The sequence below is a fragment of the Lycorma delicatula genome, chromosome 3 (genome assembly GCF_047948215.1).
Source record: "Lycorma delicatula isolate Av1 chromosome 3, ASM4794821v1, whole genome shotgun sequence".
In the NCBI taxonomy this organism is placed as follows: Eukaryota; Metazoa; Arthropoda; class Insecta; order Hemiptera; family Fulgoridae; genus Lycorma; species Lycorma delicatula.
In genome coordinates this window covers 162,386,539-162,530,717 of record NC_134457.1, presented here as the reverse complement: position 1 = coordinate 162,530,717, position 144,179 = coordinate 162,386,539, and the positions used below count along the sequence as shown (strand labels likewise).

Below are 144,179 nucleotides of genomic sequence, written 5' to 3'. Positions count from 1 at the left end.
CCCTTATGACCTGACCTCGCTCCTTGTGACTTCTTCTTGTTCCCCAAACTCAAAAGACCTTTGAATGACAGAAGATTTGAGACGATTCCCGAGATTGAGGCAAATGCGACGAAGGAACTGAAGAACATCACAAAAGAAGCGTTCCAGGACTGTTTCCAAAAGTGGAAACACCGCTGGGATAATTGTGTGCTTTGAGGAGGAGAGTAATTTGAAGGGGACCCAGACAAGTAACTTCTAAATACAGTACATTTTGTTTTATGACGTTAGTCTACGTATTTTTTGAACAGAAGTCGTATGTGTATAGGCAACTGCAATTACTGCTACATGCTTTTCAGGCCTGACGTATCTGCAGATGTAGTGCAATGCACCGGTAAACATACAGTCTGGAACAGACTCAAATCGACCGCTCCTGAGACGTGTAATTAATTTAAACCCAACCAAAGAACACCCATATCCAGAGACTGGCATTCAAATACATATAAAATCAGTATAAGATCAACTGCTTTTACAAGGAGTCAAACCTCAGAACTCTTGGCTTCAAAAATCAGATGATTTTGCGGTGAGTTTAACCATTAAACTAACCCGGCAGGTAAGTCCATTATATTTACTGAGACAAAATACAGAAAAAACTAAAAGACATCTGTGAATAAAATTTAAGCACCGGTACGGGATAATGTTTAAAAAATGCATGTTTTGAACAAATAAATCCCCTATTTTAAAAATGGAAAATTTAGTTAAAAATGGTAAAACTAATTTTTATACACAAACGTTTTACATAATTTTTATGTATAAAATTACACTATCATTCAAATTCGAAAGTCAAGTATCTCGAATTGAATAATTTTTCATTATTTTTTATTCAAATTATAAAATGCATGAAAACAATATATTGATCCGATAAGCGATAGAATACAACAGATGTATTAGATAATGTGGTAAGTTTTTTTTCAGTAATTATAGCGAATATGACAGAAGTCATATTAATGATATTCAACATTTCGTCTCTTTCAACGAAAAAATAATTATATACACAAGTTTAGGAAAATTATGTAGGTCCTCTTACTTTATCTATTCATATTCAATCAAATAAGCATTCTGTTAAGTTGCATTCACAGTAGTTTGGCGGATCTAGTGTGATATCCATAAAACAAAAAAGATCCAAACTGAGATAATAGGGTAATATTTAGTTTCAATTTTAAAGTAATAAACAATATCTACAAAATGGTATTTTGAACTTTTAAGAGAAAACTGTAAATACAGAATAAAGCACCATAAAAATACTAAATTCTTTCAAGATAAATGCTACATCAGTAGATTACAAGCATAAAACTATAGAAATTACCTATTTATTAAGTAAATTAACATTTTAATTACAGATATAATTTAAAATTAGAAGCCTATCATAGGAATATAATTGTATGTTACCTATTATTACACTATGCAGATAACAAATGATTCATCACGCCTCTGATAATTATGAAGTAGTTGACTGAACGCTCATAGCCGTTTTAAAAAATATGAATTAAACATGGTTAGATTTAATATAGACTGAAAGAATCATCCCGACAATAACGTATAATGAATCACGACTACCAATAGCAATCAGATAAAGCTATTAACTATTGTGTAGCTTTGTAATTTTTGCGTACATCTTTTGTCCAAAGGCTTATGACCCTCGGACAGAAAGTTCAATAACCATTTCGATCTATGCGATTTTGTATGGTCTTTTAATGATCCAACGTATATAAGGAATGGTTTAAAATAGAACTTTACTGGTAAGTAAGATTAATGAATTTCAAAACCAGTAGCTAAGTTTCAAAAGAATCAATTTCTTTTTAATGTGGTTTTAATATTGATATAAAATTTTACCCTTTAAGATCCAACCTCCTTCCTCTTAAAATAAACATTCATAGGTAACGAAAATAAAGGATATATAAAATTGTAAAAAATCTATCTCCAGGGAATTTTCATTCATATCCGAACATCTTCCACATCTTATCAACATCTCAACAACTTATCATTTCACCTTCCAAACACTTTTTCCTGTAGTAAAATACAGATAATAAAATACTTTCATATTAACAGATTTACTTGTTTCACAGAACCTTCAGCATTCACTTTTCAATATTCTTAAATGTATACATATCATATTATTCAGTCTTAAAATCTCTGTTACGCATTTCAGCAGTAAAAGAAACAAATTTGCGATGGTTCAAAATCTTTAAATGTATGTATTAGAAGGAACTAAGGAGCCCTGGTACACTTAATAATAACCACAACTCCTGGTTGGGTTTTTGATGGAGAAAGCAGAATCTCCGGAAAAGTTCACAAGCAGACCTATTTCTCCCCTAAAACTACAGTAATAAAAAGGTTGCACTAACTTATGACAGGCCGCACACCTTTCAAGAGGTCAAGTGGGCACCTATTCAAATTTCTGTTGATTTGTAACGGTCTGCACCGTTACTAGGAAGGAACAGATTAAGGATAGAAGAAAGGAGTGGAAAGATTTATCGGAAGAGGAGCTAGAAAATAAGACAAAACAATCCAACATGAAAGAATTTTTGAAGGTCCCTTCCTGGTAACGCGAATTTCTCTTTAATTCCTTGAAAGAAAGGGTTATCTTTTCCAACTATGAGAACAGCACAGATCAATGCATCAGAAATTCCCAAAAATTTGTTACAAAAAACCTTTAATTCAAAATTTTTCATGAAAGATTTTAGAAGAATATTCAATATTTAATAGTTAAAATTTTTCAAAAAATTCAAATTTATACTTTATTTTGACTAGGTACAATACTGGTAAAAAATAAAACAAAAAATGATGATGATTAAATAAGTCTAACAGGCTGGATTATTTTCTGTTCTTCGAAGCACCAGCGAGAACTGGAAACGTTACTTCTGACAACTAAACTACTAGTGAAAAATAATGATAAAGAGAAAATAGTGCATAAAAGATTACACTGGTTGAAGAAGAAAAAAACATTAAATTACTATTCAAATTTAATGCAATCTGGTCGTTCACCTTGTTCAAAAAGCATCTCTTCTAAGAAACTGAAGTTTTTGCCAGTTTTTGAAGTTTTGCAACTGTTAATAGTTGCGTTATCCATTCAAAAATTATCATAAATTTTGATCAAAAGAACAAATTTTTAAGCAGTCAAAAACATGTCCCCGAAAACCACTGATCACATAACACCTGATCGTCTTTCTTGTCTTGAATTATTTTTATACTGATTAGCAAATCAGCATAGCGAATGAAAATTATAGATCTCATTCCGGTAAAAAATTATCGCCTAATTTAAAAACCAATAAATACCAGTCTTTTATTAAGACTCTAAGTGTACGGAACTGGGAATGATTATTAATGGAACTGGCAATGTGAAAGAACTCGTAAATTTATAAAATAAAAATGAAACTACAATCAGAAATTCAACTCACAAAATTTGTTCGATTTATATTTGTTTTAATGTTTTTTTCTTCTCCTCTAGAAAGGTTTTACTACAGTGAAAATAATTAACAAAAAATTAATTTCCCCAGAAAGAGTCAAAGGCCTCATTTGAAGTTTTAGAAATATTTTCCTATATAAGTTATTTTAAAATCTAATTATTTTACATAACTTTAATTACTTTTATAACTTTAAATATATTTGAAATATTTTCTGAACTTAAGTTCATTTTTAAAGTATTTAGACTATATGCGAAGTATGTGTAAATAATTTATTCTCAGTAATTACTTTGTTGACCTTAAAATGGTCGTCAGATAGTTTATTTAATGACGTAAAAATTAGACAAATTAAGCAATTGAACTTGTTTTACCGGCTTACTTACTTTGAATTTATATGCTTTGTCTTTTAGAATGATTATAAAATACCAGCAATCCCATTTAAGGAAATATAGTAATTTCTTCAACCGCAAAGCAACAAGTTGTATAGTTATTATGCTCGTAAACGTATCATAATTTTAAAGAAGTTGCTTTCCGGAAAAATACTTCAAATTTTATAATTATATATATTTGCTTTATACAATGACATATAACGTTTAAAATTTTATAAATTATTGTTTTAAATAAAAAAGTATTCGTTTTATTTTATTACCTTCTCATAATAGAGTTGGATGACAAAATACCATTCTAATTCTGGATAATATTTTAATTTACAAAATGACAAGTTAAAAAGACATAATAGATCTTGTTTGCCAAGAAACTTATATAAAATAGTACAAGCGGTAAGAATATTGCCTTCTGAGTAAAATCGATAAAAATTACTTACGTGCCTGTGAGAGAATTATGGTGTAGTGTCATTGACGGACACAAAAATAGGTAAAACGTATACTTTCTGCTGGCGCTAGACCCCTTCAATTCGTAAGGAAGAAAGAAGGAAGGATGCAGTTCTCAACTTTTTCTAGGTACTTACCTGTATGTTGTTTTTTCGTATATATATATATATATATATATATATGTGTGTGTGTGTGTGTGTGTGTGTGTGTGTGTGTGTGTGTGTCTGCAAGTACGTTGTAGATGACCTTTAATCTATCAAAACTTTATCATGCTTTTCAACAAGGTTGCATGGATTGTGCATATAAGTAGATGTTATAACTATTTTATGAGAGTAAGAGATATAATCGTGATATAGAACGTAAAGGTTCTATACTTGACAGCGACAAGTGTGAATTTCTTCCTAATAACCAATAAAGCTTCTAATACTTCGTATTTAACCGCTTCCTTTTTTCTCTCAAGTGATATTTCCACATCAAACGACGATCAAGGTGGAAGGAACCCAAGGTAACGTACGCGGTCAGAATCATCGCAAACAATGAGAAGAGTTAACCACTGGCGTATGGTTAATAAAATGGAGAATAAAGGTGAATCAGAATAAGTCGTCATAATTCGTTTGAAAATAAAACTTGTAACAATTTATTTTTAAATATTATTTAAATTTTGAAAGAGGATTCCACTTCGATTTTAAATAATAGTATCCGAGCGAATAATTAAATAAAAAGGATCTGATACTTGAAGATTACCAAAAAAATTTCATCAGTACTCAACAAGAAATTCGAGGTCATTTTCAGATTAAGATTTCAAGATATAAACTCAATTAATTGTTTTATCAGCTTAGTTTGTAGATATCGAATATGAATATTTATTTTTCACATCGAAATTTAATTTTAAAAGGATAATAATCTATCTAATTTAGATCTTTGTTTGTTATTATAAGAAAGGTGGAATATAAGATAGAGAATATAATAAAATAAAACGGCCTACTTGCCATTTTAATGAAGTTGCAACGCTCGTGTAAACTGTTTAACTAGTATCAATGACGCCGTATTAATGCACCACTTTCAAATAGCAGTGAAAATTTTTATTAAATCAAAACAGTGAAAATAAACTTTAGCACTATAATAAATAACGCCGAACAACAACCACAACAATATCAACTAATGGATTCTTATAATAAGAATAAAAAATTAATAACCGTGTTTATTATATTATATTTATATAGAAACAAGGTGGTTTTATGTAAACGTGCAAAAAATCTTCACGCGCAAAGATTAATTTCTGAATTGGTATGCTGCTTTGTAAAATACTATGAAGGAAAATCTTTTAAACTTTTTATCACAAATTTTATGAAACGTTTTGTTTTCGCTTAATTCAATCGTTTTTGTATGAAATAAACACTTTCGAACTGTTGTATAAAAAGCTATGATAAGAAAGTGCTACATATTAAATAATTTTTATCAAATCATTCCTATATGTATTTTTGTAAAAAAACATTATTTCCTGTAAATACTTTTCAAATTACCTATTTCAATAATGTTTCAGAAATTTTTACATTACAAAAATAATACACTTTGTTTACACATTTTTTACAACTAAACTATGGCACAAACATGGTTAAGGAAGGAAATCAACCAACAGTAGCGTAAAGACGGTTATTTAGAAGGCTATCACTTCTGTCAGGATTCTGAGTTGGGATTTAAAGTTCCCACTTCAGAATTTAAAAAAACAAAAGAAAAACTTTAAAACCAAGAAGAGTGGATACATTGGAAGAAAACTCTAAAATAAAAAAAACAAATTACCTATACATAAAGCAGTTGAGATACACTAGAAAGTATTTATGTAAAAAAATATATTTTCAAAACTAAGTTTCAATTATATTCAATTCATAAATACAAAATAAAAAAGATACTAAAAGAAGATAGCAATACAGATTTGTTCATCTTCATATAAAACGTAATAATTACACAAAGAAATCTTTTTAAAAAAGAAAAAAGTTAATCTAGATCCGAAGGCAAAAAGAAAAATTATTCTATCAAAAAGTTGTTGGAAGATGAGTTGTAGAAAAACACTCACTATAAACAATAGAGAATTCAATATACTTAGAAAAGCAGAGGCGTACTAAAAAAGTCTAGACCAAGAAAAAACAGTAAGTAATAAATAAGATTTATGTATAAAAAAAAGATTTTCCACAAAAGATGACAAACATAAAGCCAAAAGAAGGCGTTTTTTTTTTGTTCATTTAGTATTGAAAAACGGTTAAATTCAAAAAAAGATGTCTACTGATGAAACACGCAAAGAATTTTTAACAATTATAATATCTAATACTAAAAAATCTTCTATCTCCAAAATAGAATTTTGTAAAAAATAACATTTTATAAATAATACAAAATTTTAAGACATAATTTATTAATATAAATTTTTTTTAAACAAGTAATAAAAATGGGCTAAAACGAAAAGCATTTAAGAACAGCTTGTTTATCGACAGATGAAGGAAAAAATGTAAATTGTTAAATGAAAGATATTTAAAAAAGATGAACTAGATCCAACAAGCAAATTATTATTATTTTTTTTTTGAAAAAAACAAGTATTAGAAAAAAAAAGTAAAAAGTGATAAAAAGTAATAGATAGAATTTACGTATAAGAAAAAATTATTAATTAAAACAGTTGCAACTAGTTAAAACTAAATCTATAAAAGGAAATGGTTTATAAATAAAAAATAATAATTTAAAGAAAGTAGATTTAGCAGTTATAAAAAACTAAAGTAAAAAAAAAAAACAAATATCATCTAGAAGTCACAAAAACGAGTTTATAAATAAAAAAAATATTTGTAGAAACTTAGACAATTTAGAACAACCGAAAACTTTTCATATAATACAACGAAACTGCAGAGAAACCTTTGTAGAAAAGGAAGAAGACTAGAAAAAGAGTAGTAAAAAATAAATAAAATTTAATTGATAACAACATTCTTTGAAAAAAATTAGATGTGGGTACCACACGACTTCCTTGTACGCTTATTAAATTGCTTATAAACATTTTTAAAAGTACATAAAATTTTATTTCAATTATAATTTTTGATTTCTTCAATTTTTTTTATTTTTTATTGCTATTATAGAATTATTATTTACTGTTAATTTTTTTTTAACAGTCAGAGTTTAATAATTATTAATAAAATCAATATATTTTAATTTTAAAAAAAAGTTGGAAATGAAATCGGATTCGAACCGATGTGCCTTCCCCTTGTAAGATTCTAATATTTCATTAATTAAAATTTTATTTGGCTATAACTCTGGAACCAATGAAAATAAGTACCACTTATGGTATATCGTTAAAAATAGCTCAATGAGGGCTTACTACTGCAGTAAAGAAAAATCCTAAATCCAATTTTTTCTTGATTTAAGGCTATTTTGGACGTTACTGGTCTAGTCGATTGCAATCAAAATGGGAGGTGCACAACTAGATGTTACAACAGTCCTAAATACAAAATTTCAACATCCTACGGCTAATATTTTTTTAGTTATGCGAGATACATACAGTATCATACGGTGTGACACACAGACGTCACGCCGAAACTAGTCAAAATGGATTCAGGGATGGTCAAAATGGATATTTCCGTTGAAATCTGAAAACCGAAATTTTTTGCGATCACAATATTTCCCCTTCGATTTGTATAAGGAAGTAAAAACTGTTTAAAAAAACTTGTAAAAAATTTAAGTGTAGAAATTTTAACAAGGATTTTTTGAGTAAATCTGAAAAAAAAATTGTAATGCAAATGTCAAAAGTTCAAAGAAGGGGATAGTCAACAAATTTATCAATTATAAAAAAAGGGAACGATAAAAACTGATGGTAAAGATAAACTATTTAAGAAAAGCATAATTAGTCAAAAGCAAATGCTTAAGAAGAAATTAATTACAGTAATTAAATTATTTCGAAAGAAATAATTTAACCTTTCTTAAGTACCTTCCTTAAAGATGTATTTCCTAAGTCATAAAAATGTTTATTGTAAAAAAAAACACTTTTTTTATAGTACTTAAGTTAAAAAACATCACTAACCAAAACAGAATACAAAAGAAAATAATTTTGGTGTGAAAACTTAGATGATCAAAGTCTGAAGTAAATTTAGAAGCAAAACTGAAACAGTTCTTAAAGAATTTATAAGATGATTAAAAAACTGATATTGTACTTATAAAATAATTTTAATAAAAATAAATATGTTTACAAATGGTTCAATGAAACTTAAGTCAAAGATATATATTTCAGTTAAACATAAATGTAAAAAATCCCGAAAAACAAATGCCACATAGAAGAAAATAAAAAAAAACTTCTATCTGAAAACGCAAAACGTAACATTTCATAGAAACTTAAAATGCTTAATCTATTATCAAGAAAAAACTATGAAAACAAAAACAAAAATATATCTTTTTCTTTGTTTTTACTTTTCCAGATTCCTGATATGTACAAAACTTAAACCTGAAGTATAAATATAAATTTAAATAAAAAATTAAACATAATTATATTTAGGATTTTAATAAAATGTTCAAAATAATTGAATTTTTTCTTATTCTAATATTTATAAAAGAAATATTAAAACGTAACATGATCAGAATGAATTTCGTACCAAGTTGTATGAAGATAATACAGAGTGTTCAAAAAGTGACGAAATTTTATGGAAGAATGTTTCCTTATTTTGTTGCAGGTTTAATTGAGGAAAATGGATTACAATGCAGCAGAGTATATTCATTGTTTCCCAATGCATTAGATGTGTCAGTTATGCCCATACCCAGAATGCCTTCACAGAAACTTCTGGTGTAGATGCATCAAACAAGTCCTCCATCAAGGGTTGTTCGACAAATTCCAAGAGGTAGGGAATGTATTAGATAAAGCCAAAAGTGATCGACCGAAAGTGCTAGGACCAGACACGTTGATCGACGTGCAAGCTGCGTGTACTCAAGAAGTTTGTGCAGCGCCTACTAGCCCGTATGGTCTCTCCGTTGGTAGTACCCACACGGCATTAAGCAAGTATTTAAAGATGCATCCGTACAGAATTCGTGTTGTTCATGAGTTGTTACTCGCAGACACTGGAAAAGGTGTAGTTTTCTGTCAGTGGTTCATATCACCTACAACGCCAGATGTGGAAGAACTCGATGATTATTTTCGATCTGATGAGAAATGGTTCTACTTTGATGGATACTTAAATGCACAGAATTCACGCATCGATGTACGGAAAATCCACGTCAACTGCACGATTCTCCTCTGTATGAACAAAAAGTGGATGTTTGGTGTGCGATGTTACGTAGATGAATCTTCACGACATCTTTCGTGGGCACAGTGAACAGTGAGCGCTACATACAGATGGTAAAACAATTTTTAAACACTATACCTGCAGACCGGTTAGAGTAGTTTCAGCAGGATAATGCTACGGCTCATACAACTAACAGCACTATGACTTTCTTGCATCAGTGTTTTCATGGACTAGTGGTTTCGAAGGAGTTCTGGTCCCTTGGTCTCCTGATTTATCCCGTCCTGACTTTTTCTTGGGATATCTTAAGGATGCTACTTACAAAATTCATCCTCACACCGTTCCAGAATTGCAGAACGAAATTGAACGATGTATCGCTGCAATTCCTCAACAAACATTACATGTGTAATACAACGTCGAGCATACAACGTCATATTCAATTATGTGAATCGCATAATGAAGGCCACATTCAACAACTATTGCAACTTACTCATTTTCCCATAAGGTTGAGTCACTTTTTGAACACTGTGCACATGATAGATATATAATCTAGTATATTAATTATATAATCTTATTAATATTACCTAGTACACAGATTTATATTTCTGATTTTTTTTTTTGTTGAATTATTCAGGTTTTTTTTTGTTAGCTTATCAGAATTCTCTACTTCAGGGATTATACAAGCTTGTATAATTCCTGGGTTATATAATCTTGTACAACCATCATAGACCCTCCGGTCTGCTACATAATTAGAAATTATAACTCGTAAATAATTTTCGTCGAGAAACATATAAACTCTTATAGAAATATAAATAAATACAGATCTGCAAACAGTTCTAATACTTATTTTCACTTTAAAAAATCAAATTGAAAAAGTAAGAAAAAAGAAGTCAAAGAAAAAAAAATGTGCTAACCCCAAAACCAGAAAAAAAGGTTTCGAATCTCTCCTCTTGTTAGTTTGATCATACATAACATATTGATACCAAAGAAACAATCAGTGGTGAAGTAATCTACCTTCTTCCACGGAGAACTGTACAATTTTTATAAAATAAATTACTAGCAAGAGTATCTCTATAAAAGACACACTCGTCACTGCAGAACCAAAAAAATTAATTTCTGCTAATCCTTCATTATCACACAACGATACTTTTACCGACTGTTTCATAAAAAAAAGAAGAAAAGCAGTGTGATAATGAAGACAGTGTTAAAAACTACACCATCTTCATTAATACATATTAAAATTATTATTGAAAAATGGCGTATGGCAAGTAAATATTTCTTACTACCGATCAGTTAAGTATTTACTTTTTTAAGAAATGTATAGTTCTCTGAGGAACGGGGGATCTAAACGAGGGGAGATTCCAAATTTTTACACTTGAAGTGCATTTTAGGGTTTAGGGATATTAAAAATAGGTTTGTTAAATTATAATAAACAGCTGGTAACGACGTAGATGAAATTTCTTGGAATTTGCGTAAAGTTAATCACTAGGGCAGTTCGGTGGGCTGCTCTAGTGATTAATTCGTAGTCGTAAATCAGTTATTTAACAGCTGATTTTAGAAGTCGAATTCTGAGGTTCAAATTCTAATACAAATTGGCACTTTTACGGAATCCGACAGTCACTTTTTTCCATCTTTTCTTCTAAATCAGTGGATATTTGGAGGTATTTTCAGAGAAATTATAAGTATAATCTAATTAAATTTAAGCTATGCTTACTACTCAAGGTTAGCGAGCGAAGCGAGCGTAAGTCAAGTTTTGTTAGATTATATTTATTATTATACGTATAATGCTTATTATATTGGACCTCTCTCAGATACATCTGGAAGAACCATGTTTGAATAAAATCGACGAGAAGAATTAAAAAAATAGGTTAGAGAGCGAAGCGAGGGTAGCTTAAGTTTTGTTAGAATATATTTATAATTTCTCTGCAAATACCTCCAAATATCCACTGATTTGGAAGAAAAAATTGAAAAAAAATGGCTATCAGTTTCGAAAAATAACCTAAAATTTAGTTAATTTTTTACGTATTTAAATACTAGTCGGTGGATACCGGTGTACTTGGTGGTTGAGGTTCAATTAACCACACGTCTCAGGAATGGTCGGTCCGACTCTGTACAAGACTACCCCTCATTTACATGTCATACATATCATCTTCGTCTTATTTTGGCCGTGGGAGGATTGCTTATTGTTTACTAGTTGAACAGATTGCAACGTACACATCTGGAAAAAATATATTAATTTGAAACTTGTTTTTAATATTTTTTCCCATGAGGAAGAGTTATCAAGTTAATAAATAAGTCCTTCAATCAATATCACAGAGGTAGACAAATTTTTAACATTTAAAATTAGTTTTTGATTTAATATGGAAACATATTGCCACATAACATGTTTTTAATTAAAGTTTATCATCATTATTAATATTGAGAATATTTTAGTTCAGCTACTTTAGCATCTGTACGTACAAATTTTTGTAACATTTGACTAAACATTTAGAATGTTATTGTTCGTTTTTTTTTTTTAATAGAGGGAAAGATGTTTCCCAAATGAAGTACAGTCAAGAATTGCCTGAATTCTTTGATACTGGGTCGGGTGATCCTCAGAGGTCAATTCTGGGGCTGGTTCTATATCGGTGTTCACTGCAGACTTCCCGACTTCAGGGAACATCACAGTTGTATCGTTTGCAGATAAGACGGCGATTTTGACCCTATCATACCGTCTGCTAAACTACAAACTCTATTGGATCTAATTAACGAGTACCTAGCTAGATGGACGATGAAGGTTAATCCGGCTAAGTCTAGCCATGTTATGTTTGTGATGAAAAGGGGTTGACTGCCTCCAAGTTTAACTTAATGGAGTTTTTATCTAGCATGCTTACAGCATGCCATACCAAGGACTGCATCTGGTTCACCGTCTGACGTGGAAGATTCATGTCAGGGAGAAAAGGACGCAGTTTAACATTAATTTCAGGGAGACGTACCTGGTCATTAGGCAGGGGGATACAACTATCATTACCTAATAAGAAACCTCTGTAGTCAGCGGTCCTTAAAACAATTTGGACCTACGGAATCCAACTATTGGGTACGATAAGTGAGAGTAACATCAAAATCATACAGCGATACCAGAAAAAATTATTGAGAAAAATAACAGAAGCGTGAAAAACACTGAAATACACGATTCACTGTGATTGCCAACCATTCGGGAGGAGATACGGCGATTCTAAACAAAATACAAATGTATTATAAATGTGGACGGCTTGCGGTTAACCACCTGGATAACATCAAGGACGTAAGGTGCCTAAAGCGGCTGCAAACTGTGTGTATTAGATCTGTAAGTTATCTTAGATTTGAGATGAATCCGCTATTGTAGGGTGTTGTGCATCGTCAAAATTCTTCATTTCATTTCACCACTTACTTTTGTTGGTACTTTGATTTGTTTCACCGTTTCTTTGATTAGTAATTCTTTGTGTGATGATAAGACTATTTTTTGGTGATTTCTTTGCTTTTTATATCCTGAACTTAATCAATGTTCCTTGCACTCATCTTTGTATCTATTTATTTATCTTATTATATATTTTTGTATTCTGTATAAGAGTAAACAAATAGTTTAAACAAATAATTATTTTTTTATTATTATAGTAAATATATTTTAATAATTAAATAATTTAACTAGACATATGTAGTTCTTTGAGAAATTTCAATGGAAACCCCTCTCTGAATGTCAATTTTTGTATTCAAATTTACTTTATTTATTTATTCGATTCCGGTAAATAGGAGCCGATTGTAAATTAAACATTGCGACAAAAAGAAAAATTAAAGTAAATAAATAATTAAGATCTTAAGAGCAACAATACTTTTCATCCTCACCACTAAAGGGCAAGGTTACGTTTAAGTTGTTTAAAAATGCTGAATTAAAGAATATTACTCCTAGATTTTTTATAAATATCTCTTAACGATTTCTAAAAAGAATAAAAGAATATATAAAATATTATTGCAGCTTATATTAAACAGGCATACTTATTACGCGGTAATAGTTCATCTCTACAGAAAAAAAATTAAAAAATTAATATGAATGTAACGGAAAGGAATTTAACTTTCACAGATGTGTTTGACATATTTTGTGATTTCTGTCATAAAAATATGTTCATTGTTAATATCGTAATAATTATTATTACTCCATTGTTTTGTCTTCATTATTCCTTACCTCAATTAATCCTTATCTTCAGTTTAATTCTTCCGGGTATTTCTTACCTAGAATTAACAGCTAAATTTATAACTTAATTAATTAATACGAGTATTTACTTTTAGACTAACTAAATACAATTAACCTCTGTCATCTTATAATTAATTATTTATAAACCGAGAAAATCTCTTTTTTATTTGTAATTTCCCTATCATTTCTGTGCTTTCGTTATAAGGCAATCAGGTTCTTGTGACAGTGTATTAAGATAGCAGAGTTAAATGTCATTTATACTTCACGTACTGCGACAACAGAATACTAGGAGTATGCTAATACTGACTAAGACACATTAATTGACACTTTGGTGGCATCATAGTGTTGCCTTGATATTATTGTCATCCATCCGAATATTTGTAAATGATTATGGTTTTTCTACAGGTCTTAACTTTTATAGTTTTATATTATTCTTGATGGAAAATTTATCTTGTCTTCCAAATGCTATATGCAAACTGTTTAGAACAAGAGAAAGGAATACACAAAAACACGCACCTATATAGAATGATTTAGATAGAAACGAAAATAATTGGGGAACTAATTTTAGAGTTTTAAATAAATAAAAAACTCATACAAACATATGTCTTAAAACCCTTTGTTATCGAGTTACGGCTAGCGAAACATTTCGTCCATATTTCAATTCCACCGGTGAAATGAGGTCATACTGAAAATTTTAAGGCGTTGTATAAGGGATAAACTTCATGATTTCTTATTTTTATTGACCTTTAAAATCGAATAAGACAGGTCCAAAAACTATATCTCGCGTAGTTCTCGTGATATAAAAAAATCTGTCACAAAAATATGTTCTTTTTAAGGTTTGAAGTACAATAGCTTTGTTAAATGACTAAGAAGTGCGTAAATGTTATTATCAACCATTGTAGAAAATTTAATTCAAAAGAAAATTGGCGTAACAAAGTTTATGAAAAACAAAAAATAATCACTTTTATTATTGAAAACAGAGAAAAACAAAACTTAACAGAAAAATTTTATGACTTGTAAAATTTAAAAACAGCTTTTTTTAATGCAATAAATTTAGATCTTTGAAAGATTAGGTTGGAAACACTAACTGTATTTCGAGATTAATTTGAATACTACTAATTTTTATTATAAAATGGTAGTTTGTATGAATAATAAACGTTACGTAATTTAGTTGTTCTTTATACGACTATTCTACACGACTACAAATTACTGTACGAGTATAGAAGACATTACATGCCCACAGACTACGTCCTTAATCATGTTCAAAAGTTCAACTCTTCCAGTTTGGCGACGATGCCAGTCGACGGCAGTTTTCTTAATATGTTAACAATATTACGGAATTATGGATTAATTCCGTTGATATTATTTTCGGATGAAGCTACTTTTACCCGTAATGACATAACACATAGTATTGACATCGGTGATCTGAAAAAAAAACCCATATGCTGTAGTCGAATCAAACTCCCAGCAACGATTTTTGGTGAATGCTTGGTGTGGCATAATCGTCAACCAATTAATAGGTCCTTTCCCACTAGAATAACGAAGAAGAATATTTAAACAATGAATTTATTACGTGTTTGAAAATTTCTCACTGGCGAAACGAATTGAAATTTACTATCGACATGGATCACAATCACATTTCACGAATTAAATAAGATAACTCTTAAGATGAAAAATTTACTGTAAATGGATGGAATGTAGGCAGCCAGTAAATTGACCACCTAGATCACCGGATTTTACACGTTTAGATTACTGTTTACGTGGACGGATGAAATGCGAGGTGTACAATCAAAAAGTAGACATAGTGATGAACTGATCGCTCGCTTCACAATGCTGCTGCCCTCATAAAGGAACGCAAAGATATCATTAGGTGTAAAGATATAAAGGATAGAGATAGAAAAAGAAAGGAATGAGTTAGAAAGCATCATGGAATTTTCGAACATTTATTGTAAATTTACACTACAGCGAGTACTAGAGAATACTTTTTGTACTTACACTGGCGAGTATTTTTTTACTTTAGTGAGTCCTACAATGAGTATTTTTAAGTAAATTAAAAGTTTGTTTTTATTTTCAAAAGTTTAAAGTTTCTGTATTTAAAAACCTAAAACAAAGTTTGTCTTATCAAATATTTCTGTTTTATTGTTGGATTTCATGAAAACTACTGGAGATACAATTCTGGGACCCGTTTTATTTGATTTTATAGGTCAAAAACGTAATAGCCATCAAGTTTACACCTTATATATAACGCCTTAAAAATTCCAGTACGTCCTCATTTCACCGGTGGACTAAGGTCCAGGAGAAATTTTTCGGTAGTTGTAAATCGATAACAAAGCGTTGTCGGACATATATTTGTATGAATTTTTTTCGTTATTCAAGCACTAGAATCAGTTCCCAAACACCTTTCTTCCTGAAACACTCTGTACGCACACGCACACGCACACACGCACACACCACACAAACACACACACACGCACACACACAGAGAGCGAGAGAGAGAGAGAGAGAGAGAGAGAGAGAGAGTGAGAGAGATGAGAGAGTGAGAGAGTAATCATCTCAGAAAAATAAAAAAGTTTCAGCTAATATTATATCTGAGTCAAATATTTTTACAAATTATATGTACATTGGAAAATTGAAACTGAATAATAAAATATTGTAAAAAATACAAAAAAAAATTCGAAGTACACCGGTAGACATTAAATCAGACAGTGATGAATTTTCTGCACTCAGGCAGCAGTATAACAACCAGTCTTTCACAATTTATATTATGCTAAAGATTATCCTGCTAAAATGTCAATATTGAGGACATCCTGTTACATTAAGATGAACCTTTCAAGAATGGCTGCTAACAGTAAAGATGCAATCCGTCAATTGCAAATTATGTTCCGATATAAATAAATGGGAACTTTCGTAAAAATAGTTTTTATAGAGTTCTAGAAGGTTTTTGGTGTTGAATCAGCATTTACAAACTTAAATAATTCTAAAATAAAAATTTTACCCAGATGCAACTAACTGTATTTTTCCAGAATTCGCACAAAGCTTGAAATTTTCCTTCAGTGACAAAGTTGAAAATTATTAGCAAGTTTTAAAAAGATTACCCTGAAATTTTGTGTAAAATAGTGAAAATCCGTTCTTTCAACATATTTACTTACATAAATATACTAAAATGTTCAATTCTTTCTTATTCTGCTCAGTAAGACTGTGATGGAGAGGACTTGTAACTTACCGAAATGACTGTACCACTTCTGTTGCTGAAATGTTTCTCGCCTACAATTATTACGGGTTTTTCACCCGAACTTTGAGCAAAATGGTACAAATAGTACAACACAAAATGAAATTTTTACAGGTTAAAGGGTAAATTTCATGAAAAATTAAAAAAAAACTTTTTCAAAAATATTTCTGATTTTATAATTTTTTAATATGCTCAAAAGATATACACTACTAAAATTTTTATTGAATCGAATCCCTTCGATTTATAATACACCATTACATATTTTTTTTGGATTCACTCTTTCAATTTTATAAAAAATATATGGAAACAGTTCCTGTCTTACACAGGCTGCTACCAAAAAATAATGATTCTTTGGTAAACGTTACCTTGGCTAAATAATAACATTTTTTTTTTAAATATCAAATTCTTAACATTTTGTATAATTTTAATTCTTAGGTTCTTAACCACATTGCACAAAATACAAAAACACAAAAATCAAAGAAATTATTTTTTTAAAAATGCTGAAAACACAGCATTATCCTATAGTTACATTAACGTCCTAAGTTGTTTCTGATGCACTGATTACACGCACACGCGCGCGAAAACATACACAACCTAATTTAAAATATTTATCATTTTATTTAAATATAATATTTTTTTCATTTATTTAATTCAATGATTCTAACTAAAGTGCAAGCGCATAGTGTAGCCGCTGGTGTAGTAAGCGACTGGTATAGCCGCGAGGCTTAACCAGGTTACCGACTCAAACAGGCGATCAAGTTATAAAATATTCATTTATTTAATTCCACCACTCACCTACGATGTCACAACATAGCAGTAGTTCAGAGCATTTTTTTGGATGGAGTGCGATTTTGTAAAGGTTTTTGTAGATACTGCTATTTGTTAATTGTTAACAAATCTGCCGAAGAAAAATATGACCCTAATTAAGCGAAATCTTGAGATACTGAGGGTGACCTTGCTCTACAGCCTCACCCCCTTGATCTTTTAAGTTGAAAATTTAAAGGTATCAATGCCCCATATGTTGATGTAATCTGACCCAGTTTGGTCAAAATAGGTGTAGTATTTCTGGAGATATAAGGTGATTTAGAGGCCAACACTGAACACACCTACATAAGAGCATTAACATCTGAAGAATTTTCCATCCGGTTTTTTGGTTCCGCAGATGTTAAAACGTTAAGTATGCCCAAATTGGACCGATTACAATACTTTACCTTCTAAAGCTGTAGCTCGTAATAGCGCTAGACGGGAAAGTAATTAAACTACTTAAAAATTGATAAATTTACTCGATATTTAATCTAAAACTGTAGACTTTGTTTATTTTTTACACATCTGTGGATTTTTCGAATGTTTATATATTTTTTCTTTGCATCTTATGAGCTTGAAAACCTAAGAATTAAGAAAGAAATGTAAGAGAATGCTACTGGCTTTCATTTATTTACATACACAGCGCACGTGCGCCTATAGAATTTTTCAAGTATTTATTTTTTTTTTTTTATTAAAGAACCTCAAAACTTCAAAATATACAACAATTTTAGCATTCACTTTCAAATGAAAATAAATTCTGTAAAAATAAAGCTATTCTAAACAGCGAATTCGAACTTTTATACATTTTATCTAATCAATGATTTATCTATCCACGAGTATACAACTTGTGAACTACTTTTTTCTTAATCGTAGATTATCTTTTAAATCAACTAATATGGACATCTGAAAGAGGTATTTATTATGAATACAAAAAATCATTTATATGAATTTACATAAAAATAATTTAATCCAATTATTCGTGGAGGGAAATATTTAATAGATTAAACTTCTGATAAAGCGAAATATTTAAAAATTTATATGAGAGATTGACTGAATAAATATAATTTAAACTGATTAATAGTTATCAGAATATGTTAAATAAAATGTATATTAATAAATATAAAAATGAAAATAGAAAATTTAATGAACAAAAGTATTAATATAACTAAAAGTAATGCAATTATGTTTAATAATTAGTTTTTATTCTTTTTTTTATCAATTAAATTTTTTAATAGTGCGTATTAATTGAATAAAATAGTCACGTTACATAATAATGTAGAATTTAATATTAATTACTGCACTAACTAATTGTTATAATACACTAGGAATTATAAACAGAGAAACTATTGACTAAATAAACAGTTAAAATACCATGCACTAATTGTGAAAGGGAACATTATGCTTCACCGATAAAAAAAGTAGAAGAGGACAAATATATACAATCAAATTAATGTTGATCTCAGATACGAATGTAATTTTAACAAATATCTATAAAAAATATATTCATATATTTTAAAATTATTTTTTCTCAAGTATGTGAGAGAATCAAAATAAAAATCTTGTTTATTTTTAAAAGTTATATTTCTTCCTCAGTAGCGAATTCTTATCATTCAATAATTCTTTAATTTTATTATTAATTTCAGCCAAAGTAATTTAATCAACAAATCTTAATACGATGGTGGTTCAAAGCTTAATAAAATAACAGCAGCAGTCCGAAAAACTTTATTCTACATCACTATTTACATGTTCCTTTTTCAAAATAGTCTTCCGTAAGTGCAACACACTATTTCCAGCACTCGGTCCACTTTTCAAACACGAAATTCAGGCCAACTTTCGAAAACACGTCGCATTTCGCCTTTTCAACATTTTCAAGCTCTAGATTCGTCTCAAATTTTCGTTCTTTCAGGTCCTTCTTTACCTCCGAAAATAACCAGAAATAGGACGGAGGTAGATCTGGGCTGTATAGTGGGTGTCGTTATATTCAGCACACTGATGTACCAAAAATCATTACTGTCATCTCTGCAGGTACGTGATGTAGGTAAATAAATCTTTAAGGTCAAAAAATATGACCATCTTCATCCTTTACCAGCGCTCCGCGTGCAGCTTTCGCTTTTTTCGGATGTGGTGAATAAGTGACTTACATCGGGAGCTTTGTTGTTTCATCTCAGGATATGGAATATTTAAGACCTTTCAACGATTACCACATTATACAAAATGCTTTGTTCCAAACTCAAACTCATTGCTTATTACACTGCCCTCGTATTTTTATTATTTTTTTCCCCGCATGATTACTATTCTTTTAAATATTGATTATTTACTTCCTTTTTTTCTTTTATACATATCTAAAGAAGCATAAGAGATAGTTTAAATAAATCCTTGTATGGAATAGTCTACATCACTTTGTTTTCTATAGCAGTTTGTCTTTATTGAGTTTTCTTATTTTATTATACTGAACTACCTATATTAATTAGACTAACTGTATTAATTATCAATACTACCTTAACTTGTTAAAAAAAATGTTTTTATAATCTAATAAAATCGCATTTTCACAATTTTCTATGTATGTACGTATGTGAATTAGTATTATCGCGTCTGTTTGTAATATACAAGAAAAAGTGTGTATTTTTTAATGTACTGCTCCAAAAAGGAAAGCTAGCAATTATTGAACATAAAAAGAACGGTAAGCCTACTTACGTCCTACAACAAATAGATTACTATCTGAAGTATATGATTAAAGAAAAAAAAATTAAATAGAAAGAGAATTGAAAAATGAGAATTGATGAAAAAACTAAAGAAATGATGAACTTAATAGGAGAAAATGAATGCTACCTTCCCCTTTTTCTCTAGTTAGTTGTTGTTACTTTGTTGTTTCAATAATAACTTCAGACCGGAATTTCTCTCTCTGTCTTTCTCTATCTCTACATTGATGAACAGAGATTTCGAATATCCTCTGCCATCATAAATAGTGAGAGAATAGCCATACTTAACTAGTACAATAGAAAGCAGTCCGTCTATCTTTATGTTGACAACTGTAATTAATCACAAGACAAGAGACATACCCAGAAACTTCAGATAAGCACAAGCAAACTTTATATTTGTCGACTAAGTTACAAAAGGCATACGTGAAGTTCATATGTATAAGCCCTACGCACCCTAATTCTAAATTTATAATATTACATAAAGATAATTTTATTCTACCCGAGTGATCTAAACTATATAATAATTACATCACCACGTCTATCCCTATAATTTCCATCTTTTTTGACAAACCTCCTGATAATAAAAATGGTAATATATAAATAATTAATAAAATTAGGTCGCGAGAAAATCATTTAACATAAGAAGTTGTAAACTCTCGTTACCCACTTCAAATTAACATTGAAAAAAGTTTTTTAAAAGAACTTGGAAATTTTTATGTAGTTGAACCGTTCTTTTCAAAACATGTTCTACCATCTGGAATAAATAAAAATAATAAATTTTAGATTTTTACTCGTTGTAAACTTCTCAAATAATAAAAACTGAAACATTGCGATACTCAAACACTGAAATATTTTTATATTTTAACCTTTTTATAAAGTCTTGCGCTTTCGAGGCAGGTAAAAACACACTCTGACCAATCTGAAAGTTTTTTTTTGGGGGGAGGGGAGAAAAAAAAAATTTCAGATTGGTTAGAGTGTGTTTTTACCTGCCTGAAAGTGGTTTGTACTCTCCTTACATCTCTAAGTGTTCTTATGACAATCGTAAATTAACAAGAAATTAAATATGGGAAACTAATATTTGAATAAACTATTGAAATCTATTCATGCAAAATTAATCTGATAATTATCAAGAAGAGTTAATCTTAACCATTACTTAAATATAATCTATATTTTAATTAAAATATTTACAGGAGAATATGCTCCTGTTAACGTTTTTCTTAATTACTCAGTATACCTTTAAACGAAACAATTAAACGGCAGAATCAGCAATAACATTTCCAGTAACACTAGCTGGAATATGTTTTTTTTTTAAATTGAAACACTTTTCCTAGTTTATTGAAACAATTTTGTCATGATTAAATAATTCAAATTAAATTTAGCCAGAATTATTAAGTAAAAGAAGAAAAAAATTAATATTTAAAAGAAATTTTTATAGTAAGGTTTATTTTATTTATTTTTTATAAAGTATTTTTTTGAAAAAAATTATTTAAATTTCGAATAAATTTTTTGTGATAATAATTTACAACTTTTCTTAGTTGGTGTTTGTAATAGTCACCATCAATAGTGGAAGTACTGAAGGCAGTAGCTCTCATACCGTCGGATAACATATAGTCAGTCACAAATACTTGGTGTACTAAGTATAAAATAAAAACATTTTTAACATTAAATATACTAAAGACAAAGACTTTGCCAATAAGAAAATCAATGCCGCAATACTACATACTAAAAAATAAAATTGGCAAATAGTTTCAAAACACCACGCTTAATGTGATCAGAATAGTAACATTGTAATAAACTTTATAAAATAAAAAAAAAAAATTTGATTCTACTGAAAAGATAGTATATTATAAATATTTATATTTTAATACAGTGAACTGGCCAAAGTATCATTGAAAACAAATAAAAACGGAAGAAAGAAAATTAAAAAAAAAATAATTTACTGTTTTTAAAAGTCTAATTTTTTTAATTTCGGACTCAAAAACAACTAACGAACTTCTAATTTGACATCGATGAAAAAAAGTTAAAATTTAAGTTTTGAAAAAGAATTGAAAATTTGATATTTTTTAATCATAGTTTATTAATTATATAAATAATTAATAAATTATAATTTTGTTTTTAAGTAATTTTTACTTATTATATTTTATGTTTGTTTATTCTATACTAGACGGTCGGGGCTCGCTTAGAGTGTAGAGAATATTTTTCTGAACATTTTACTGTTTTTGTATATAAAATAGTCTTACGGAGTGACTAGATGTATAATTTAATAGTTTTAATAGAAATATAACGTTTAACTCTTGCCATATTGATAACAAGGAGTTGGCTTGGGGACGCCGTTTTCGATTAGTCTTGTGTGAGGTTGTGTTTGTTGCCAGACCAGCTGTTGCTATTGGGGCAGAGCTGACCACATGATGCGCCGGCCGGATGCGCGCCATCGATTCTCTCCCACTAAATAAAGTATCCTTTTTACTTCCTTGTACAAAATAAAGGAAGTATTCCGTTGAAATTTCGTTTTTCAGATTTCAACGGAAATATCCACTTTGACCATCACTGAATCCATTTTGACTAGTTTCTGCGTGACGTCTGTACGTATGTATCTCGCATAACTCAAAAACGATTACCCGTAGGATGTTGAAATTTTTCTTTAGGACTGTTTAACATCTAGTTGTACACCTCCCCTTTTGATTGCAATCGACTGGACCAAAAGTGTTCAAAAAAGCCCAACATCCAAAAAATTTGGATTTTGGACTTTTTGTTATTACCATAAATGGTAATGGAAAATATATAACGATATACCATAAATGCTAATCGTTATATATTTTCATTGGTTCCAGAGTTATAGCTAAATAAAATTTTAATTAATGAAATATTTGGATCTTACAAGGGTAGGCACATCGGTTCAAATCTGACTGCATTTCCTTTTTTTTATTTTAAATATATTGATTTATTATTAATAATTATTAACTTCTAATTGTAAAAAAAATTACAATAAATAAAAATTCAATAACATTACAAAAAAAAAAGAAGAAAAATATCAGAAGTTATTAACGATATAAAATTTTATGTACTTTTCATTAAAAAAAAATGTGTACATGTAATTTAATAGACGTACAAGGTAGTTATGTGATATCCACAACAGATCTTTTTTTTTTAAATCATCAAAGCATAAAATAGTGGGGAATAAATGATATATATTATTATATATAATTACATTAAAAAATAATCATTATATTTTATGTATACAGATTGTTAACAAAGTATCGAAACACTTAAATAACTAATATTAATAGAGAAAAGTATGTAAAGTAAAGTAGGTATTAATAGAGAAAAGAAGAATTTAGCAATTGCTCTACTTCAAAATAATTTGTTTGGTAATAGACTTTTATTGGTAATCCTAAGTCCTCGAGAGCCCCATTAGAAATAACTGAAAATTTGTAAGTGGAATAACTAGGATTATGAAGATAGGGCATTATTTTAGAGCACTAAATAAAAATTATTGTCGTTAAAACGTTTGGTTACGACAATCCTAAGAGAAATGCCTGCCATTTGAGGAACCATATTTTAAAAAATAGGTTGTACTCTCAAGTAACTGATCAACAATAAATTACATGAAAATGAAATTTAGCAATTCCCCCGACCTAAAAATGATAAATTTATCGGTATGAGATCACTACACTCCGCAAGCCACCATACTAAGCTACTTAAGAAGTAGCTTAAAAATGTTAAATGGAAAGAATAGTATACTGATTTATTATTTTAAAAGGCATTGGAAAACAACTTGACGTAAATACCTTTGGAATACCATAACGCAAACCAAAATGGTTGCTAATTTAATGTTGTTCACAGATAGTTTCAAAAGTGGTCTCCAGTACATCCCAAGTAGTGATCTCTAACCGAAAAATAGAATAATTTGAGGTAATGAGGATTTGTGAAATTTTATTTTAGTGTTTCATTTTGAGCAGTTGTTTAAGAGATAATACGTACGATAGATTATTTTGAAAATAGCTGAGGGAGATTATTAAATGGCTCCAAATTTTATGATTGTCATAGTCCAAATTTTTTAAGTAAATTTGTTTAATTGTCCTTTATTAATCACATCCATGTAAAAATAAAAATAAGTGGTCTTTGAACACATCTTCCCTCTCCTTTTAAAGATTTTAATTTCAACATCCTACGGCTAATCGTTTTTGAGTTATTTGAGATACGTACATACGTACGAACGTACTGACATCACGCCGAAATGAATCAAAATGGTGGATTCAGGGATAGTCAAAATGGATACTTCCGTAGAAATCTGAAAAACGAAATTTTTCGCGATCACAATACTTCCTTTAATTTTTACTAGGAAGTAAAAAGATTAGAATAGATAGACTGTTACAGATTTTTTTCAGGAAGGAGCATGAGCTAAATTTCATTTTCTGTGTTTAATTATTGAAATGTAATTTAAGAATTACCTTTCTTTGTTAAAAACCATTTTATGTTATATTTTATACATAACGTAAAATCTATGTTATTGTATATTTTTATCTACTTTATTGTATAGTATATAACAAGCTGATTGTATTATAAAATAGTCGATTCCCTAATTTGATAATATTAATGATAATGAAGTGGTATACACCACTTTAACAAAAAAAAGTAGAAAAAACTTTTTTTTTTACAATCTAATTAAGAAATTTTAAATCAATATGTATCTGTCTATGCGCGATTAAATTTTCTTCATACCTGATTTTCTTTACAGAAATTCAAATTTCCGCTTAGTTAAGGGATATACAAGAAGAAAAGTACTTTTAAACTGAGAGAAAGTTGTTCGTCAGTAATTTGAAATAAAAAGATTTTGTTTTTGTTTTTTATTTTTTTAAATAAAATGTGACAAAGTAAAAACAAGAAATCATTGAAACATATTGACGGTAAAAACAATTCAATAACTGTAGTAGTACTATTGTTACACATTTATACCTTAATGAAACGGTTCCATTCAAGCGTTATAATTATTAACAGAAATGTATTTCTTATATTAAATTTTTAAATAAATGAAAAGGAGTAAATTACAATGGTTGTACATTAATTTTTTACAACTTAATTTTGTTAAAAGATAACATTTTAAAGCGAACCTTATTAGAAAAGCAAAAAAATCATACGTACTGAATGTAATTAGTTCTAAATATTCTGATTTAACAACAAAAAATATTTGTAATTACTTTATCGGTTAGTATATAACCTGCAAGTCTCAAATATCTATTTTTTATTCCTCAAATGAGCAATTACAAAGTTCTAGTTCATACTAACTGAATGATTAATTTGAAGAATTTTAAGACACTATTTTTTCCTAACCGAGTTTAAGATATTTTTAAATGTTTATATTGTAGCTGTACATTATAAGGGTGAAATTGATTAAGTTAGATGCTATTATTCTTACAATGCAACCCGATCTAAACAAAAATAATGTCTTATATTTAATGTAATTATTCGTAAGTGAATATTACAATTATTAGTGTAAAATAATAGTGAGATCAGATTTTTTTATAACAAACTAGCTGATCTAGCGTGCTTCGCTATTGCTAGATTTGAGTATATATTAAATGAACACAGCTGAAAGTTTGACAGCAAAATCATCACAATTAATATTGAACATTAAGAAACTTACAAAACATTAAAAAACTGAACATTACGTAACTTCACAAAATTTAACCTTTCACTTTAAAAGTCAGAATTTAAATCCAGTTCTCCAAAAAATAGCACTACCTATCGGATTTAATTCAAATTACTCTCTAAATACAGTAGTCTGTTCAAAATACTTTAACTTTTTTTCTACTGGTCAGATCGAAGATTTAAATTGCTTTAAACCTTCTCCGGATAACACGGACTATGTTGCAAAAAACCGTGCATAAATCGGTCCAGCAAATTTTTTAGTTTATAGCGGACACACATACGAACATTGCCTTTTATATATATAGATTTTGAAAGTGTCCACATCATCAATTCAAGTCTTTCCCTTCTTTTTAATAATTTGTATAACCTTTCGGTGTACCACTTTCAGTTTTTCGTAATTCTTCAATTATTTTGACTTTCAGTTCTTCAATGGTGTGTGGATTATTTTTGAATACGCATCTTTTTATATACCCAGTGAAAAAAATCTGGAGGAGAAAAATCAGGTGACCTAGCTAACCATAATTCAGTCGATATTACTCTTTTACCAAAGAAATTTCTCAAAAGCTCTATTGTTGCTCTTGCAGTGTGACACGTGGCCCCATTTTGTTGAAACCACGAATCTCTCTCATTTAAATCTAAATTTACAATAAATTGCGTTACAATTTCTTGGTAAAGGTCTGCATTAAGAGTGTTTTTAACGAATATGGGGCCAATTAATTATTTTTCATCTGAAAATTACACACCAATTTTCTGTCGGTGTAGAGATCGTAAATGGATGATATGAGGATTGTTAAAGCTCCAATAGCGATTATTCAGACTGTTATGTAGCCACTCAACTATTATATAGCAGCCTAATCAACTGGATGTAATTCATGTGATACAAGAATTCGGTATGGCTTATTCCACTTTGTTGCGCAAGTTTTCGTATTGATTGGTTAGATGAGTTTAAAAAGTTTACTCTAAAACATCTTCCAATGTTTCATCATTAAGTAATAAACGTTTCCGGCTATGTTTCTGATTGCAAACAGAATCTCTAAATTTCTTTATCAAACGATGAACTGAAGATTATTTGGTATATTCTTACTTGGGAACTGCAATTGAAAAGATTCTTGACACAAAAGATTTAGCTGTTAAATAATTTTAAATTCAAAATAAAAATCCTTTCTTCCGTGTTCAAAATCTTTCGTCTTAATAAAAGACACAGATAACCATAAATAACTAATTGTTCACAAAAAATAAAGAGAAAATTAAATCAGCTATTATAAAACAACAGTAGGTAGTGCTGTCAACCTCTTCATCCGAAATTGTTTTACTAAATTTTCTAAAAAGTCTTTTTCTCGGGTTCGTTTTAAAACAAACATTAAGTGTACTTCATGATTTTTTTAAATTTTTATCTACAAAGGAGACAACATAAGTCATTTGACTAAAGTTGTTTTATTACAGCTGATTTTTTGCAATTTATATTATTTTATTCTATAGGATCGATATTTGTTCAATAATATTTTGCTGTATCTAAATCGTTTGATAATTTTTGCCCTTATTTTTTTATAAATTGTTTTCTTAAATTCTTTTTATTTATAAATCAAATTCCTTTAAATAAATGAAACTCTCTATAATAACGAGTAATAAAACAAGGATTAATTAATATGTAAAAAAAATTCAATTTTTTTCTAGTTGTTCGTAGTAAGGTATATTCACTTCAAAACAACTTGTCTTTTTTTTTATCTTCAAATATAAAGTTTATTGTGAGTCCATTATAAATCACATAAATAGTTACTATCAGCTGATTCAATCCTTTAAATAATTTACTTACACGTATCCTTCTCGGGTCCCTAGTTTTGACAATTTGGAGTGAGACAGCATCTACCATTCCTTTGATATAGACTGATAATGGATATTTCTTTTTATTTAATCACCTTAGCGGCAAAATAAAATTCTTACTAAAATGTAGTTTCCACCCCAATAAATTTTAAAAACAATGGAATAATTAGTAAATACCATTTGTAACTACTATAGTATTATAAATACTATAACTAGCAAATAATACACCATAATTAACATTAGCTTTTTTTTTTAGAAATTCCTTAAAAATGAAGAAGGAATATAAAGTACATGTCAACAAAAGAAAACGACAATAAAAACTTCAATACAACAAATAAACAATACCTTTGGAGTAAATTATACTAAAAAAAAATAAAATAAAGATAGCTCCTTATTTCATTCATAAACATACAAAAAATAAATATATGTATTCATAAACACGTTTATAAGCATATATGTATGCAAATACGCTCAGTAAATAGGTTGTTAACTGACCCGGACGGAGATCGGTTGAGTAGAAACAGCAAAAGCGAAACAATAAGCGGTCGAGAAAGTGAACAGCAACATAGCTAAGCTGTAGTAGGATCATTTATCTCATTCTTTACCGAAATACTCACACATGTATAATAGGTGTATGTGTAGCCGAGTATTGTATATTAGTTTGTATTAATAATCAAAACACTTTCATCTTTCCCCAAGCAATAACAGTACAGCAGAGATTAAACGTAAAAGACAAACGAATTCCATTTAACTTTCAATAATACTTCATCAAAATTCAATATCTATTGTGTTCTTTAACAGAATATACTAATTTAAAATAAAATAATAACAATAAACGTCCATAGTAAATAAATAATATATGGGAGATATATCTTGTGTTATTTTTATTATTTAAATTGAATAAAAAAAAGTTTTTAAAACATTTAATCCAAATTAATGCATAAATAGCGTTAAAAATAAAACGAAACATTTTACTACAGCCTCCATTATATTTTTGGGTTATTTTATAGAAATAAGTTTTAAAAAAACTGAAATTATGGATTTTAATGATCAAAATAAACAATATGGAATGACTATTGAAAAATAAATGCGAATGCTCAAGAAGTAAGGAATGATAGAAAAATTCTTGGGTGGTCTTATATGCATCGTCTTGTGCATAATGTGAAACTTAATCCATAATAACATCGGATACTGTTCAGCGAACAGGTGGATGCAGAACCACCCCTTTCGACGCGTAAATGACAAATAAGTTGAGAATTTAATTCTTTCGGAACTACTTCAAGTGTGAAAGCACTCACGTCTACCCTTTTAAACGATCATTGATTATAATCATTACTTTAATGCACAATAGAATAGTAAACTATCGTTCAGTAAAAAAGTAACAGTGCAGCCTAGCAGCTTTATAAAACACTCAATAAATTTTGTTTGAAAGATAGGAAAAGTCAGATGGTTTTAGATATATCGTCGTATGCAGGTGTTAAGACAATTTACTCATTACTACTACTAGTAGTAACAGCTGAGAGGTTACCTTTAACATGAGATTCCACCAGACATCACACTTTCCGCGTATATCAAAACAGTAAGCGAATTACCTTAGATTTTCTAAAGACTACCTAAAAATAACGTACATTAAAAAGAAAAAAAATTGAAAGACATAACAAATTAACTGATCTGTTATTTGCAACAAAACTAAATTTATTCGTACTTAACGGAATCACATTGCAAAGGTGATAGGAACTAATATAATATTACTAATATTATATTATAAACTAATATTATATAGGAACTAATATTTTATATAAAGTGATGGAAAAAAGTGAATCTAAGAACAATCACCTGAATGAAATATGAAGAAAAAATTTAAAAAAAATTTGTTTTAAGTGGATAGTTGGTCTACTATCCACACATTTACTTTACTAAGCGCATTTGCTAAACAAGAATGTCATTCTTGGCATTCTTGATTATGAATGCCATTTGTAATCAAGGATTAATGATTCCAAGCTCTAAGAATCATATATTCTTAAAAAATTAAAAATAAAGTCTACGAAGAAATTTAAAAGCACTAAATGAAAATGGGAAGCCATATTTCGATACATCGGAATGTACGAAATATATTTCACAGAATGCTGTTCAACATTAATTTTTATGATGATGAAAATAATTTGAAAATAAGAACCGTTCTACATCTAGACTGACTGGTTTATCTGGCTGGGGCTGATAAAAAATTAATTTCTCAAGTAGTGCTAAAATTGAATAAAAAGGGTTTTTGGAAATTACACTTTTTTTTTGTTAAAAATAAAAGTGGCTTCAAGAAAACTCACCAAAATTAAAAATTAAAAAATAATACTTTTTCATTATTTACAAATTTTTATAATGGGCGCTAAATCAAAAACAATAATTAATTCCTAATCTGTCTCAAAAAATCGAAACACAAACGTTATTTGAAAAATATATTTATTTACTGTTAATGTGACAAAGTTTGAAAATGGGTAAATTTTCTATGTTGATTTTATTTAAAAAAAGGTTCAGTTTTTCTGAAATTTATTAAAATAATGGTAGATATACAAAAATCAAAGATTACCTATACTGATAAAAGTCATGGCAAGAAAAATAAAGGAGAAAATATGTTTGTTAAGATCGTGCCGATATAGGTATTACACTATTAAGCATGAACTAATACTGTCTGGATGCGGAAATGTGATATGTATTATAATTTTCCTATAGATTTTAGGTTTTTAAAATAATTATTGAGAATTTACTACTAGAAATAATAGATATTCTAATAATTGAATATATATATATATATATATATATATATATATATATTAAGAAGTTTATTGATAAAATAAAATAAAAGAATTATGGAAATCAATTGGCGAAGAGAAATGCTTGAACATGTTCAACAAAAATTATGTAGATTGAATTGAGAATCTGTTTATTTGAAACGGAATAAACAAACATTGGATTCATGAACACTGAATTCATCTCGTAATACAGATTTTTTTTAAAAGGATATGTATTCTACTCAGATCCTTTTATTTGTCGTCTATTCAGATCTTCATCTTGCCTTTGTCCATAACGGAAAAATGATCGTACTAACCTACCTTTGATATGTCTATCAATAACGCCTTGTACAAGATTAATAATTCATTGTACAATAAATTCCACTGCAAACAGAATAACATAAGTTAATCTTATTAAATCAGAAATAAAATTATTATTCTCGAAAAAAAAACATTGTTTTAATAGAAACTTTTCAATTGTTTTTACTATCCTGGGATCATAGCTCTAGAGCAATGCTACAAGAAGGAAAGTACGGTATTCATTCAAAAAATGGGGTATGGTTTTATGAATTTCTCAACGTTTCATTACCCCGAAAAACAAAAATAGGTGGGGATAATGTCATACTTACGTACGGAAATACGTATGTCGGCGTGTTTGAAGATTAATAACTGTTGACTGGAAAAACCAATTTTGATGAAACTTTGTAACGAGACTCGTATATATGGGATAATCTATTGGTAAACGTTTTGGGGTCAATAATTCCAGGAGGTAGGGTAGATAGTTTATTAGATTTAATTTTTTCAAAATTTTGCAAACATAACCCCACTTTATATGAGACTCAGTACTTGCGCGCATGATAATTTTACCATTTAAAAACATTTTGCCCCAAATTCCTTCTTCCCCAAAAATTGGAAAGCTATCGTTTTATTTACTGCATATTTTTAACCGAATTTTTTTACCAATTTTTCAAAGAAAAGTACCAATACAACTTTCGGTCTCATGGTGGGATCGGGCGGTGAAATTTGATTTCCTTTACTTTTTGAGGTATGAGGAGTACGAGAATACCATTAAATTAAAAGTAATTTCCTTATATATATATATATATATATATATAATTTGTTGCTCAAAAATATCCAAAACTACTAGTTCAATCAATTTCATTGAAATTTAGATATATTACAGTAGTGTATCTGAAGTTGTGATTTAAAAAATATGATGAAGGTTTTGTCGTTCTCCAGTTACGCTCAATTTAAGGTCTCTCCTCTTTTTCTGTTTAGCCTCTTGAATCACCGTAAAGTATTACTCCAGAGGATGGATGAGGATGATATGTATGAATGTAAAAGAAGTGTAGTGTTTACAGTCTCAGGTCGACCATTCCAGAGATGTGTGATTAAATGAAATCCAACCACCAAAGAACACCGGTATCCAAGATCTAATATTCAAGTCCGTACAAAAGTAACTTCCTTTACTAGGATTTGAACCTTAGAACTCTTGACTTCGAAATCAGCTGATTTGCGAGATCAGCCCGGTGGGCTGATCTCACAATTAAGGTCGATTAAGGTCGGCAACAGACAACATAATCTTAGTTTAAGATTATGTTGATATTAGGTATTTTTCTATACGCGTTTATGCAGTGAGTGACAATAATGAGCGAGTTTAAACTTGATGCTTGTGCGTAGGGTCTACTCGAATGGAAACACAAAATATATATTTTTTTTATAAACAGAATATATTTTAATATTCAGTAGAAAGAAAATTATACTACTTTTAATTGTCTTATATAATTTATGTTTTGTATATTATTTGCGCAAAAAACTATACAAAATTAAATAACGAAAACTATATCTTCTGCGCAAGAAGTTTTTATATCTTCCTAGGTAGAGTAGTAGTTCGTGAGAAGTGCGTTAAAACCCAGAGCTCCTGCTTCGAGGGAGGAATCGGAGGTTAGACGCATTATACATTTCCTACACGGGGACGCACTGACGGAAGAATCGAGACAGAAACGGAACTCCCGAAGCCGTTCACCGATTCCGAACTCGCGGCGGCAGTTGCCCGCATGTCAGCGGAAAAATCTCCTGCCCCAGATCATCTAGCAAACTTAGTTGTAAAGGTGGCGGCCCGGGCTCGGTCCGAAACGATATTGGACGTATACAATGCCTGCCTAAGGGAGGGAATTTTCCCAGGAACATGGAGAACTCAAATACTAGTCCTTATGCAAAAGCCTTGAAAGGATCCGGAGCTACCCTCATCATACAGACCTCTCGCCATGATCAACGCTCTAACCAAGCTGTTTGAGCGGATGATTCAGCGGAGATTAGAAGATGCGATTGAAGAAAAGGGTGGCCTCTCCGAGAATCAATATGGCTTTCGGAGGGGAAGATCAGCCCTTGATGCAGTAGCTGCTGTCCATCGAATAGCTGAAGGAATCATCAGGGGAGAAGAAAACCGGGTCAAAGGCAGTCTATACGTATTGGTGATTCTTGATGTGAGAAACGCGTTCAACAGTGTATCACACGCTGCAATAGGTAGGGCCTTGATAACACGCAGAGTTCCACCATATATAACAAAAATTATAATGTCGTATTTGACCGGGCGAAAATTGCGCTGTGAAGTGGAGAATGGGATATTGGAGCGAATCATCGAAAGGGAAGTTCCGCAGGGGTCGGTACTTGGACCGACTTTATGGAATATTGCATATGACAGGGTATTCCGGCTCCCGCTCACCCCAAAGTTTCCTTACTGGGCTATGCTGATGACCTGGCCCTCGTGGCTGAAGCCAAGAACAGGAGAGAGGCACTCGAGAAGATAACCAATGCTTACAACACAATAAGCGGATGGATGAACGAGGTTGGGCTGCAGATGGTGCCCGAAAAGACAGAAGCTGTCGTGATCACAAAGGCCAAATGAAGACCCACCGTAGTGACACCACTAGAAGGACAAAGAATAGTGTTACGACCCGCGGTTAAGTACCTAGGCGTCTGGATAGACGCCCGGCTTCGTTTCGGCACAGATGTAAAGGAAGCATGTAAAAAAGCTGAAAGAACAAGGAAGTTAGTTGCTGCCCTTCTTCCGAACTGCCATGGCCCGAAGCACAAAGGAGGAAACTACTTGTAAGCGTAGTTTATTCAACACTACTCTATGGAGCAGAGGTATGTGGGAGAGTAACGAAGTACCAAAGGTACAAAGGTATGATGGAGTCCTTACACAGGAGGTGCTGCCTAAGAATCACCGCAGCATACAGGACCGTGTCGAAGGATGCGATAGAAGTACTTGCGGGAATCCTTCAGATAGATTTGGTAATCGAAATACGGATAAGATTACGTGAGTTTGGGGCTCTCTCTCCCGCAGACAGAAGAGGATGGACACGCACACTGACGGAGGAGATGGAGAACAAGTGGCAAGAACGGTGGGACGGCAGCACAAAAGGCAGATGGACACACCGCCTGGTGAGAGATGTAAGGCGCTGGCGAGGGAGAGCTCATGGCTTGCTGGATTGCAGCGATACCCAGTTTATGGCGGAATATTGGGGATATAGAGCATACCTTCATAAGTACAGCTTCGACGATGAACAGAACTGCCCGGTATGCGAGGAGGAGGAAACGCTATACCACGTGTTCTTCCACTGTCCGAGATACGAAGGACCTAGGACAGAGCTACTTGACCTAGGCAGGGAAGTGATGTTCCAGCCTGAGGGGCTGATGGACATAATGATAGAAAAAAAAGAAAACTGGAAGGCGATACTACGTATCTGAAAATCATGTTGAGTGACCTCCAAGCATGGGAGGAGTCACGAAACAATAGGCGGCGTCGGAGAGTGCGGAGGCGGACAGGTTCGTGAGTGAGCGACTAGGGGGTTCCTCGTATAAGTGGGGGTCGCCTTGACGTGAAGAGGCCGCGGACACTCCGCTCCCATATCTGTTGGCATCCACAGATATTGTGTGACTTTTTTCTTTGTGTGTAGTCTGTAGTTTGTAGTTTCATAATCTGTTTCTGTATCTTGATGTATGGTGATGTTTCTTGTTTGCTGTTGTTTTGCTGTAACTGATGTGTTTCTGTTGATATCCCACTATGATGCGATTGCACTATGACGTATGAGTGTGTCAGTGGGCGTGTAACCCCCCTTCCAGAAGAAATGCTTGGTAGCCAGGAGTGGCGGTTTAGCTGGTAGTGCGCAGGTTTACATACGCATATTAATAACATCTTGGGGCACCTGTTTGCGAGCCCGACACTGCTTAAGCGTCCATAAATGGGACGCTTATTAATCCCCTCCTCATTAACAAAAAAAAAGAAAAGAAAAAATTATAGTAGTAGTGCAAGTGACTCAAAAAAAAAAAAAAAATACTTTAAGAGTAACAATCGAGGTGGAAGAGCCGAGCAAAGTTTAAAAATATTGCGTTTTTGAATCTTTAAAATTCTTTTTTGTTTATTTTTATGTAGTATTATTTTTCCACTATACAAGAATAAATAAGCAATTCCAGGGAAGTATTACAATTTCGTCAGATTTTTTAATTAGTTTTGGGTATGGGAATACTTTTTCCAAAATGAATATAAATTTAAATAAAAATGTCTTTTAATACAATCTTTTTCAAAAAGGAAAATAAATTTAAATTCAATAACAAAAATATAATAAAAAGCGAAATAAAGTACAAAAAGAAATGTCCGTCATATTTTTACTGCTAGATCTAATACCAACGCGGCCATAAAATTTTTAACCGATTTCAGTCTTTAATCATAATAATTACGAAGTCGTTTAAATCATTTTTTATCATAACCTTGTTATATACATTCACTGCATTACAATGAGGAACTAGTTGAAGTTAGTAAAATGTACTATTTATGAAATTATATAATTATAATTATTATATTTATTAATACAATAATGTTAATAATACGTTAAAACAATAATTAATTTGATTCCTGGAATAACAACGATAAAATGGCATCATGTAATGTAGTTACATTTATAAATATTTCTTGCTACATGCAATAAACAAACCGAGCATTGTAAATTAATATTGTTGTAAATTCGGGAAGTAGTATTTTGAAAAGCTATTTCAGTTACTAAAATTCAAGATAAATTAAAATACACAACCAAAGGAATAATAACAAAAAATCGGTAGTTATGGAAGAAAATTCTCAAAATGATGGGGGCTTAATGAAAATTTTATTCTTGAGCTTATATTTTAGATTGAACATGATTAAACTGATCTGGAAATATTCTCCATCAAGAAAATAATCCATTTTTAATAATAATCTTTAAGAGAAATACTCAAGATTTTGAAAATAGTTTTTTCTTAGATTTTCTCTATGGAACCCAACGTCCCCAACAAAAGATAAATATAAAAAATTAAAAACGTAACTGCAAAAAAAAAAAAAACCATTGCTCTTTAATATAGGATAATTACTGATGTAGGATGATTAAAAAGCGTGCGGGTGACAATTTTCTATACAGTATAATTTTTTTCAAATTCTTTAAATTTATTTTAATATATATAAAGCTATATATATATATATAGCCTATTACACTCCCGGTAACGTAAGAATTCTAATGCGGCGTCAAACATCTAAATCGCTTCAGCCGTTGAGCTGCTAGGTGGAATAAATTCATACGTACTCCTTTTTGGGCAGTTGTGTAAAAAACACTAGTAAACAACTTCACACGTATGAAATACGATGTTTCCGAATCGTTCAGAATGAAGCGTTGAGATTCGAGTTATTAAAAACGACTCATTGATCTAAATAAATTTTTTAAACTAAAAAATTTATTTAAACACACACACACACACACACACACACACATATATATATATATATATATATATATATATATATATATATATATATGGAAAAACATACATGGACACATCATAAATACATTATTCTCCTTCTGAACTGTCGTGTAATAAAAAAATAAGTCATAAAAGTATATTATGAAGTTAAACGAGAGGAGTAGACAAAATAAAATGATGTGCAGGTCTTCATCACCCCTTCCCCCACACCATAAAAAAAGCCAAATCTTTATCTCTTTAGTTTCCTTAATGAAATTTTTAATAAAATGGTAAAATGGATTGATTCAAAAATTGATTTCCCAATAAATTCTAACAGAATGTCATTATAAAAACAGAATTTTAATCAAATTGAAATCTGAATAATATTATACCCTTATTTTTCAGAATAAAATAAAAATGGGCTGTTCCATATCTTTAATAGGTGCCGATTATTTAAATCACTAAACTAATTTCCAGATTTTCCAAGCGCATTTATATTTACAAATATATGTTAGGTAGCTATAATTATTTCTTTCTTTATATATTATATAGCCTATTATTAATAGGTATGCTTGTAAAAAATAGTCACTTAACTAACTTTTAACATAATTTAACTTAATTCAGGGTCATCTTTTGTGAAGTAGTACTTTAAACCGCAGCGTAAAAAGCATGATATTACAGATAGACGGGTTGTTCAAAAGAATGAAATTTAAAAGGCGGTTGTAATTTCAGCCTTTCATCCGGAGTTCCCGGGTTTGAATCCCGGTCAAGCTTGAAATTTTTCATACACTACAAAATTTCCATTTCGTAATCCCATGCATAATCTTTGAGCTAATAGGGTGAATTAATCATCCATTAAAAAATAATAATTTTCATTCATGAAAATTAGACAATTCATTCTTGCTAATACAAGAGAATTAATACAAAGATTTTCCATATTTTTCATAGCTAGAAGAAAATGGTAATTTTTTTTCGATAAGAGCGCTCACCATTTTCTGTATATATTATTAAAATTATGCCAGTAACTTTCTAAAATACTGCTATTATTTATCCTTCCATTTAATATAAAATCATTATCTCAATTCTGACCGTTTTTGTATTAATACGGGACAACTCGTAAACAGTAAAAATTATTTTAATGAAACTTTTGGAAGATTTTTTTTTAATCTGACGTAAAGGTTTATATGATTGTTGAAATCCACGATACCCGCTTTATCTTCAATTAAATATTTTTTATCCCTATGCACCCGCCTTCTTTTGCAAAATATAAATTTATCATTTAACTTTTAACTGAAAAAAAAAACCGGAAATGAATTGGATAAAATTCCCTGCAACGTCCGTCAAGCTATGCAATTCATTTTGTAGAATTTACTAATTTTAATTTATATTTATATTTTTACGATAAAATAATTCCTTTTACAGTTTGAGGGGCTTTTTTAATGATTAAATGATCACTAAAACCGATTTTAAATAAACTAAAATCGAAATTTACAAACTTTTTAATTTTTTTTTATCTGGGAGGTTTCTATCAAGGGAGGTGTATTAAGTTATTTTAGTATCTTGAATGTTTAATAAAATACATTTGAGCATTAAAATGTGAAATTGCAAAATATATATTTCTTCATATTGAGGACTCCCATACTCAACCGGAAGTATCCGTGAAAAAATTATTATTTTTTAAGAAAATAATCCCGTAATAGGGATAAAAAAAAAACATTGAGTTGGTCTAGAGATAAGTAATAAACTCGTCGTCATAAATCAGCTGATTTCGATATCGAAGTTCTCATGTTCAAATTTTAATAAAGGTTCAAAAGTTCAAAATCCTAATAATAAAAACCTTTATTTGGATTTGATTATTAGATCGTGGATACTGGTGTTCTTTGGTGGTTGGGTTTCAATTAACCACACGTCTCAGGAGTAGTCGTCCTGAATTGTTCAAGACTACAAATTTACCGGTACACTTACATCACACTGATAATTCGTTAATGATTTTAATTGTTGATGCGGCTATAAATAAAAGTATTAAAAAAAAAAGAAAAAGGAGATTTAAAAAAAAATATTTTTTTAAGCCGTTTCAAAAATACAAAGATACATCCATAATTATAAATAATCAAAGTTGTAATTCTCCAGAAAGAGGAGAAAAATTTTGGCTAATTTTTTTTTTTCAGGAAACACTAAAGAGTAAAGGCTATAACAAATTTAGATTTTAAATGTAATGGGTAACTTGCAAGGTGGATTTAAATTTAAAATAAATTTAAAACGTTTTTTAATTAAAAAACTATTTTTTGATACCAAACATCACTGGAGTGGGATGAGGGAAAATTTAGAGATTTGAAGAGATTTGGTGTGGCTTCTGTTGCTGTAGTCTCCGAGGTTTTCGCCTCAAAATCGACGCCTAAACCAAGCGCTGGTCCACGTCCATCGTCGTCCGCGGCTTCGATGATCTCCAATTCGGAGGCCGGGAGCTATATGGGCAATGAAATTCTTAACGAACACGAAGCTGTTCGTAAACTGGAAAAGAAGAAGAAAAAAGGATGGCTGAAAGATAAACCAAGAGATTAAATAATTTAAAAAAACATAGCGAGTCGATAATTCAATGGAACATCAATGGATGTTTGTCAAACATTCATAAGCTCCAACGTTTCTTGATACATGATGTAGACCCAATTTGTATATGCCAACAAGAAATACATTTTTACCGAAATGAAAATTTCCAATTAAGAAGATATAATAAATTTCAGCGAGATAAACCACCAAATATAAGAGTAAGAGGTGGAGTAGCCATATTAACATCAACTAGAGCTACTATCGAAGCGGTTGAAATAAACACAAAACTGCAAGCGGTCGTGATCAGAATGAAGTCGGCTGCAAATCACTATCTGCAGGATATACCTGCCGAATTGATTGGAAGGAGGATGAAATAACACGTTTAATTGCTCAGCTTCTCCCAAACTTTAATGCACACAATTCTGTTTGGGGATCGGATCGAGTAGATCCCCGTGGAAGAGAATTGAAAAAATTCCTACTGAATTCTAATTTCATTATATTAAATGATGGTTCAAGAACTTTTTTCAGTGCCAGAGATGGATCAACGTCCTGTTTAGCACTTATAAGTGGATCGATAGCACCGAGGTACACTATCCATGTTTTAGAGGATCTACATGGAAGCGATCATTTTCCGGTGCAAATTGTAACTGACATTACAAGGAAAATATATCCCATCTCCAAAAAATGACTCTTTGATATGGCAGACTGAACGAGCTTCACAGCTAGGATGACACTCCCTAAAACAACTGGGATTATCGAAGCCGACGTCAACGCTATAACTAATGCCATACTTGACTCGGCATCAAGACATATTCCCAAAACATCAGGGAAATTCAAGAAGCGACCCATTCCGTGGTGGAAACGATGAAATAAGTGAAGCTATTAAAAGAAAGAAAAAAGGTTATAACGCTTTTAAAAAACGTCAGTTGTTAGAAAACCTAATTACCTTTAAAAAATACAGGGCGTATGCAAAAAGACTTATGATAGATGCTAAAAAACGATCCTGGCAGTAATACGTATCATCCATTAACAGAAATACGACGCGTCAGACGTTTGGAAGAAAGTGAGTGATATTTGTGAGCATACAAACTTTACTCTCATAACTTGTCTTCAATATGAAGATGACGTTAGAGATACTGCAAACGAAATTGGATAGTTATTAGCCAATCGTTTCGAAGAAGCAAGCAAAACGGCTGGCTAACTACGATGAATATTTAAGAACACAAATAACAGAACTTGAGGGTCTGCTAAATTTCACAACTGAAATTAATTATTCATATAATGTACCATTCAAAATAGAAGAACTTATGAAAGCGTTGGAGAAAGCCGGCAACACAGCTGCTGGTCCAGATGAAATTCATTATGTCATAGTCAGGCAGCTGAATACCACTACAAAAAGTAGATTCTTAGAAGTATATAATCAGATACGGCGGAATGGAACGTACCCGTAGCAGTAAAAAAGCACATATTGTTCCAGTTCCAAATAAAGATAAAAATCTAACAGATCCTAATAGTTACCATCCTATTTATTTGACGAGCGCCTTTGGAAAACATTTTTGAAAAAATGACAAATAATTTACGCGTTTGGATTTTAGAAAAAGAAAATCTTTTATCCTCACATCAAGCAGATTTTCGACAATACCACTCAATTACTGATCGAATAGTTAACTTAGAGAACATCACATATAACAGCTTCATCACAAGAAAACATTGTGTCGGAGTCTTCTTTGATCTGCAGAAGGCATTCGATATGAGCTGGCGATATGGAATAATGGTTCAATTACATGAATGGGAATATTCGTGGCAATCTGATAGTTTTACTCAGCAACTATATGAACGACCGTACTTTCCATCTACGCGTCAACAATGAATAATCATCAGAAAAAAGATTGGAAAATGGCATACCACAAGGTTCGCCATTGAGCGGTAGCTTGTTTACGATCGCCATCAATAAACTAATATTAGCCATTCCACCAGAAATCAGCAAAAGTATTTATGTCGATAATCTGGTACTTGTGTACGCCAGCAACACTACAACTACGGTGAAGTACAAATTGCAACGAGCGATAAACGCCCTCACTGAAGTTGCGTGTAATTATGGTTTCAAATTTTCACCAGAGAGAACGTGCCGTATACACTTCTGTAGAAAGAAAATTCCTCAACCGAAGTCCTATTTTGACCACCGTCGACCATCCAATACAATACAATACAAGGATAATGTGCGATTTTTAGTTCTGTTACTAGGTAAATCCCTTACATGGGAATTACATATAAGGAGTGTTAGGTGCGAAAAAAAACCGAAACATTATAAAATGTTTATCCAACATCAATTGGGGCTCAGAAAAAGAAGTACTACTGAGGGTGTATAAAGCATTGGTTCAATCGAAACTCGGCTATAAATACAAATAATAAAACTTTCAACAACCATCCTTTGGCTGCATTATATGAACATCGTGCTACCTAAGGTATCACGAATTGACAAGAGAATATGAAATTGCTTTACCACGGACATTAGCCATTTCTACAAGAGAAATACCAATCGCCATGGCTTTTACCAGCGGTACACACAAGACTGGATCTCTCTCGTGGAAAAATAAAAGAGAAGCCAGCAGTAATCATCCGATAAGAATTTTTATCAACCGTCACTTACGAACCGCTACTTACGAAGAACACATTAGAATTTAAACTGATGATACTAAAACCGAACACGGTGGTTCGGTTTTTTACATATATGGATGTTCCATATATGTAAGTGGAGAAGCCCGTTTTTTTAAACTGTCAGATATGGCAAGTTTTTATAGGCAAGATTTAGTGCCGTAAAGCATGCTCTTCGCTACTCGGGACACTACTGCGAAGAGAGAGTGTTAATATGTTCCGACTCTCAAAGTGCACTTACTGTAGTTCAAAACAAGTCATTAAGGACGTCTTTATTGCAAACGTCCTGTCCATTTTGTACGTTTTAAGTTAACGAGGATAGCGATATGTATTTGTAAGGACTCCAGGGCATGCTGATATTGCAGAGAATGAAAGTTCAGATAAAGCGGCCAGAAAGGCAACAGTCTGTGATAACCTGGATATAATTCCTGTACGAGTGGCAGATGTTAAAAATTGTCTAACCAATACAATAAGAAACTGGTGGAGTAATGATTGGAGAAGATTAAATACCAAACTACACTCAGTTAAAACTTCTCCGGATGAATGGAAGAACGACGTGAAGCTGACTCGTCAAGAACAAGTGGCGGTGAACAGACTTAGAATCGGTCACACGCGAATAACAAATTCGCGTGTTTTTTAACCGGAGAAGAAAGAACAATGTGCGTTGTTTGTAATAAAGCACTTACAGTCAAATATCTAATGAAAGAGTGTACCACATATGAGGACCTCAGAAAGAGGTCTGGTCTAAGAAATAGTATTACAGTATTACTGCTGATTTGGGAGATGCTAATAAAGAAAAAAATAGTTGCGTATCTGCATGCCAATGGACTATTAACAGCTGTTAAAGGAATCTCTATGCGAAGTAGTTTAATTCTATGTATAAAAAAACGGGGGGAGTCTTAACGCATGGCAAGTATAGGGCCGAGAGGTAGCTCTCTTGCCTAGGGTGCCCGGGCTTGCCTGCATGCAAGAATGCGGGAATCGGAGCGTATCCGATGATGGCATGGGGAACTCTCGAGGGTGGAGACGGCGCGGAGCAAAGGGTATGCCTGGAGCCAGGTAGGTCAGGACCGGGAAGGGCAGCCCCCCCGCTGATGGGTTCTTTGGCTGTCCTGAACAGATGGTCGAATTACTCCTATAACACGGGGGAGACCCCGATGGGTTACGTCCAACGGGACAATTTATAGGAGGGAGTCAATTGCCACGGCATCCTAGGGCGACTGATGTGCTGCTTAACGGCGGTTCCGGTTGCCCCAGTGCTTAAATAAAAGAAGGGAAACAAAAAAGGAAATGGTGGTATTGTGAAGCCGTTCTTTTTCATTTATATTTTTGTGTTTTATTTATTTTTTAATTTTAACATCGGGGCCCTTTACATCCTGTAAATTTTTTCAGTGTCTGTGTTTAAATGGTGTTAGTGTTTTTAAATAAAATTTAAGGGTCCTTTACACTCTTACATCTGACAAACCTGACGGTGATTTAAACCCTATTTTAAAGAATGTGACGAGGGCTAATGACCGTAGAAGTCAATGTCCATATAAAAAAAAATTAATATTTGTAAATCTACTATTCAATGATAATAGAACATGACTGACCCTAATTTTAAAATAAAAATGATGAGTGAATTTAGAATTTATTCACCTTTTAAGGATTTAATTGATTAGATGTTGAAATTGAATTAAGTATTAAACATATTAATTATTCGTCTACATAATTTATTTATTTTACGTACAAGTAATACATATCGGTCGTTGACCAAATATTATTCAAGTCGTTTTTTTTTTTAATCCGTAAGAAGTTAGTAGTACAAGTCCGGTTCAAGAATATATCCTATTCTGTATAATTCTTTGATACATTTCAAAAATTTAATTACTTAAAAACATAATTTGTTAACATTCTTAAGGATTTTTTACCAAAATAATATTTTTTTAATGGTACTTTTCTTAATTATTTAAAATTAATTTTTCTCTCTAAGCAAATTTTTTAAATTTATGGAATTTTTAACAGACTATAATTGATAACACTTCACGGAACCGCTTAAGAATTTCTGAAACGGTACAATAGTAATTTTATTTAAAACACGTACATAATTAAAAAACCCGATCTAATTAATTTAAACAAACAATCTGTAATCGGTATTAATTCTGAAATACAAATGAATATCAAGATTTTAAAATATGTAATTTATAATTTAATGTATACTAAAATAAAATTAATATAAGGTAATAATATAAGGTACAAACAAAGTGACTCACAAAAAATAAATACCTTCACCGGCAATTGTACCTTATATCAACTGAAGAAATAATAGCCCAGTATTTTTTTTTTTTTTACTTATTTCTTCCTTGTACGAAGTAGAAGTAAAGGAAGTATTGTGATCGCGAAAAATTTCGGTTTTCAGATTTCAACGGAAACATCCGTTTTTACTATCCCTGAATCCATTTTGCAGATAACAAAAAATTTTATTTATACGACACACCAGAAATCTGAAACTTTATAATCAGAAACTCACGAAGATACGATTAATTCTGATCTAGTAATAAGAGTAATAAAGGGACTTTTACTTTATCCTAATATTTTATGTAAGATTTTTGGATTAATAATTGCATAAATATTTTATGTTTTACTGCCCACTTTATTAAATAATTGGATGATCATATCTCACTTCCAAATGAAATAAGTTTAAATGAAGTGTATCAAAAATGTGTATTTGTAACTTAATAGGCGTACGAGGAAGTCATGTAGTGTCCAGATCAGATTTATTATAGCACCAAACATTTAAAAAACCTAACCGAATTATTTAAAAAATGCGTTAAGTTATTAAAATTACATTCCAGTGATAACATTATAACGAGTTAATACCTGGATTTGAAGCGTTTAATAACAATCAATCATTAAAATGATATTTTAAAGGCTAAATATTAACAAAGAATCTTGTATACACTATTGTGAATTTGAGATACTATTTTGTGAAAGTTTTATCGAAATTCATCTTTCTATTTTGTATAGTGTTTCATTAATCTTCATTAAGGAGAAAGAAAATTAAGGTTAGTTTATTATACTAGAGTGGAAATGATCTTAGGGAAGCAAATTATTTTCACATAATAAAATATTTAAAAAAGTAATTGTTACATATTAGTGCAGAATATAAAAATAGAATCAAACCAGTCAACTAAGGATTACTTCAAAAAAGAAAAACAAGCAAATTACTCTCTGTAACAAATCGGAATTTAAAATTTTTCCAAAACTTTAATGCAAAAACAATTACTTTTTTTAAATATTTTATTATGTGAAAATAATTTGCTTCCCTAAGATCATTTCCACTCTAGTATAATTCTGCACTAATATGTTTATTACATCCTCAGTTATTTATATATTTCAGTCTTAAATACAATAATTACAAACCGATTTAATAAAGTAATGGGTAGTAAACAGATATTTTGTTATTTTAGTTTTAACTACTAAATTATACCACCTTAACGTTTCAAATTTGTTAATTTTGTTATCGATTATTAAAACCCCTTTGTATTTTTGTGATCACCCATCTTACCGAGATATATAATAAAAAACAATATTGTTAAATACAAAACAATCCAAAATTTAAAATAAAAATTTCTGTGCAAAAACAAATTATTATTTCTACAAAAAGCATTCATTGATATGAATCTAATTGTGTTAATGGTTAAAAAATAATAGATAATTACTGTAGCATAATATTACTGCTATTTAGTTTACGAGTTAGATCCGCTAAGAGAAGATACAAGCGTCGCCCCCTAACGGGGATTATCGTTGATGAAGTGCGCGCTGAGGCTCTGCGCGCACGTAATGAATATGTTCATGCCATCAGAGAAGCCAAACTCAAGTTTTGGCAAAACTCCATGCGCAGGTTGCAGCGCAACCCCTGGCAGCTCGCAAATTTTTATTACCGGCCAAAGCCATTGCACGTGCTGTCCAGTGTTCGATATCCATCAGAAGTAATGCAAAGCGTAACACTACTCCTTTGTTTTTCATTACCACCAGTGCGAATCGTAACATTTTTTCACCTTTTTTGTTTACGGTTTTGTCAAATGGCATATCAAAATACACGGGGGTTTGATCGGCGTTTCCTATTTGAGAAGGCAAATGCCTTCATCTTTTCTAAGATTTATTATATATTTGTGAAAATGTAATATTTTTTGTTCATAAGCGTCTGGAAGTCGTTGAGAAATGGTCGTCTTTCGTCTTATTGACAAATCATTTCGTCAAAACATCGTGTTATCCATCCACGGCTTGCTTTAAAATCAACTTTATTCAATAATTTTGTGATTTCACGAGCATATGATTGACACATTTCTGTCGTGACAGCATAACCGCATTTCCTTTTTTCCATAACAAAGTCATACAATTTTTTCTATATCTGTGTATTTTGGTTTTAAGCCACGAAAAGGACTTTTATTACCAGTGCCTTTCACCAGAAGTTGTTTCTTCTTACGCCAGTCTCGAATGCGACTTTCATCTACGTCAAATTTTCTTCCTGCCGCCCGATTTCCAATTTTTTCAGCCTCTTCTATAACGGGCAGTTTTTCATTTACTGTAAGAGATCGTAGACGCTGTCCTTTTGTACTCATTTTAATGCCGTAGTTAAAATAAATCACCTTATTAAACTTTACAAGAAAGACTAAATAGATAAAATGCACATAACCGTCCACATATACAAACAGTACAATGACTACGGCGAATAGACAAGACGACGATGCATAACTGATACTGTAACTTTAGTGTCATTAGAACCGGATGCAGCCGATACAGAATTAATCAGTTTTATAAAAATACCGTAACTTCGTTCCTATCGATAATATGAACAGGATGTTAATAATTAAGGATGTATTCTGTATAAGCAACATTCGGTATTGATAAACGAAAGCCTAATATAACTATATGTGATTGAATATATGTACTTCTAAGAAAACGTGATGGTTACAACCATCAGAGTTGCACATGCACAGAACTCGTTTTACGATCTGCCAACAACCCACACGCTACACATGAAATCCTATAATTGACCAAAGACTGGGGTGTGGATTGTAATATCCAGTAAAGTAAACACTTTGTGGATACCGGTGTTCTTTGGTGGTTGGGTTTCAATTAACCACACATCTCAGGAATGGTCGAACTGAGAATGTACAAGACTACACTTCTACACTCATACATATCCATCTTCATTCATCCTCTGAAGAATTATCTAAACGGTAGTTATCCGGATGCTAAACAGGAAAAAAGAGTAAACACTATTTTATACGGTTATTTCATTTTGTTATGTTGGCAGCACCAAACAAACAGTGTTCTTCCTCTCACGTTTCTTAACCTCTGTAAAACGTATTCTAAAGTGCGGTTATGTGCTGTAAATACAGTGTTTATATCGGCCTATTTTGTAAATATTAATTACTGATGTGTAAATATTTACTGTGTCTAAATATTAAATAAATATTGTGTAAATATTGACTGTCTAAATATTAAAATACCTTGTAAATAATGATGAAACAAAATTCTCGAATATTTACATGAGCAGAATATTTACAGTTCTCAAGCGAATGATGAGGAAAGCTTGTTTGGAGAAGATAATGACTTATTATCTGTTGTGGGATGACAATGAATGAAGTCCAGGTTAGTTCTCATGAAAGTGATATTGAGGATATTCGAGTAATAATGATATTGAAATGACTGATGTGGTTGCCAGATAGTTTAGATTTACCAAGGCCATCTAGTAGAGAAAATCATCGTAGCCTATTGACAGAAATTGGAAGGAGTGCTGTGAAGATTCTTTATGTACCAATATTGTTTACAACCCAAACAATGAGCCTTTATAGGTGTTAATCCATCATTGATACAATGGCTGAATGTACCCCATGTGAGTCCTGGGATTAGTTTCTTATTGATGAGTTATTATTAGCAATTGAACTGAAACAGATCATTATGCCCAACAATAAAAATATTCAAGAGATTGTATATCTCAAAGCCTGATTTACTAAGTGGGTAGAAACTGACAAATGAAATAAAAATATTTCTGGGAATAGTAATGTACATGAGTCTATTACCTATGCCCAGTATTGACCATTTCTGACGTAATGATTTATATTTACCTGTATCTAGACCTCCTCTATGAATCATGAGACCTTGCCGTTGGTGAGGGGGCTTGAGTGCTCAGGGATACAGAGTAGCTGGACCGAAGGTGCAACCATATCGGAGAGGTATCTGTTGAGAGCCAGACTAAGGAATGATTCCTGAAAGAGGGCAGCAGCTCTTTCAGTAGTTGTTAGGGGCGTGAGTCAGGACGACTTAAACGGCCGTATCAACAGCACTCAGTCATCTGAGTACTGCGCAGCTGAAAGCAATGGAAAACTACAGCTGCTTTTTTTCCAAGAAAATGTGGCTCTGCATTTTCACATATACAATAATGGAGGCGCTTTCCTTGGTAAAATATTCCGGAGGTAAAATAGTCCCCCGTTCGGATCTCCGGGTGGGGACTACTAAGGAAGGGGTCACCAGAAAATTAAAAAATAACATTCTACGAGTCGGAGCGTGGAATGTTAGAAGCTTAAAAAAGGTTGGTAGGCTAGAGAATTTAAAAAGGGAAATGGATAGGGTAAACGTGGATATAGTAGGAATTAGTGAGGTTCGGTGGGAAGAGGAAGGCGACTTTTGGTCGGGTGACTTTAGAGTAATTAACTCAGCGTCAAATAATGGGCAGGCAGGAGTAGGTTTCGTGATGAACAAGAAAATAGGGAGGAGAGTGGAGTATTTCAAGACGCATAGCGATAGAGTCATTGTAATAAGGATAAATTCAAAACCTAAACCGACAACGATTGTTAACGTCTATATGCCTACAAGCGCCCATGATGATGATGAGGTAGAATGTGTATACGAAGAGATTGATGAAGCAATTAAACACGTAAAAGGAGATGAAAATTTAATAATAGTTGGAGATTGGAATGCAAGCATTGGAAAAGGCAAGGAAGGAAATATAGTGGGTGAATACGGGCTGGGCAAAAGGAATGAAAGAGGGGACCGACTTATAGAGTTTTGCACGAAGTATAATTTAGTAATTGCCAACACCCAATTTAAAAATCATAATAGAAGAATATACACTTGGAAAAAGCCAGGCGATACTGGAAGGTATCAGATAGATTATATCATGGTTAAGCAAAGATTTAGAAATCAACTCGTTGACTGCAAAACTTACCCTGGAGCAGACATTGATAGCGACCATAATTTGGTGATAATGAAATGTAGATTGGGGTTTAAAAACCTGAAGAAAAGGTGTCAGATGAATCGGTGGAATTTAGAGAAGCTTGAGGAAGAGGAGGTAAAGAAGATTTTTGAGGAGGACATCGCTAGAGGTCTGAGTAAAAAAGATAAGATAGAAAATGTAGAAGAAGAATGGGAGAATGTTAAAAAGGAAATTCTTAAATCAGCAGAAGCGAACTTAGGCGGAATAAAGAGAACTGGTAGAAAACCTTGGGTTTCAGACGATATATTGCAGCTGATGGATGAACGTAGAAAATATAAGAATGCTAGTGATGAAGAAAGTAAAAGGAACTATCGGAAATTAAGAAATGCTATAAACAGGAAGTGCAAACTGGCGAAAGAAGAGTGGATTAAAGAAAAGTGTTCAGAAGTGGAAAGAGAAATGAACATTGGGAAAATAGACGGAGCATACAGGAAAGTTAAGGAAAATTTTGGGGTACATAAATTAAAATCTAATAATGTGTTAAACAAAGATGGTGCACCTATATATAATACGAAAGGTAAAGTCGATAGATGGGTGGAATATATTGAAGAGTTATACGGAGGAAATGAATTAGAAAATGGTTTTATAGAGGAAGAAGAGGAAGTTGAGGAGGATGAAATGGGAGAAACAATACTGAGATCTGAATTTAAGAGAGCATTAAAAGATTTAAATGGCAGGAAGGCTCCTGGAATAGACGGAATACCTGTAGAATTACTGCGCAGTGCAGGGGAGGAGGCGATTGATAGATTATACAAACTGGTGTGTAATATTTATGAAAAAGGGGAATTTCCGTCAGACTTCAAAAAAAGTGTTATAGTAATGATACCAAAGAAATCAGGGGCAGATAAATGTGAAGAATACAGAACAATTAGTTTAACTAGTCATGCATCAAAAATCTTAACTAGAATTCTATACAGAAGAATTGAGAGGAGAGTGGAGGAAGTGTTAGGAGAAGACCAATTTGGTTTCAGGAAAAGTATAGGGACACGGGAAGCAATTTTAGGCCTCAGATTAATAGTAGAAGGAAGATTAAAGAAAAACAAACCAACATACTTGGCGTTTATAGACCTAGAAAAGGCATTCGATAACGTAGACTGGAATAAAATGTTCAGCATTTTAAAAAAATTAGGGTTCAAATACAGAGATAGAAGAACAATTGCTAACATGTACAGGAACCAAACAGCAACAGTAGCAATTGAAGAACATAAGAAAGAAGCCATAATAAGAAAGGGAGTCCGACAAGGATGTTCTCTATCTCCGTTACTTTTTAATCTTTACATGGAACTAGCAGTTAATGATGTTAAAGAACAATTTAGATTCGGAGTAACAGTACAAGGTGAAAAGATAAAGATGCTACGATTTGCTGATGATATAGTAATTCTAGCCGAGAATAAAAAGGATTTAGAAGAAACAATGAACGGCATAGATGAAGTCCTACGCAAGAACTATCGCATGAAAATAAACAAGAACAAAACAAAAGTAATGAAATGTAGTAGAAATAACAAAGATGGACCACTGAATGTGAAAATAGGAGGAGAAAAGATTATGGAGGTAGAAGAATTTTGTTATTTGGGAAGTAGAATTACTAAAGATGGACGAAGCAGGAGCGATATAAAATGCCGAATAGCACAAGCTAAACGAGCCTTCAGTAAGAAATATAAGTTGTTTACATCAAAAATTAATTTAAATGTCAGGAAAAGATTTTTGAAAGTGTATGTTTGGAGTGTCGCTTTATATGGAAGTGAAACTTGGACAATCGGAGTATCTGAGAAGAAAAGGTTAGAAGCTTTTGAAATGTGGTGCTATAGGAGAATGTTAAAAATCAGATGGGTGGATAAAGTGACAAATGAGGAGGTATTGCGGCAAATAGATGAAGAAAGAAGCATTTGGAAAAATATAGTTAAAAGAAGAGACAGACTTATAGGCCACATACTAAGGCATCCTGGAATAGTCGCTTTAATTTTGGAAGGACAGGTAGAAGGGAAAAATTGTGTAGGCAGGCCACGTTTGGAATATGTAAAACAAATTGTTAGGGATGTAGGATGTAGAGGGTATACTGAAATGAAACGATTAGCACTAGATAGGGAATCTTGGAGAGCTGCATCAAACCAGTCAAGTGACTGAAGACAAAAAAAAAAAAAAAAAAAAAAAGTATCTAGACAGTTGAGTAAAAACAGATTTGAATTGCCCTTTAGTATGTTTAACTACACTGATAATACAGTTGCTCCTATAAATGATAGGCTTCATAAAATACAAAATTGGAGAAAATTTTAACCATGCACTTAACCATGCAGTTTCTTACACTAATGTAAGAAACTGTATGCATAGTTGAAAGCATTGTTCCATTATTAGGGCAAAAATAGAGAACTTATTAATGAGAACAAAGTTATTGTTCTGAAGTGTAAGGACAGACAGGACCTACTTATGCTGTTAACTAAACGCACTAATGAAATGGATTCTCGCAGAAGAGAGGAAAATGAAAACTGAAGCCTAAGGTAGTTTTAGATTTGGGTATGTTTTCAAGGTCTTTCAAAATTAGATTTTGGTTTAAATCATAAATTTTTATGTATTACACTCATGCTTAACCGCATAATTTTGTGTTGAGTACCTAAATACAGGTTCTGTATTTTTTCAAACATTACACAAAATTCTCTTTTAGTATTACTATACTGTATCCATTCTTTTTTAAAATATTTATTATTTTTCACCAAAAATTAAATATTAAATGAGCTTTATTTTTTCTTCATCTAATTTTATATCTTCATTAGTTTTTTAATCTATTAAAAATTGTATTTTATTTCTTTTGTTTAATAACCACTTTATGCTGATAACTTGTATATATAATTTCTTGATTGCAATCTTTGTTTGGTGGTAACATTACTTTTAGTTTTTATCATGGTAGTAGTATACATATTGAATAGTTTTTTACACTATAAAAAACAGTTTTTTTTTGTTTTCACTCCAGCATTGGCCGATATTACTACTAAGTAGCTTTTATAATTAGAATGCAATTGAAAAGTGTTGGATTCAAATTTTGTCTTCATTTAATCATTAAAGTGTTAATGTCATTTCATATTATTGAGACATAGTCCATTCTGTGTGTATAAAATGTTAATAGTGTTAATGTTTGTTGATTTGTGATGAATTTGTAAAAAAGCTGCAACCTGTTTGTTAAGCAATCGTAAAATTTCAGTTTGTTTTGTATGTGCAATCTGTTATGTTGTATTTTAATATTCCTTTTCGGATATTTTTTTTGTAAATCCATGCATTTAGGCATTTTTTCATTCAATTTGATCAAATCTTGTTTTTACAATAACTTAAATTTTATTGTATTTCTATCATTTGAAGATTGTGTTTCACACAATCAGATGTTATCTCTTTAAATAACTTTTAAAAGCAACACAAGATTCTTTTAAAAATGGTGGATGTGATATTCATCAGCCCTGTAAGTAATATCTACATAGTATAGATGTCAAATATGACAGAACTGGCTGTCAAATGTAATTACTCTGGGAAGGAGACTTTTGACAGTCCCATTTGTACCTCAGACACGTTACAGAGCTGTAAGAAAGATAGGGGACAGATTGCATAAAGCAACAAAATATGTGTCCCCACTCCATTATTATAAAGACTCATAAAATATAATTTCTAAAATAAAATTCTACCAAATGAACATATTTAAATTTTTGTTTTTATTTCGGGTTATTTTTAGTTAATGTCATTTTAATTTTCCTTGAATTTTAAGACATGGGTCCGGCTGTTTTTGTTTCTTTGTTAGCAAGCATGCCCTTTGATACAAAAATTGATTAAGTAATCTTGTAGGCCGACCCATTTTTACATCTTTTCTATAATATGGTTCAACCTCTTCTTCAGTTTGGCTCAACAATCCTGTTCCAAAAGAATCCAACTGAATGTATGGGACTTTTTTTGGACAGCAACACAGATCTTCAGTTGGAACCCATTCCTGTGAAAAAAGTGAAAAAAAAAATTATCATACTGCCCATTCAACTTTTGTTATAAATGAAAATACATACATTCCCCATAATTTTTAATTTTGTTCTTTAAGGCAGCTGGAATAGAAGCTATGGTGGATATAATCTTGTAATTGAAGGTAAGCTTGCAAAAAATGTTCATCAAGCATAAATATGATAGTAAAGACCTGAAGAGCCAGAGAAATAATTACCCTGTTAGTAAATAATAAAACACAGAACAAGTAAGGGAATTTAGATATTTCGGAACATATGCAAATGATATAGATAAAATGTCTTTGAAAGTATAACGGTCACTACGATTACAATAAAGAGAGTTATGAAAGGACAGTAATATTAAGAGAATCTAATGACTACAAGTCACTATACTAGGTCCACCCAATGTACGAGCTTGTGACGTCACGAGCAGACTGCGTATTACTACTCGGCCGGAAAACATCAACTCTGCATATCAAATCAACGTGTATATCAAAATAATTCTTTTATAACCTTTATTTGTACTAAATTATTAATTTTTAATAATAAACAAAAGCTTACTTGAATTTTCTTCATGCGTATAATTCAAACTTCTAGGAAGTTCACCATCCTCGCGAAACGAATCGCTTTTACTGTCACTTTCATTATAAGAGTCTACACGTATTTCATCTGTAAGTGGTTCTAGTTTTTCATACTTTTCAATATTTTTACACTTTTTCCCAATAGAATTTCCAGTGGAATTAATTTTCTCAACATAGTTAATAGTTTCTAGTTAATTTTTCAACATTCGTTTCCAATCAGGATGGTACGGTGGGAGTAAGAACATGATGCCCATGTTTTTCAAAAGTTTATCCTAGTGATATTTTTGTATTTTAGTTTTACGTAACTTTACTAATTCATATAACTGTGGTTTCAGCATTTTTTAACTATACAGAATACGATCAATTTCATGAAATTGTATTCATCATGTTGTCATGGTTAGACGCCACTTTTCAAACTGGCTTTTGTAATGCGTTCGGAATAAAACTGATTTCTCCATTATTTTTACTTAGCCACTGCCTGCAAATATTCAATTCTCTTTCTCCTGATATCGGATTTCTCAATTAAACGTATTCTGTTATTTTCAGTTTTACGTCATTTAGTACCTAACTCTTTCAAAATAATAGCTAAAGTTTATTCACTCCCTTTAAAATCAGTAGATGACGAAGTTCTGCCTTATTTTTTTAAAAGTAGGTTAATTAATTCTTCTGGGAATGAAATTCATTAACTGTTCTTTTAACTACACCTAAATCAAAACTGTCCAATCCATTTTCGGCGTGCTGGAAGAACATGATTGGGATGTTGATTGAAGAATCATGTCTTTTTCTTCTCTTCTGATTTTTTGTACTTGTGTTCGTGATATCCTACAAGCAGCACCAGTTCTTTCTCCGCATTTTTGAATGTCAATTATATGTTTGTCATCAGTTAACTGGTAATTTAGTTGAGGTGCCTCACCCCGAAATCACAAAAAATGTCTTTTTCTTCTCTTCTGATTTTTTGTACTTGTGTTCGTGATATCCTACAAGCAGCACCAGTTCTTTCTCCGCATTTTTGAATGTCAATTATATGTTTGTCATCAGTTAACTGGTAATTTAGTTGAGGTGCCTCACCCCGAAATCACAAAAAAAAATTTTTAATTAGTAAAAATTTACATAGTGATACAAAAAAAAAAACTGAACAAAAACGCAACATCAACTACTAAAAACATCACTAAACAACTAAAAACGAACTACAAAACGAAAAACTAACAGAACTATTAACGAAACTGTAGTAATAACCACGAATATTCAGATAAAGAAAAACGCAACCGCAGTCATCAAGAGCTGAACCTAACCTAATTATTTATTACTTAAAACAATGAGTAATAAATATGACCGCATAAAAACGCTATCCGAATATACCTTCATTCAACACAATATAAACTGGACTAAAGTTTATTTCTTTATACACACATTGTCCACTACGAATGACGGATCTAAGTATAATCGTGACAAATTACATTTTTAACTGCATTAAGCGTCATTAAGCGTTTTTATACTTGTAATCAATTCAAGTGGCAAGAATTGAACACACAATAACAAATGTATTTTTTGGGCGCCCGTATTGTCTGTTAGTCGAAAAATGAAATAAAAATAATTTTTTGGAAAACAATAATATAATGAGATGTCAGCACACGACGTCACAAGCTCGTAGATTCTCTGGGGCAATATAGAGTTGTTTAAACCCATTAAAAATGAAGCAAAATGAAAAAAAATATAAATATGAGAGGATTGGAAAGAGTGAATAAGAAATAGTTTAGCTAATGCTGGTTGAGATATTAGCCATGTGATTTTTCCGTTAACCAAAACCGCGTTAAGATCAAGCACAGGTATAATGTTTTAACAAAGTTTGGATACAATAAAATTGTCTTCTTAAGACTTAAAATTGAGTAAATGGTTCAGTGGAATGTTTGTAGATGAAGAGAAATGGAAACCAATGAGATTGGTATGTGAATGTTTGCAGATGATGTATGATGAACAGTAAGTAACAGGAAAAGTAAGTGCTTGTTAATATTTCATAAAGATAAATTTTTGAAATGTCACACATGTCTAAACACAAATCTACCTGAGGACAAATACATATTAAAATATTTATTATGTTCATTTACACACAAGTTCCATTTTTAAGACAACACAACACAATTTTTGAAATTAAATTTTTATAACTATAAAAATTTAATTTCAAAAATTTACTCAGGAAAAAGATACATGTATATTTTACTCTGATACTGATCCATAAGTTCAATGGAGGACCCAAACAATTTTACATTTACAAATATTTAATATTTTACTTACACTCATGAAAGCTGCTGCTTGACAGCAATCACCACCTGTTTTACTTGTTCCATTGTCAAGATCGACACTTTTGCGACCTGTAAAAAAAAATTGGAAAGTTTTAGTGCCATAATATTTGTATGCAATTATTTATAGTAAATAAGGTAACACAAATCATTTCACACTGTTATGATCAATTAGAAAATAAAATATTTTAATTCAGTTTCAGTTTGCCTTTACACGGTTTGTTTCTTTCATATCTCTTCAAATTTCTTACCAAGCCTTACCTTCTGCCACCTTTCACCATTAAGTTCATTTCTTCTACTAGAACTCCATTGAATTCCCTCCCCCTCAAACATTGTTCTCTTTCTATCCCTGATTTTTCTCCGGATATACTCCCTTTTTAATAGTCATACATCTTCCTTGTTGTCTTATAATGTTAACCATACCCTTGGCATACTCCTACAGTTCTCAGCCAGCTAAAATCCAGTAATATTATAAACAAACAGCGTTTCTATATTAAGCTTAAGAATTTCCCAAAGTAATATTTAATATCAGACATAATTAGTAAATAATGAATTTTCAATATATTCTGCTTACAGCCTACATGGTTGGCATTAGGAAAGATGTCTAGTCATAAAAATTCTGCCAGGATTACAAGATGTTGTTGGAAATAAATTGCGTAAATAAACAATCTTTATTTAGATCATATGGTGTTCATCCCACGCTTGTTCTTTAGTCTTATACACTTTATTTCATCTATGATCATAGCCTGTTTCCTTTTTTTCTTCCCTTTGAGCATTTTCTCATGTTAATAATTACTGTGTTAAATAAACAAATTAAATACCAACAGGTCATGATTAATAATAAAATTAATACTGTGTTACGCATTAGTTACGCATTTTATTAATAGCACAAATTAATGTTATTAGACAAAAAAAATTCAGTGAACCTCTTATTCCTCAGTGAATCATTTGATTAACAGTAACCTTATTTTCATATCTTTGTATGAAGTAAATGTGATCGCAAAAAATTTCGGTTTTCAAGTCTCAACAGAAATACCCATTTTGACCATCCCTGAATCCATCTTGACTAGTTTCGGCATGACATCTGTATGTACTGTTCAACAGAACAAGTAAGGCATATATGTCTAACTTAATATTGGCGGACGGCTACGGTAGCAGTTCAGATGACAGCGGGAGCACAATACACGTACGCTTTTGCACAGCGTCACTCCCGCCGCACAGATGAGCACGCAGTTCTCCCATCATAGCGGCGCTGCAGCCCCACCATTCTCAGGCTCCAATAAAAGAGCGTGCACGAGGTGATTTTTTAATTCATCGTCGATCACCACCTTTAAAATACCAAAAAGAAGAAGATGGAAGAAGTTCCCTGACCGCCTCAATGTGGGACTTTCCGGCGGATGACAACATCCTGGCCAGCCCGCCGAAGGAGCCGCTGGACACGGACCCTACCTTCTCGCTCCAGCTCGCCGGGCTTCAATCGCCCTACAGACTCAGGCTTCAATCGCGGACTCAGCAGAAGCCGGCCCAGTGTGGAATCGCTCGGGGAGAAACGTCTCGGCCATGCCGGCGAAAGACGACCCGATGCCGACTCTGCGGGGAATTGGGAGCCACCACTGCCACGGTGTAGCGGGGACCCAGACGCAAGTCCCCGACTACAGCTAAGTCGACTTCGCCGGAGACTAGCTTTCGGACCAACAGCTCTTCTCAGAGCTAACGACAAAAACGGCCCATTTCAGGGCTACCACATGGTTAAAAATTAAAACGAGCCGTCGAAGCCAATCTTCTACAACAACCCATCACAGGGCTACTACAAGGTTGTACTTTACAGTGCCGTCGGAGCCACTCGGCAATGGTACATATGTATCTCGCATAACTGAAACGATTACCCGTAGGATATTGAAATTTTGGATTTAGGACTGTTATAACATCTAATTGTTCACCTACCTTTTTGATTGCAATCGACAACCAAAAGTGTCCAAAAAGCACAAAAATAAAAAAAAATTTCGATTTTGGACTTTCTTAACATATTTAAGAACTTTTATTTTCATTGGTTCCACAGAGTTTAACCAAATGAAATTTTAATTAATGAAATTTGGATCTTAGAAATAAATTCTATGTACTAGGAATATCGTTAACTGAAATATTGACCCTCAGAACTAAATTTGTGTAACATTAATACAATACTCATTGGTTTCCTTTATTTATTAAATTAACTTCAGCAAGGCATTAATATAAAATGGGTTTTAGAAAGAAATAAAACTTTTTAATTACTTACTTTTGTTTAAATTTTTAAAATGTTGCCATATTGGCAATCTCCAAACTCTATCTCCAGATTCTAGCCCAGCTCTTAGAAGTTCATTCCATAATCCAGTACTGGATGTGAAAGCACCAGTTGCTGCTGTTCCCAGTAAATGTGATACAGATTTAGTGAACGAGCCAACATTAACAACCATTGCCGGCTGATAAAATTCTGTGAAATCAAGAACATCAGTGAGCACTACCCTACAATCATTATCAGGATCTGAAACGCGTATGTGAATGCCATTTCTACCTCTCAGAACATCTCCTGGTTTTAAACCCATTGGAGAAATCAAACTTTCATACAATAAAATCACACCTGTACATGTAACAAAAAAAATGAGGTAAGTAATATGTGTATGAATTTTCTTTTAAAAACTTAAGATAATTAAGTGGTAATCGTTAATTTCTAACTTAAGTTCATGCCTCGCATACATTTTAAAGATAGTTATAGTTACCATAGTAAACTGTCAAAATCTCATCGATTAAGAGGCAGTAAGGTTTTATAACTTTTATTACTGATGAATTTTTAATTTGCATCAAGAACTAACACCTAAAAGCATACAATAATAACCATCCAAAGGAAATTTGCATTTAGCATTGTTTAATTGAGCTGACAAATTTTAACTGATTTATTATTTAATAAATAATAATAGAATGAGAATTATTTTAAAGTTATTTATGATAGTAATGTGACAAATTTCGCAAATTGAAATTTGGCACTAATTTAGAAAAATATTCCTTGGTAATGTTGCTCCTTATCTCATGTAATGAAAGGAAAGGCTGCCTCAGGTAGAGTAGTAAACATTTTGATTAGTTCAAAAACCAGTATCTATTGATCTATAGTGTTCAGGTTTTAAAATATAAACCATGCTGTTATATGCTGGAAGATTTAGATTGTAGTTGTAAACACCAATTAGATAATCCAGGTTTATTCGTTAAGAAGGTTCATTGTGTAAATAGAAATACACCTGATGACTGATTTAAAAAAATAAACTACTAACATTAATTAAATCATTAAGTTGTACCTCTGAATTTATAATTCTGAATAAATCTTAAAATAATAAATTTCGAAAAATTTAAATGCGTATTGAGTTTTGAGAGTTAGAAAATCAAATTATTTTGAATAGTCAAAATAAAAGGAAATTAGATAAAGCATAAATTTTGAATGTTGGTGATTAAAATTTAAATGACAAATTGTCTAACTTGCAAAGTTCATTAATCTTTTTATAACAGTATTTACATAATAATCTTTCCATTGTACAGATTTACAAATTAAAAAATTAAAAAGTGGGACCATAGAAATTAAAAAAAAAAAATATTAAAAAATGCAAAGTTAAGTTAGAAACTGTTTTTATTCAGGTTTTCAGGAAGTCTATTCATTTTCATAGTATATTTACACAAAGTATCATAAAAAAATATAGATTATGATTTTATTACAGTAAAGTTAAGAGATTAATCAGCTATGTAACTAGAAAAGTTCTTTTCTTGCAGTTCAACTTGAGATGTTTTACTTTAGAAAACAACATTAATTCTAAATCTTTATAGCTCTTCTTAATAGAATGAGCATTATCAATAGTATCACAATTTGCCATAGGTCAGATCACAAAAATTTTTAACTTGCAGATAGAGATAATAGATTATCAATAGAGGTAATTTTAAACTTGCAGTTGAAATAAAAATAAAACTCATCGTTAATTCTTTTATCAATCTCATTTCTTTTATCTTGTAAAGCTACAATGTAAGTACATCATAAAACTTATGCCAAAAATAACTAAGAGTTCCAACAGCTACAAACTCAAGAAACGATAGCAACAGGGATATGATCAATGACAGACCAGATTTCATAGTACAAAATCAATTCGTTTCCATGCATAAATGATTACCTATCTGATTTTTTGGCTTTAAATATAACAAGGGTGTCCCAGATCTGATGATTGTCACAGAGTACTGTTTTTATCATTTGTAGTAGTTAATAATACTCAGCAATAAGAACTTACACCGAATATTGATAGGTAAGCGTTTGCGTGCAACAGCCATCATAGTACCAGCAAGAGCAGCAGCTCCTGACATATCTGCTCTGTATTCATGTAAACCTTTGTATGGTTTCAGGAATAATCCACCAGTGTCAAATGTACTTCCTTTTCCTATAAAAATCAAGATAATATAACTAGAAATAACTTTGTATGCATATTATTGTATAATGGGATAGAATAATTAAATATAACATGAATGACAATATTGGAAATTTTTATAATAATAATTCTTCCACTTTCTCTTCCAAATACTGTTTTCAAAATACTTTTTTTGATAGGTTTTTTGTTATTCTTTCTAAGGAATAGAAAAACTCTATATCCAAGTTTAAATTGCAACTTTTTACTGGTAATAAGAATTCTATTTCTGTAAATTCAATTTTTACCTTATACTGAATGTATGGACAGAATTATAAATATGGTAGTATTATAAAGTAATTTCACAACAAAAAAAATCTGGCATATAAATTTATTGCTTTCATCATCCTAGTCTTATCACTGTGATGAATAAAGCACCTCAGCAGTGTAAGTTTTTCTAGAAATTTCACTGATGGTTTGGATAACAAAATTAGTTTCCAATTTGTTCTATCTTTTAACATAAATATACTGCAAACTAAAAATTCAACTCTTGAAAAGTAATATTAAAAAAATTTACAACAAATATTCTACAAAAATATCTCCACTACAAAGCTCATGAACAAAACTTCAGTGTTAAAAACTTGGCATGAGAGCAGAGGTTATTAAGATACTTCATGGAAAAAATTAAATTATGTTCACCAGTCTATCAAAAAAAAAAAAAAATAGTGGTGCAAATTTGGTGATAGTTTATAGTTAATTTATGAATTTATTATTATTATTAATGAAAATTTCATTTTTTCTATTCAGCATCAAGTGCTGACCAAAATAATGCAAATAAGTCTATGAATTAATATATTTGGTTTCAGTGATTTTCTAGTTTATGTTTTATTTCTGTTAAGTGCTTACTTTGTTACATCAAATTGCCAACTTAATAAAGTAAACATTTAACATTTTAATAAAGGTTTTACTTTTTTCTTTTTCTTGTTTAGCCTCCAGTAATTACCTTTCAGATAATACTTCAGAGGATGAATGAGGATGATATGTCTGAGTGTAGGCTTGTACAGTCTCAGTTTAACCATTCCTGAGATGTGTGGTTAATTGAAACCGAACCACCAAAGAGCACCGGTATCCACGATCTAGTATTAAAATCCGTGTAAAAATAACTGACTTTACTAGTACTTGAACACTGGAACGCTCGACTTTCAAATCAGCTGATTTGGGAAGAAATAAAGGTTTTACTACTTACCTACAAGTACCACAGGCTTTGTTCCTGACTCATCCCCACAGTAACCCATTTCAATCAATAAGGGAGGAGCACATGTTTGACTTTTAGCTATTGACAAGCTTGCAGACATTCGACGCAATGCCATCCAATCACGATTTCGAATATCAATGTGGACATCGTATTTACATAGTTTGTCCATAAATTCCTGTAAATTAAAAAAAAAAATAATCAAAGCATATCAAATAAATAGACTTAATAAAAAAATATTAATTCTCTTAACTTCTGTGCAGTTAATTATTAAGATTGATACATTAAAAAACCTTTCCTTCCTTAAAAATGAAATCTTATTGAAAAAATAAAATTAACAAACTTAAAAATTAACAATAACTATTGAAAAGTGCTAGTGCTTTTTTCTAGTCATTTATATAAATTCCTTACCTCGGCTAACAAATCTGGTTTTTTTAGATTTGCAGGAGCATGACTTAGAAATCGTGCCCAATTTTGCGATTCAGCATTTATTTCTCCACTGGCCCATGAATTACTAAAAAAAAGAAAACATTTAACTTAATTTAATTTTGTAAGTTTTTTTTTGATTGTTCATTATTGTGGTGGCCTCTTCTAGATAAAACTACAGTTTGTCATGTACCAATTAATTGAAATCTCCAAGGATGTTCACCAGCCTTTGTTGCTGAACTATGAATAATGAAAACAAACATTTTATTGTTTGCTGCACAAAGCATATGCACAGCACTTGAGAACTGTTCTAGGCCAAGAGCAACAATTAGCCTTAGATTGTCCTTAGAATGTCCTTAGATTCTCTAAGGACATAACTACTGCATCCCATAATTACATTATAATACTTAAACCTCTCTACCATGTTTTTAACAATCTATGAATCAGATTCATGTACCAAGTGCATTCTGGATACAAAATCAAATTATTTCAATTCTAGTCTCAAGTTTAGTTTTTTTTTTATTTTGAAAAATGATATGATAGGTTCTGTAATAAAACAAACTACACCACGATCAGTCAATTTTGTTCATTACCTATTTTAATTTTTACCAGTTTTCTAGAATTAGTCAGGTCTGCTATATTTTTTATAACCTGAAAAAATCTCATTGATCAATCTAATGGAAAGGAGTATATAGAAATTTGTAGCTTATGAATATTATTCATGTCTGATCAGATTTTGAACCCAGAACCTTATAATTAAGCAGAACTTAAATTTTTTTACAAAGTTCATAAAAAACAGTATAACAGGTGTAGATGGAGAAATTAAATTTTTTAAAAGACCAAAAATTGGAAAAATTTTTTTTTTGAGAAACCTATCATTATCTTAATTTACATTTTTTTACAGATTCCATTAAAACTTTTATGAAGTTAAATATGCAGTTTTTATACATACGCATCAGGATGATCGTAAAGCTCAATATGAGGTAAACTTTTATCTCCAGTAGAAATATTAGCTTTATAATGAAACGTTCCCAGAACTGAACCTTCAGCAGCTGCTTCTGGAACTGTTGCTCCATCAACATATATTTTATTAGCCCCTCTATCTTGAACAGCTCTTGCTCCCATGGCTGTAGCAATTCTAATATTCTCCTTTTCTTCATTTAATTGTTCAAAGAGATTTAATTTATTTACGTCTTTGAATCCAAGACCAGCAATTGCAATATGGTGATATCCTCCCACATCTAGACCCGAGAAAGTTTCAACTTTACCTAATGGAATCTTGTACCTGTAGAAAATAAAATATTTATCTTTTAATGAGGCAATGATTTTAAAGTTCACATATAAAAGTAATAAAAGAATAAAATTAAGAAAAATTTGAAGCAGAATAGCAGTCTAGGGGGAAAAATAAGGTTGATTTGTTATATTATTTTTTGAAAACTGGACATTAAAGTACTGAAATTGTCTTAAATACATATTAGGTCACATACATCATTTTTAACTGCTTAAATTTTTAACTTAACTGCTTAAATATGTAGCATAAGCTCTAATTACACAATATAAATACTACACATATTGCGCTCACATGCTCTTATTCATTCGCTGCTGTTTGATGAACCAATTAGAAAATGTTCACAATTTTCCTCTATTTAAATCAGGATATAACCAATGGTAGGGATTCAGGGCCGGGGAAAAAATTAAATTTGAAACTAAGCAAGAATACAGAAGGGTAATCAAATATATGAGAAAAATGTTAAGGTGGTGTTCTCATCTACAAAATAAGTGAGATACACCATTAAAAATTTTACGCAGAATTATGTTAGTCTTAGCAGTTAAAACAAAATTTAAAAAAAATGAAAAATTTAACTTTTACATCATCAATGAAGCTTGTAAAATTTGGAAACCATAACAGCAAAGAATAAAGGCTTTTGAAATGCGATTCAGGAGAATGTTGAAACTGGCTGATAGAATAAGAAATGAAAAGTTGGGAGAAAGAAATGTGGGATATAATCTTGCAGAAGGTGGAAGATCTGAGGGTGTATGTTGCTACCTAGGCTTAATGAATGTAGTACAGAATGGGAATAACAAAATGGGCATGACAAACAGATTGAGAATTTGGTATATAAGATAGTGTAGATACAAGCTATGTGCAGGATAAAAGAGTGAAGAAATTCATCATTCTTACTGTTTTTATTATGTATTATAGCATGTACTTTATTATGTATATTTTTATGTTTGATTTGTTATCGATCTAATATTTAATTGGTCACTACTATTATCCTGATTATTATTGTGGTTGTAATTACTATACTAATATTTTTGGTCATTAATTGTTTTATTATTATTATTATATCATTACTGAATTTATCACTGTTGTTATTTATTTGTCTAGTTGTAATTACGAACATTTTAAACCAATCCACTGTAATTATATAAACATTCTAAATTGTCATCCTCAATACATGCTGATTGAGCCGCGAAACACGTGACAATATTAAGTAATAAATAGTTAGATTGATTTCAGGTCTGTAAATTGTGACAGGACTTTTTTTGCAGCAAATGCCCATATTTTATTAAATACCTGGATAGCCAGACCAGGTTACCTCCAACTCAAAGACAAACACTAACCATTTACATCATTGTGCCCCACCAAATAATTATATGTTATGTGTGTATATTAAAAAATCAGTCAGGAATATTATAATTTTGAATATATTTGCAGAAAAAAATTTAAAAACGTATTAAAATATGAATTGACTAGAATACAGAAAATTCAGGTTATTTAATTAGTACATAAAGTTAATTTTTTTGTTTATAAAAAAAATTGTTTAGAAAAAATTTTAATTTTAAAATGGAATAAGTAAAAATTAAGAGGTTCCAATAAGGTATTTTTCAAGGAAGACGCCCGCAACCCATCTGTGGTTGTTAGTTAATTGTTAGATGGCACCACTAAAAGTGGTGCCGAACTATAATTAACCGAACTAAACCTACGCTCGCTAGATTAAGTTCGGTTAATTATATTTATACTTTTAGATTTATTAAATAATTTTACGTAATATATATATCTAGATATTATTATATTATACACGTTCGATTTACGCGGGTGTTACGTTCCTGAAAATTTCCGCGCATAATGAAATCGCGTAAATGGGCCTCACATTTAATGCAAAAATGTAGGTTAGGTTCTGGTTAAATTATACAATAACTTGCTGTACTCATTAAATACTTTATTTTGCCATTTTGTTATTACAGTATCATTGTATTATTTTAATGACATTGCAGTACAATATATGTATTTAATGAAAAAAATATGAACTATTAATTTTTCTCCTTTCAGTGGCGCCATCTATTAAGAAACTGACTAACTACAGATCGGCTGTGGGCGACTTCTTAAAAAGTACTAATAGTATCTTATAATGTATGAAAACAGTCTTGAATTATGTAAATATATATATATATATTTCATTTTGCAAAGTTAACATTTAATTATTATTAGCACGTAGAAAGTTATAATTTATTTGCTAAATATATTTACATGATTCATATCATTTAGAACATGATTAATAAATAGTAATCATATTCTACTTATGATTAACTTAGTGATATTAAAATTACATTTATAACTAAATATGGTTAATCTAATTCTAGCACTCAAAAAAATTGAAATAAAGTGTAACTTGCAATCTTAAATTTATACTGAACAAAATTTAAAACAAAATCAATTACCGTAATCAAGAAATTATGTTATGTGTTATTTTTTTCTAGTTTTTATAAATGAATTAAAGCAAGGAGGATATAATACAGGAATTTTATTTTGATTAAATTATCTTTACCTAACAGTATTTTAATGAGTTGTTAATTTGAGCAATATTACAAAATAACATACTTCTGTAATGTTTGTGTAAGAAATCCATTTGTACTATCATTAAACCGTTCACCAGCAGGTGTTAGTTCTTGAACTCCATCAGGGGTTTTTGGTTGGTAAACTCCAAGAACCAGTCCTCTCTGGAATAAAACAAGTTCATTAATAACCGTTTACTAATAGAGATTACTATATACCTTAATTAATACTGTAATCTTAGAATTTTATTTTTAAATCGAGTAATTAATAGACATTATCAAAGACACAGAATTAATTACAACTTTTATTCTTATACATAGCGCATCCATCTGTTAATTCCTTCTTATGATTGTCCACAAGATAAACTGAATTTTGATGTATGGATTCACTAGTGCAGCCAGGCAGAGCTACAACTTTATGCTGCATTAAGAAATTAGGGCTTACACACATTCCTTCATTTAATTAAATAATGCAGAGTAAATAATGTTCAAATAATTCATAGCTTCATCATATTTTTGTACTTCAACAGAAACATGCATTTTGAGCCTAATTTTCAAACTGGCCACAACAATTTCTGTACCAATAAGGTAGATATGAAAAATGTGCACTATTTAGCAGCAAACATTGGAATAAGTAGAGGCAATCTTTGCAGTCCAAAAGTACCAGGTTTATGTACATCACATATTCTAATGATCAGAAAGTTGTTGCCATATATAAAATTAAGACTGCTTTATGAATAATACTCCTCTACTCATGTCAATGTGTAAGATGTGTTAGCTAGTTATTTTTTGGAGTGTATGTTTCTCTAAGTTCAATAATATTTTACTATGTTTTTGTAACAAATTGATGTGTATGATATTCTGCAAATCTCTGGATATCTAATGAAGCTATATTTATCAGCTGCCTTTAAGCTTCTATGTCTACTATTCATGTATAGGCGAGCAATCTGGCAAGAAGCTACTGCCTGAAAAACACAAGCAGCAAATACAGTACTTCTCAGTAATTCGTTAAGGAGAGTGTTTTTGACAACAAAAAAATTGGAAAAACAATATAAAGATTAACAACAAAAATTTGTAAACAGAAGCAAAAATTTTATTACTCCATTGAACCAGAATAAAGTTAGTGTACGATTCCAGCAAAAAAAAGAGATAAAACAAAAAATTAATATTGTTAATAAATAATAAATAAATTAAATAATAATAAATTAATATCTAAATTAAAATTTAGGTGGGAAATCAGAGTAGCTTCAGCCTGTTACATAACTAGTTCAAAGATCAGGATATGCTTTTAATGAAACCAAAACCATGTTTAATTATTAACATTATTATTAATATGTAATAGGAACACAAGTAGCAATAAGATAATAATAACAAGTAAGTAGCAGTTGAAACTAAAATAAAAAATATATAAAATGAGAAGGTTTAGTCATCCTCTACCCTGAGACTAGTCATTGTCTAATGCTTCTTTTTTTTTGTTTACCAAACTATTACAGTAGATAAGTTGTTCATTATTTATTCCAAGAAAAACATATCAATTTATAATAATCAAGCTAAGTAAAAATAGCAGTTCTACTTAGTGGTATCTTCCACTCTACTCAAAGCATCCCTTCTCAAATTCCATTTTTGAATAACTAATTTTTTTATTGATTATTATCTTTTTTCTTCATTTCTAATTCACATTCTTTTCTCAGCATTGTTTTTCATAATTTCCAACCATTTTATTGTGGAGCTTATGCTAGTTGCTATTCTAAAATTAACCTATAAAAGTTTGTTTTTCATAACTTTCATCTTATCCTGGAGCTTGTTCTAGAATTAACCTATAAAACTTTGTTTTCATTAATTTTTATATGTGTACTACTTTCAAAAGTTATTTCTTGTATAAAAGTAAAATATTATAACAGATTTGTCAAAATACATTTCTGATTTCTGCAGTATTTTTGTTTGATTTATAGAAAGAAATTTACCATATACACCGATATCAAAAGTATACCGTCCAATTGATACTTAAAACAAAACCGAATTATCTAATGAGATATTATAGTAGTTCAGGCTTGGGATTTGACCAATTTTACCTCTAAAAATAAAATCTTTTATTTTTGGTGGATTGAGATTATATAAAGATTGCACTATTTATTTTGCAAATCTATTTAAAATTAATTTGAGATAAATGTTTTTTTTTTATAAATTCTTCAATATATATTATTCATGAAAATATTGTCTAATTTAATATTTTGTTTTGACAGCTAACACTTTTATTTCAAAAAGACTAGAAAAATGCATTACACAGTAAAAAAGAGTGCCATTTCACATAGTGAATTGAGATTAAATTTAGTGTTATTTGCCAGTTACCATGAATTATAAGTATATGTTGAGTAACACCATCAGGTCCTCGATAAAATAATTTTATCAGTGATAGCTTGTTTAAAAATAAAACTACATCTTTATTAAACATTTTTAGCTTTATTTTTCACTACAGTTACAGAAGAAAACTCTGTTAAAAATCTCCTTAAAAAGAGAGGGACAAAGTTGGAAAACGTTTTAATCATTAAATCCTTCAATGCGTATTTCATCTTAAATGATATAAGAAACAAAACATTAAAATTAATTAATACTAAAAATTTAAATTATGTTCCATTACATACCACTGTTCCTGGACAAGTAGAGTAATTTCTAAAATGTTTCAAAGAATAAATGTTAAAAATTCTAGACATATTTAATATTTATTGTTTTCCGAAGTAATAAAAAAAAAAATGATAAACAAATAATTTTAAATATAACAGGAAATTTAACCGCACAAAAAATTTAGACAACTGTAAATTTCATGTGTAGTATATGTCAATAAAATGAACTATATGGATTTTATATGAATGTGATTTCTCATATTTCCATGGTAACAACAAAACAGTAATCGCAATAAACAAACCACGTGTACAAAATTATAATTTTTTTTCCAAACACGCACGCGATTGATTCTATTGTTTATGACACGCTTTTCGTCCATTTTTCTGGAGTGAACAACCGTACGCTAGTCTAGGCTATGAGTCGTACGTAAGAAAAATTTCTTTATTCAGGTTTGTGTAAATAATAACCGAATGATGTGTCGTTCTAAACATTCAAATGAGCCGGTTTTCGTGGCGGGAGTGGTTGCGTCTCGGCCTTTCATCCGAAGGTCCTTGGTTCGAATCCTAGTCATGCATGGCATTTTCACACGCTACAAAAATTGTCATTCATCTCACCCTCTGAAGTAATACCTAACGGTGGTTCCGAGGTAAAAAAAAAAAACAAAAAAATTAAATAAATATAAAAACATTCAAATGAAACATTAAATCTCTATATAAACCGTTCCTGATTCATTCAGAGACTAACTTGTTTTTGTAAATGATTCCATTCCAGCTTATACTGTATTTGCAGTTAAAACTTGTACATTTAATTATTTGTATACAAAGAGTATAAGGTTATCGTCCGATTGTAGCGTTCTTTGAATTTAAATTATTGAAAGTAGTTGGTCTTAAATGAAAATTTAAAATTAATTTATTCGCGTTAACTTAGTAAATTTTCGTTGGTTCTATTCTTATGTAAGTGGATTGATTTTATTATTTTGCATATTATGTCTAATTTACGTGGAAAAGGTATTCACCACCGAGGGAAACAAATTATACACAACGTTTTTAATTACATGGCAGGAGAATATTTGTAAGCGACTCCAAAAAAAGTTGTAGAACGTGTTGCGTCTGCCACAGGAGTCTCAAAAAGAACAGTTTAACGAATTAGTGATGAAATAGCTTCTGGAAAAAATTAATTTTTCCTCGCAAAGGAATGGGGTGCTCATATTTTCACCCAACTCTTTGGCCATATGTCACGATTACGGAAAAAATTGGCAAAAAAATCAAATTTTTAATTTGAAGCTATGACTTTCACATAATCTTCCATATCACCATCAACAAAGCTTGTTGTCAAATTCATTCTGAGATACCGAAAATTATTTTTTACCTTTTAGTGCGTTAAGAGTACCGTTTTAAAATTTTCTTTTTACATATATTTTATTTTCTACTTTTTAATATTCATAGTTTACAACTGCGATAGCGCACAGGTTTGAGCGTGTTTAGCAAAAGATCGGATCGGTACGTTTTACGGTGGATGAGTGCAATCAAAACATAGGGTTAAACGATTTAATTTCCGGATACCAAAGATCCGGTCGATTAAGAGTGCAACGATGCGTTAAAAAGTAAGCACTCGACCTGCTGATACATACACATTTTGAATCGTGAAGATCGATCGAGCGATTGCCGAGATATTACGGTGGCACCCCATCACACCCCTCCACAATTTCTGAACGGCGCCCTGGAGGCACTTGAAAATATTATCTGGCGGATACCACTGTGAGCAGATGAGGTATCGTCGAGGGGGATCGAAAAAAATTTTCGGAGCACTAGGACCGACCGTTTTAGAGATATTTGCGATTTTCGTCCGAAAATTAGGATCCGGTTAAAAAATACTAAATTTTCCAAAAACTTCGGTCGTTACTGTACAGAATTTCTAGTAGCAACAGTATACCCTAATATATATCTCACTTAAAATTTCTTTCACTAAGAAAATGTGCATTTAAACGAGGTTGCATAAGTTCAGGGGGTATTTTTTTTCACTTAGCAACTTAGGGACATTTAACGACTTCAGAGCGAATGGATAACCGGAAGTGCTTTAAAATTCGACTGAAAGATTCATGAGTGGTAAAAATAAGTTAGTTAAATATTTGTGTATTATTTTATTCGGTTATATATAAATACGAGATGTGTGAGAAAATTATTGAGATTGATAACACTGCGAGCGATCTGGCAACGGTGTGTCTATCGGTCTGTGCTAGACCAGTTTGTTCATCCCTTCCACATGCTCAGCACGAGTTTCAACTCCGTTCAGCCAACACATTATTTTTGACAGTGCCATCACTGAAGTTGTGTTTTTGTTGTGTGTTACAAAAAAGGAGCATGGAATTTAGAGCGACATTGTGCAATCAAGTTTTGTGTTAAACTTGGAGAATCCGCGAGTGTGACCTTTGAAAAGTTGAAACAGGCCTATGGGGAACATTGCTTAACAAGAGCACAAGTTTTCCGCTGGCCCAAATAATTTTTGGAAGGCCGAGGACACATTGAAGATCAACTTCGTTCAGGGAAACCTTCAACTTCAAAATCTGACGATTTTGAAGTTGAAAACATCGTGAAGTTGAAACGTTGAGTGTGTGAGGGTTCTTATGAGATCAGACCGTCGTTTAACAATAAGGATGATGGATGAGTGAACAGTTAAATTTAAATGCTTTCACCGTACATAAAATTTTGACAGACGATTTGGACAAGCGAAAGGTTTGTGCGAAATTGGTGCCGAAAAACCTCATAACGGAACAGAACAACAATCGAAGAAACGTGTGCGTTGATCTTCTTGAGAGGATTGACAGTGACCAAGAATTATTAAATCGTGTAATCACAGGTGATGAATCTTGGATACGAGTATTTGAGTACAATCCTGAAACAGAGCGAAGAGTGGTACACTCGTCATCTCCTCGACCGAAAAAATATCGAATGAGCAAATCAAAGATCAAAACCACCCACGCTGATTTGCTTTTTTGACAGTAGGGGTATCGTGCATAAAGAATTTGTTTCTCCCGGACAAACTGTCAATCAAGTGTTTTACAAAAGTGTCCTTGAAAGGCTCAAGAAAAGTGTGATTTGTGTTAGACCAGACATTGCAGACAAGTGGATACTTCATCATGACAATGCCCCGTGTCACACGGCCATTTCTATCATGGAATTTTTTGACCTCAGAACTCATTCCTACGGTTCCTCAACCCCTCTATTCCATGATTTGAGTCCTTGTGACTTTTTCCTTTTCCAGAATGTTCTCCAGAGTTCCAAACTCTGGAGAACATTCAAAAGACTGCGACCGACCAGTTAAAAGCCCTACCAGTTGAAGTCTTCCAGCGCTGCTACCAGGAGTGGGAACAACTACTCCGCCGGTGTATAGCTGTCCAAGGGAACTACTTTGAAGGGGATAATATTGTTGTTTGAAAAAAATAAAAGCTTTGGTAAGTAAAACGTCTGTCTCATTAATTTTCTCACACACCTCGTACATAAGAATTAATTTCTTGAACATGGTACCGCTCTTGTACATGTAGCTCTTTCGGCTTACTTAGAAGCCATCATCAGGAGTTAAAATTAATGCATTAAATGTATACATGGTACTAGTATACTAGGTAGGACCGGGACAGTCATGACTGTTTTTAAATTTTGACTTCTTGAATTAATTTTAACTCCAGACGATGGCTTCCAAATAAACCGAAAGATCTAGAGAACATATCAACGTGTTGGTAAGGTGGATTATATTATTTTTAATTTATTTAAATATATGATTAAAAATATTTTTAAAATTTATACCGTAAAATTTATTATTCCATATATATACTGTCTTCCACGAGCAGCATATTATAGCCCTGGACTAGCTAGGCAATTGTCGCCTAGATCTGATCTGTGCCAATTCAGCTTGGACAAGCTATACATTGTTTCCTGTTATTTAAATATCAGAATAGCACTAAGTTTTTAAGAGCTGAAAGATGTTTTTTAACATTTAAGCTTATCAAATATTCATTAACTTACATTCTTAGTTTGTGTGTTTATAAAAAACTATTTTTGAAAATCAAATATAATAGCTCTTCTACCCTACACCACAATATCACAGCACAATCTTCAGTTTAAAATGGAAGACCTGTAGATTCTGCAGAGATAAATTAAAAGACAATATTACATGAATTTAAATTTGTCCATAACTACTATCCAGGGATCTAGAGAAAAGATTGGATATTCACCATATTTAAAATTATTCTGAACTAATTTATTCTTTTTTGTACTGCCTAAACCGTAGCAAATATACTTAACAATATCAAGGATCAATAATTCATTTTATCAAATGTAAGCTGATGCGATGAAGTCTAAAAAGAATTTACAAACCAGAAGCGTACTTCAAAATATCTATGGGGCAAAGCATCCATTAAGCACAGTTTAAAAAATGGATATGAAAATCCTAACACTAAATTCAGTAAAGAACACAGAAAAATTCTTACAAAGTGCTTAGCATTGTGAGGAGTAAAAAATCATTGAAAGCAGTAGTGGTGAATGGCTTCAAAACAAACAGTTGTTTTTGTTTAACCCTTTGTGTACAGTCATTACTCATAAGAATCGGTTTGTTTAAAGCTTATTTAAAATTAAACGTAAAACGTTTTAGACTGAGGAGCGCTGTCGATACTTCCTCGTACTATTTCTGCAAATTTTATGGTTAGAGCTAACAGTTTTTGTTAAAAAAAACATGTAGCCGATGTAGCAGTCCACGTTTGCAAAGACAAGTTGTATATTTTTTTAAAATATGCTGTTGTTTAATTAACTGAATTGTATTCATATTTTATTGGTTAAGTATTACCAAAAATCAATACAAATTATTGAATAAGGATTTGTAATCTTATTTTCGTGTAATGAAATATGTTTGGTACATAGAAGTACCGTCAGTTTAGGTTATGGTTGTTTACTATTCATTGTGCATTTGGTTTACAAATTGTTTTGTTTTGTTTAGTGAATAGAATATTATTGTTACAAGTTATTTTAATTGTTTAATTAAAAAAATAAACTTTTTAACGAATTTTGAAATACATTATATGTGTTGGAAAATATTCTGGATGATGATGTGTTCGACGTTGATACTTATGATGAGCGTGATTGTTACGATGTACAGGTTGTCCACTTGATTTAGAAGAAAACTATTTTGACAGTATGTTTATTGAACAGTTAGGAGACCAGATAATTAATAGCGATCGAAAATTAATGCTCGTTGATGAACTGCCGCAACAAAATGCATTGCTGCCTTATAATATTGATCAAACAACTGCTTTCTACCAAGCTAAGCCATATTCGGCCTACAAAAAAACAGCGGATAAACGAACAATAAAGGAAAGTTGTTGAAGAATCAGTTCCTTCTTACATTTATGAAGGTTCAGTACAATTTCACTTTACTAAGTGTAAAACTGCTACCGAAGTATTTCTTGTTTTCTGGATGATCACATTGTAAGTAATCTTACTTATCAATCTAATCTGTATGCAACCCTCAAATTAATTTCAGACACTAAACCGAGAGCCAGATTTTTGTTAATATTATCAAATATTCATGTAAATGATAATAGCACTTTATAAAATTAGGTTGTTAATAGATGCCTTGGATAAAGAATTTAAATTTGTGTACAGAGGCATAAATGAAATCTGTATTAACAAGTCTATTGTACTTTTCAAAGGGAGTGTCATGAAACAGTTAAACCTTATGAAATCTTAAAACGGGTTGTAACATTCGATGTATGATCAAAAAGGTATACAATGTCATTTCAAGTATATGAAGGTAAGAATAACGAAGTAGAAGAAAAATTCAGAGTATGGGTTAGTGAAATTGTTGAGGTCTCCCACAAAATATTTATGTGGTGGTAACAGAATAATGAAGGACCTTTGACACTTTTTTTTTCAATATGCCTTTTAGAAAAGCTGAAACTTGTTTATCTAGTCCTATCCAAGCTGGTCATCTAGGAGCGCCTCCGAATTTACAATCAGCCCAAAAGATGAAGAAAGGTGACTGACTGGGATTTTTGAATATAGAAATTGGTTATTTCAAGTGATTTGACAACAAACTAATGCACTTGGTATCAAATTACCGTGGTTTTCAAGTGACTACAGTTACAAGCAAACAAAAAGATGGAACCAGATTCTCTACTTGTCCTCCTTAAATGGTAGCACTGGGATTAATCTCTATGAAAAGTGTAAAAAATAAAAGGGAATTCTGTAGTTTACATAGTTCTTTATCTCAGCCAGTTAAGAGGAGGAAAAATGATTTCTCTCTTGCCAGAGATGTCAGATTACAAAACAGAGGTGCACATTGGGCTACTTTTAGTAAAACTCGTTGTCGTTGTGAAGTCCGTAATAAAAACAAAATTCAGTCTTATCCTCAACCTAAGTGCAGTCACTGTGGAATATTTTTATGTGTAAATAAAAATAAAAACTGTTTTGTTGAATATCATGAAGTGAACTTGTAAAATAATAGATTAAATTAGTTAGCCAGCCTCCATGGCGCGCATGGTAGCGTCTCGGCCTTTCATCCGGAGGTCCTGGGTTCGAATCCCGGCATGGCATTTTCACAACACTACAAATCATTCATCTCATCCTCTGAAGCAATACCTAACGGTGGTCTCGAAATTTAAACAAACAAAAAAGATTAAATTAGTTACAGTTAGTAAATTAGTGTAGTGTAAAAGTAATTTTTACTTTTTCTGTAATTTATTTAGCTTGAAGGTTTCATGTAAAATGTCTATAGGTAGATTTTAGTTATATATTTATATTTAAAATAATACATAAGTTTTTAATTAAAAAATTGGCAGAAAAATGATTGCAAGTGATTTATTTTATAAATAACTGTGTTGTGTTTATTAATAGTGTGTAGATTACTTACGGTACTTACAAGTACCACATTAAAATATAGGACTTAATATAAAATAAAATTTTGAAACAACGTAACATAATTGTCGCCACAGGTTTAGGTTTACAGAAAAAGTCTGTTTTCCAAAAATTTCATTCTTTGACACAAAGAGTTAAACAGATGATACACAAAAGATATAAATTAGCCCCACACTACATTAACCCCAAACCCAAAAAATCGATGTTAAAAATTCAAAAACGGATGCGATTTTGTGATTACACACAAAACTGAAACGAAGCTTTCATACATCTAGTGCCAACTGATGAATTTTTCTTGAAGATAGGTTGAAAATAGAACAACCAAAATTATTTTGAATGTCTGGAAATCTGAAAAAAGCTTTTAGTAATGAATATCATCAGAATATTTGTATGAAACTGAATCGCATTTGAGAGTATGAATATTGATATGCTACAAAGTGAAGAGAATAGTGGGAATTATAAAAAGGAGGGTTATCTATTTTAAAAGAGATTTGTTTTTTCCATGACGTTTTACATATTCCAAAAGAAATGCAATATAAGAACTGTTGCAGAATAATATTACTAACTAATTTGTAAATTGTGAAAGGTCAGATGAAGCTATTTGTAACTAAGATGTATATGAAAATATTGTCTCACAAGAACATAAAAGAACACATGACAATAACAGTAATAAGAAAAGCAATAATAATAATAATGAGTAAATGATATAAAATAGTAATTCAAATGAGGACAAGATTTGTTTAAAGATAGTTAAATAATAGAAACCAGAATAGTCTAATGCACTAAAAACTTTATGATTGCTAAAACCTGATATTGCATTAACAACAAGATAACATTAGAAAAGTGTAAGGTTCATACAATTCAATTCTCTGCAAATATTATTACTTTTACTGTTTACAATGGAAACATCCTACACTTTATGAATGAATATAATACTGCCACTTTCAGTACTTTATACCAGTAACAACTTACCGTATTCAACCATTGTACAAACTGAAATACTTGTGACATACTCTTCACTCATTCTTACCACATGCTTACTTATCAGTAAGCATCCAGCATCAACGCACGCTTACCGTGGCTACGCCTAACACAGCCTCACGGAATTACTTAACTACTCACTGTCCCACTGGTCCTCGCAGTATTTATATCCTCTGGCCTGTAGAACCAATACTCGCCTCATTCCTTAACTGTTTAAGCGAAATAGTTTTCATCGTCCATGCCCTTACATTGTCCCATAAATTCTTATTCCGGTCCGGTAACCCTTCTAAAAAAAAAAAAACAGCTGTTAGAGGTGCCATTGTCTGTATTACAAAAAAACATGATGTTAAATGGACCTGTTAGTCTGAGAAAGGAATCCATTTTAGTTCCTTCAGGATTCTACCTTTCAATATTATTTTCTCATACTTTCTTCTTAATTGGAAGAAATCCGTTACACTGGTCCTGTTATAAAATATATCACTCCTCGTATTCATATATATATATATATATATATATATGTGGGTGTGTGCGAGCGAGCGCGCGCGCGTGTGTGTAGTGATAAATTTACATTTTAAAAAACTTTAAATATATATATATTATACTGTATTACAAGATTAACTATTTATGTTTGAAGATGTAAATTTGACACGATTACATTTCAATTAGTAATTTAATGCTGAAATTCTAATCAGTCCACCAATTTTCATTAGAGTTTTTATATTAAACACTAGGATAGAGTAAAAGTCCCGTTATTACTTCTATTACTAGGTCAGTATTAATCGTATCTTTGTAAGTTGCTGATTAACAAAAAATTAAGATTTCTAGTGTGTCGTATAAATAAAAGTAAATAATAATTAAACTATTCCGTTTAGTGAACTTCTGTATACTGATTACAAATGTTAATTTCGACCATACATCGTAAAATATTCAGTTTTTATTATTGGATTATTTGGTGAACAATCAAAAATGAAAAAGAAAGATAACATGAAAATATATATCTCAACAAAAAAAAACGATAAGAAGATGAATATGAAGAGGAGGAAAATGTTAAAACCAAAGAAAGAATAAAAAGATTAAGAGAAGTGATAAATATAAGGATGAAGAAAACGTTAAGACCAAGGAAAGAATAAAAAGATTGAGAGGATGATGAATATAAAGAGAGAGAAAATTTGAAAACTAGAGAACGTGTACACAAGTTAAGATCAGAAGAATTATAAAAAACCAAAGTTGGATTAAATGATCTCAACAAAAAAACAAATAAACGAAATGATGATCAACTCCGACTTGGGGAGAATAATGTCGGACAATATCAGAAGAGTAATGAACTAAAATATAGAATAATTTGCAATTTATCAAAGGTCGGGCATGTATGTCTCAGTGTAAATGTTGTTCTTGTGAAGGTCTACTTTTCAGTCACTCTGTAGTTAACTTTAATGTAGATATCATTAAAGAGATATTCCAGAATAATGAAATATAAAATTAAACTAGAAAATCCAAAAATAATATTATTCTAAATTATAATTTTCAATTAATATTAAATAATCAGATGTTTGACCAACTTTATTACATATGTAATAATGCCTATTAAATTGCATATACACATTTTTAAAAGTACATAAAATTTTATTCACTAATAACCTGTGATTTTTTTCATTTTTTTTTGTTTTTATTGGTATTATTGAATAATTATTTATTGTAAACTTTTTTTACAATCACGGGTTATACAGTACAGCCCTGCTATAACGCGGATCGATATACTGAGGATACGGATATAACGCGGATTATAACCTGTCCTTCAAAAAATATCTAAAAACATAATTTAGGATGATGAAATGCTACTCATTGTACAACTTTATTTGAGGTAGGTGTAAAACCCACCATAAATCCTTAGAAATTGTCAACAATACCCTTCTAATATAACATCTGTCAATTATTCACAACCAATTTTAAAGCCTTGGAATTCCCAAAAACACGATTCAATAAAACTAAACTGCGATTCTACAGTAATAGGAGAAATTCTTACGATATACTGCACATGACTCATTTCCTGTAACAGCGTTATAACCATCAATGTGCTGCCTGTACAAAGTTCGGTATACTATATCTGAATGTTATTACGTATTGCGATTTATTCCGAGCTGCTTTTATTGTGTTTATCAGTATCTTTAAGTTTTATTACGTTGGTTAATTTATTAGATTTTATAGTGTTGTTTTCGTTCGTATTTGCCCAACAAGTCGTCCAAACGAAAAAAAGTATTCTGTAAAGGAAAAATTATCAATTATTGAAAAGCTAATACAGGTCGTTCGAAAGTCAGTTTATCCTGGGAATTCGGAGTGCCTGAAGGTACTATACGTGGTTAGGTGAAAGAAGAAGATAAATTGCGTTCTTTTATTGATTCGGTAGATGAAACAGTCGGACTTGATCGTAAAAAGGTCAGACTCTGTGATGTTAATGTTGTAGGTAAATGAACGACTTTATTTATTTATTTTAAATTAATAAAATTACATATTCCAGTCCCGGGGTTCATCAAATGGAAAAAAAAACGTTATCTAACAAAATTCGAGGTATTTTTTGAAAGTATTCTTTATTACTCTTCTAACTGAACTGAAATATAATATTTTCACGCTTATTTTTTCTCCATTTTCATTTCAATGTTAGGTTAGGTCATGTTTAAAACTATAAACCTAGTTCGTTGACTTCGTCGCCTCTAACGAACTTCGTGATATTATAAAGAAGAAATAATGCATCCGCGAAACAAAAAAACAATAACTTATTTAAAAAAATATTTTACGTTCAAAGAAAAAATATCTATCTTCCGCACTTTGCTTGTTTCTATGTAAGTATACATTATACTGTATTGGCTTTTTCTATTAAATCATTATTGCTTTATTTTTTCCCTATTTTTGTAATTGATCCCCTTTATGATTTAAAATTTACTTCTCGAAATAACGTGGTTAGTATATAACGTGGGTGTCATGTAAGTCCCCCAATAACAGCGTTATAGCAAGGTTACACTGTAATTATTAATAAATCAATATATTTGAAAAACAAAATGTAAAAAGAAAGTTAAAAAAATTAAAAAAAGGAGATGAAGTCTGATTCGTACCGATGTGCCTTCCCCTTGTAAGACCCAAATATTTCATTAATTAAAATCTCATTTGGCTATAACTCTGGAACCAATGAAATTAAGTTCCACTTATTGTATATCGTTGAAAAGCTCTCAATGAGAGCTTATTACTGCAGTTAAGAAAAAGTTAAAAATCTAATGTTTTGGGAATTTTGAGCTTTTTTGGACATTTTTGGGCCGGTCAATTGCAATCAAAAGGGAAGGTGCACAACTAGATGTTACAACAGTCCTAAATCCAAAATTCAACATCCTACGGCTAATCGTTTTTTAATTATGCGAGATACGTACGTGCAGACGTCACGCCGTAACTATTCAAAATGGATATTTCCGTTAAAAATTAAAACCGAAATTTTTCGCGTTCACAATAATTCCTTTACTTCGTACAAGGAAGTAAAAAATATATTATGAATATATATATTTTGATATATGTGCGATATATAATAACACGTATATACCTGACCAGCATGAGACATGTACTAACGAATCGCGATTTTCCGCTAGTGATCGGTACATTTCGGTGCTATGCTGAGGGACACACACACACACACACACACACACACACACACACACACGCGCGCGCGCGCACACACACACACAAAAATAAACAGAGATTGAGTGACAGACAGATAGACACAGGTACAAATGCCCTTTAGTAGGGTAGGATTAACTTACTTTATAATCAGGAATGAAATATATTTTCTAGAGGTACCTGTTTATTTTACTGCCTAATTTTATTCAGTGATAATACTCAGCAGAATATTAAATTGAAAAATTTTACTGGACAAAAGTTGGTACTATCTTGTTAAATGGTAGTATTCAATATAATTTACACTGGAGAATTTATCTTCTGGTAGGTTTGAATGCAATTATTTGTTTAAAATAACTGCACTTTTATAAAAATATAATATTGATTGTAAAATGTTAATACTATAAAAACAAAATATATTCAAGCTCAATCATAAGAATCTTACTCCAGCTTGATTTGAAACATATATTTAATCATTTATATGGTTTAACAATTACGGTATAACATTTATAAAAATTATCTAATTTTAAATTAAAATTATTCATCATAATAATAAAGAAATATTTACAAATTTAATTTATAATAAATTTTTATTTCTCCTGTTTTAAACAGGCATCTTGAAGATTTAGTAGATTGTGAGGATGAAGAATGGATAAAAATTTTAGAAGAACCATACCTTTTTATTTAAGATTTTGGTGGAGAAATACCATTTTTACTTATTAATGGTTAGTACAAGATAACTATACATTTATATTATTTATTATATTTTGTATTTGTAACATTTACACTTATTTATGAAACTATCAAAATTTATGTAAAAACAATCTTAGTTAAGCTATAAGACAAAAGAAGATTAAAACTAAAATGTGAAAAGTATGGTACAAAACAAAACCTTAAATGTCATAAGAATTTGTGTTCTTTTAATGCAAACCTATTAAAAATACTTTATTAAGGATAATCAAGAATTTTGTAAATGACAGTTGTTTATCATTTTGGACAATTTATCTTACGTTTGGTTTGCGACCTGGCAGATAATCAGAAGTTAGATGGGAGCTAGAAAGAAGAATATAGAATAGAAGATGTATTTTTCTCAGAGTGCAGGAAAAGAAGTACTAGTAATATGGACTGATATGGAAGCATAAAGGAAATATAGTCTTACATAAAATATAATTCACGCTGATTCAGAGTGTGGTGCAGAGGGATGTGGTATTGGGGGAGGAGTCAAGTACCACTATACACTAGGGAAATTAAATTTCTTAGAAAAATGATAAAAACAAAGAGGAATGAGATGAGGAATGTAAAAGTAAAGGGTCTCACAGATACAGAAAATGTTGGATAAGGTAGAGGAAGTGCAAGATTACAGTTAGATATGTTAGATAATAAGAAGGAAAAATCCATTGAAATTGTTGAATCAGAAGGTAGATGGAAAAGAGCAAGAAGAAGGTCAGGAAAAGGTGGCTAAATAAAGCTAACTAAAATATGATAAGTAGTGGTGTAGTAATAGAAAGTGTTGTGCATAGCTGTTGCATAGAAGATGGTGAGCTGTGATTCACTGTCAAGGTATACCATAAAGGAAGAAGATTTGCCTTTATAAATAGAAAGCTAAAGAATGACTTTAAACCAAGCTGTACTTAATATAAAAATAAGAATGTGGATGAAGGCATACTGTTAAACATAAATAGAATGATGAAAGAGGAACTATCCAAGTAATGAGAGTGAAATTGAGGAGTTAGATATGGAGTATAGAAATGTCTGAAAAGTAGCCACAAATAATCAATTATTTTTAGTAAGACCAGAAACAAGAATAAAATTTGGGCTTTAATAAAACAAAAGGATTGTATTCTACATTGTTAGGTCGCATAAGAGATAGTCACAGATTTAGATAAAATAAAAATAACTGGAAAATATGAAGCATTATATAATGCAATCCAGCACTTACTAAATAAAAAGCAGTAAAAAGGTGTGAATGAATCTACTCATCAAATGGAACAAAGAGATCAAACTAACATTTAATTTCATAATTATTACGTTGGCCAAAATAAATGATTTGATAGACCATTACTATAAGATGTTTAGCAATATTCCATGTAAAAAAAAAATCATATTTAAAAATATTTACATTCAATTAAGTTTTGTATATTTACAATTTCTACCAAAGATTAATTTTTGCGAAAATAGTTTTCTTTTCAGGTTACCTATTAAAAACTAGAAATCTTCATCATCGTTTGAATCTTGTATTATTTGCCTTAAATTCCTTTTCTACTCCATAATAACCAATCCATGCTATGTTCTACCTGTTGGACTCTTAAATGGATTAACATTTAGTACCTTTTATTCTACAATGGCATCACATGCATCAGCTGTAGCAGCACTTGGTACCGAGGCAACCGCACAAGGTCTTGTCAGTGCACTTTATAAGGAAGTCAGTTCATATATTTATTTAATAGTATTTTTTCACCTTTTACTCAATATCAATAAGTGTAATGTGCTGTAAAAGCCGAAATCTATGTGTTTATATTTACTTAATATCTGCATGAAATTATATTTTAGATTAATTCAAATAGATTTATTATATTCACCAAGATTCTTCATGACTAAAATATTAAAAAAAAATTAGATGAATTGTAAATAAATGAATATCAGAAGAGGAATAAATTTAAAATTAGAAAATTAAAAAAAAGAAAAACCATAAAAGATGAGAATAAAGTTGTGTAGGTACCCGAGTTGAAAAGAGATTACTTTAAGGAAAAGTACTGAGTATGGTAAAAATAATGTATGTGGTACCACAATCCTTGTCCTAACTACTGTTTAAATAAATCACTAGTATTGACGAGGTAAAGACAAATTGATTTTTAAACATAAAAGATTTAGAAATCATTCATCAAAGAATTACTGATAGAAGATTAAAATTGAAGAAAAGGAAAACAGCAGATCCAACATTTGTTTTAAGATAATTAATGGAAAGATATAAAGAAACTGAAAAATTACACAAATTTTATAGACTACAAGAAAGTATATGACAGTGCCTAGCAAGGTAAAAAGCAGCATATAAGAAAAGAAGTATCAGTTAAATACGTTAGCTTCATGAAAAAGTTATGAATGGGCAATGACTCTAGTCAGTAGTAATGTAAATATGATAGAAGGTATTGTCATGGAAATTGGACATCAGCTTTCAGCATGTATCATTGAAATTCGTTAGCTGATAAATTAGTGAGGGATATGAATAGTACATCGCCATAATTTGGGTACAAACTATCTGTAGATGATACTGTGACGAGTGAAACATCAACTATCGAATCTGAGAGGAGGACACTGGAGGAATGAGTTGTCTATAATTAATAAACTATTTTCTACAGGTAGTATACCAGATAATAATACAAATTTTCTACTTTGTACAAAAATATGCTCATCGATCTGCACTTGAAGATTCTTGCATCAAAGACCAGTATGAAATCATAAGCATAATTTCCTGTAACTGGTTATGTTTAATGGGTAAAGCCGAGACAGATTTCTCATCAAAGGTATTACAAAAAACAAACACCAAGTAAATTTCCCTGACTAAATTTGCTGATCAAGAATCAGGATATGTTGTTTAACAGACTGAAATAGAAAAAAATGAAAAATCTAAAAGTAATACTAATACATAACTGATTTTACAAAAAAAAAAAAAAAAATGCAATTATAACTGATCTGGAAATAGGGATACCTTTTCTATTGTTATTCCTAATGGCCACATACTTATTATAATAGAAATCAATTGCTCTATTTAAGTCATTTACCATATGCTCCTATGGACCTTAGTCAGTAATATAAGTCAGTATAATATTTATTTGTGTAATAAGTCTCATTAGACAGTATATATAGTGATAGAATCAGAGATTCTTAATCAAATTTTGTGTTACTTTTTCATCTGATCTTTTTTGTTTTTCTTTATATTGTTAAATTTCTTTAGTTTTAAAATTTTTGAATATATCCTCCTTAGATAAAATAATATTCCAAGCAAAATATTAAGGAAGATATGTGCTTAATCTTTTTTCTGAAAGCTGTAAAAGAGATACTCTTATTGTAGAAGTCATAATGTATTTAGTAGGACTCGCATATTATGGCAAGTAGATGTAAATAACATGTAGTTCATACATTTTTGAAAAACCCATAGAAGAGGTTCCTTTTCCCTTGAAGGAACAATTTCTTGTCAAATGTTGCTTGTAAGGAATTTTAGTAAAAGTTTTCAGAATTAAAAATTTTAAATAAATAACATGTGAATCCATTTTAATTCCATAAATTCGTTTTAAATTTTAACTAAATAGATAAATATTTCTTTCCAGATAATAGATAACATTTCATATCCTGAGAAGCACTACTATAAGTAATATTTTTTATTAATAAAATAATTCGGAATTTAATGATAGATAAAGATATAATTTTTAAATCAGAAAATTCGGTTAAATTTTAAGATTATATTCGGTTAAATTAAGTAGCATATTTAAAAAATTAAAAGTTTCTATAAATATTAAAAACTACTTTGAATAAATAAAGAACAGATTTCACTTGTCTGACCCGGTGCAAATTTGAAAAAAAATAAATACAACCAAGAAAAATTCGTATCATTGACTAGGACGGACATGTTCTTGAATTCACTTCCTTAATGTAGCTTTTCTATTTACTATGGTTTTATAGCATAACCTTTGTGGAATGTGAGAGTAATGCTTGCGTATACGTGCTGTTTAAAAATTTCCGTAAGATGTAATATTATTCTTCAGTAAATAAGAACCAAATATAAACAAACAAAAAATATTATTAACACAAAATCTGTATCTATAAAGTAACTTGTCCTGTCTGTCTGACTGACTCATTCATCAGCGCTGAGCTAAAACTACTGAAAATAAATTAATGAAAATTTTTATACATGTTCTTCTTAAGAGGTAAATGCACACTAAGAAAGGATTTTTGAAATTAAAGAGTTAAAATGGAGTAACAATGAAATTTACTATTTTTTTAATCTCTTGGTAACAAATGAAATATCAACTTGATTTTGAGGGAGTGTAATATTCATGTAAATAGCTACAAACTAATATCTAGAATTTTTGAAATCCCAGGATTAAATAGAATTTTCATTTTTTTTTAAACCCAGCTATTTTTTTTTTTTTAATTTCACATTAACAAATGAAGAAATTAACCTGATTTTTTGGTGTTTGTAATTTTCATGTAAATATCTAAAAAAAACTAATTTCTCAATTTTTTTAAATTCCGAGTTTAAAGTGTTAAATGGATTTTGATTTTTTTTAAATCCGTTCTTTTTTTTAATTTATCGGAAAAAATGAAGATCTTGGTTTTTGGTGTGCGTAATTTCACGTAAATATATAAAATCACCTTTCTAGATTTTTCGAAATTCGACCTTGAAAGTGATGAAGAAAGCTAAAAAAAATTTGAACAATGGTTGTAAATTTTCCCTATTTCCGACTACACTAAACAAAATATTCACTAGGTTGTGGTTTGCAAATATTCTTCAGATAAATATTTAAAAACAGCTTTCGGTTTTTTTTTAGTACGTCTAAAGTTTTCGATTATTATGGAGTGCGATGGTGTACCACGCGGCTGCTCAATCAACACAGCCACTGTTACTGTAAGTGCGACGTGACTGGGTGCACCTGCCTCAGGTTAGTTGGCTAAAAAACAAAATAGAACCGAGAAAAATACATTTTTACCCGTATGAAGTACGAAAACCCAGTTATAAATAATATGTTTCAGATGGAGGCCGATTGTTTTGAAACCCACGCAAACTTTAGAGGCTTGTACTGACTAAACTGTTGCTATGAAAAAAATAAATACACTGACATTTTTTTATAAATTAAACAGGTTTTAATTTTTATTTATCATTATTATTCTCATAATCGTGATTTAATGAACAGAGCGGGGTCCAAGAGGCAGAGTCCATTGGCTACGCGGGAAGCGCGAGCGAAGCGAGCCTTGACTGGCTAAATATCCCCTGATCGCGACGGGAAACGCAAGTAACCATATAGCGCGGTCAAGGCCGCGACGTGAATACACTATTTTTTGGGCTTACCAACATTTAGATGCACATTCGTATTTAAAAACCATTTTCGGGGGTTTTTGAATTTCAGTTTTTTAAAGCTGTGATGCTCGGCGCGGTGGCTTAACCGACACGGCACTACCACTGTTACTGTATCTGCGACACCACTGGCTGTACCTGCCTTCAGTTACTTGACTAAAAACATAAAATAAAATAAAAAAAACTGACCGCGATGTAAACCCAAGTAGTAACCATATAGTGCGGGCGAAGGCACGAAAAAAGGATGTATTTAGTTTAGTATATACATAAGAACACGTCGTGAGTGATTCATAATCAACGCCTAGCAAAAACTAGCCAAGATAAATTGATGGAAATTTGTATACCCGTTCTTGCGGTGTAAGTGCACACTAAGAAAGGAGTTTTGAAAATATGAAGGGTTAGAACGGAAAACATAAGAATTAATTTTTTTTTAATTTCTCGGTAGCAAATGAAGATATCAACTTGATTATTGGTGTGTGTAATCATCATGTGAATGAATAAAAATCAGTTTCTAGATCTTTTGAAATTGGTGAAAGTTGTAAAAATTTCGATCAATGATTGCAAATTTCTCCATTTCTTATACTAAATTTATCCATTTCACTATACTAAAGGAGGCATTCAATCGATTTGAGCTTGCAAATAGTCTTCAGAAAAATATCTAAAAGATATTTTCGGATTTTTTGAATTTTATTTGAAGGAGTAAAATCATAAATTGTTTTTTTTTTTTTAATTTTATATATGTGTTACGCACTATGATTTAAACTATCCACTTTTTCTTCCTTTCGCTGCAAACGGTGTTTTTATATATTACCGGTAAAACATCCTTGGAAGGTTTAATTCCAGAAAATACGACGTATGAATGTTAATATTGAATTACTTTAATTACTTTTTACTGAAATTTTTTTCTAAAATACATTTCGATCAAGTAAATTATATAATAAAAAAAAATTGTTTCTTCATGAAAGAGAGGAAACCCGCTGGTTTTGTTTTCATGTCAAAGATTATTCATAAGGAAACTTTTTTTAATTAATATTTCATGAAAATGTTCAATTAAAATAGGTTGATTTGCTTAAAGAAGTTGAGTGATCTTACTTTTTGTTAAAAATTAGTTTTTATGAGGAAATCCTTTCTAATTACATTTTATTTTATCTTTTCTTGTAAGTATTTTAATAAAATGCGTTCTCTCTTATATTATAAAAAATTAATTTTCTCAAGAAACATGGTGTCGCCGTTTAAAAAAAAATTCCTTTCCCATAAAACGTTTAACAGATTTTAATTATCTTTTTGAAATTTACTTTCTTTTTCCTGTTTAGCCTCCGGGAATTAGCGTTCAGATATTACTTCAGAGGATGAATCAGAGTATGAGTCTTGTACATCCTCAGTTCGACCATTCCTGAGATGTGTGATTAATTGAAACCCAACCACCAAAGAACACCGGTATCCACCGGTATCTTTGAAATTTACTGAACTACAAATTCAGGTTGTACATTACAAAAAAAAAAAAAAAAAAATTCACAGGATCTGAACCCTTTAACATTTTAAAATCTTGACTTATAATTTTCATTGCATTTTTTGTGGGATTAAACTTTAGTCCCATAACCTCCCATTTGGAAAAATGCATCCCTAGCAAAAAAATGTAAAAATACTTTATTTCGTCTTGATAAGAATTGTCCGCTGTAAATATTTCACGTTAAGATATAAGAAGATAAAGAGTTTTACCAAGCCGGCTTCCGTGGCGTGAGTGGTAGTGGCTCGGCCTTTCATCCGGATGTCCCGGGTTGGAATCCCCGTCAGGCATGGAATTTTCACACACGCTACAAATCATTAATCTCATCCTCTGAAGCAATACCTAACGGTGGTCCTGGAGGTTAGAAAAAAAGAAAAAAAGAAGATTTTTAACCAGTTTAAACAGCTTAAGAGATATATTTTTTTTCAGGATTTGTTTAAATTCGATGTGTTTTTATTTGATGAATGGACAAAAACACAAAACTGATTAAGGGCTAATTTTCTTCATAAATAGAAAAAAAAGATTCTTTTTAAATAGAAATTTTCTATTGCTAAACGCTGATTAACCTTTTACAATTAAATTTTTTGAAGTGCTTATTTACTTTTACATTTAACAGAATTTAGATTTTACACTTTATTTAGGATTTTACCGGAAGTAAGGTGTCTCTTTCTAAGTTCAAATCATCAGCAGATAGTCTTACAAACTACAGAGTTTTATTCAGTTTTATTTTTACAAAAATCACGTTTTTTTAATATCTTCACTTCAAGATTTATCAGTGAAATCGTTTCTTTCACAATCACTTATGCCTTAGTTGTTTACTGCGTTAAAATATCCAAACTACGAGCGTATCTTTCAAGCATAATGAGATTCTTTTAGAATCAGAATCTTTCTTTTAGAATTTAAAAGAATCATAAGTGTAACTTTTAAGAATCATGTGACGATGAGAAGAATGTCTACAAAAGTGAGTGTAGCATGTAATTAAATGCACGTGATAATTAGCACCCACAATACTGGCTTAGGTAGTTAAAATATGTGGGGAACGCCTGTATATGATATTATATAACTACTTGAGATACTGCAAGCAAAATATTCTTATTCACTGCACAGATTATTGTATGAAAACTGAGAACCCTATGCTTACTTCAGAAAAACATTTTTGGAAGCTTTTTGTCAAATTTTCATCAACAAAAAATAGTGCAGTAATTATTACTTATAAGTAAAGTTGACGTCACTTTTTTTAAAATAAAAACGAAATAAACTCTAGAACAATATAAAACTGTTAAAACGATGACAACAATTTCCCCTAAGAAAAATTTAGAGCCTTAAAGTTGACGACGACCGCAGAGCAGAAAAATTCATTCTTCCCAAAATTATAAATACTAACAGAGGTTTCAATATTTTAACAGTAAATTATAATATTATAAGCAAGAATAATTAGCACGTGTGTAAAGTAATTGTTTTTATTGATAACATTTATTCATTCTAGAAATAAGGACATTAAAAAAGAAACTAAAGAAATTTGTGTAAAATGATAAAGTTGAAAAATGTTATTACCATTCCGATCTTATGTTATTTATATGCTCAGCGTAACTGTATAATGATTTTATTAAAGAAAAAAAAAAATACAATAATGACTTGTTGAAGCAATTGTAAAATTAGCACAAAGCCAGCTAGCTATTGTAATCTGTGTCATGGAATCATAAATCAAGAGTTAAAAACTTCTCTTTATCTCAGACCCTAATAATTTTTCAAAATATTATAATAAAACTTATTTTAGGAAGTAAGATTTTATTATCTCTATTCACTTTAGAGAAAAATATTATAGCAATTTTTAAATCAAATTCTAAACTATAAAAAAAGGTTAAGACTTTTTTTCAGGTTAGGGTTTTTAAATACCTCTAACCCTTTTATAAAAATGTTTATCCCTAAGGAGCCTAACTTTAACACCACGTTTTCAATACGAGGATGTATTATAGTCTTATTCTTTTACGAAGGCGGAAAATTATTCCCACACTAATAAACCTTTCGTTTGAAAAAATAACTAAAAATAGTTTAAAATATTCCGGTAGATAAATATTCGAAAATTCAATCTATTTAATAAGCCAAAAATAAGACAAACAAGAACATTTCTCATTAAATCCGTTTTTCAAATTTAGCACCCTTCTCAACATTTCCCACCCCTTCATCCAAAAATAAAAAATAAAAAATTAAGGGAATCAGTCCCTTAATACATAATTTATATTGCCAAATTTCATGATTACAGATTAAACAGTTCTTGAAATTTCTTAGCAAAATAGATGCTAATAAGCAGGCAGATAAAATCTGACACGGATATATACAAATTTGTATTTTTTTTTAAATGAGGGGGCATCGACTGCTTTGGTCATTTTACCCTACAGAAATGGGAATTTGCATATGAAAAATAACATGCCTGATCAGGATTCGAACCCAGGACCTCTGGATGAAAGGCTGAAACGCTGCCATTTCGCCACGATCAGGAGAAGTTTGTTTTTTTTGTTTTTTTTTTTCAGCAGAAGTTTTAGTCTCAATTTTATATCATCGGAAAAGGTTGCAGCAATTAAAAAAATCTTATCTCAGAAACTACTGCAGATAATCAAGAATATTTTTTTTTAAATTCACCAACTCAAAATATTTTTTTACATACCTTAGAATGTTTCAATATAAGCTACGTTTGTCACTTTGTAAAGATCCAGCCGATAATCGACTTCTGCCCCACCCGCTCAATCATCGCAGGCGTAAATGTGGCAATAGCAGCTGTGATCCGTTGTCTTAAATGTTGTACATCCCTGATTCCTTCTTTCTTGACAATGTTTGTAACGTATCTCCATAGAAAAATATCTAGAAATGTCAAATCTGGACTTCTGAACACAGGATCGGTACTACCAATTCAACGATTAGGGAATCTTTCAATTAGAGCCCATCGAACGCCTAGGCTAATATGTTGGGACGCACTATCTTGTTGGAAAATTACAACAACGGTAGTTGCTTGTTCAATTTGGTCAACTTGCGGGAAAATGTACAGTTGTAGCCTGTCTAAATAAATATTCACTGAGATAGTAGGCTAATGAAAAAAGAATAAACCAATCATATGAACGGACATCAAACTACACCACACGTTCATTTTTGGGGAATATCCTGACATACTAAATAATTTAAATGGGTTGCTGAGATCCCTATATCCTACAATTATGCCAAAACATTTAAGACAACGGATCACCGCTGCTATTGCCACAGTTACGTCTGCGATGATCCATCAGACCTGGGCGGAAGTCGAATATCGGCTGGATATTTACAGAGTAACCAACGGAGCTATATTAAAAATTCTAAGGTATGTAAAATAACTTTTTGAGTTAGTAAATTAAAAAAAAAAACTACTTGTTTGATTATCTCTAGTAATGTCTAAGATATAATTTTTTCATAAATTCCTGCAATCTTTTTCGATAATCCTTTAAATTAATGGATCCTGATAATATGGACATATAAAGAAAGAGATAATTTTTTAGGTAATACCACTATTTAGTAATTTTATTCATTTATTGTAGCACCCGGGAAAGTGAAAATATAAATTATAATCACTTAAGGCTGTTACATTAATATTTTTGTTTTATTAATCCACATAACAGTCTATTCACAGGAAATTTTAAATGTAAATAAATACAAGGTAAATTTTAATAAAGAAACTATTTAAATTATATTGAGAACAAGCATGTCCTTGGTTTAATTATTTCATCAATTAAACGCAATAGATGTCTCTTGCTATAAAATTTAAACGCCTGAAATTCTTAATCGTGTAACATATTATTATTATTATTAAATAAAATATGAATGCATATTCAAAAGTAAATGGAACAGAATTTCTCTTCTTCCGATTTCATATACCGGTAAGTTTACAATGTATTTTTTAAAATATTATTTCGTATTTCTTGCATTATACAACGGAAATAGGATGTGATGGCAATACTTTAAAGACGCAAATTACAGAAAGATGACATCACAATTATAATGCAGTACAATAACCTTTTTTTATGATTATTAGTATAAAAAATAAATATAATACGCAATAATAGCGTGGAAAGAATAACAAAAGAAATTATTAAATAAGTCCGTTTTAAAGGAAGAAATAATAACGAAATAAACCTACATCTAATATTTTGCAATTTGTATCCGGGAATTGAAATTGAATTCAAATATTGTTTTTTTTTAAGTTTTAAATAACTAATTTAAAAAAAGAAATAATATCGAAATGTGACATTGTTATGGAAAAAGCAAAATTATATGTATTACTACTGCTACTATTATTGTTATTAATTATCGCATGGCTTACCACCAATTTTCCGTTCTTCAGCCTGGCAAGGTTTGAAACGATAATAGCGTACCGTACTATTGTATTGAATCGGTACATAAAGACATAAAACGATAACCGCTCCCATACTTTATAAGAGCTGTTAGGTATGGGTTTTTTTCCCCATTCCATATCACCTATTGGTGAGCCATCAGGACCAGACGTTATATATTTCGATAATAATCTACATTCATCCAAAATGACAGTCTTTTGCATCGAAAGGAATACACCAACTCAAAGATCGAGAAACTTTAACGCTTCATGCAATGTGTGTGGATTCTCACCCAGCAGAACAGGAACAATGCGTACCACTTTCTGAACCCAGATCTTCACTTGATTATACATGTCTGTACTTCGACTTTTCACAGTATACTTTCCTCAAGTGGTTTTCCAGTTGAATAGCCGCAATTATAATCCAGGTAATCTTTGCCTGCTTGTTTGTCATTATAATGTCAGACCTGTTATATTCAATTAACTTATTTGTCACAATGGTACGGTTGTAATAAATACACGGTTATCATAAAAGAATGGTGCGGTTTCAGTAATTCATAGGAAGATTGTAGGGAAATTTCTAGGTGTTATATTGGTATCCCTGAAAGCCTCCAACTCAAAAGTTTGTTTATCAGCAGTTGTAACCACAACGTCAGATCTTGTATTGTTGTTGCGGTGAGTTTAGTGAGTTACTATGTTCTCGATAAAGACAAAGCAAAGTGTGTTTTATTGATATCAGAATTAAAATCCGTAATTTTAGTTCAACGTGCGTTCTGACGTGAATTCGGAAGAGATCCACCACACAAAAATAACAACACGTTGGTTCAAACAATTCGAAGAAACTGGATCAGTTAAGAAACAGAAATCAACCGGCAGACCAAGTGTACCAGACGAAACGGTTGAACTAATTAGACAATCGGCAATTAGAAGTCCTGGGAAGTCCATCTCCCGTCGAAGCGTTGAATTAGGTATTCCAAAATCAACAGTTCACAAAGTTTTACATAAAAAACCGAAATTACACGCTTATAAAATCCAGATACTGCAGGAATTGAAACCCGATGATGGTGTAAAACGTTTCGCTGTTGAAATGTTGAAATTTCGCTGTTGAAATGTTGGACAGAATAAGTGAAAACGAATCATATTTAGATGATATAATTTTTACATATGAAGCTACATTCCATGTGAATGGATGTGTTAACAGACATAATTCACGAATATGGGGCTCTGAAAACCCACACGCAGTTATTGAGAAATAACGCGATTCGCCTAAAGTTAATGTTTGGTGTGGTGTGATGAAAAATTGTGTAATAGGGCCTTTCTTCTTCGCTGAAAAAACAATTAATGGAGTTGTGTATCTTGACATGTTAACCAATTATTGCTTTCCTCAGCCGGATGAACTCGAAAACATTCATCGACTTCATTTCCAACAAGATGGTGCTCCCCCGCACTTCAATGCATCGGTCACGGACGCTTTGAACGAAAATTTGGAGATCGATGGATAGGCTGGCAAGGACCCATACTTTCGCCTTCAAGGAGTCCAGACCTGACACGTTGCGACTTTTTATTGTGGGGGACTGGGGGTACATCAAAAGCGTTGTTTATGCACAAAAAATTCGCGAACTAAACCACTTAAAAAACAGGATTAATGAAGCAATGACAACCATTAACGAAGAAATGTTAACCAATGTTTGGAGAGAAGTTGAGTATCGTTTGGACATATGTCGAGCGACTAAGAGCGCTCATATTGAAATTTATTAATTTTGTAAAAAAATGTTTGAGACGACAAATTTGAAAAATAAAAAAGATAAACTGTAAGTAATTCTGTTTTAATTTAAACCATGTTTAAAACCACACCATTCTTTTGTGGTAACCCTGTACTGTATCTTCCGTTTTCAAGCGTAGATTATGGAGTATACCGAAAGTATGGGACGTAATCCTCAACCATCTTCAGGTCCAGAGCTGTACTCTGATGCATCAGGCCACGATTTTTCTAGTTTCTCGGAGTCAAAATCTGACAATCGTTGAATTGATGAATTGATTCAATGGTTTTGTCACCGACCTAAGTTTGATTCAACCATAGGATTTTTAACTGTATGCTTCCTGCAACTGAGAATGCTAACGACCCTATCTTGTATGGCAAACAAAAGGCCCTCAGTTTAACAGCCACGCAGCCTCCATACATCGAATAGAAACATCATAGTCCATCTTCCCATCCACAACGCACGCAATGAATCAGCCGTGGAGCTATTTTCTTCTTCATCCGTCCATCTTTTTAGCAGCCGAAGGGGCTTCAGCCCAGAGTTTGAAATTATCCTCGTTTAACTTTAGTGGAGTAAAGCTAATAGCATCTCCTACTACCTCCATGTGGTGTAAGCTAAGGATGCTCCTTTCTCTAAAGAAATCCTTGTGGTTCTTCTGCTGTTTTGCATACGATTTTTTGTTTGTAAAAATGTTACAAACTCAGGATCTAAATTATTTCACTAACACTGCATTTGTTGATCTTATTTTGAAGAAATGGGAATTAAGACAATCATAAACATGTACTATTTTACGGTGTCATTTAAGTTGTGTAATATTTTTAATAACTGATTAGATTATATTTTCCATAAGAGATAAATGTATGAATTTCATAAATCAAAATTTCAAATTATAATTTGGTATTTAGTTCATTAAAATAGGATAAACTTTTTTCTAGATATCAATGATTTTTAGACCATTTTATTTGTAAAATCTGTTATAATTCTCTAATGTAATTATTAACCTCTCATTGTAACAAAAAATTTAGGATGAATAATAGCAAGCAAAAAAAAAAAAAAATCAGAAGATTTTAAAGAAATAAAATTTTATGTACTTTTCATTTAAAAAAAATGTGTAATGTAATTTAATAAGCGTACAAGGAAGTCATGTGTTACACTTATCAGATTTTTTCTTCATATACCAGTTGAAATTATGAGAAATTTTTTGTAAGAATGTTAATTTTGAGGAAATGAAAAATTATCTTTTAATAAAGGAGAATTATTATTTTTTTAATCTTCAAAACAAACAATATTTACGTTTAATTTGAACTGGAACTACGATTCCTACTGATAAAAAATATCTTTATTTACTAACCAAGAGTAAATTTCTATCAAAACTTTGATTAATGAAGATGTTATAATAAATTATAAAATAAATAAAATTTGGAATAAAAAAATGTAGAAAAAACATTTGGCAAAAGGGATTCGGAAAAGATGTGAATAAGAATAACTCAAGTCATATTATGTTTGCAATGAGGAGAGGCGATTATCACCAGGTCCACCTAGACGGCGTTTTCATTCCGCGCTCGAATAGTGTACAGTACCTTGGATCCCGTTGTAGAAAATAGGAGCCGCACATGTAAAGAAAATACCTAAATATCATAAGGAGAGCTTTACTGTTTGCAAGGCAGGAGTTCACATTTGTCTAATAAAATTTTAATATACAAAGTTACTACGAAACCGATTTGGACGTGTGCCGTACAATTATGGGATACAATGAGGAAGAGCAACATTGAGGTTATACTAAGTTTCCAGAGTAAATTGGTGAGAACCATTACAGAGGTGCCGTGGTTTACACGGATCCAACAAACTCATGACTATCTGAAATGATTTTATGTTTGAGAGGAAATCAAACAATTCGGTTCAAATTACAGACAGCGGTAGGTAGTAATATGAACTTTCTAGCAGTGAAACTTCTAGACAATAACGAGAATGTTCAGTGACTGAAACGCCTTCACGTTATGAATCTGGGGAAAACTGAGTCTTGAGCTGGGACAACATCCCTTAAGAGTTGAGCATCTTCTCAACACATTTTTTGTTTCGTAATTTATTGGTTTTTGCTTTGTTTTTCGTTAATTTTTTATTGAGTTTTGTGCTGTATATGGATTGAATCACTGCAAGTGCATCGATGTGTATGATCGTTTGTCTTATGTATGTACGTTTTATTTGAAGGGATTCGTTGAAGACCCCCTCTCATCAACTGCTTATTGTAATTCTATTTACTTTTGGTTCCTTATTTGGAACCGATTGTAAATAAATTTAGACAAAAACATTTTGGAAATTTTTAAGTTAGGATTTCCCTCTGGAAAATTGACGAGAACTGTTACTAGAATAAAATTCTGCTACTTTCATAATTATACGTAACATATAGTAACTAATATTATCATTAATATAGTTGTTACTAGCTTATTCAGAAAAAGTTTGGAAAATTTGACAATTCAGACATATTTTTAAACTAAAAACTTTAAATCAGAAATTACAAAACCGTACTTTTTATATAAAAAAGAGGACTGTAATGCTTTCTTAAAATTAGTCGATTATACGAGATGTGTTAATGCAGTGTGCGTGTATCCAATTATGGATAAAATATTATGAATAGAAACGTGTTTGTCGTTTCCGAATTACTTCCAAATTTATAGATACAAATTCATATTTCTATAATTTTTTATAATATGAATATTATCCTTATTAAGAAGTACAAGTGTTACAAGAAGTACAAGTGTCCGAGTGTTGTTTCTCGGATATGCTTTTTTCGGTCGATTTACATCTATAGGCCGAATTACAGGACTGGACTTTACGGCCACCTGCAGATACGACATTCTTAACGATTACGGAAATGGATTAATACCGCCTTTAGAGCTGGCGATGTGGCGGCCACGGTCAAAGTTATTTGCAGGTGTAACGGAGACCTTTCGTCGTCCACATGCCCCTCGCGATGGCAAGCATGTAGTTAAGGTGCCCATGTTCGGAGCATGGGAGCCCTGAAAGCTTCGGTGTGTAAGGGCCTGGAGTCAGTGCAGAGACTGCGCATCCGCTCTCTGCCACGACATATGCCGGTTCCACCGGAGTACCGGAACGGACCTCCAGGGTTGGTAGCCCTGGAGTGGGGGTGTACCCCGGCGGCTAGCCTTACTACAGAAGGGATTTTTTGTTCATGGAAACTGAACAATTAAACGTGGCAGAGGGTTCACGCAAACACCCTCGTTTAGAACCGGCTGTTTTGCCTGAGGCGAAACGCCGAAAGAGTACGGAGATTAAGAGGATTGAGATTGAGGCTAGGAAAAGCTTGCAGAAAGCTTTTTTCAAGAGCTGCATTCCAAAACCTAAGTATTTGGTTATTACGAAGGAAGAAGGTAATTTCTCGAGGGTGAGTCCTTTCCTCATCGCTCGAGAAATAAACAAATGTGCTGGAGGCCCTGTTAAAGAAATAAGAAAAACTTTCACGGGACTTCATGTAGAGACTGTTAATGATATACAGTCTCATTGCTGTCCCGTCGCTGTGCAGGAAGTAAAAATCCTGCAATAAGTCAGCTACTTTGAAGAAAAAAAGATCGTAAACACCCGTAGACCTAGAGCAACAACAACATATGCTCAGGATGCGGCTGCTGTTCCTGTTCCTGCTCCAGTTGCTGTTGATGAGAGTGTAATCATCAACAAACTCGCACCTACCTTGGCTGGCTTAATTGAGAGGATAATCGAAAACAAAATGAAGCCTCTCAGCACTAAAGAACCTGTTAAGCCAAGAATAATTGTACAGCCTCCTGAAGACACATCTGCAAAACAAAAAGTCGCTCCAACACAGAAGAAAACCCCCACTAAACCTGATACCCAAGTCCGTCTTAGCGAGATTTTAGTTGAAGATAAGAAAGTGACAGCTACAGAGTCTGTTATAGTGGCTCCCAAGCCTCCTGTAACTGAAGTGGCCTCTAAGCCTCAGAGGCCACAAAAAATTTCACAGGGGGACGAGTGTCCCCCCTTTCACTGGCGGCGACCGGTGCGCCCCCCGTGTCGGGGAGCGGCCAGGTTGCCGCCTCTCAATCGGCGCCTGAAACCGGCGCCGATCCATGCCCGTCGTCGTCGGCGGCTTCGGTGGTCTCCGATTCGGAGACCGGAAGCTACACCGGCGACGATGTTCTCCGCGAACATGATGCCGTTCGCAATATGGAGAAGAAGAGAAAAAAAAGGATGGCCGAAAGGAAAACCAAGGTCATAATTTAATTAAAAATTAGCGAGTCGATTGTACAATGGAACATCAATGGATGTTTTACAAACCATCCATGAGCTCCAACGCTTGGTACATGATGTAGACCCGATTTGTATATGTCTGCAAGAAACGCATTTCCGCCGAAATGAAAATTTTAAATTAAAAGGTTTCGATATATTTCGGCGAGATCAACCGCCAAATGTAAGAGTTAGAGGTGGAGTAGCTATATTAACATCGACTAGAGCTACCACCGAAGCGGTTGTTCTAAGCACCAACCTACAAGCGGTCGCCGTTAGAATGAAGCGACCGCTCCAGATCACTGTGTGCAGCATATACTTACCGAATTACGATTGGAATAAGGATGACATAGAAAGACTAATTTCCGAGCTTCCCCCACCTGTCTTACTGGTGGGTGACTTTAACGCTCATAATTCTCTCTGGGGATCGGATCAAGTAGATCCCCGTGGAAGAGAAGTGGAAGGGTTGCTGATGAATTCAGAACTTATAATTTTAAACGACGGATCGGGAACCTTTTTCAATGCCAGAGATGGATCGACGTCCTGTATAGATCTTGCACTTATAAGCGGATCGATAGCACCGAGGTACAGCTTCCATGTTATAGATGATCTGCATGGAAGCGATCATTTCCCGGTGCAAATTGTAACTGATGTTACAAGAAAAACATATCCCGTCTCTAAAACATGGTTATTTGATAAGGCAGACTGGACGAGCTTCACAGCTAGAACGATACTCCCAGAAACAACTGGAGACGATGTCGACCGCCATAACAAATGCAATAATTCAGTCGGCATCGAGATATATTCCCAAAACATCTGGGAAACTTACAAAGAACCCCGTTCCATGGTGGAACGATGAAATAAGTAAAGCTATAAAAAGAAAGAAAAGGGCGTATCACGCCTTTAAGAAGCGTCCTAGTATAGAAAATCTTGTTGCCGTTAAGAAATACAGGGCGTATGCAAAACGTCTTATGATAGATTCGAAAAAACGATCCTGGCAGCAATACGTGTCATCCATCGACAAAACTACTACTGCATCAGATGTTTGGAGGAAAGTGAAGGCGATTTGTGGGCGTAATGATTTTGCTCCCATAACTAGCCTTCAAGATGAAGATGAAATAAAAGATACTCCATATGAAATTACAGAGCTGTTATCCAATCACTTCGAAAAGGCCAGCAAAACGGCCAACTACGAGGAAGGTTTTCGAACCAAAAAAGAAGAACTCGAAGGTCTACTAAATTTTAGAACTGAGTATAATTACTCATATAATGTACCATTTAAAATGGAAGAATTCGCGAAAGCGTTGGAAAAAGCAGGTAACACACTGCTGGTCCGGATGAAATCCACTATAATATGATCAGGCAGCTGAATACCACTGCAAAGTGTAGATTATTAGAACTCTATAATAAAATATGGCGGGATGGAACGTACCCGCAGCAGTGGAAAAAGCTCATGTTGTTCCAGTACCAAAGAAAAATAAAAATTTAACAGACCCCAATAGCTACCGTCCTATTTCTTTGACGTGTGCTATGGGGAAAATATTGAAAAAAATTATTAATAATCGACTCGTCTGGGTTTTGGAAAAAGAAAACCTGATATCACCGTATCAAGCAGGTTTTCGACAATACCATTCTACCACTGATCAAATGATCAGCTTAGAGGACATTATATATAACAGCTTTATTACAAGGAAACATTGTGTCGGAGTCTTCTTTGATCTTCAGAAGGCTTTTGACATGACCTGGCGTCATGGTATAATGCTCCAGATACATGAATGGGGCATTCGTGGCAATCTGCCTATACTGCTCAGCGACTACATGAATGACCGTACCTTCCATGTACGCGTCAATAATGAATATTCATGTGAAAGACTCTTGGAAAATGGCATACCGCAAGGTTCGCCGTTGAGCGGTACCTTGTTTACCATTGCCATTAATAAATTGATATTAGCCATTCCAGTAGAAATCAGCAAAAGCGTCTATGTTGATGATCTGGCAATCGTATATGCCAGCAACAAGACTGCTATGGTGAGGTACAAATTGCAACGAGCGATCAATGCTCTAAATGAAGTTGCAAGGAATAATGGATTCCAATTCTCACCAGAAAAAACGTGCTGTGTACACTTTTGTAGGAAGAGAATTCCTCATCAAAGTCCTGCGTTGACAATTTATGATAATCCAATACAATATAAAGACAGCGTAAGGTATTTAGGACTAGTATTGGATAAATCCCTTACATGGGGATTACAAATACAGGACTTGAGTGATAGATGCAAAAGAGCCCTAAACATTATAAAATGTTTATCGAACTTAAATTGGGGCTCAGAAAAAGGGACATTATTGAGATTGTATAAAGCATTGGTTCAATATAAACTAGACTACGGATGTATCGTATATTCATCCGCTAGAAAGTCGCACTTAAGAAAGTTAGACGTAGTTCATAATAGCGGAATAAGATACGCAACAGGTGCTTTCCGCACAAGTCCGGCGGCTAGTCTGATGTCTGAAGCCGGAATAATGCCACTACATTATAGAAGAGAGATCCTCTTGTTAAGATATGCAGCAAATATATGGGCTTTCCCTGCTCATATAAATAATAAATTGTTTACGAATCATCCCATGGCTGCATTATACGAACGTCGTGCTACCTATTCCAGACCAGCCGGAATTAGGTACCACGAATTAAGAAATAAATATGAAGTTGCCATTCCAGATACATTGGCAATTTCTACTAGAGAAATACCGCCATGGCTCTTGCCAGCGGTTAATACAAGTTTGGATCTCTATGAAGGAGAAATAAAAAAGAAACCAGCAGTGATCATCCAGCAGGAATTTTTAGCAACCGTCAGTAGTTACGAAGAACATATTAGAATTTATACTGACGGTTCTAAAACCGAACATGGTGTTGGATGCTCGATATATGTAAATGAAGAAGCCCACTCTTGGAGACTGCCAGATGTGGCCAGTGTCTACACGGCAGAACTCACTGCAATTCAGCAAGCTCTTCGCTACACTGAACACTATTGCGAAGAGAGACTGCTAATATGTTCCGATTCATTAAGTGCACTCGTCGCAATTCGGAACAAGAACATTAAGGATGTCCTTATTGCAAACATCCTGTCCATTTTATACGTACTAAAACAACGAGGACAGCGATGCGTATTTGTATGGACTCCGGGGCATGCTGGTATTACAGGTAATGAAATCGCAGACGAAGCTGCCAGAAAGGCAACAGTCTGCGATGATTTGGATGCATTTCCTGTAAGAGTGGCAGATGTTAAAAACCGTCTAACAAACATAGTAAAAAACAAGTCGAATGCTGAATGGAGGAGATTAAATACAAAATTAAACACAGTAAAATCTTCTCCTTATAAATGGAATAGCGACTATAAGTTGACTCGCCGTGAACAAGTAGCGGTGACCAGACTTAGAATCGGTCATACGCGATTAACAAATTTATATTTGTTAACCGGCGAAGTGAGACCAATGTGCTTGTATGCGACCAATGTGTTTGTAATAAAACACTGACAATCAAGCATCTTATAGAAGAGTGTACCATATATGAGGACCTCAGAACGAGGTTCCGTTTTAGAAATAATATTACTGCTGATCTGGATAATGGAAATGAAGAAAATATAGTTGCATTTTTACACGCCAGTGGACTTCTTAAAAGTCTATAAAAATGAAAGTTTAAAGCTGTCACAAAAGAAACTCTACGCGGTAGTTTATATATATATATATATATATATATATATATATATAAAGAAAAAATGGTATTGATAAGTTTAATTTTAAATGTATGCATATATACATAAGGGAGTCTTGAAACGTGGCACGTATAGTGACGGGAGGTAGCCCTTTTGCGTAGGCCATTTTGGCTCACCTACATTCAAGAGCAGTGAGTCGGGGTGTGTCCGTTGATGGCATGGGGGACCCTCAAGGGTGGATTGAGGGGGCGAGGTTGTTGGTGTACGCTGTGCATGCCTATAGCCTGTTTATTAGAAGGATTCAACTGCCACGGCACCCTGGCGCGACTGACATACTGCTCAACGGCGGTTCTGGTCGCCCCGAGGGTGCTTAAACAAACTATAAATGAGACTCGTAGAAGAAAGAAAGAAAGATATGGTAGGATAAGTTTTAATTTTAATTTTAATTTAATGGTCTTTTGGGAACCTATCTCAAATTTTAATATAACCCTTTACCCCATAAGTGTTTGTGATTGTCCTTGTCTTTATGTCTTAAATATTTTGTGTAGTTTGTGCTTTTAAATAAAATGTAAGGGCCCTTTACACCCTTACATATGTCTGTTCTTTATTATGTCTGTTCTTTATTATCTAGAAATGTATGTTACGTTGGATAGATTGCTAACAACGTTTAGATGAGATTTAATAAGGTTAAAAAACAGCATTTAATATTTTTCTTGAAAAAAAATATTAAATTGAACAAATTGCTGAAATAATACCACATTTTATAATTAATTTTAATATATAATAATAATTTTAAGATTTAATAATCACATCCATTTTTAACATCGTATAACCTTCTTACTCGTATCTAAACTCTCTAAAAAGTAGGAATTGTTTTCAAACAAGATCTAAAAGCCTAAATTATTAAGTTTTCCAATATTTACTTAAATTAGTCAAATTATGGTACATTTAATTTAAAATTAATTACCTGGCATCATATAAATCAAATCCAGTTTTGCTGGCCTTATTCTGTCTTGTATCTTCGTCAAAACGGATATTGGTAATTTATCAAAAATCTGAAGTTTGGCGCATTCATTGACCTTGACCTAGAAAGGAACAGTTAAATCAAAATTCTCCATATAAAATCCGAAAAGGAAGTTTTTATAAAATTTAAAATCTTTAAAATCAAATTAAGTTAAAATATTTATTTTAATTAATGATACTGCGGTGTAGTTTTAATTATATAACAATTGTTACTTATTGGAAAGATCTCTCCAAAAGACCTGCAGAAACCTTGTACACCGAATAAGTTTGAATTATTTTTTTTATTTACGATTTCTTTGAGTTCCATATAACAGAAATATTTATATATTTTTACATCTTTCATTCAATTAGGAAATCTAATATGAGGAAATTACAAAACATGTGTAATTGAGATTAGAGTGTTTAGTTGACTTCTGATAAGTTCTATTTGTTTCTTTTTAACACGATATATATTTATTTTAATCAGACTTCGGTAAGAGTTTCTGTGCAATATTCACTCTTACTAGAATTTATTCTTAAACAGAATGAATTTTGTCAAACACTATCGAGAAAAAATGTTTATTTATTGTATTTTCAACTATTCCGTCTTAAGACGTTTTTAAAGAATATCAGTAGAAATCCATAGTTTTTTGGACTTTGATTAATAAGTATAAGAAAATAACAAAGTTTAGTTCTATCCAACACTACTAAAAAAAGTAAATAGAAATATTAAATGACTTGCAAATTTCAACTGGTGAACCACCATCATCAGTAATTTAATATCTGTATCAGTAACAAACTATCAAAATTAATATTTTTTCATCGTTAATTTATAGGCCCATCAACTATTTTAGTCATTAGCGACTTAAATATAACTACATGATCATAAATAATAAACAATAAAGACCAAACACAAGAAACAATAAACACAAACTAGAATATGTATAATAAATGAGTAATAAATATCGAAACATCACCACTAGTCTATTTAGACGGCCCATACAGTATTCCGTTAGGGATCTCACGTAACCAAACCGTTAAATTAAGTTCTTCATCCCACTATCAGAGAGAAACCGCATCAGTCTTTTTATGTATTCTTTCTGGTTTAGTAAATATTTCTAATCTGTACCCAGGCTTAATTGTTCTCGAACAGACCCGAACATTAGGCAATCTATGAGTAAGTGGTTTACCGACCATTTTACATTGCACGGCTCACAGATCTGTTGAGGAGAGCCAAATAGACGGGCGTGGGTTAGTTTTGTGTTTCCAATCCCCAGCTGAATTAGGATGACTTGGTCTCTTCTATTGTTTGGGTTAAAAGGTTTCTCTAGCACGTTCTCCCGGATGTCATGTAAGGCCGTGGGAAGACTTAGCAGCCAGAACTTATTCCACTGAGGACACGGTTACTTAGTTTAACACGGACTGTTCTCATGAAGTCGCTCTCACATGTTAATTCTAATCAGAAGCCATTTGTTGCCGCTCTCTTGGCACTCTCATTAGCCCGTTCGTTCCCGAGGATGCCGCAATGGCCCGGGACCCATACGAATACCACTGTTTTATTTATTCTTGAGAGGGTATCAGATTATTTGGACGATGGGTTCAGGTCGTATGTAGCTCAAGCTCTCAAGTACACTCATAGTGTCGGTTATTACCAGGAAGCTGTCGTCACTATGGGTCTCGATAACTCTCAAGGCGGACTAAATTTCGTAGGTCTCGCAAAAAAAAAAAACATAGAAGAATAGGCACTAAGCTTATATATAATCTCGTTGTCAGGGAGTATAATTGAACAGCCGCATTCGTTGGCCGAGACAGAGCAGTCTATATAGATGTGTGTATCCATTTTACTGTAAAATATATTTTATTTTAAATAAAATTTAACAAAAAAAAAAAACATACAGCTACATAATATTTCTATCCAGTAAAAATCTCCTTGAATGCTTGTAGTATTACTGTTATCATAGAAACTCTCAAAGAACTGATAAGCAAAACTGAAGAAAATATTACTTACAGTCAGATAAAAATACAGAGATAGTAAAATTCGTAAAGAAAACTTAAATTACAGGCAAAAAAAGTATGATAAGAAGATAAAGAAAATAATTTTTTCGTAAATAAACAGAAGTATTTATATATTTCTCCAAATGTGATTAAAAAATTCATCTTTAGTGCAGCAGTAGTCATTTTATAAAACAGACCACGTGGCATAGCTCCCGTGCAACTTACTCATGAGCGAATATTGATGTAACGATTAAGCAAAAGTTGGGCCCAGTGATAATACTGCATAAATAACTTTTAAATTCATACAAATATGAGAGACATTAATCCTTAAATTATTATTCAGATCAAAACTGTAGTATAATAATAAAAAATGCAATATTTATTATAAATGCAAAAATAATGGAATAAAAAGAAATCTGTAGATAGAAACTAAACTACATGTTCTGTAAATACTTTATAAGTCTGCTAAGGAAGACCTACTAGACTGTAGTGATGCGTATAATTATCACTACTGCAAATGCCACTACGAGTTGTAACCTTTTTGATTGAGGGATGAACAGCGAATTCCTTTAAATTCATTCGTTGCGCTTCCTGGCACAGGAAGCGAGACGAAAAGTTCACCGGAAAGAAAATGCAAAACCGTAATAAAGTTCTTGATTTTTGTAAGTATAAATTTTACAAAGATGAATGTTCAAAAACCTAGCATCAAACTCAATTTTACTTTAAAAGCCGTGACCCGACAAGTGATAGGATTATAATTGAATTGAACAATTAAAAATTGTAAAGTACTTTTTAATCAAACAAATATGACAAGTAAACCAAATGAGAAGTCACAAACAGTTTTTGCGTCTTATGCCACCACCAAGCTTATCGACTTATTGAATAATATACATAATAATCCCGAAAGCAGGATTTTATCCATTCTGCAATAGTTAAATAGAATTTCGGTCCCCAAATACTCTAATCCGGAACAGTATGACTTTTATCAAAGTTTTTATAAAATAAAAAAATCCTCATTTCTAAGATATTGGATAATCAAATCTCATATGGAAGGAAAGAAACAACAATTTTTTTTAATATACAATGGCTGATAACTTCAAAAAACTGAATAAAATATTTTTATTAATCGGCCACTTGAATTCTAATGCATGTATTAGTTAAAGTTTATTTCAAGCTGTGGTTTGGTACTATTTTTTTGAAGTAGAAAGAATTTTTAACCGAACATCATTATTTCATTCTTGTTAACAAAATAAATCGATGTGATCTGAAATTAAATGCTTACTTCCACTGAAAATAGATAAAAGATAATTTTTTTTTGGGGGGGGGGAGGTGGAAATGCATTTACGTATGGAGTACCGGGCTCCCCTAGGCGGTCTTATCAAACTGCCATCAGCAGACTACCGGCTAAAACCACTCCCCTTTCTACCAGGGCTCGACCTGGAATCGTTTTACACATTACTTCATCCCGAGTCCTCCTACTCTAGCCTTCTCAGGCTAGGATAGGAGGACCTGGCTCAGAATGTCCTTAGTGGCATCTGGCTCAGGACTATCCAGGATACCCTTCTTGTCCCTGGAATGCCCCCGACGAATCGGATCACACTCTCCCAGCTGCTCAGATCGTGGAGTATCATCGCAATTACGTTGTGGGGGCTTTTTGTTCCTTTCAGTTAATAATATTAATGATTTTTTTATAGTTTCAGCAGTTGATACTCAAAAAACTCAAAAAAATCTTATTTATATTAAAAAATGTAAATATAAAAATTATTTTAAACACGTAAAGAAAAATACAAATGTTATCAAAGTGACCTTTATATACTTCTTAAATTTTATATTTTCATTACAGTTAGGGTAGCCACCATTAATTACTTAAAGGATCATATTTAATGTATACTCGTATTATTTACAAATTAAATGTGAAAATTATTACACACAACTATTTCAGGAATAAAAAATTATAAAATAGAAACTGATATACTTAAATGTTATTTGTTTACCTTGAATTGACATTAATACAAGAAAGAGTGAAAATTAGCAAAAAGAGCAAGTAACTCGATATAAGTTTCAAGGAACTATATATTTTATCAACCTAAATTTTTATAAATACTTTTAACGTTCGTAAAACGATTTTTAGAAAATCAATCATTTGAAAAATTATTGACTTTAATGACCGAAATGATTGATTTAGGATTGAAGAAAAGATAATTATAACTGATTCTTAAACTGTTCTTAAAATTATTTAGTGGTGGAATGTTAAAAGTATTAAAACGTTAAAAAAAGCTAGGAGATTAAAATGGTTATTTATACGACATGTACCTCATTCTCTCATTAACGAGGGGTTAAATTCATTTATTTCTATAATCTTAATCTTAATAATTTCCTTTAATTATAGTAAGAACAATTAGGTATCATGCGAGTTTAACTTAAATTTAAGATTTCGGTTACCATCAAATTCATTTTTTCATAAAACTACAATATTTTACGTAGAAAAACAAATTACATATGTGTTTTTTTATCTGAATAGCGAACGTTGATAGATAAAGAATCCATTTCATAATGTTTAAAACGATAAAAATAGATATGGTAATAAATCTATTGTTAATAATACGATATAAAATAAATATACCTTTTATCAACATCTTTATAAAACTTCCATTGTTTATTGAATGGACTTTCAGTCAAAGATACACAATTATTAATACTTCTACTATTATTAAAATTGTGTATATAATTAACTATAACTGTTGCTTATCAAAATGTACAAATATTGACAGGATACAGTACGTTACAATAGGCTGTATAGAAGTAATTTTCATCTAAAATAACGATAAACTGTATTGTTTATTTGTTTATTTTTAGTAATTTTTTTTACAAAAAAAAGAAAATGCTTAATTGTACAGGCTACACGGTGTGGCTATTTCAAAATAGAGCCCTGTTGTAAGTTGGTGATTGTGATATACACAACAAAGTATTGACACGTCGCCAATTTAAATTTACGTTGTCTAAATGCACTTCATTCGTTTTCTTTTAATCAACGAACTATTGGTTAGTTTTAATTCTATTACTGTTATTAAATATATTTATTTATAATAAATACATTATTTGTTATTATTACGTTATAAATTCATCATGATATAGTCGGAAATCGAAATCTTAGTACAGCAGACAAGAATGTTACCGTCTATTCCATCAAGGCGGTGATCAATTTATTTTTATACTTTTAATTGTAAAACATAATATTTATCATTAATCAATCACTTTTCACATTAAAATCATTATATTTAATTAATTTGTACATAAATATCTTTAAAAATAACTATAATAAATTATACGATAAAAAATTACAATATTGAACAGTGAAACGTGATAACATTATTAAAATCATTAAATATTAAAAATTCGCTTTAAAAATAATGGAAAATCTGTTTTCCAAAGAATTTCTGTGAATAAATTTGTATAATTAGTTTAGTTACCGTTGTTGTTAATGAAGGTTCCATTATTCTTACGGACGCCATAAGTATTGGCTCTACCGATTAAGCTATTGCTAATTTCATCAGAAAGGGCCTTTAGAATAAAAGTTAAATTATTTTGAAATCAAATCGTTTAGTATTTAATAATCTAAAAGTATAAATATGATTATAGGAACATAATTTGTTTCCCTTCTAAAAAAAATATTCTTATACAAAAAATAGTAAGATGAGGATGTGTTTAAGAAATTTCACTCCGAAAAGAAACCTACACCCTAAAAATTGAATTGAATTATATGAAACTCAGACGATACACATAGTCCACTCTAAAAACTTCAAAATTCAATTCACATCAGAACTGATTTCATGTTCAATATATCCAACATAAATAAATATTTTCTGATAATTTGATATACTTTTTCATTAATTATCTTTAATTATTTAGTAGTAAAAATTAAATGTTTTTCTAAACTAAATTGGATGGTAAACATTTGACGACCTTTATTACCCTAAATAAGATATTTGATAATAAATAAATTGATATTCTTCAGAAAAAAGTACTGTATCGTGTTATTTTAGCATTTATAAATCTATTTTAGCGCATCATTGGATTAATCGATATATAAACTAAGTTGAAATTTTACAAATAATATTTTTTTACGGTAATTTTAATTTAATATACACAAAAGATTAGTCAAATAAAACCACGAATTGTCTATCGGCATAGACAATCTATCAGGAGTTCCGCAAGACTTTGTTTAACTCGTTTAACGGGTTTAATGGTTAAACTGATCGTCGCAAAATTAGCTGATTTTTGAAGTCGAGAGTTCTAAGTTTTGATTCTTTGTAAGGGCAGTTGCTTTTGTACGGATTTGAATGCAGATTGTGGATACCACTAATTTTTGGTGATTGGGTTTCAATTAACCACACATCTCAGGAATGGTCGACCTGAGACTACAAGACAGCACTTCATTTACAATCATTACATATCATCCTTATTCATTCTCTGAAGTAATAATACCTTACGGTGATTCCAGAGGCTAAACAGAAAAAAAGAAAAATTGCTTGTTTTAGGTCCGATTCTATATCTAATATACACTATAGATCTTCTTAGAAGATGTCACAGATGTTACCCTCGCAGACGACACAGCTATTTGGGCGGTAGATGGTGAATCCAATCTTTCCTCGGGTAAACTACAAACTGCACTCGACTTTATCGACGGCTTGTCAATGGTTCCATAGATGGAGGTTGAAAGTCAGATCTGCGAAATCGAGTTACGTGACATTAATCAAGAGGAGATAGAATAATTACCCTCCGGTTCAACTGGACAATACTTTCATCCCTGACACGGACACGGTATGGTACTTATGATTATATCAAGTCGATGATCGACTTGGAAGGATCACGTCAGAGAAAAGAGGAGACAACTAAACTAAACTTGCATAAGCTAAACTTCCACGAATGTACTGGCTCCTTGGTAGACGGTCTCATTTGTCCTGAATAAATAAATTGTTACTGTATCAGGTTTTCCTGAAACCGATATGGAGGTATGATGGACTACTTGTAATAGTAACGTTGAGATCATCCAACGGTTTCAAAACAAAGTGCTCAGAACGGTATCAGGGACTGGTTCGCTAGGAATGATGAAGTGTACGGGTATCTTAGGTGCCACGTGTTCCTAAGGAGTTACGAAGGACCAGTAGAGACTGTATATTTAAGCTGGACAAGCATATAAATCATCTGGCGCTGAATCTACTTGACAATGTTACAATGTTCAGGAAGTAAGATGGTCGAGGAGGATACATGTACTGGATCTTGCTGATCTTTGAAGACATTGATGATCATTGAAGTGCATAACTCGTGGTATGATACAGTGGTTATTAAGTCTGAGATAGTTTAAACTTTTAGTATCTACACTGAAATTTGACATATGTTAAAGCTGGTGATTGAATCGAGTCGGCTGTCTTCTCGGCTGAGAATTCGGTGTCTTTATTTTATTGTGACTATTATTTTTATCCGACATTAATATTTGTGACTTATTTGGATGACTTTAATGTTCTGTAATTTTATTATTTATTTGACTTTGTTATCTTTGCTTTTGTTATTTCTTCGTTCAGCATAATAATATGGTGATGAATATTATTAATATTGTATTTAAGATTGGCTATCCTTGAATGGTCTTCTGACAGGTTACGTCGAGCCAAAATTTTTCCCACGGTCGCAATCCTTTTGGCGATCGATTGTAAAAATAGATTGCTAAAAAGAAATTAGGAAAGAATGTATAGATTTAACAAAACAGTTCAGTTAAAATTAAGTTACATTATGTACTATTTGAATAGTAAGTTATTTTTTTCCCGTTAATAATTCTACGGTTAGTCGTATTTTTGGAGTAAACATTTAGTGGATTTTTTTTAGTATTTACTGTTGAATAAACCTTAGTGAAACAAACAGAAAACTCATCGACTAAATAATTTCCACCCACACGTCTCAGGAAATATAAAGGATATTGAATGATATAAGTGAAGATAAATGTCAACAGTTGAAACGTCATTTAATACACCTTTTCCGTAGATTATCGTAGTTAGCAAAACTGGAAACATATTCCACTGGATGTTGTTAATAAAAAATAATGGCTGATGACAGAAGAAATCTCTAGCACTTAAAACTTATTTTTACATTTTTTCCCCTCAATTATTTGTTAAATATCGTTGCTTTCTTCGATAGGTTTTACTCTGGATATCGTTCTAATACTAAATTAATTAATCCTAGATGCTTTAAATTATGATCGACTCACAAAGCTTTTATCTCAAATTTCACTTTTCTTTATTATTTCTTGTCACTACCATCCTTACAACTTAACTATCTCACTTAATTTTCAATAGAATTCAGTAAAGCTATTCTAAAAAATGTCATAATGCGTTTTACTCCGCAAAACCTTTCAGAATTTATTTTAATCCTAAAGCTATTTTTGTTCTCTATGAAACCTCACACTACCAGTATGCGATATTCTCATGTTTTAATATTTTAATCACTATTTTAGTTCTTTCTTTCATATACTCGTATCATTTTTTTTTATTATTGTTTGCTTCCACAATGGATTGCCCCGTTAGCAGTACACCTATCAGTAAAAATTAATTCTTTTTTTAATTTTTCTTCCAAGAATATTATAATTAAATCTTGATCTTCCTTTATGTTTATTCCACTTTCAAATTAAAAAAAAAGCAATGTGATAATGAAGGACACTATTATTGTAGGATACGCAACAAAAATTTATAAAATATACTTTTTTATTGAAATTTTAAACATCTTGTGATACCCTATGATCACGGACTGGCTTGTAAGAGGACACTAAAATCTAACCTTTAACTATACTTTAATTATTTTATAGATAATATTGAGTTGTAAACTGTATTACAAAAAGGGAAACTGTTCTCTGTCTGCGAGTATAAGGGATTTCACTCTAAAGGTATACATTGTGTTATATAGTCCATATAACTCGCTCGTTGTACGTGCGAGTTACGTGCACAAACCATCTATTAAAATCATACGCCAGATCATATTGTATTATAACAATGTTATACGTATTTCTATATGATATTAATTTGTTCGTTTCTGCTCATTTAAATCGCGGATGATTATCATTAATCATCAAAAACGTTTTATATTCTTAAGTATTCATCCAGGTATCTTCATTTCCGCCGCTTAACTATTTTGCTCAATAATCATCTGATAAATCATATAAATCTTTTTACTCTCACATTTTTGCAAAAATAATTCTAATAATAAATTTCAAAAATAAACAATTTAAATTGTTAATAGTAGTATTCCCTTTAAAATTTCTGATTATAATAGAGTACCTTTACGAGAAAAATTTTGAACAGACTCAGTTCTTTAATTAAATTAATTTTTAAAATTATAACTGGAATTATAATTAAATAATTTTCAACGGATTTTGAAAAAACAAAAAACTGGCGATAATGGCTAAAAGTTAATTATAATTACCGGATCGATATACATTATTCAAAGAATTTACGTCAAGATAAGGGCGTTTCCAGGGGGCCATGGGGGACATGACTCCCCCATAGGCCCGTAGGCCTTGCACTTTGAAAACCTAGTTAAAATCAATTGAGAGATTTTACCAGTACTGTATTGTCAAAATAACCAGTTGCAAGTTGAAACTCTGTAATTAACGTGAATATATATTTTTTTCTGAATAGTTAATTACTTTCTTTACTAGGATTTGAAACTTAGACTCTCGACTTCGAAATCAGCTGATTTGCGATGACGAGTTAACCACTAGACCTAGGCTAGTGGTTAACTCGTAGGCTTAATACGTAATTCTTAATAGGTAATTAACAGAGGCTGATGTCACTTACTGTAACGCATATTCATAACCACATACAAATTTATGTAGACCGCGTTATCGATCGGTACGCTAAAATGTGTAATCACTGAAATGAATTTATTTTGTAAATAAATTATTGTATTATTGTTATTTCATGAAATAATATGTGTAAAATTTTGGATTGTAATGGATTAATTATTATAAATATTGAAATGATTGAACAAATAAAAATCAACTTAATTAAAATCTTCATCTTATTAGTTTTTATTCCATCTTATATTATTATATAATTTTGATTGTTTACGTGTCAGTTTTGATTAATGTTGTTAGGACTATGTAGTCTGAGCTTAAATCTAATTTAGCTTCTGGAGTCCCCGTCCGAATAACTTGCAGTTTAACTTTTATAAATCGAAATAAAATTGAAGAAACTAAAGCACTTTTTTGATTTTACCGTCCTTTTTACTTCTTTTACAGCAATTTTAATGATTGGTTAAACGATTTTTAATGTTTTAAAATAACATAATTTTGTAGGTATCTAATAAAAGTGTATGAAATATTATGTACTAAAACCAATTAGAAGAAAGTAGGAAAATGTGACCCCTTGCCACAAATGGCCTCCCACAAATTCAGTTGTTGAATCCACCCCTGCGACAAGACCGACTTAATTTTATAGGGGTCGAAAATAATATATGAAAAAAATATTTTTCAAATATGAACTTTAAATTGAAATATGATTTATTTCATTACCATTTCACAGGGGTTACAATACCAGTTAACTTACAATTTAATGACTGCAAAAGAAAATTCTCAAATAAAATTATAAACTCCTATTCTTTATTTGAAAATATTCAAATTATCTTTTGCTGCCTTCAAAATCAAATCTAAGATAGCATTAAAAGTGTTTTAATGAGTTTTAAACGTTAAAAATTCTTTCATGTACATATATCGAAAAACTTAATACAAACAAATTTTAAAAGAATACTTTTAAACAAATTAAAAAAATGGATTATCCAGTAAACATAAATAGAGAATAATTTTGTTTTCAAGAAAATAATATCTATAAATTTGTCTATTTTTGGAAGACCACAATGAAAAGTATGGGGCGCGACCTCAATTCTATTTTGCACCTTAACTTAAGTTCATCGAAAGAAATTTACTAGATATTGTATACTGAAGCTTCATTTCCATTTTTCTTCAAAACTCTGTCATATTTAAAGAATTTATGTAGATATTGAATAAGAAAGCGCATCCCATGCTTTTCATTGTGGTCTTGCCAAAATAGACAACTCTTTGCATATTATTTTGTTGAAAACAGAATTGTTTTCTATTTATGTTTACTGGGTAATTTTTTTTTTAGATTTGTTTAAAAGCATGTACTTGAAAACCCTTTTTTTTGTTTTATACTTTTTATTAGTACGATGTTTACGTATTTACTACATTAAATATAATACGGGAGTTATCGATATCTCGTACAAGATTGTTCGAAGCGTTACGTTGGTTGATCGACTACATCGACGTTCATCTCAAAGCATTCTGCGCATGTGTAGTACTTCCACCTTCTGCGGATGTGTACACCATTTCTTTCCATCTTCTGCGCATGTGTACTATCCGTTATCGGTTAACCGTGGAACGAAAGTGAGCTAAAGAAAAGCATGCAAAAAAGTAAAAAAAAAAAAAAAAATAGGAAAGACTTTAATTTTTTTTCTTTTTTCTTCATATATTTTTTTACAGATAAAAAAATAAATTATATTAAACAAAAGTATACATTTGTTATGCAAGATATTATACCTTATATTTCGAGTAACATTCCATCAAAAGAGCTTATCTTTCAGTTACCTTCTAATTTCTTTTTCTTCTTTTTAAATTGGCCACCTTAAGACAAAACAAATATTTTAATATTTTTTTCTCTTTCGACCTCTTTCTTCCCGATATTTTTTCATTCTTTCTCCATGTTTTGACTTTCTCCCTTCACTTCGTCTGTAGTCATATTTATTTTTCAGTTTTTCCTGGTAACCCTTGATTTCTAAAATAATATTTCTATTTAAGATTATTTCTTCTGTGATATTTAGTTCTCTTTTATCCTTTAAAGCTTTATTAAACGAGGTGTTTTTAGTTTTTTAATTACAGACAAGATTAAAAATTCAGTCAGTCAGTCAGTCTTTTTCCTTCTGAAAATATATAAAAAAAAATCAGTCTTATTTTCCTTAAATCATCAGAAAGTCTGTCATTAAATTATTAAAGTTCTTAGTTTTTTCTAATCCTCCATTCTTCTTTAATTATTGAAGGTAGAATAAAGTTATACCAAATTACACTATCAAAGGTGCGAAGAAATTTTCAAGCAGAATATTTTTACTGCAAGGTTAAAACTCTTTGACAAATTTGTTATTAAAAAAAATATATACAGAATAGTATAATGAAGGTTGTTAGATAAAATCTTATTAGGACAAAATTCATATCAAGAAAAATGTTTGAACGCATGATATTTTTTCAAAGAATAAAACGGATCATTTGAACGTATATTTTGACACCTAATTTTAAGCCTCACGTAACATGCAAAACTTTTCTAAAGTGCGCAAATTAATTTAATGGAGTGAGATGTCAAAGATACGGAATCATATATTTAGAGGTGTCTATCTCCTTGGTGATATGTAGTTAATCTGCTGTATTTGATATATCTATAATAAAATAATTCATGATTCAAACACAGCGCATCCACACTAGAATATTAAATGCAACCACGGTCTGAATTCTGATATGATATAGACTGAAATATGGGCTACCCTTCCTACAAGCTTTCATTTCATTAAAAGAGGAAACTAGCTAAAAGTTTTTTCAAAAATTTATCTTAAAATTAGGGCTGAAAGCTACTTCCAGGAACGGGCGTGTTATAAATTATTTATATAATGTATTACAAGTCATACATAATATTATTATTACACTTCTTGTATGGCGAAATCAATTAGATCTAAAGAAAAAGCATGACTAAAAATCTTCTCTATCCATACTATTTATTTTATAACGTTTTAAAATGGAGTGAAAAAGCAGAAACTATCAAGTTACTTAAAATTACATCATTGTAATACTGTAACAAAAATAAATGTACTTAACTGTGCATTATAATTTACAGAGATTTTTAGGTAAATAAAGCTTTTTTAAGATAAAACTGTACTATCCTATAAATGCACACGTATCAATAAATATTGTATAGTAATACATAAGGAAATTGATAAATAATATAGATAAATAAATAAATTTCTGTTTTTCATCATATATATTGATTTTAAGTAAGATAGCTTTCACTTAAAATAGATGAAAGTAAACTCTTGTTTTATTATTATTTTTTTTATACAAGTAAAATAAACAGGAAACTTAATTTATTTATGACAATTTAGATAACTCATAAGAGGAAACGTAAAAGTAACATTAAAACATTAATATGTATAACAAATGTAACTTAACGAATTATAAGGAAATATATATCCTTTGAAACTAAGTATAGAAATTGAAACCAGTCTAAATTCCCGGATGTTTATTTGAAAACAGCATTTTAGTTTATTTCTACCAAAATGAACATTATTATTTTTTTTTTTACGCGAAAAATTAATTGATTTATATATATTTCATAATATTTCTCATGAATATTATTATCAAAGACGATAACTTTAGTCAATAGAACCAAGGAATGAAACGTAAATTTAATGGTCCAGAAGTCAAAGGTAATATCTTCATAATATGAATTCATAGTTATAATTTAATAACTTGTGCAGTAAGTAGCAGAAACTAAGCCATTAAAAATAAATTGATAAATACACCTAACCGTAATTTAGAGATGATAAATAACTAAGTTGGGAGATCAGAATTCCGAGATCAAATAACCTAGTTCAATTTTTACAGCAATCCGTAAAATAATATTTTTATTTATTAACGATTAGGTTATGTATAGCGGTTTCTTTTTAAAAAAATCTAACTTGGCCATACCTATGTTGTATGTACTCAGACGACTACTAATTAAGCTCTTTGTTATGCTGCTTACGGTAATTTCTACAATAAATATAGACAATGGGAAAACTTTCCCGGTAAATGCTTTAGTATATCTCAAATTATAAAAGAATCGTCTAGATTGAACCTAACCTTACTATACTCGGGTGATTCCAAAAGGATTTTGGGCCACGATTTTTAGATGTCGACTGCAGTTCTACGTAATTATCGTAGAGAGTACGGTAGAGAGCCTCCTAATAGGTAGACAATTTACTCTTGGTACCAAACCTTTGTCGAGACAGCTTGTTTTGTTAAACATTCAAAATCACCAGGACAACTACGCGTCCCTAAAGCTATTGTGGAACAACTCAGGGAAAACTTTGCACGTAGTCCAACGAAATCAACTCGACGTGAGTCATGTGAGACTGTTCCACAAACGACTGTTTGAGCGTATTATGTAAATGATTGCCCTTGAAGCCAAACAAACTAACCGTGATTTAACACATTACTGATGAAGACAAAGTGGCTCGGCTGTAGTTTAATGTAGGATAGATAGAATAACAGACAACGATACATTTTTAGACAATGTAAATTTTAGTGATGAGTCAACGTTTCAAATCAATAGCAAGGTGAACACCCATAACTACCGAATATGGTCTGTGTCATAGGCTCTATATATACATATGTGTAAATAAATTGAAAAAAATTGAAAAAAATATATTCAAATAACCCAGCAAAATCAATACGTCGAACGAAATGATCAATGCCATTTCAAAGATAAAGGGAACGGGAAGTTTAATTAAGCAAGTTAAATATTTTAACAAAGTGATATTGGCATCAAGCCTTCACTAATCTAATGGCAGTGGTCCAAAATTTAGGGGCTCCGCACTCCTACATTACGCTGTCAAGTAATGATCTGCATTGGCCGGACATCCTATTTTTTTAGGGTTTTTTTTTGGCAGTCCTGATTTTTAATTTTTAACAGATTTAAAACTTATTATAGCATATTACAAATAATTACTCAATTAATAATCTTAAAAGTTTTTACTACTTTCTTGTGATAAAATATAAGTAAATACTTTTTCATTAAAAAACAAATAGGCATAGTCGAAAGAGAATTAATAACTTCAAACTGTGTTTCGAAGGAATAGAATAAATGTTAGGCTCTACTAAATACCGGTAGAGTTCAGTAACATCGTTTTAAACTTTCTTATTATTACCAGGATAATGAGATACAGGTAATGTTTATAATTACATTAATAATAAATATTAATCAATTAATAATAATATAAAAAATATATGAAAATTTAATCACGAGGGAATATTTTATATAAAATGTGTTAAATTTATTTCGAGATGAAGTTCCTGAAAAAGAAAAAGTCGTTTTGAAAATAACTCTCGATTAATTAATTTCATTTAGTATATTATTCTAATTTTAAAAGTTTCCAAATCACATTTATACAAAATTACATAATTATTTAGAAAAAATTGTTAATGAAATCCTGTTTTATAAGATTAAATAAATATACAGAAAAAAAAAGTAAGTTTTCATACGTTTTACCTACAATATGTGTATTACTTAAAGTACATGTAGATTTACCAGTTTTATAAATGAACAGCGTCTGGTTCTTTTTCTCGTTTAATTTTGTTTTGAAATAGCGCCATGACCCATATTTCATTACAGCTAGTGTTATTAATAATAGTAATAAACTTGACGAGGGTTGGCATTTATTAACATAGAATACCAATTTTGTACGTCTAGAATTATATAAGAAATAAAGTACGTAATATATTTAGGCTTATTTTAAAAGAAATCTAATTAACTCTATTTTAATATAATTTTCCATTTAAAAAACACTATTTTCTCTGATGCTTAAGAAATTCATATAAATCATTTTTTACAAATATTTTAATTTTCTTTTAAATTATTTGTAAAAATTTTTATTCGTAAATTTTTTTTTTTGCTAGAGAATTCAGAAATTGCATTTTCTAAAAATTATGATTTTTAATAATTTCAGCACCAAAACAGTACAGAGACAATTGACACAAAAGTCAATTTACAGAGAAAAATGAAAAAGACAAACAGTATTGACATACATATAATTATTATTATCATTATTATTATAAAACGGTTTCTATTTTATAAATATTTAGGTCAGAATTTAATAGACAATTAATGGCTTTGTGTTATTAAAAATATCCTCGATTGAATAATTATAAAAGAGTCCTTGCATAATTCTTAATTAAATGTTTTATCGTATGTCTGTAGGAATAACAGTTACAATCGGGAGAAAGGGATTACCCTTATTTATGCAGAAATTCAACACATTTTCCTTGACCACTCATCAGTCTGTTAAATACAATAAGTACAGTATTACTATAGTTTCTCAATCGATGAAAAAATAGGAATTTTCTTCATAATTTCATCACTTATCGTCTAAAATTGTTTACATTCTCTTAGAGTTTTGACAACATATTTTTTATACTATTAGTACTTGCACATGACAATCCAATCATCTACAATTCTTCCTAAATAAGTATTGTTAATGTTTTAAACAATATCCCTTTCTTTTTGTGTTTAGCTCCGGAATCACCATAAGGTATTACTTCAGAGGATATATGTAAATGAAGTGTAGCGTTGTGCAGTCATTCAGGTATGCGGTTAATTGAAACTTAACCACTATAGGTCACCGATATCCACGATCTAGGGTCAAATCCGTATAAAAATAACTGCCTTTACTAGGATTTGAACCTTAGAACTCTCGAATTTGAAATCAGCTGATTTAAACAATACTCTAATTTTGAACAACTACCCTTTCTTTCTTTTTCCTGTGTAGCCTCCGGTAACTACCGTTTTTAGATAATACTTCAGAGGATGAATGAGGATGATATGTATGAGTGTAAATGAAGTGTAGTCTTGTACATTCTCAGTTCGACCGTTCCTGAGATGTGTGGTTAATTGAAACCCAACCACCAAAGAACAGCGGTATCCACGATGTAGTATTCAAGTCCGTGTAAAAATAGCTGGCTTTACTAGGACTTGAACGCTGGAACTCTCGACCCTGCTTTTAAAAACAACTACCCTGAACAACTACCCTGCTTTTAAAAATCACATACATGGTTAAAGGTTTATAGTCTTTGAAAACGTTATGATGCCACCACTCCAAATAATTGTCTTCATTTTTAATATTTATAGTATTATTTCAACAGGAGTTGAATAATTCCAGTTAAATTGGAATTGTTATGACAATGCATTTCTCTTAATATGACAAATTCACCAATTAAAAAACATTTCATTTCAGAATAGCTTTATTTTAGTAAAAGAATTAGTATGTCTGATTTATAAATTGAATAAACCAATTCGTAAAATAATTAATTAAAAGTAATCATTATCATGATGGGGACGAAATGATAGTAGTATCTGAAAAATATTACCTTATTACACAGTCTGTATCACAAATAATGACCCGATTTCAAACAGATATATATCTAAATAAAATTTGTATTTATACATATGCAAAAAAGATTACATACTATTCAACTTTTTTTTTTAAATTTCACTTAACAAGTTATAAATGCCCTGTATGTTTTACAAATAATATCAAGATAATAGCTGAATTCTTTTGCAACGCATTGCAGATAGTTTGCAAACAGTTATAAAGGTTACTGCAACTGTGATCCCGGTTTTCAATTCGTCAAAATCAGCAAGTAATAGTGGAATATAAACGCTTTATTTCATACATCTCCAAAAACAGTCACGAGACATAATGTCTGGGGATCTTGGGCGCCAAGAGTGTAGCTCCCATACGTTGAGGCATCCAACGTTGAGGCAATGTTTCATTTAGAAACAACTCGTTGTGCCGATGCGGTGCGGTGTGGGGTCTCATCTTGCTAAAAAATGAATTCTTCAGAGTCGTCATTTAGTTGTGGAAAAAGCCAGTCGTGCAGTATCTCAAGATAAGTGCCCTGTTATTTTGATTCCTTCAACAAAAAAAAGGCTATAAATTTTTATAAAGGAAACCACACAAAAAATATTAACTTCTGGTGAATATCTGTCCTGTTGTACAATCTCGTACGGATTCTCAAGTCCCTGTATGTAAACATCGTGAACTAAAACTTTACTGCTTAAATGAAACGTTGCGCCATCACTGAAAATTAACCGCGGTAAGAACCTATCGTCTTCGATATCAACAAACATCGAATTACAGAAATGTTTTTTTTGTCACTTACAGGAAGAGCTTGTAATCTGCACGGTCTGAAGTGTAAGCGTCATCTTAACACACGCCAAAATGTCGCATAAGAGCTTGCAAGTTCTCGGCTTGCGCGATGAGTGGACTTTTTCAAGCTTCGTTGAAAAGCCTCTAGAATTTGTTGTACATTTTTTTCTAAAATTAGTGGTTGCCTTTGGCAAGATGGGATGCCGTTTATCTAAACCGTAGATAAATATTCTGATTCTTCACATCGTTTATATCAGCGATGAATGTTGTTAGCCCATTGTGGATTAGTTCTGAAACGCTGTCGAAACACACGCTGAACCGTTATTAAGACTCTTGTCTTTCTAAATTGTAAAACACAAAACGCCTTCTGTTGCACAGACGCCATGTTGTTTACAAATAGGTTAGTGAATGTTTGAACGCTATTATTCTAATCCGGAGTCCGATATTTGAATCTCTAGGACGCACGCTTTCAAATAAAACAAATTTCATTCACTGACCGTGGGTGACTCTACAGGTGTACGGTTTTAAAATGGGGTCATTCTGTTTGATACAAGCTGTATTTCTATGTTGACTACTCTCCGAGTAGGAAATTACAGTACGAATACGATAGTGCATTGCTACATCTTATAAGACAAGAAGCTGAATAAATATTTTGATTTGAAAATATATTTAATTTGCTCTTGCTGAAATTAAATATACGATCTCATTTTTACATTTAATAATAAAAAAATAGTATTAGATATTTTCGGACTTCATTTTTTATGTGAATCGTTTTCATTATTACAAACGTTTATCTCATGAAAAATAAAATTGAAAATAAGCAGGTTATGTTTTAATCTTTAAAAACAACAATTCCTGATTAAAATATATATTTAATGAAAATTGGTCGGTTGATGAAAAATTATTTATCCAAATAAAATCCAAAACCGTTAAAGATAATAAAAACAGGGTTAGTTATTACGCTAGACAAAAGAATATATGTTTTTTTACGTCTTTTACATAGTCGTAAAGTTGAATTATGTTATAAAGTAGTTAAAAAAGGTAGCTTTCTTTATTTGTCTCAACTTAATTTTAATTTTTCTATGGTGTTTTAAAGAAAAATTTCAAAAATAAAATGAAATTACATAGACTAACTAAAATATATATGAGAATTGAAATAAGAATTTTTAATATTTTATCATTACTATGATCCCTTGCTGCTCCACAGCGTTATTATTATAATGTTATATATATTTTTTTTAAATTCGGCTTAAAACCTAATCCATTTACTTCATATCTCACCCAATCCCCCTTTTTTTCTCTTTTCTTTCCTACCGTAGCTAAAATGCATACTCAAAATCTATTCCTAATCCGTACAGACGTTCTACTCGATGTATCGGACTGATTTTTTTTATTCTGCTCGGAATGGCCCGCAGATATATCATCAAGCATCGACTGACCTCAAAGAGATTTTTCTGTGAATAATAATCTTGGAAATTTCCTCACTTAAGTAATCAATAAGGACCTTTTTTGAGAAATTCTCAGAAGAGACTCAAATTTTGGGTTGATGACGCTTTTTGACATTTCTGTGGGTCATTCCAAACAGTATAAAAAAAAAGCCTGAGCTGTCTAGTAGAACCCCCCCCCCCCCCCCAGACGGACTGGAAATGTTTTTAATATACAATATTATAAAACGAGTCATTAAACTTCTAATACTGACCTAACATTGCTAATAGAATCTTTCATTTCTTTCTACCTCACAGTAAAAAATCGAAATAATTACAACACAATATAGCATCCTACCCCCTGTAGGGAAAGACACCCGCACTGTGACGATCCCGGTCGCTACACTACTCTCTTCCTTCCTAGCCATGATGGGCTTTACCGGAGATCGTCTTTTAGACCCTCTCAACTTGATAACAAATCACAGTCATCAGTTTTCCTTCTATCAGGATGCCACCGATGCAAATGCCTCAGCAGACATTTCCATCAGTGTATTTGCACAAAATACATCGCCTTTGTATGGTCTCTTCCAACCACGACCACCTATCACCATAACTTACAACCCTCAACTACCAAATTAATCGATTCGCTGAAGCGTGATCCCCGCGTCTTACTTTAATATCTAAGGTTTAACACAAAATTGATTCCTATATCTAACTTAAGTTACCCTATGCACTCAGATCATTACTTGATTAAGTCTTTAAACCCTAAAGATACTACTCTCATACCAACAGAACAAGCGTTGATCGCAACAACGACAATTTTATCCTACAATTCTATTTACTCAAACAATGAAACAGAAGTAAAGATTATTTATTTATTTATTTTTTTGTTTGCTTTACTACTGCTCCATTTTTGGCAAGTTTATTGTCTTGAACAAATGTATTAGCAATTTTCTATTAGAGACACTATTTAAATTTCTCCTAATTAGTAAAAATCGATATTTATCATTCATTTTGTTTTTTACCGCATTTAATTTTTAATTAAACACCAACTTGTTTGCGAAATGTAAACCGGTGTTAAAGCGTAGTTATGAAAGTAGTGGTAACTTTATATAGTCTAATATCCGTTATACAATCTTATGTACAAAAAGTAAAAACTTACATTTCTTTAAAACACTTTTTACAGTCACTTATTATTATTCTTATTTTACCCGGAATAGAAGCATTGTCAACATACTGTCTGCTGCGTGAATACATTTCTCTCATGCATTTGAAACTAGAAAGGTGTGTTTTTAATAAGTTGTTTTTGTGTAATACGATTTCCCTTTGCTTGCGACTGTTCTTCTATCAGAGATTATTATTATTATTATTGTTCGTTCTTGTTGGTAAAACTGATCCACCGAGACGAAAGCAGAACTTCATTTTATATCTTCTTTTATATTAGCTTATTCCCGTTTTCCGTGAAGTAGTGTTCGTGCATATTCCAAGGTGCTCATCTAAACTGGAATTATCGGACAAGAAATATAATATTACGTGTAAACACACATACGCACACGCTCACATAGTTACATTAGTCTCTATAACTGGTATTTCCTCTACTGTCATCCATATGCATTTTATTAAGCAAAAATAAGTAAACATAAATTCACCATCTACTTTCACTTCTGATTCACATAATGTGTTTTTTAGTTTAGTTATATATTAAATTACATGTTGGTATATTCTTTCATAATTATTTACAATTAGGTTTCTTTTTTCTTTTCATTTTTTAATTAAAAAAATCACTAATTTATGATTGCATATTAATTATAAATGCTCGAAAAATTACTGACCCTAAGTTTAAAATAACACAGAAAACTAACTAAAATCACATTATCGAATCAGTATTAAAATTTCCATCGCTGTTTTAGATTTCATCAAATAATTTTTTTTTTAAATCTTCATAGCAAATAAAATCATGAAAAAAATCCAATAAGACGCATTTGATTTCAGATAAATTATCTGAAACATACGTAACCTTAAATTTTATAACATTTTTTTTCTTTTTTACGGTTAAGCAAGTACAATATTTTTACAAAATTTATTTAGTTCTTTAAAGGGCTGAAATACGGAAACTTTTTTCATAATGTAAAACCATTATTAAGATTAAAAAATGTAAGAGAAGATATTTAAGTATGTTTTTCCTGCTTGAATTTTTCCGATACAATTAGTGTCAATGAAAATAAAAAAATATTTGTGCACAAAGACAAATTGAAAGTAATAAAATAAAGACAAAAAATTAATTAAAAATTAATAGTCTTGTTTACCCACTAGAACACACACCCAATATACATACATAATAACATGTCATGACCGATTCATAATCAAAGCCCAGCAAAAACTACCGAAGATAGATTGATGAAAATCTGTATATACGTTCTTCTTACACTGTAAGTGCACATTAAGGAAGGAGTTTATAAAATTCCGAAATTGAAGGGTTAAAATGGAGTAATAATGAAATTACTTTTTCTTTTCTTTTTTCAATTTGTCGGTAGCAAATAAAGATATCAATCAACTTGATTATTGGTGCGTGTAATTTTCATGTGAATTTATAAAAACCAATTTCTAGATCTTTTGAAATTCGACCTTGAAATTGATAAAAGGTAAAACAATTTCGTACAATGATTGCAAATTTTCTCCATTTCTCACCAAACTAAAGGAGATATTGACTGTATTGGCCTTGAAAATAGTTCTCACATAAATATCTCTTGATTTTTGGTGTGTGTAATGTTCATATGATTAACTAAAAACAAGTTTCTAGATTTTATGAAATTTGGCCTTGAAAGGGGTGAAGAAGGTAAAAAAAAATTCAGCAATTCTTACAAATTTTCCCAATTTCAAATATAGTAAAAGAGGTATTCACTAGATTGCGGCTTACAGATCTCTTCAAATAAATATCTAAAAACTATTTTCGGTATTTTTTTCAATTTTGATTTTTTAACAGGTGCGACCATGTACGGCGCAGCGGCTCAACAAACAAAGCCACTGCCACAGTTTCTATATATGCAACGCGTCCAGTCTGCAGATGCAGACTGGATACATCTGGCTGCATCAAGTCAGTTACTTCACTAAAAAGATGTAAGAAACTGACCACGACGGGAAGCGTAAGTAACTTTATAGCGCGGGTGAAGCCGCGATGGGGATGCTAATATATGTATTTATAAATACATTTAATTTAATTGCTCATTTTCTGCATTTTTACTTTTCTTTGCTCTATTGCTTCACCAGCGTAAAGTATATGATCGGCCAAAATGTTGTATATTGAAATTTATACAAATTTAGATATTTCAAGACTTCCTTATCCAAAAAAAAAAAAAAAAAAAATTAAACAAAAACAAAAATTATAGAAATTTCCGGAAAATATGTATATATATGTATACGTACGTACATGCGTTGGCCAGTAATTTCATTAACACATCCGGAGTGCTTAACATACAATCTTCTAAAATGACTAAAAAAATGTCTATAAATGGAACATTGATGATATTATATTTTGGACAAAATTAAAATATGAGGAAAAATACTTCTCACTATTTTTAATACTTTTTTAGTATGCTTTTTGTATAGCGTCGTTGAAAATTGAACTTTTCTACGATGAAAGTTTATGTTGAGTTATTTAAAATTCCAATGTTTTAAGTCATTCGAATTTAGGGACGGGGATATTCAAAATTGTTTTTAAACATCTTTTACCTCATATCTCGAAAATTCGTAAACCAAAAATTTGAAATTTAGCTAAATTTAGGCTTTTCGATCCCGTCCGACAAGGAGGCATCATAGCACCAATTTGTTTTAGCTTTGTTGAATAACATCGTACCAAATCGGAAAGTAAATAATTACTCCAATAAATGAACTTAAGTCCAAAAAAAATGGAGTTAATTGGGAGCCGTTTATGGACTATGAAGTGTTGGCAGAAATATGTTTTCTAATGAACTTTAAGATTACTGTTTACAGATAACTATTATTATGAACTGATTTATTATGGGAGTTCCTTAAGAACTCCTTATCATGTGCTTATTATCAAACGATGTTCTTATGGTTCCACTTAAGGAGCAGATTGCAAATAACTTGTTGTGGAATAAAAAAAGAAAAGTAGCGTATGTGATGATAAAAGCATCAAGGGGTCAACCAGGCCCCACAATCTTTTACTAAGAATTTTGATTTTTTACTCAATTATACTTTTAATACTGCAAACTTTTTAAAGTAAAAATATAATTTGATGAAGGGAATTAAATCCAACCCAAATTTTTTTTTATTGAACATTTTGATCGTCTTTTGAATAGTACTTTAAATATTTCATAATTAAGTCATTAATATTTAAAAATTCTTTGGCATAATTGAAATTAAAAAAAATAATCTATCAATGGCAACGCCAGGAGAGTTAACAGATATTAATTTTCCTTATTTTATCTTCCTTATCTAATTTCTTTTTTTTTGTTTTGTTTAACCTCTGAGACCACCGTTAGATATTGCTTCAGTGGATGAGATGAATGATTTGTAGCGTGTATGAAAATGCCTGACCGGGATTCGAACCCGGAACCTCGGATGAAAGGCCGAGACTCTACTACTCGCGCCATGGAGGCCGGCTCCTTATTTAACTTATCTTAAGGAAAGCCAGCGACACTTTAAAGACTTTTTTTAAGTTGAAATGCTAAATTACTTGCATTAAATGTTACTTACAAAGCAGGTCCTTTTTCTTCTTCTTTTTTTCTTTTTCAATGGTTTGTTCTTCAACTAGTTTTGGCAGTTAACTGCCATTGTCAGGAAGTATTTCATTTATTATTTTCACCGATTTCATACATTTATATAAAAAAATTACCTAAACATTAAACTGCGGAGAAATAATTTAGAAAAAAACACTCATTGCCTGCAGTAGTTATATTTTGGATAACGATGTATAAAAATAATAATAATATATGTTGTCCCGTACAAATGTTCGGCTGAACAACTAATCTATGTAATATCTGAAACATTTTATTATTTGTCACTTGTCTTACCTGCTTCTGTTCATTAATTAAATTACTATTATAATTATTATTACTATTATTTTTATTATTACTGCCGATCTATGCGATAAATTTTGTAGTGTCTCTGTCATTCATCTGAAAGTTACTAGGTTCGAGTCCCGATCAGGCATGAAAAACTTTCACACGCTACAAAAATTATGATCAACCAAGTAACTCCTACTGGGTGTTATTATTTATATTTTCATACAAATCTACTTTCTTTTCTTTATAGGTTTTAGTAAACGGGTTTTCTTTATAGACTTGTAAACGTTTGATTTAACTTATCCATTATTATGTTGCTTAATTTCTTTATTAATGATTTTCTTGTTTATAAAACTTTGAACATTCTTATTCTTGAACATTCTTATTCTGAGCATGTCAACCCTGATATACTCCTAAAACGTTATTTTTTGAGACTATCTTCTTTATCACATTTCTGTGTAGGTATTGATTTGCTTTAAATTCTACTCCAGTCTTTTCTCATCAAAATATTGTAAATTTAATAAGAAATATTACATTCAAAAGAATGTATTATGGTTTTCCATTAAATAGTAAACTATCTGAATTTTTCTTATAAGTACATGATCAGTTATATATTATGCAATAAGAAAACATGACGATACAATAATTTATGGAAAGTTAGTTAATTAGAAATCAAATAAGAAGGAATTGCTAGAGAAGCTGACCATAAACTTGTTATATTTTCTTGGCGTTGGTTATTTATTTTTAAATAGTAGAAAAAAAAATGATTGATGAAAAAAGTTTAAAAAATTAAATGAATCAATATTTTGAAATTTTAATCGGCTTACCAACCTCCAATATAGTCCCCAAAGAACTTTTTGTTATTTGCACTACTACTATGCTTAAAATTATATTAAAAAAATTCGGTTAAAAATATGCAATAAATAAAAACTAACTTTTTTCGATTTATGGAAAGAAGGGGAATTTTGGTCCAAATCCGTTTTAAAAGTGATAAGATAGGCATGCACCCGTGAGTTTATAAAGTGGAGATTATGTTCGCAAATGTTTGATAAAATTGATTCCAAAAGAAACTATCTACCCGCTCACAGGAGTATTGACCCCCAAACGTTTAACAGTAAATTTACCCCATATACACGAGACTCTGTGCTTCATCAAAATCGATTATCCGGTCACAAGTTATTAAGATACAAACAATACATACGTACATTACCCCCACTTTCTTTTGTTTTTAGGGGTCCCTGGGGTCATGAAACGTAGAGAAATGCAAAAAACCCACATCCCATTTTTTTATGAATTACTATACTTCCTACTTACAGCATAGCTCTAGATATAAATGGAAAGACCTCTGAAAAGAGAAAGAATTAATAAAATAAACAACTAATTTCAGTTGGCTAAAGGGTCTGTAGTTTATTTTTAATTATTCATTTATAATTTAATGAAAATGTATTTGGTTTTATAAAATGAATGAATGGATAAGTAGGAAAATTTATGAAAATAATAAATAATTCCTGATGATGGAAACTGCCAAGACTCGTTGAAGAATACACACTGAAGAAGAAAAATTGTATAATTGAAAGTTACCTGCAATTGTAAATAAAATTTAATATATTTTATTTACTTGGTACTTGAACATATATATTGTTTTATATATAATGCAACGTTTTACAATAGAGAGAATCATTAATTTAATGCTTTAAAAATTGTCCGTCCTTATGACAGTTATAGTCATGACAAACCTCTGAGCTATGAAATTTGAGAGCAAGTAAAGAATTTTCAGTAGTTAGAGAGCTTTATGACCGACAACCCGAACTGCAAAGGTAAAATTAAAACAAGAATATCAAGAAGTACGCAGGCACTTAATAAGAAGGGAAGGCTGCTGTATGGAAATTTACTTACTTCAGTTACTTAGCGTTAAGAAGGTTACTTATCGTTAAGGGATAGATTAATTTAATTAAATGTTTTGTTTGGAGTGTGAGACACTAAGAAGCTAAAACGTGGAGATGAGAAAGGCAGACAGAAAAATTGAGGTTTTTGAAATGCGGGTGGGGCAGAGAATAAAAATTGTCAGATAGCATGATAGATACCATGTAACAAATGAAGAAATATTAAGAAGAATCGGAGAGAACAGGAAAATGTTAAACGTGATTGAATATAGGAAAATAAACTTGCCAGGACATTTTACGAGAACAAGGTATTTATTAGTGGATGCCATAGAAGGCGTGGTTAATGGAAGGAAATGCAGAAATTTTAAATGATGGATGGGATTATGGAAAAGTGAAAATATGCTAAAACAAAGAGGTTAGCAAATGACAGAACAAGGTAGAGAACTGTAACCGTCACAGGATCTGCTGTAATGGCAAAACACTATGAATGAATGGTTATAGTGGATGTAGCATTAGACGTACAAGTGGAGCTAGTCGGGATTACTATCTCTAAGGATAATGATGTCGATTATATAGCCGGTCGGTCGAATGAAAAGAGAGAAATTGTCACTTAAAGGTTTGAAAAAATCAAAAGCAATTCGGTAGGCTAGGCGTAATTATATACAACGGTAAATCATTTCAGCTCTTACTATTTACAGTCAGCCTAGGGTGAGATTTTTTTCTGCTCTTAAGGATGGCTATTACTTCTCATATCAGGTGATCTACAACCGTTAAGATTTGTCACTTAATAAACCATAATACTTGCTTTTGACAAACAATAAAAAAGATTCAACTACGTAATAATCGATAATTTAAAAAAATCTAAACCGATATTAATTATAATTTTAGTTAATTATTCACATATATCCTAAACATAGATAACTAAACACGATTCCATACCAAAACTGAATAGCACATATGTTGTAATCATCACCGAGCTAATTGAAAATGGTACACAAAACGATAATTTTAAACCATTATTGTTTTAAAACTAACATTTTATATAATATCTATTCCTTAATAGATAATACCTCAATTGGAATATTACAAATTTTTGAGCAAGATACATAGATAAATTCCATAACTTATATATGTATACATATACATATACAACACCATGACGACGTGACTATTCATAATCAACGTTCAGCAAAAAAAAAAAAAAACTGAAGATAAATTTATGAAAATTTGTTTACATGCTTTTCTTACGATGTAAGTGCATACTAAGAAAGAATTTTTGTAAATTTCGAATTTAAGGATTAAAATGGAGTAACAATGAAATTTACTTTTTTTTTAATTTCTCGGTCACAATAAAGATATCAACCTAATTTTTGGTGTGCGTAATCTCCATGTGAATATCTAAAAACCGATTTCTAGATTTTTTGAAATTCGACCTTGAAAGTGGTGAAGAAAGGTAAAAGAGATTTGAATAATGATGCAAATTTTCCTCACTTCCGACTATACTAAAGCAGAGAATCACTAGATTTGAGCTTGCAAATATTATTAAAATAAATATCTAAAAACCATTTTCGGGTTATTTCTAATTTAAATTTTCTAAGGAGTGCGATGTTGTACGGCGCGGCGGCTCTACTAACACAACCACTCCCAATATTACTTTATGTGCAACGCGAGTGGCTGCATCTGCCTCCGGTTACTTGTCTAAAAATATAAAATAAAAGGAAATGACCGTGACAGGAAACGCAAATAACCATACAGCGCGGGTGAAGCCGTGTCGGAGATATGTTTTTATTGTGAGTGTATTAGATATTGATATTGGCTGCTAAAGTAATCATTAGTCAATTTTATTTTCCAGCCAAACTGATACTAAATAAGGAGCTAATTTATTTTGGCGGTCTACAATAACCAGTTTATTAAACACGGTTTGCTCTATTATATACCTTAATACTTACTTCACATCCTTTTATATTCCAAATACTTCTTACATCAGCATAACGATGTTAAATTTCATATAATAAAGCATAACAAAGAGCTGGTATGAAGAAACTGTAATCAACAAATAAACTTGGTTTTTTATGAACTTATATTATTCTTTCCATTATTTTTGTCAGTAACCTAATTAATAAGAAAGTAAAATTTCTAAAAAAGAGTTGGTCTGCCGGTTCCGGCCGCCGTGGGTGCATAGGTAGAGCCCCTGATGAATATTTACCGCCCCTTCCGATGAGGTCAGATGACGATGTAAAGGAGGGCAAGCGTGTTTCTTTAAGGAAACATAGGTTGCGTTGTTCTCCACCGGCCACTGAAGACACCAAGAAATCTAAAGCTGGTGACGAGAGATTGTACTCTTCCGATGAGTCCTCTGACCGAGATGGATATGTACCTCCCCGGGACGTTTCCTATATGGAGGAGGAAGAGCAGGAAGGGAATAAGAGTGCGGGGAGTAAGAGAAAAAGCTTTTCTATCAGACAGAAGTGCTATGCCCATAACTTGGCGGTTTTGCTTAGCTATGTCAAGGACTTAAGTTCACTCGTTGGTCAGCATGTGAACACGAAGATCGAAATCAAAGAATGTCCTGCACATATGGAGGGCAGTGTTTGCATGCTGGAGATGTTTAAGGACGTTTTGGATGAGCTGGGAAGCGTCAGGAGAGTTAGTCTGTTCCGCCAAGTATGGCGGAGGAGGAGACTCAAACTTAATTTATCATTTCAGGCGTGTCGGCTGAGACTTCAGATGGAGGTCTTCAACGGGCAGTAACATGGTCGGGTGATGACCTCCGGCGGGCAGTGGATGATGTTGTGACCTCATAAGGCCTTGTGCAGAACTGGTTTTGAAGGGATGGCCTGAAGATGTATTTCAAACTTCTACCATGGTGGAAGACATCGCTGGATTGGAGGGTGTAACTGGTCTCGCCTGGGTTGTAGACTTGGCGACCGGGATTGATCATCCGCATCATCAGCAGATGTTCTGGAAAGCCCCCTGGATCCGGGACTTGGCTATTGAGGGCAAGTTGAATGCGGGACAAGTACTAATGGAACAGTCATCTACCCGTGCCCTAACTGAAGATGTCGATGGTTGTAAGATTTATTTTGGGCGTATAGACTATGCTACTGTCATTGATTCGGCGATTGGGGCAATATGGTGGCTTCCACCATTTGTAGGTCGGTTCGGCAGGTCATGACGGACGGGCAAAGTAAGGTGGTTTGTTTTTGTTGTCCGCTTGAGAGTCATCAGAATTGTTTCACTTCAGTCCGCTTGAGAGCGTTCGCCAACATTTTTCGGCGTACAGTGGAATATGCCAGCCGCTGAATTGGGATGAAGTATTGTGGGCATCTTCTGTTGACGTGTAGACAACAAAAGAAGACTTCATTGCGGAATTTTGCAAGGTGATGGCGGACTACAAAATCAAACCACCTTACTTTGCCCGTCCGTCTTTGACCTGCGGAACCGACGTACAAATGGTGGAAGCCACCACATGGCCCCAACCGCCGAATCAATGATAGTAGAGTAGTCATACGCCCAATGTCAATCTTACAACCATCGACATTTCCAGATAGGTAGATATCTTGACCACGTGGCCGGCCTATGGGGCAACACAGGTGGTCACAGTGGTGGTGCCGCCCATCCCTGCAGAACAGTTGTTGTCTATGGGCGGATCCGTATTGGATGGGTGGCCTGTAGGGTCATTCGGCGAACCTTCGATGATCTGTATTTCCGGTGATGGAGTCCCGGCTATAGGGCTTAGTTTTGTTGCGCCCCGAATAGAAGTGGCCATTGTTTCGTCTGTGGATAGGCCTCGTTTGGGAGGGTTGGGAGGCTCTAGCGTCTCACCATCAACGATCGGGCGAGGACTCCCTTGCAGTACGTCTGGGGGAAATGTAATACCGTAGTCTCTGTGGAGGATCCCTGTGGGGGTTCCCCATTAGAGGCAAGGCATAAAGACTGAAGTCCCGTTGGGGGGAGTCCTCTGGGGTCCCCTCATTATAGGCATGGCATGACAATAAACGACCGAATCCCGGCTGCCTGGGTAGAGCTTTTTTCCTGCCGAGGTAGTTTGAAGCGATGGCACCTCTCAGAGCTGAGTTTATGTTTAATTGCGTGTCCGACTCTGAGGAGTGGGGGAAATGAAAATGGAAAAAATTGTAAAATCTCTAATTAAGTTCATAGTTAAAATAACATAACGTCCATTTGCTACTAAACTGTGGTAAGGATTCTAATATGGAAAGAAGATAAGCCCACAAAACAAAATGAAGTAATTTACAAGAATAACAAGCATCCCATGAATGCTTACTGAAGTAAATGATGAATTAATTTTACTCGTTTTCTTCTTCATGAACGAGTTAAACATCAATATTTTACGACTTTCTACGTTCACATGACTGCTTTACTATCAATAATCTAACAAAAACTGTATAAAAAATAAATCAAAAAACACTGACAGTGCCTGGGTGAGTTACAGCCATAAGAAAAAATGGGTTAGATAAAGTAAAGCAAAATTATAGTATTTCTTTCTGTCGTGGAACAGTATGCCTGAATGCAGTATAAATTTAGAGAGAATAAAATTGGTATGTTTAAGAAATGACCGAGGGTCACTGACTTGAAATATTTAATTTTACTCATATATTAAGACTCGGAAGAGTGTTGAGGATTAGAATCTGTAGATGGTTGGCAGATTTGAGGATGGTTCAAAAAGGTCTTTTTTAATTGCTTTTAAAAAATTATGACAGTAGAAAAAAAAAGAATGACATGATATAATTTTGAAAAATTAAAATATTCCTTACAATCTGGGTGTTTTCATATTCTACCATAAAAAATTTTAAAAATTAAAATTTGTAAATTTATTTCGTTTAACGATCCCAGCATAAAAAGTTGATTTTGGTGCTCGATCTCACAATTAACTTGTAAACTTAAGGATATTGTATACAAAATACAAGTAAACTTTTAAGAGAAATTATTTCTCTAAAATACTTTTTTAATTATTTATTGCATCTTCAAAATTGATCGCGTTACGGATTAAATACGTATGAAACCAGTTATATCTTTCTTTTTTCCAGTATTAACCCGGCTGGAGAAAATTTAATAAAAAAACCTATACAAGTTTTTTTTTTTAGTAAATAAGTAGAAGTGAATATTAATGTTTTTTTTTTGTTTTTTTTCAATTTAAGTTTCATATCAAGATAAAAAAAAAATTCAAATTTATTAAACTATTTAAGATTTGTGAAAGTCTATATTTAAAAATCATTATTTTATATAATAACTAGTATTCCCGTAGTGGCTTCATCCCCTCTATGTGGTTAATTACGTTTCCAGTTGCGGTCAGTTTTTTTTTTATTTTGTTTTTTAGTCAAGTAACCGGAGAGATAACCAGTCGCATCGTACGTACAATAGTGGCAGAGACTTTGTTGGTTGAACCTCCGCGCCTTAGATTGTCGCACCCGTAAAAAAGTTGAAATAAAAAAAAAACGAAAATGGTTTTTAGATATTTATCTGATGAGTATTTCCAAGCCCAAACCTAGTGAATGTATAGTCAGAAATGAGGAAAATTTGCAATCATTATTCAAAGTTACTTTTCTTCACCATTTCAAGATCGAATTATAAACAATCTAGAAATTTTTTTAGAAGTTTTTAAATGAAGATTACACACACCAAAAATCAAGCTGATATCTACATTTACAAATTCACAGCTATTGGTGAACGAAATGCGTGAATAAATGTGTCACATGTGGTTGAAGAATTGGGATAAATTCTCAACTATGACGAAAAATAAGTGGGGAAATAAGTGACGGAAAAATAAGGACTATTTGAGCTGCGATGAATATTTCGTTCAAATGTCCAAAGGTTCGACTTGGATGAATTGTGCGACTGCTAGCGGCTGGGAGAATTAAATTTTCAGGGCTACATTCTAATATGCTATATTCTAACATATATGGCCCTGATAGGGGACATATATGTTTAAGCACCGGGAAAAAATTCATTGTTTATCGTATATTACTTTTATACTTTTAATAACAAATTTTATTTTCCTTTCTATAAGGATTTACTGAAAATCTAAAAGCAATATTCTTTATTAAATAATTTTTATTTATAATAAACAAATAAATTTGCAATTAAGAAATTTTTGGGTGAAGCCACAATGATATCACGTGTAAGCCGCGACGGGGTAATGCTAGTTTTATTTATGGAGATTTGTCGAAATACGAGTATATGTTATTATATTTATAAACAGATAATTTTATATGTGTGTGTGCGCGCGCGCGTGTGTGTGTCTTTGTGTACATTTCTTCAAAATTATATATAAATTTAGGCAACTACAATAAAAATTATATGATTACGCTGCAGTGCTACTCCCATATTGAAATTCACGCGATTTTTTATTTTTTTAGTATATTTATTTATATAAATCTCCAATAAGCACTTTTTTATATTATTCTTTTATTTACAAAATGTTTAATATTACTTAACTTTTTAAACATTTTGTGTTTGAATTATTAAGCAGTGGCTGCAATCTGACGTGCAATCGGATATTTTCTAACTATCCCCTCTGATCTCCTTCCAACTCACTAGAATTTTAATAAGTGAATAAAACTAAATACGTCGATCAAAAAGTCAATGTCTCTTTATAATTATTATCTTATTTACTATCTATTTTACAGTACTATCCCTTTCTAATCCGTAAAAGGAACAAAATCTAATACCAGTTTCCATTAAGTAACCCTTTTTCTTTGTGAAAGATGAATCTTATATAGAAATTACTGGTATTTATTATAATAAATTTAGTTAATTATAATATGTGGATATTAGTTTATTATAATTAGTAGTTGCGTTCACAGTAGTTTTTAAATCTACATACGGATTACATAAACATAAATTATTATACATTGAAGCTTTTTTCCATCATATTACTCTCAAAAATGTAGAAGAACCTTTACTTCTCTGACATCATAGCTCCCTAGAGCTATACTGCAAGAAGGAAAGTATAGTTAATCTGTCACAAAATCGGGTATATCTTTTTTTTGCATTTTTCAATGTTTCATGACCCAGAGACCCAAAAAAAAGTGAGGGTAATGTTTATATGTACGTACATTCGTATGTAAGTGTATTGGGGTATTTGAAGCTTAATAACGTTTAACTGGATAAACTGAATGATATTTAATTGATGAGAATCAGTTTATGATTTCATCATAAAGCAAAATTAAAGTATTCACGCCAAAATACTCCAAACTAAAACATATTTGCATGTACATGTGTATCTTACCATTCTAAAAAAAAATTTGCCCCCAAATTCTTAACGTCTCCAAAAGTCGATTTTTTGAATCATTATTGTTATAAAACCTACTTTCTTGTAAAATTAAAGCTTGTCTGAATAAATTTTATTACCTAAAAACGTCCCCTCACGTAAATCTCTTTTACTGAATTCCTAACGGAATTTTTAATAAGATTTGGTGTGGAAGTATGGGGTTTAGCTGCTGACTTGCAATTAAAAATTGTAACTAAACTTCAAAAAAGAGCATTTGAAGTCGTTTCAGGCATTTTGTCAAACCACCCAAATTTAAATTTTTATAAATATTGACCACTATAGGTTAATACATTACTTCTCAATTTGTAAATTATTTTCCCTAAGTAAGAAATACCTATTAAAACGCAATGTACCTCTTTATTTATGATACAAGAGAATGTATACGGTACCAAATTATTTTAATTTATATGGTAAGAAGACTTTAAAAACCCAAATTTCAACCATTTTTAATAAATAACCTTCTCATATTTTAAAAATAGATAAATAGAAAATAACTGTAAAAGGAGTTTTTTAATTATTTATTAGCGGTAATTTCTTAATAGCTAATTTTTTTTATTAACTATGTATTAATTATTAGTTTTTTTATATTGTAATCGTTATATTCCTTTTTTATAAAATGTATGATCTATGTATTATCTGTATTATGCAAGAACAGGCTTAATTTAGATGTATACATATAATACAAACTATCTTCACGTAACCTTTTTTTTTTTTTTAAATGAATTTAAACTATAATAATTAATTTTTTACTGAAATCTATTTAATTTTATAAATTAATTAATAAAAATTTACTTAATTTTTATTAATTTTTGTCCTACTTTCTGACGCCACCTTAATTAAGTATTTGATAAAATTTTAACCATTATCTAAGAATGTAAGTAAATGTTTCATTGTATTTTTTGCGTTGTACTGTATGACTAACTTGTGTTCAAATTAAATACGGGAACCTGCTGATAAGAATTATGTCTTAACAAGGCCCAATATTGTACAGTTTTATGAAAATACATAAGTAGATATATTAATATACATTTTCTTAAACTTTTTTCACTTATAATTTTTCCAGCATATAAGAATTAAATAATCAATGCAGGAAAGTATAACAACTTTTTTATCAGTTTCTTCGCTGCTCCTAAAATGTCAAAAATATAAAAATATTAGAAAGTAATAAATTTAATGTCCTTTAGACAATAAGATGTAAAAGGAAAAATATTTTGAATAATAAAAAAAAATTAACTCTTAGTTTAATGTTATACTCAGGAATCAATATACTTAACTCCAGTTGGCGGTTTACCACCATAATGGATACAGTTATCTGCTAGATGAGTAAAAAAAATTACTTCCCGATCTTAAAGAGCTGAAAAACAAGAAAAAACTATTTTAACTATAAAATCGTTTTTCATATTTTTTTACTATCGACTCAAGTAATCTAATTTTTAACTGGTGAACCAACCTATTCCGCTTGTAATGTGTTTTCACAGCATAGTTCAGAATCATTATTAATAAGAAATATCAACAAACTAACAAAACTTCAGATCTTGGTATAATATTTTAGAAAGGAAATCCGGACGTATCAGAGCTCTGGACGTGATAAAACCAAAATTATAATTACAGATATTGTTTAAAAAATAATTAACTTTAAAAGATATTTCAAAAGATAAATTTGTCTAAATACTATTATTTAAAATAACCCGGAGGCTGTTTGCTTCATGATAATGCTAACTGTTTGGCCATGGAATATTCATTTATCAAACAAATAAGTGGGAGTTAGCGTGCAGACCTCACCTAGATTATTACAGGTCGCCTTAATAACCTTGAGAACCATGTGACTTAAACATTAAATCATCTGTGCTTTATTTTTTGCTTACTATAAGTTTATAGTAATGTTATAAAGATAGGACTGTTAAAAGAACTGCATTTTATATACTATAATTTTACAATGTAACGACTTTTACCACGAATGGGTGGAAATGTTGAAAAATCAACTATTTTATATTAATCTATTAGTGTAATTAATTATCTGTGTACACGTTTTTTAAGTTGTGAACTATTAATTTTTTATATGAATATATCGATTTTAAACTCTTATTTCTTGAGTAATTGAGGTTATCGAGATGTCTTAAAAAAGCGGATATAAAATATTTAATTAACTACTATAGATTTAGATTACTTATTGCAATACTTAAGTAGCGAGAGAGAAAACTTTAATAACCATATTATTATCATAACACTGAAATCATGCATTTAACTTTGTAATTTAGTTAATAGCTTAAGTGAATAAATAACAGTAAAATCTTGAAGTTAGTTTATAAAAAAATACTTGAGAGAAATTTATAACCGAACTGCTGTACTTATGACCTTTTCATTTACTTTGTCATTTTTAATTACTGTTTTTTTTCTGAATAATAATAATTTTAAGAACATTCTAGAGTATTCTCACAGAAAATTACAGTATCACCTTCGAGCACACGATGGGATTGAGGGGTGAGTGAACTTTTTTTTGAATTTATGTTTTCAGATATGAGAATATAAGTACCATTCACTTAAAATTTTTATACGTATTTATATATATATATACGTATAAAAATTTTAATATATATATGTATGTCATATTAAATTTTAATATATATATATGTATGTCATGTAAACGTATGTCCTAAAATGCTTCGTTTGCGAGTTACGGCTAGTGAAAGATTTCGCTTAGATTTAAGCTATCCCAGTGAAATGAGATCGTACTGAAATTTTTAGGACTTAAAAAAAATTAATAGACAATATCAGTGATTTATTATGGTTTTAGAACCAAAAAATTGAATAAAATAGGTCTCAGATTTGCATCTGCAGTAGATTTTAGAGAAAATATGGGGTGAATACCAATAAATTGGGGTTAAAAAAACTTGGTTTTATGTTTGACATACAGTAACTTTGTTATATGTGTAATAAACACATAAACCTTTTAAACAAAACTTGTGGTAATTTAATTCTGAACTGTATATATATCGTCAAAACTTCTAGATCAATTTCCTTAGATATACTGTAGTAGTGTATCTGAAGTTGTGCATGTGAAAATTTCATGAAGATTGGGTGAATCGTTCTTCAGTAACGCTCAATTTAAGGTTAACATCAGACAACATAGCCTTCCTTAATTTGAGACTATGTTGACTTGGTATTTGTGTATTTTTCATACGTGCTTATGTAGTGAGTGACAGTGGTGGGCGAGTTTAAACATGATGAAAAAAGCGAAAATCATTAGACTTGATAAAAATAATAAAATTAATCATTAATAAAAAAATTGATTATTAATTAAGTTAATTGAAAAACATCTACAAAGATACTAATTCTGATCATGAGTAAGGATCTCTAGAATGCCGGAATATGTACTGTTTATTTTCACGGGGTTTTCCAAATAAAAGATATTAGATAGAGATTGACGTTGCTCGTAGTATTTAATAAAGACGTATATAAATATTTGTAACATCTCGCGATGTCTTTTAATTGAGTGTAATAAATCATTTTTTGGTTGTCGTCATTATGAAGCATTGAAAATGTAAACTGATTTCAAAGATGTTCATATTTGTTCTTATGATTTTCAGAATATAATAAAACTAAAGATAATTATTTTTTTTAATCCTATATTAGAACTTAAAAATTCTGTTAAATAATTTAGTGTTACCTTAACTTTTCACCTTCTGCTTCGTCTTTTCTTCCTTTATAGAATATCCGTTTTGTATAAGATTTTCATTTCTTGCAAAAGAAACCTGTAAATTAGAATATAAAATACAATATTTAAACTAATAAATGCAACATTATTATAATGTAACATATAATAATAATAATAATTATGTAACATAATCATTACAATAATAACATTAATAATAATAATTATAATAGCATTAATCATTATAATAATTATGTAACATTATTATCATGACATAATTTATACATTAAATATACCAACGATTATAACAAAAAAAAAACTTTTATCTTGTTAATAAGTTACTAAATGATGTGGAGTGACGAATGCCGTTAAAAGTTCACTTTTGATTTTTAGATTAAATAAAAAAGAAATTTCCTAAATTTGATTGAATTGTCAAGGATTTTAATTCCTTCAAGGTTTTTTTTATTAAATTGTAACATTTTGAAAAGATATAATTTAACGAGGAAAAATAGCGGTTTTAAACAAAAGAAAGAATAAAACTAACAAAAACAGTATTAATTTTGGTCTGGTCTGACAATTGTGTAGCAATGCCACGTGAATCACGCACACCTACAGAGAATGAACGTCGACAAAGATCAAGGACGCCTACGGTCCGAAGTGATCTCACACCAAACACAACGGATTGTTACTTTTCATAACAAAACCAGATCTTAAATATTAGGTGTGCTCGTAAAGAAGAGTTCACTGAATTGGTATTATTACGTACAACTTTTACACAAAAAAACATATTATCTATATATGGTCGGAAATAGTCTACAAGACCCCTTTATAAACATAATTCTTATTGTTTTTCTTATATAAATCTCATTAAATTCAAATTAAAAATTGTTAGAATAATAAAAAGAAAACAGTTTTTAAATTTTAAAACTACATTCAGATGGTTAAGACGATATTTTTTTTTATATATAAAACATTTTTTTCTAAAAAAGTCACTTGAAAAAAATAACTATTCCAAGACGTACCTGAACTCACCAGGATTTTTTATTTATTACATCACCGCATAAGTTGAAGTTTATGTGTGGAGCAGCAAATGATGTGGAATTTTTACTGAACGAAAAATGGTGAACCGACTGATATTTGATCTCATCACTTTAAAGATGAAATGTAGAAACGCTACTACTTCGAGTTGCACTTACGTAACGCTTAATTTTTTTCCCCTCTCATAGTATTTTTACCCTTACCACTGTAATGATCTAAAAAAGATTAATTTTAGATTAATCTGTTAAACCGTTGATGGATTACAATCTATTCTTGTTAAACCGAATACAAGTTTTTTAAAACTGCAAAAAATGTATTATTAAATAACATTATATAAAAAATAATATTCTACTTTAAATCATCTCAAATGACCATATATGAAGCAATTTCGGGAGGAGTTTTTTTATATATATATACAAATTTACTTCCTAGGTTTATCAGCTTGAAAATTATTCTAACAAGAAATATCTATCTCCCAGATTATTAAAAAAGAAATAAAAAATACTTCAAATCCATTGATTAAAACAGAAAATTTTTTGATAATGTTACTTTTTTTGATTAATTTACTCTCACCCTTTCCACTCTAGTTGGCAAGGGTGAGAGTAAATTACTCTTTATTAGTATAATAATAATTAAAAGGTATTTCAATCCTGGAAACTTTCATAAAGAAGACAAAAAATGAAAAAATCTCGATAATTACAAGTATTTCAAATTTAAAAAACTAATTGTTAAAGGAGTGTAGTACTACTTTTATAAAATTATTTTATTTTTAAAAAGTTGTGTTATTTCTTAACTGAATAATTTCTTAATATTTGAATCTAAAAAACAAACAAGATTAAAATTTTCTAAGTTTTTAGTCCTTTTGATACATATAGCCTGAATCTCTCTGCATCTCTCTGCCCCCACAGAATGTTTTAAAAAATGTAATAGAATTAGTACCATTAGGGTACCAAACTAAATATAATGATTACTGGTTTAGCCTTACTTGACGGACATTTACTCCAAACACAAATTTGAGTATACCAGCCAACATCAGCCAACCGGAAGCAGGAGCTTCAACACGAGCCCTTGGCAATCACAAATGAAACCCAAATAAAGGAAAATTAATTAAAAAAGAAAACGAAAAAAAAACATTAAGTATATTAACAAGGAATCAAAAAATAAATAATTAAAACAACCAAAAAAAGCAATAACATAAAAATTTTCAATGAACTGAAGCTTAAATACATATTATTCCACATATATACAAACATAATGAATTTCATAACCAAGATTTTAGTATTTTTATACTTAATGGATCTAAAATGTTGAGAAGCTATAAATTTCGATCCGAGTTCTTATTTGAATGAATAAAAGCAATACTTTTACCTGTTATACATTATGAGTCGGCAAAGCAAAGCAAAACAACTTGTTGCTATTGGCTTAAAAGATCAGTCGTTGTTTATCTTTTTCTAATGTTGAAAATTAACGGTTTAGGTGTACGAGGAATTCCAACCGTAACTTTGTACGTGACATATAAAGATCCTATCCCTTCATCAAAGAGATTTTTTTAGAACGACCTGAAAAATATTCTATTTAACAATAAAATTTTTCAATTTGTGGTGACAAAAAATAGTTAATTTTTTAAAAATAATTTTAAATAGTCCTATCTGTAGAATTTCAATATTTACTTTTATTGAGGTTCATATATCTGTCGTACAAAATTGGTAACTTTATTTGATTGCTAATACTTTTTAAATCTTATTCTTTGATTGTCATGGGCCACTTCGGCCATGCGACGTCTAGCAGCCCAATACAATCCACTATCACTCTTTGCTGCGGTTCTAAAGTCCCGTAATTCAGGGACTTAGACTTAGACTCTAGATCGATAGATGCAGGGCTGTCATAACCCTTCTTTCTTTCCTGCTTAGCCTTCGGTAACTACCGTTTAGATAATTCTTCAGAGGATGAATGAGGATGATATGTATGAAGTGTAGATATGTATGTATGTAAATGAAGTGTAGTCTTGTACATTCTCAGTTCGACCATTCCTGAGATGTGTGGTTAATTGAAACCCAACCACCAAAGAACACCGGTATCCACGATCTAGTATTCAAATCTATGTTAAAATAACTGGCTTTACTAGGACTTGAACGCTGTAACTCTCGACTTCCAAATCAGCTGATTTGGGAAGACGCGTTAACCACTAGACCAACCCGGTGGGTAGGACTGTCATAACCCAATACACTTCACTCTCACTCTTTGCTACGGTTCTAAAGTCCCGTAATTCAGGATAGATCGATAGATGCAGGTCTGTCATAAACCCTTGTCGACATAGTGACATGTTGCTGATTCGGCGACTCCAATGCGGTGGAGGTGGCTCTGGAAATAGTCGTGCCCGTCTTCACTCGAAACAGTGCAACGGCCTCACCCCTTGGAAGATCTACTGGCACTTTTCCCTTTTCGTCAACTAATGATGCCCATTAGTTCTCCTTTAACTCTAGCCACCATTTCAGCTCCAACTCTCCCATGACTGATGATTTGATTAATTTTTTTGCCGTCACAAAAGGTATTGGCTTACCGGGCTGTTCCTTTCTGCAGCTTCTTTAGCTAACCGATCAGCATTTTCATTGTCCGAAAACCCACAGTGTGCCAGTATCCACTGTAAAATGACTTGTATGCCTTCTACAATCAACTTCTCAATCAATTCCTGACACATATTAACTTGAAGTGTGGAAGGCAGGAAGCATCAGAAACGACAATTATGGCAGCTTGTAAATCAGTCAGAAGAACGACTTTTTGCGGTTTGGCATTTAATATGGATTCCAAAGTGAGAAAAACTGCTCTGATCTTGCCGTCAAAGTTACTGGCTAGCTTCCCCACAAGCTCTGATAACTGAAAAGCTTCTGTATAAACTCCAGCCCTTCCATCCTTTCATATACTATTTCCAGAACCGTCTGAGAACACGTGTAACCGTAGGGGTGTGGGGTACCGCTCTCTTATAGGTTCGAGCGCAAACTTCTTTAGCTCTGGTCTTGAGCAGCTTTGTTTGTTTATTGGCTGCAGGAGTTGTAAGTTGGCTTCTGCTGATTTTGTAGGGATCCTTGGTGGAATCATACGAAATTTTCTCTAGTACCAATGGAAAGTCTAATTAAGTCAATGAATTCTAATTGAGTTTATTTTATTCATGAATATGACCTGGACTTTAAGTCTTGTGGTGGCAGGTTTATGGTTCTCTTCTACTAACGAATATCCAAACGTTCCAGTTTCTTGCTCATTGTAAGTGCTGCAATTCATACTGCTCATGTTTGATTACTAATAACACGTAACATTTTAAACAGCCACAAAAAAATAATCTGCAATGAAAGAAA

General features: G+C 31.3%; 1 protein-coding gene across 1 annotated transcript; it reads right to left on the bottom strand.

Moving 5' to 3' along the window:
- Nucleotides 1–52,652: 52,652 nt before the first annotated feature.
- On the bottom strand, nucleotides 52,653–143,527 carry LOC142321241 (cytosol aminopeptidase-like). The gene is made up of 10 exons (XM_075359238.1): nucleotides 143,390–143,527; nucleotides 139,820–139,891; nucleotides 65,748–65,866; nucleotides 62,817–63,149; nucleotides 61,850–61,952; nucleotides 61,433–61,616; nucleotides 60,076–60,222; nucleotides 58,053–58,394; nucleotides 55,773–55,849; nucleotides 52,653–52,898 (listed from the first exon to the last, which is right to left on the bottom strand). The coding sequence occupies exons 1-10, from the start codon at nucleotides 143,525–143,527 to the stop codon at nucleotides 52,653–52,655; spliced, it is 1,761 nt and encodes a 586-aa protein (XP_075215353.1).
- Nucleotides 143,528–144,179: the final 652 nt, after the last annotated feature.

Excerpts from the sequence above, each read along its gene's own strand:
- LOC142321241 (XM_075359238.1), bottom strand. The coding sequence starts at position 143,527 with ATGTGTCAGGAATTGATTGAGAAGTTGATTGTAGAAGGCATACAAGTC. Across the intron at positions 63,150-65,747 it reads CTTACACAAACATTACAGAA|GTACAAGATTCCATTAGGTA; the intron begins GTATGTTATTTT and ends TATTTTCTACAG. Across the intron at positions 52,899-55,772 it reads AAGCAGCAGCTTTCATGAGT|GAATGGGTTCCAACTGAAGA; the intron begins GTAAGTAAAATA and ends CTTTTTTCACAG.